Source organism: Dermacentor andersoni, chromosome 2 (genome assembly GCF_023375885.2).
Source record: "Dermacentor andersoni chromosome 2, qqDerAnde1_hic_scaffold, whole genome shotgun sequence".
Classification (NCBI taxonomy): domain Eukaryota; kingdom Metazoa; phylum Arthropoda; class Arachnida; order Ixodida; family Ixodidae; genus Dermacentor; species Dermacentor andersoni.
The window spans coordinates 104,422,139-104,566,317 of NC_092815.1; the positions used below are offsets into that span (position 1 = coordinate 104,422,139).

A 144,179-nucleotide genomic window follows, 5' to 3' on the forward strand; every position below is an offset into this window, starting at 1 on the left:
CAAACGTGCATATCTCCTTTTTGCATGCTTTGCATATAATATTCATGTCTGCAATGTCGTACCATTCCTTTATTTGTGCAGGTGAATAATAAGACTCTGTTTGTAATTGCCTAAGTGTAACTGCTTGTGCTCTGTTTAGTCTATAGTGAGGGGGTGGAAACTCCCTCCTTCCCATGTAGTAATGTTTTGTAATTTCATTGTATGTAATGAGCGTATCTCTCTGTAAGTTCTCCAATCCAGCAGAATCAAAACCATATGTAAAAGCGGCCCGGTCTGTAAGGTCGCGGGCGACGCTGTTGGCCGATTCATTTGGATTGACAGGAATACTATCAAGTGAACCAATGTGCGCCGGGAACCAATAAATGTAACGTGTAACATTTGTTTGCCTTTTGTTAATTATTTTCGCAGCCTGTGGGGCAATTTTCCCCTATTGAAAGCTCTAATAGCTGTTTTCGAGTCGCTATAAATTTCTGTAAATCTATCGTCTGTTAGTGCCAATGCAATGGCAACTTGTTCAGCGACTTCAGGTTTGCTAGTGTAGACCGTGGCGCAGTTGGTGCAATTGCCCTGATGATCCACTACTGCCGCCGCAAACTTAGTTCGATCGTTGTAGGCAGCCGAATCAACAAAGCAGGCTCCTCTGCCCCCTTTATCCATTTTCTTGATTAACGCCCTGGCTCGTGCAACTCTCCTGTGGATGTTATGTTTTGGGTGCATATTCCTGGGTAGCGGTGCAACAATTGTGTTGTCTGCGAATTCTTGATGAACTTTAGTGTACTGTGCTGGATCCGTAATCGGGTTGATCATGATCTTGTCCAGGATTGATCTTCCCGTGCTGGTTGTAGATAGTCTCGCTATTTGTGATGTTTCTTGAGCCTCCGCGATCTCCATGGTCGTGTTGTGTATTCCTAACTTGAGCAATTTTGCAGTGCTGGTTCGAACTGGGAGCCCCAATGCGCTTCTAACAACTTTCTTGATCGCTGAGTCAAGCTTCTTGAGTCGAACCTGCGTCCAGTTGTACATGGCAGCGGCGTATGAAATATGACAGAGCACGAAAGAGTTGATTAACCTGATGAGGTTATCTTCTTTCATGCCCTTGTGTCTTCCTGCCAGGCGTCTGATCATCCTGCACGCGTTATCCGCTTTAAGGGTGATTTTCTTGACCTCCATATGATTTCCACCGTTTGCATCAATGAAAAAGCCTAGTACCCTGATCACGTTGACTCTGGGTATATTGGCACCATTTTCTGTATGTAGGTGTATATTGCTTTCCGATAGAGATTTCCAGCCCTTAGGCCTGCCCCCTTTTTCACGTCTATAATGTGGCAATGGAAGAGATAATAATCTAGAGGAATTTGATATCCCAGAAGTAACGCCGGAAGAAGTAAAGAAAGCCTTGGGAGCTATACAAAGGGGGAAGGCAGCTGGGGAGGATCAGGTAACAGCAAATTTGCTGAAGGATGGTGGGCAGATTGTTCTAGAAAAACTGGCCACCCTGTATACACAATGCCTCAAGACCTCGAGCGTACCGGAATCTTGGAAGAACGCTAACATAATCCTAATTCATAAGAAAGGCGACGCCAAAGACTTGAAAAATTATAGACCGATCAGCTTACTGTCCGTTGCCTACAAAGTATTTACTAAGGTAATTGCAAATAGAATCCGGAACACCTTAGAGTTCCGTCAACCAAAGGACCAGGCAGGATTCCGTAAAGGCTACTCAACAATAGATCATATTCACACTATCAATCAGGTGATAGAGAAATGTGCGGAATATAACCAACCATTATATATAGCTTTCATTGATTACGAGAAAGCGTTTGATTCAGTCGAAACCTCAGCAGTCATGGAGGCATTGCGGAATCAGGGTGTAGACGAGCCGTATGTAAAAATACTGAAAGATATCTATAGCGGCTCCACAGCCACTGTACTCCTCCATAAAGAAAGCAACAAAATCCCAATAAAGAAAGGCGTCAGGCAGGGAGATACGATCTCTCCAATGCTATTCACAGCGTGTTTACAGGAGGTATTCAGAGACCTGGATTGGGAAGAATTGGGGATAAGAGTAAATGGAGAATACCTTAGTAACTTGCGCTTCGCTGATGATATTGCCTTGCTTAGTAACTCAGGGGACCAACTGCAATGCATGCTCACTGATCTGGAGAGGCAGAGCAGAAGGGTGGGACTAAAAATGAATCTGCAGAAAACTAAAGTAATGTTTAACAGTCTCGGAAGGGAACAGCAGTTTACGATAGGTAGCGAGGCACTGGAAGTGGTAAGAGAATACATCTACTTAGGACAGGTAGTGACTGCTGATCCAGATCATGAGAGTGAAATAATCAGAAGAATAAGAATGGGCTGGGGTGCGTTTGGCAGGCATTCGCAGATCATGAACAGCAGGTTGCCATTATCCCTCAAGAGAAAAGTGTATAACAGCTGTGTCTTACCAGTACTCACGTACGGGGCAGAAACCTGGAGGCTTACGAAAAGGGTTCTACTTAAATTGAGGACGACGCAACGAGCTATGGAGAGAAGAATGATAGGTGTAACGTTAAGGGATAAGAAAAGAGCAGATTGGGTGAGGGAACAAACGCGCGTTAATGACATCTTAGTTGAAATCAAGAAAAAGAAATGGGCATGGGCAGGACATGTAATGAGGAGGGAAGATAACCGATGGTCATTAAGGGTTACGGACTGGATTCCGAGGGAAGGGAAGCGTAGCAGGGGGCGACAGAAAGTTAGGTGGGCAGATGAGATAAGGAAGTTTGGAGGGTCAACATGGCCACAATTAGTACATGACCGGGGTAGTTGGAGAAGTATGGGAGAGGCCTTTGCCCTGCAGTGGGCGTAATCAGGCTGATGATGATGATGATGATGAATGTGGCAACTCCGATTTATGTTGGGAGCACCTGGGTCCAGTGGGTCTCAGGTATTCTTCCACCGTCTTGATCGCTTCAGTCAATGCGTCCTGTATCTGCCCTTCACTGCCACCAGCACACCATACAGTGAGATCATCAGCATAAATGGTATGGTCAATGCCCTTAATGTTGCCTAGCTTTCTGGACAGACCAATCATACACAGGTTGAAAAGGACGGGAGAGATCACCGATCCTTGGGGGGTTCCTCGATCTCCGAGCTGAACCACTTCCGAGTTTGTGTCTCCGACCTTTATCTTCGCCGTGTGTGCTTCAGGAAAGGATTAGATGTATTCAAACATCCTCAACCCGAGTCCAATGTCTTCTATTGTTTTGAGGATGTACTCATGCTTGATGCTGTCGAACGCTTTTTCCAAGTCTAATCCCAGTATGGCCTTAGTATTTCTAGAATATCCGTCGAGTATGTGGTGTTTAATTTGCTTCATGGCATCCTGCGTGGAAAGTGCGGACCTAAAACCCAGCATGTTGTGGGTGTATATATTATTGTCCTCTAAGTGGTCCTTTAGCCTGTTAAGGATTGCATGTTCAGCGACCTTCCCCACGCATGATGTAAGTGATATTGGCCTTAAGTTGTCCAAGCTTGGAGGTTTACCCGGTTTCGGTATTAGTGTAACTTGTGAAGTTTTCCATTCTTCTGGCACTTCGCCTGAGATCCATGCTTCATTGATGAAGTCTGTCAGCGATTCAATTGACGGCTCATCGAGATTGCTAAGTGATCTGTTTGTTACTCAATCAGGACCAGGGGCTGACTTTCGATTTAGTTCACTTAACACCCTCCGGATTTCGGATGGGGTGAAGGGTTGGTCGAGTTCAGGTTGAGCGGCTCCCCTGTATTCTGATGGAAGTGGCTGGTCCTGCTCATTTCTAACTGGTAGGTATTTGTCAATTAGTTGTTTGGTTACTGTTTCGATGGGCTGACCCTTAAGGGCTATGTGCATAGCTCGGGCAAGGCTGTGTCTCTGGTTGGATTTAGTGCCTTTTTCATCCAGCAGATGCTTGATCAATTTCCACGCCTTGCCGTTCCTTATTTGCCCATCGATTGACTCACAAAACTCGTCCCACTGTTGCTGGCAGAGGGTGTTACAGTATTGTTCAATTTGTTTATTAAGTTCTACGATTCTTTTTCTCAGCCTACGATTTAGTCTTTGGGCCCGCCACCTTCGGGTTATGGCTTCCTTGGCTTCTATTAAGTGGGCAAGTTTCGAGTCCATTGCCTTTACATTAGTGTCTGTAACAATTCTTTCGGACGCTGTTTTAATGTCCCTTCTGATGCCCTCACACCAGTCTCTGAGATTGAGTTTGGTGGTTTCTTTTCCGCTTTGGGCTCTTAACTTACGAAAAAGGTCCCAATCTACGACCTCGAATTCTCGAGTTCGGCCTTTCTCTACTTCCAGTTTGACTTCTATTACGTAATGATCGCTGCCAAAATTGGCTTCCCTCCACAAATGATTCAACGCAATGGCTTGTTCATTCTTAAATTCTCTCTCTCTCTCTCTCTCTCTCTCTCTCTCTCTCTCTCTTGCTTGTTCGTTAAGCTATGCATTACTCTGTGGTCTGACATACCCGCCTCCTTGTCGAAACGTTAGCTCCACTCTCAGCCAATCCTCGTTTGATCATTGTTCGTTGGGTGCATGTGTCATACATAAAGCGTATCGCGACAGGACATTTTGTTTTCAAGGGTAATATGGCTTTATTATCTTGCTGAAAAGTGAGTGCCATTTCTCTTATAAAGCAATGCAAAGCGTTCCTTCATAGGTCACTTCACGAGGCAGTGCGCTAAGTCTGTCCTGAAAGCTGCGTTATTGCTTTACTTTGAAAAAGCTTGTTATATCTGTTGTAGGGACGCGATAGAAGCCGATCAATTGCGAATACTGCGTAGACAATGGCACACATTTCTTGGAAATGTTTCTCTGAGCTTTTTGATGCCACTGTGCTCCTCTCTCGTAGCTTGCGTGGAACCAAAAGTAGGTCCGAAGCGATGATGGTTCTAAAGAAAACGGGACACGTGCAGGGCTTCTTTCAATGCGTTAGCATTCTTTCGTTACTTCTCCGACTTAAGAAAAATTAATTAGGGGGTTTGAGGCACCAGAACCTATGTCTAATTATGAGACGCGCTGTAGTGAGGGAGTCTGGATTAATTTTGACCACCTGGTGTTCTTTAACGTGTACCTAAATCTAAGTACACGGGTGTTTTTGCATTTCGTCCCCATTGAAATGCGGCCACCGTGGCCGGGATTTGATCCCGCGACTTCACACACTTTCCGGGGGCTATCTATGTATGTTTGGATCTAACCGTTCTCCCGCCTACCTAGGTCACTGGGTAATCAATGGTTGCTGTGCTGAAGTAACAGGGTTCGAAACTAAAAATTGGACCAATTTGGGTTGCTGAGTATGTGCCAATGTGTACATCGAGGCGAATCTTCAACGAATCTCTTTTGCGACGACACGGGTCACTGGACGCAGAAATGCACCTCTGTTCGAAGAAACTCATCGACGCCAACTTGGAGCAATGGGTATGTTCCACTCGGTCTGTGTCGGTCTCCAATGAACCTCTTCGATGCGAACTTGGGTCACTGGGTATGTTCCAGCAGGCGTGTGCCGCTCTTCAGTGAACCTCTTTGACGCCAACTTGGGTAACTAGGTATAGCCTATGTGCCACTGGGAATATGCCGCTCTACAATGAAGAAAATATCCCTGAAGTCTATCCGATGCTAAAATGAATCGAGTCCACGTCACAAAGGTTCCTCAGGCACAGCAACCCTACGCTTTAGCAGGCTTCGTCACAAATGCTCAGGGTATGTCCCGCTTTTCAATGAACGTCTTTCACGCCAACGCTTTAGCGAGCTGCGCCGTGATGCACTGTGTGTGTGCCGCTCTTCAATTGAACCTCTCGCCAACTTGCGTCACTGAGTATGTGCCACTGAGTGTGCGACAAGCGAGCGAACAATTCTCAGTGTTCGCAAGGCACCGGCGCGCCATAATTCTTATCTCGGAGTGCCTCGGCAGTGCAACCATCAGTGTCATTTTTCGGCAGTGTCATTAGACGACACAGCGCGTCCAGAAAGAAAGAAGCCTGGTTGCCGCGTGGCGCATTTCTCAGCGTTCGGACGCATCGGCGCGCCATGTATTTAGTAGGCCACGCGCAGGCTTCGCGGCGGCGGCGCTAGATGGCGACAAGCGTTCTTAGGAAAGCGCTGACGAAGAGTCTCGCTGCAGTACACGCCTCATGCAAAACTCGTTTCGGCTATAGCAATATTTTGTGTCGCCATGTTAATTCAATGCTAACGCATCACCGTCGACAGTCAACGTGAGATGACTGCTGCAACATTTTTGTTTGTTTGTTTGTTTGTTTGTTTGTTTGTTTGTTTGTTTGTTTGTTTGTTTGTTTGTTTGTTTGTTTGTTTGTTTGTTTGTTTGTTTGTTTGTTTGTTTGTTTGTTTGTTTGTTTGTTTGTTTCGGCGATGCAGCTTCACTGCAGAGTACACTAGAAATTTTAGCACATTGGCGCTGTGCCTGACACAGCTCCGACAGCTACCTTTCGATTCGGTCATGTCAAACTCGGTATGTCTTTGTCACTACGTTCAGCGGACTCCTCAAGAAAAGGAAATAGGATAATGTAATGGAACTTAATACATAAACGTATTGAACAGAACAGAACTACACGCACGTAACCATAGCTGGTCTTTCAAATGTACTTTCCGGAATAAGGCCGCTTATTATAATAACCGAAACATTCAGTTTTCTTCGGATAAGCGCAGAACGGCAAGCACAATTTTCCTTACTCTGTAGACGGTAAATCTACGGGCCTCACTAGCTATAAGGTGAGGGGGCGCGAAGAAATTTAGGTTGCTGAAGCCGCTGGTCATTTTCTTTGCTCATGTCGCCCAACTGTTGGCCAATATTTCATAGCGTATATGTACCACTTGTTCATGAAGTCAATATCATCGTCCGTCTGCACCATATGAATTTATATTTTTTCGCCACAATAAACATTCAAGACCGTTCATAAAACAAGGTTGTTTTATAAATAAGGAGTTTGAGCAGAAAACAGACCTTATGTGCCCAATCTCAGCGCTTATATTTCCTCATCCCTTCCTTTTCCTCTTCCTGTTGTTACTCAGAGTGCGGCTAGGTGACGTACAGATTTTCAGTCTACAGTCTCTAATTAATGGTCGCAGATCCTTGATGCTATTATTGCTTTTATTTTAACATGTAACTTTACCTTTCAACAGCACTTGCTCTATATGGCAGTCCTGTAAATTTATGTTTGATTATAACTTAAAATAATCCACCCATTTATTGGCCAATGCTCCATAGCGGGTTTGAGCCACATGTTCGATGGGCAACCACAACTCGCTTCCCTCACATGCGGCACCACGAAAGTTACCTGCATCCGTGTTACCTGAGAACGTATATCCATGGCGATTTCACTCTCGGACGCTGGAATAAAAACGAACTTTTTTGATGACACCCCTTCCATTCTCCACGAAACCAAATCAGCTTGGGCCGCATTTATATGTGATTACGGTCGTAACCTTCGTTTGTAAGCACAAGAGGCAGGTAGAGTAGACACACTAAGCGTTTGTTGTTATTACTCTCCCTGTTTACGCGATGCTTTTGAAATGAATGTTGATACAACGAATCAAATATATATAATGGCCAGTCCGGTACTATCTGGCGTTATCGCCAAAGCGAACACCTTCGGGAACGAGCAATCGCCGACACTCCCACTAGCTTTCTAGCTGCCAGAACAGCGCGAAGTGACTCGTGGTGAGACCACCCCGAACGGGGCCGCACGCGCATCGCGTCGGACTTCGACCGGTACGAGCGCAACGTGGGCCTTTCCCATCCATTGGGCCGCGGTACGGGACATCGACTCGATCGGCGTGCAAGAGGATCGCACGTGCGTGCGTGCGCGCCGAATCGCACCTCGACACACGCGTACGCGTGCATCGAGCAAAGCGGCGGTGACGGTGACATCGGGCTTCGGAAAACGTGGCCACCGGCGACGGCGCTTCTCCCCTGGCCCCGCGTTCGCGAGCACCCAGCCAGGCGTGACTGCGACGCCTGAGACAATGGGTCGGTGCCGCTACGTCGGCGCAAACGTGTAAGTGGAGACGCGCCTGCCTGTGTAGACAGCGTCGGACTGCGACATGCGTGCAAGGAAGGGCGCTCGACAAGGTGCGCTGCCGCGCGCAGACGTTGCGGAGTGTTCGAAGCACATGCATCGCGAGCTCGCGGTGGGCCGTGGTGACTTCGGGTAGCATCGACATCTTGCGCTACCAGGACAGAGACGTTGGCGCTTCCATCGGCCTATTACTCTCTCTCTCTCTCTCTCTCTCTGTCTATGTCACGGTCGCCAAGTCACTGGGTCACGAACTCGTGCTTCCGTAATCACTCACGTAAAAGGAAAGTTGGCACACACCTAAAAAGCAGCCATGAAGCTACGGAGGAAAACCCATGCGGGCTCCTCAGAAAGAAAGCTTCGCAATTAAAGAAACATTCGTTCTGGTCCGAGGACGCAACCAGTCACCAACCGTCTCTGAAAAACTATAGAATGTGCGAACTGATGCGTTCCTTTTTCTCCTTTCTAACAGCGGAGCTGTTCTATGTCGAGCTCGCCGTCCGTTGACCGGTGTCACGCAGGGGGGCAGGGGGCAGAGCGCGCGCCGGGGGAGGGAGGGAGAGAGGGCTATAGGAGCAGGTGTTTCGCCGGCACGCGCCCTTCCGCCCCATGGATTCCGTTCTGCGCGAGCGGCAGCGGGAACTCGCACGAGAGAGACAGCTCCGACGTCACGCAAATCCCGAGCTTCGAGAGCGAGAAGCGCAAGCAAACCGCTAGTGCAGGGAAGCCGCTACCGCCGAGGTCCGAGAACGGGAAGCGCAAGCCAAGTACTGATGGAGGCAAGCCAACCAAGAGAAGCCAACCCAAGCCAAGCGCCAGCAGAGGCACGCTAACCCCCAACTTCGAGAGTAGGAGGCCGAGCAGAGACGTCGATGCAGATAGATTCCTCCCACGGAGGGTGCCGATGGACGGTTCGAGAGAGAATTTCTCGACCGTGTGTGCGGCCACAGCTGCAAGGTGTGTGACAGACTGCGGTTTGATCACAGCCTAGCGCAACTGAAGAGTGTGCGCAATCCGGACCCGAATCTCCAATCTAGCAAAACGACGACAACGAGACAAAAGACTTTCATGAAAATCGCGCTAAACACGAGTTTAAACTTGAGAAAACGACCACCAGCTTGGCTGTTTTGGCAGCTTTCGCTGCGTGGAACTGGCTTTACTTTTTTTATCCTCGCTCGTTTATTTACCTTTTCAGCCCTTACACGATTCCCCTGTACAGAGTAAGTACCAAACCGGACACTTAATCTGGTTAACCTCTCCGCCTCCCTCCCCCCCTCCGTCTTTCCACCGCCAATCTCTCTAAGCCAAATGAGCTAATCAGGAGAACAGTATATTGTTGCGCGAGAGTGAAATCGACAACTTGAAGCGCAGGTATATTTGATCAACCAATTTAGACGTGCGGAAATTCGTGAAGCGAATAAAAGTTCTTGACTCACAATGTTCGTGTCGTCTTTTATTCGAACGAACATTTTCTAAGGAGACAAGATTCACAAAAAGGAAAGTTGGCGTCGAATTTGCCGGAAATCTCTCGCCCAGTGATTGCGTCTTAGAGAAAAGAAATTTCGGTATCTTGAAGCGCAGTAAGATAGGTTTTATTGCGATCGCTCACTGTTATCTTCATAATACGCACATCTCTTTATGTCCGGTTCATTTTACTAATGCGCACTTATTTCACGGACCTAACCCTTGTTGTTGTTGTTTTTAATGTTGTAAACGCATGGGATGGAAGGCTACGTCAGGTACGGCTATCTCAATATCCCCGATTCTTCAGGCAATAAATATAACAAACAACGTAAAGAAGACATTCTAAAAGAAAAACATGATACCCACACGCGAACAAGCGAACATTGAATCGTCTACGAGCACCAGCACAAAAAGCACAGTCCAGTAGCTATAGGATGGTCACAGGAGTGTAGGAGCTAGTACATACAAGTATCTTCATATATACATATAAGGACAACAGCACCGCGAGATCAGCTCGTTAAAGAAGAACCAAAAATTTGGAGGACGCTTAAGCTTCGCCTTTAAGAGTGGAACGCGATAGCATTCAAAGATCTCTGACTGCTTATCACGCTTCCCGGCAACTGGAGCGTATGTAACCATAATGTTTACCGGGAAACGCTGGCCGCGAACACTATGTACGAAGGCGGGCTTTGTGGTAGAAACGCGACCTCTTGCATGGGTCGTGATGTGGCGGAGGCGAGCGCCAGCTGGAGGTATTGCAAGGAACCTGGCGCGCCGCTCCGTGGACCCCAAGACACCCGTGAGCCGGCGCGCGCAAATGGCGGACGCCGCGGCCGGTCTGCGAATTGTAGAAACGCTGGAAAAGGGGTTTCTTTTATTTTTTCGCGTGACAGAATAATGTTTTCTCGCATAGTCAAATTACAATTCGAGAGCTATGACATCTGTAGGTTGTGTGTTAGTCGTAACTTACGATTTTTTCACGTATTTTAACTTGAGAAAGTCAATTAGTTCAGCTAATTCCTTGCATCATGTTTAGGGCCTGAGTAAGTGTGGTTCGAAAATCTTTTTGCCGAAACGACGTCAGACGCCTACACCGGATTTTCTGCAACTAGGGCTCCCTAGCGCTATCGCGTTAAATTGTAGAAGACAAAACAGCAATGTCACTCATAGGCAGTCCAAAAGATTAGTATCCACTGAAAAATCGCGAAGGGCACTTACAGCACGCCTCTGCTTATCAGGGCAGTACCACGGCCCAAGCACTTTGCTGAATTTAATAGAACGTGCTTTTTATTATTATTATTATTATTATTATTATTATTATTATTATTATTATTATTATTAAACGCAGTCCGACCCTTGATGTTTTGTGTGTACATGCTCTCCTAGCTCTGCGTCCGTTTATGTTTCGCTGGTTAAATGCCCAACTTTTCCTATCTTCTTCTATATGTTATATATATATATATATATATATATATATATACAATAGCTATAATAAGTTTTGCGCTTCCGAATCATCCTCCACCTTGAGTATTTCAGCGTATAACACCGCGTTCATACACCGCCACGGTTTCCTCGTCATGCTGGGAAAGAACGGCGGGACTTATGAGCACCTTGTGTGCATGGTCAAAAATGTTCAGTATATCTGAGCCACTGTAACTGTTCCAGCTTACTGCGGCTCACATTCGGTCAGTGTTGTGCTCCAATCACTTGACCTGACTCAAAATGAGATGCGAAGCACTGACGAGCTCCAGAGTTTAATTCGAAAAGTCGGGTGACGAAAAGCGCGTCCTTGAGTTTATCTAGCCTTTCGCTAGTGCGACATCACACTAGTGAGTCTTCGCGCCATAATGAGTCGACCTGCAGAGAGGCGCTCCACATTCCGTTACGAAGACGTCTTCTGTCAAATCGTGATCGTCGTGTTCAGGATTACTAGAAGCCCATGCAGTGGCCTGCTTCGGAAACAGCGAATCCATAAAGCTAGCAAACATTTTCGGTCTTACCAACAAAGCCACCCAAGCCACGGTGTGCAAAGGTATATATAGCACAAATGAAGTTTAGCCTGCGCGCATGCGCAGCAGCGCTGACGCTGTTTCTCTCGTATACGTTAAAGTAATTCCACCGCAAGCAAGCCTCTTGCATCATCTGCTATATCTATACACTAAGCAAGCCTCTTGCTTCATCCGCTACTTATAATCTATAGAAGAGTAGAAGAGAGCAGTCTTGACCTGCTACAGCGCAGATGGCGCGTAAGGTTCGAAGAATGAATGACGGCGGCAGCCTTGAGACACTGTCTGCGCGCTGTACTTCCTTTGAGACGATGGGGAGCGCTACTATTGACCTCGTTAGCTCGTGCCGCAGACCGCGCCAGCAGCTTGTCTCAAGGACAGGACGCCCTCTCGTAGAGGAGTATCCCCTGGAGAACGGAAAGCACGCGCGTGCTCCGGACGACGTGCCCGGCGAGTCCAGTGTACGCAGCGGTAAACACACTGGCGGAAGGAGGCCGAACGTAACGGAATCCGACGAGCTTGGAGAGCGGTGCGGCGAGTGCGCGAGAGTCCACTGGAGCGGCCGTACGCTTGTAAGACTCGCCGAATGTCGGCACGTACCATTCGGACCAATCCTACGCTAATAATGAATGCAAGAATGAATCACTGGAGCTCGCCAAAAAAACATAAATTATTGTGGGGCTTTAGATGAAAGTGTAGCTCGCGGGCAACGTGACTAGCCGAAAGTCTCATATACACAGCTGCGTAACAGCGGGCAAACACAGATAAAGACAAGAACAGAGTTATGTGACGTATCACGAAGTTGGGAGCAAAATGCCTAGATTCCAGGACAGCCACGCGTGGACAGGGTCATTTCACACGGAATGAACAGGTTGTGCAGAAAAAAGATGCAGTGAAGTTCCTGGAATATACGCATTGAAAAATGTGAAAGTGGTATTATAATGAGCCAATTTAATCCCGTGCAGCAAATGAAGATGCTCTCAGTCTTCCCAGCCTCCTAATCTCTAGTCCATAAAACTATGGCAAAAAATAATCCTCATGATCTTTGCACTGCCTTAGGTGGCTTTCTATTTCAGGGACATTGATATTATTCAATCGTTTAGTTTACTATTCGGTCTATTAGAGCTAGTTTTGGTTGTACACAAAAGTGGAACAAGAAAACAAGCCATCATTTGTGAGACCTAGCCTGCAACATTCCTCGTGTCCAGTAAAGTACCGTGGCCATCTTACGCGACCGAGCGCTGTAATTGGCAGCTACTTTCCCCTCTCTCCTCTCAGTGGTATTTAATGTGAACAAAGCCGGCCGCTGTGGCTCAGTGGCTACGGCGTTGCGCTTCTACGCACGCAGTCTCTGGTTCGATTACGACCGCGGCGGTCGTATTCCGGTGGGGTGCGCAATGCAAGAATGCTAGGGTACCGTCCATCGGGCGCACGTTAAAGAACCACGGGTGCTCAAAAATAATTCTGAGCCCTCCGCCACGGCGTACACAAAAGTGTACCTCATAACACGTTGTGCAGTTTCGGGACGTTAAAGCCTACGATTTAGTTTAATGTGAACTAATACAAAACCCGACCCATACGACACTCCGGCAATCTTCATAAACGTGCAACTTTCCACTTCCGTGAGCGGTAACCTGAAGAGAGAAGTTATGCGATGTTAATGCGGTTTTTATGATTTTTAGGGGGGTACTTTATGCGGAGCCTAAATGTTACGTCGATTGTAGCAAGGAATGTGCATAGCTTCTGATGTATGTGTGCCTCAGTGAGCGAAAGCTATGCAACTCTATAACAAACGTTACTGCGTGTTAGCCGCTCCTGACCGTTGCAGCAAACGTGTATAACATTCAGGGAAGCGCGGGCGTATCAACGGGCACTGGGCACCTCCCACCAGTTTTTTTCTCATCTATGTCTTTGCACCGTATAGCTCTAACCTGAGGATAGAAAAAAAAAAAAACGAAGCCACCAGATTAGTTTTCTTTTATATACAGGTGAAATCGCTATTATTTTATGGTCAATTGCATTTGCTTACATGACCTACCTGTCGGGTAAACCTCACTTGATTTGCCGACACCTTCACTGCCCAAGCTTCTATAGCGTGGACACAAGTATATCGCGAAGAAACGAAGAAATGGCTGAAACGAATCTCTAGTGAACGGCTCAACTATAAGCATACTTGTACTTGCAATGTACTTGACGTGCTAGGTTTTGTACGTTAGGCTCCACTACACTTCAGACCACCGTCACTCGCCCTATGTACCCGGTGTTATAGTCAGAGTACTTCCAACTCGCGGAGGATGGTACTTCGCGTCCGCAACGTCCGACGCGCATAGCTCCGCGGCAGTGGCGCGCACCTGTTCGTCCCGCGTGCCGAACTGTGCCGAACGGCACCGTGGAAGAAAGGCCCCGCGGCGAAGTCTTTGCACCTGCCCCACGCTCGGCGAGGCACGCTCGTCCTCCCTTGCCAGCCGACCGACGCAACGGGGGCGCAATGCACGATCAGGTCCGCGTATTTTCCACATTATTTGCTTGTTTTCTCATTACTTAGTGTTCCTTCTCTCGAGCCTTCCCCAACTCTCTCCGAGCCGTCCTTATGCGTGTTCTCCGCAGCCACGCGGGGCTCGAGCGAAAGTTGGGCCGGACGCCGTACGACGAGAGGCCGTCGTGACCCCTCGCGAGGAGAGGCCGACGCACCTCCCCTCGCAGCAGAGTGGGAAAGCGGTAGCACAATGCCTCCCGTGCCTCGGTGCGTGAATAGCTCTCGTCACCTGCACAGGGTTTGAAGAGACACCAGAAGGAAACGCTAAATAAATTTGTTTATTTATTTATTTATTTATTTATTTATTTATTTATTTATTTTACCCACAGCACCTCGGTGGCCCAGAAATACCGATAACATATTCTTTCAGAACACTGTTTCCGCTAATTGCCCGGAACAATGTTGATTATTGCTATAGAAAATGAAGGTCAAAGTTATTCTATTATTATTATTATTCCGCGCCGAAACCTCAGAGCCTGTGCGTCAGTGTGGCGTCGTGCATTTCAAGCTATCTTCTCGTATTTGGCCCATTGTGACTCGGTAAAAGTTGTTCAGACTTTCTCAGTTCTGTCTCGATTTGTCTCTTTTAAAACGAAATGTATTCAGTGTTTAGCGATAAAGAGTTACCTAGGCCCGAGCAGACCCCCTCAAAGCTCATGACGTCACGCGTCTGCCTGATGAGAGAACTTCAAGGTGGCATCGCCACTAGTCTGTCTTTTTTTTTTTGCGTATTTTTCCTACATACGATGTATCATTTCGTTGTGAGAGCGTGTTTCCGTGATTGCCCTCTCTCACCACCGTTGTTTGTCCCTTCTAACTACTCCTGCCGTCAAACAACCGTGCCCTGACACATAGCGAGACTACTCATCGACTTGTGGACGCTAAGATCGTCGTCAGTGCTCAGCATCCGTATGCACAACGCGCACTGCTTCTGAAGGTAGGCTACTCGAGCGTAAGCCACAGCTGGGATCAGCCAATCAGCTGCGCCATTGTGCGAATCCATTAGCTCTCTCTCGTCCTTCCCGCGTCGCTCGGAATCAGTGTCGTCTGCTCACTCTGACGCACACTCTCGAGAACCGGAACGCGCCTCGTAGATACCAATGTAGTGCCAAACTATGGTAGAATCGAATATAGATAAAAACAGGATACTACAGGTAATCTTGTCGCGTGTAGATAAGCGATGTTGTGACCGCAAAATCGGTTTTTTTTCGTTCGCGCCTGGGAACAGAGAAGTTACAACGACGACAGACAATATTTCCACTTCGACAAGAATACACATAACAGGATATCGTCTTCAAAAGCACTGCCTGCAGACGACAGCAGTAAGTGTTACGGGAAACGCTGCAAATGTTATTACGGCGTTTTGCAGTGCGAACTTTGACTACGGTTCGAAGACGTCTGAACGTGTGCAGCACATACGCCTTTAAAGGTTGTTTCTCCGCAATAAGAGGCCTTCCGTGGAGAAGCATATAGAAATTGGGTGTTGGCCGCTATTGCCGACAAGGGAAGCAGAAAAAGATGGCGTTCCGCTGCAGACACGATGTCCTGCTGTGGAACTGACCGTACGCTGCTGGAATGACTTTTCAGAATGCACATAAGTGCAGTGTTTCATAGCTAAATCGCTGCTAGTTAAATCGTTGTTAGGTCATAGTTAAATTGCAACGGGTCAAATTGAAGCAGCAAGTAAAACGCATGCTTCCACGATGTTTATATTTTTTACCTGTGTAATGACCTTTCGGAAAACGTTATGGAGCCGTATAAGTATGAGTCGGATAGTGTACGATTGTTCCTTTCTATCGTAGATGATATCATCTTCACTAGCGCAACTCAACTAGTTTCCTGCTTAAGAAATTGGTGATATGAAAGCACGTCTGGTCGTCATGTATTCTTCTGTCTTGACCTTCTCTGTGTATTATACGTTGTGTTTCGTAACGAATCCAAGTTGAAAGCGCATTTTGCGAACCAAAACCTCTATAAGTATGGTTTGCTGGCCAAGTTGGTGTTACGTTCTTGAGGCAAGCAGCACGAAAAAAAAAAAAAACTTAATAGTACAGGAGTCCGCATACCGTCTTGTCTTTGTCAAATTGGTCAACAACGACCAAAAACGACCGACAACCAACGTTTCGACAAGATGACTTGACCTCTATAAGTCATCCAGTCGAAACGTTTGCTCCTGGGAACCTCTCTCGTGTATATGTTTAATGCTCAGTTGAACATCTGAGCGTCGCAGATGTTCAAGAAATGCGAGGGGGGAGAGGAGAACAAACAGAAATAAAAATGCTGTGGCGTGAGGCCAGAACCTTGACTACACGGAGAAGTTCAATTGGTCTGTGACATGTACTCTGGCTCAAGAGTCACCAGAAATCGAAACATTAAGCTAGTTGAGAAATGAAATGGGCGCCGAATCGGGCCTCAATTTACTTAAGCTAATGATCGGCTACGGTATGGATAAAAGTTCGTTACAGACGAGCCTTAGATGCAACGCGACCCCTTTCGTTACAACAGCTATGACTATATACGAGTGCCTTTTTGCTGCATTTTTCTTTGTATTTTATCTGTGCACTATCTATGATTGCATCGTTAAAGTGCGTGAGTTGAATGTAAGGTAATATGGTGTGGACAAGGATACTTGGAATTTCCGGATGCTCTATACGGGCTGACATGTATAATCAGTTTAAAGAGCTTCGTGGGCAGATACGTGTTACCTTGACTTACAAAGTTCATGTTCTCAGTACTGTATTAAGTTACGAAACAACTGATTCTCCTTGTGACATTTTTCTTGGGCTCCCCGGCCCTGTTCTGTGAACTTTCGCAGCATCAATTAGCTGTCGTGTTTGTGGCTTTCGCAGGTTCTCAGATATATTTTCGATCTTCAGGATTTAAATAGTTGATTCGATTAATGCTGACCGCAGCATATGTTTCAGTCTACTTTTATGCTATTTTTTTTTTCATCTTACTAAATGTACGAAACGCCTGTGGGGCATCGGAGGCGAGGTATCCATCAAACTCACTGTATGTGCTCTCTACCCGACTTGCACACGTTAAAGAAAAAAAAAATGTAACCGATCACAATTATGATTACTTCTTGCGAAAATGTAATTAATTACATTTAACAATTACTGCCACAAGTAAGCAATTAAGCAGTTGCTGAAAAGTAATTGATTACTTTAATATTAGGTTCGTCCCTACAAATACAGTAACTAGAGCGAGCTGGTCGAGCTCTTTCAATGCGTCCTCTGCAGCCCTTCACACGTTGTTTATCTTCACTTAACCCGCCGTGGTTGCTCAGTGGCTATGGTGTTGGGCTGCTGAGCACGAGGTCGCGGGATCGAATCCCGGCCAAGGCGGCCGCATTTCGATGGGGGCGAAATGCGAAAACACCCGTGTACTTAGATTTAGGTGCACGTTAAATAACCCCAGGTGGTCGAAATTTCCGGAGTCCCCCACTACGGCGTGCCTCATAATCAGAAAGTGGTTTTGGCACGTAAAACCCCATAATCTAAATCTATCTTCACTAAAAATTGCGTTTTAGAATTTTATTCGGTAAACTTCATTCGTTTTCTTTTGAAGACATTTGCAGCGACACTGAAAGCTAGTGTGGGAGCTAGCTAGTGTAGTAGTAGGAAAGGCTGTGTTGTGACGTACGAACACCTTGTTCACAAATCTGTGGACTGTGGTCACAAGACTGGAACACAAGACTGTGCTCACAAAACTGGAATTCCGCGATGATCCAGTCTGGGTCCTCTATAGAGCGCAGTGCTTCGTTGTTGATGTGGCTACGCAAAGGCACTCCCGAGAGGGCCAGCGAAAAACTGAAAAATCGTCCATAGGTGATTCTCTAGCATCGACGTCCGAAGTGACCATCGCTATCAAACCATAGAAGCGCCGTTTCAATTAGTCGGCCAACATTTGGTGGGCCTCGATGCTCGATCCCGGCACCTTCTGGACTTATGCGAACGGACGCCAGCAAACGTTCACGTTCCTTGAAACGGTGGCCATATCTGTGATGTAATTTACTATGAAGCTGCATATTATTGAGATTTTACAAACAGTGTTCGTCCGTTAGAATCACAACAATGAGTGTATATGAGTGACGCATATATCAAACAGATAGAAACATGTCCGTTTATTATGTCAATATCAGAGAACTCATAGACTGCACTAGCGAAGAGTTAAACAGCAACTCTTACCGCCTATGAAGGCCGCCTAAGAGCGCTTCCAGGAGAGAGAGAGAGAGAGAGAGAGAGAGAGATTTATTATAATAGAAAGGCTCAGTGGCCGGAGTTCCAAGAGAAGTGCGCAAATCCATAGGCCAGGAGATAGGGGTGTAGTTGCAGGTATACTGCAGGTTGTGTGAAGGACGTAATCCATGTACATGTTTTTCATACCGTTGGACTCTGTAGTTTCCGCAAATGTAACTGGTTACATCCCAAGCAACCTTGGCCAACTGCCGCTGCTTGGCCGATCGTCGGGAAATGATCGTCAAACGACTATATTGGCCAGCGAAGGTTGGCGAGAGGTCGGTATGACAACGGCCGCCGCCTTTACCGGCGGGCAGTCGGCAGAGGGCGTCTTGCCAAACTCTCTGTCAGACTGACTCCCGACCCGCCAGTTGGTCGCCGGCTCGGTACGATGGCAACGCGTCGGACCAACGCCCGAGGCCGATGAGTAGCATAATTTAATTTTTATATCAATTCCTGTCTGTCGGTCTATACTTATAAAATTCTCACTAGGGAAATTTATTATAGGTGAAGGTAATACATTGTTATGCTTACAGAATTTATACTTTTCGTGACTATTACATATACACAGCTGCATTATAGCGCAATGCGTTCAGAAACAGCGATATATGTGTGTGGGACCGTTTTCTGGAGCAATATGAAACTCGTCGTACGCGTAAATATGTGAATTAACCTGCCATGCTTCTTTAAGGGAAATTCTCGGGATGCTTGCAAGGATTAATTCTGTAAACATGCGGAATTTCACGTGGGCTGTGGTATATATTATGAATTTTCGCTAATTCTTTTTTACTGTAATTTAAACACTAAACTTCTAGAAATATTTGCGGTTTAACAAAGCAAACGTCACTAAATTAAACTTGTACCTACCGCCCTAAACATGGCCTCCGAGATGCCATCATAGAGCGCCTACGAATCTCTGGGGCGGAGCGCTGAAGCGGTTAGTGCGACCAGACATCGCATCGCTCTGTTAGCGCTGCCCTCGGCGCGCTGCCACGTTCGCTGCACTGCTAGTTTTCCTCCTACTCCCTCCCACAAGCGTCTCCTTTCCACAAACGTCACCCCCCTCTTCCACCCGGACTCTCCGCCTCCGCGCCAAGAGCTGCAACACAGAGGCGCCTTCCCCACCCACTGCATTCAGCCACCACTAAAAAGAGACGCGTTTTACGATGCTTGGCATCTTTCTTTGCCTCCCTCAAGCTCCGTTATGCATCAACTAATAGCGCTTTCACTCGTGTGAACGACAAGTGCACCAGAACATACGTATGCTCAGCCTGAAGTTAACTTATGCGAATTATTACAGACTGTGGAGCTAGGAGTCCTTGAATTCCGCTCAGCAGGCAGTACCGAGCGGTGATGCTTTCATTCCCAAACAGAAAAACTAATGCAGGCCTTGCTCCACAGTGATTTTTTTATATTTCATTTATCACGGCAAGACTATTCGTATCTTCCTCTTTTGGATATTTGACGTAAGGAAAGTGTCAGAAAACTAGTTAAACATCTATTTACTACAGCTGGCGCAGATATATTGTTTACTCAAAATGAATTGGTCAGATATGAATTCACAATTTAAAATTTCGGAAGAACATGCGCGACGAGGTGATAACACTGAACGCACGCTGAGCATTTGCCAAAAGGCGAACGCGAATTGTATTGAACCAAGAATAGAACTACGGTTAGGAAAATGCATATTATGTGGAAACCGCTGGAAACAAAAAAAAACAGTGGCGTAAGAAAAAAAGAGGACTAGAAACAGAATGAGCCCTGTGTCCTCGTCTTTCACGCCATGATGTTTCCCATGAGCCAAATAGCCCAAGCAAACGTTATGCGACATACTAAGAATTAACTTCCCCTAATAAAAGTGCTGATGTCTTCATTTTGCAGGAGATGACTGGGGAGCGCCAGGGGTTTTCTGTTCTTGCTTTGCTACGGGACTGTGAAACGTAAATGCATCAATAGTATAACTTCGGTGTTGCACCTACAGCAACACAATCTCGAAATCTTCTCAGCCAATCTTTTCTTTCTTTTAGTAGAAATGATTTGGCTGCTACGACGGCGCAATTCATCTGCTACGGCACCGAGTCCCACTACCCATTCTCTAAATTTTTGTTTCTTCTTTCAAGAAATGGTTTGCCAAAGGCTCGAGGATCCCTTTTTACGAGTGCGTCCCAGCAAGACTTTCTCTGTTGCACGCTTCTGCAGCAGCACTTCGCGCTCGCCCAGGTTTTCTCGCATAGTTTCCGCGTGGGCGATTTTCAAATAGCAATGCAAGGTTTTCCCTCATGGTGCGGGCTGCCGATTTGACACTCGGCACGCCGCTTTCCGGTTTTCCAGTTGGGCTGGCAAGCGCTCTGTTAGGCACTCATACATAACAGACAACTGTATCCTCGCAGTAAGCGCGTTTCTCTTCGGTGCAACAAAAAATACGTTCCTTCATAAAAAATCTAACACGTATGATTTCGGCTCATATGTATATCTACGGCACACCGACCTCTTAATGGAATAGTGTTTTATGTTCAGATTCATGATTTATCATTCGCTGTGTGCCACGGACGGCGCGGCGCTGCTCGAGACTGTGAAGTCTCCTTTCTTTTCGAACTCGCGCTGCTGCTTGCGGACGGAATGCTTTTCTCCGGAGCCTGAGGGGACGAAACTTGTTCTGGCCTTTTTTTTTCTTTCTTTTTCAGCTTCTTCTTGGATCACTGGTAAAGAAAGTTGTGAGTTCGGCGGCAAGCGAACCGCCTGGTTTCCGCGACCCCGAATGTAAAGACGAACACAGCCCCCTCACTCCCCCCACCAACACGTCGCGCGAGAGCAGGCGGGGACCATTCATGCCGTGCAGGCGGCGATCATGTTACAGCGGGGCTGGGGAGAGGAGCGGGCTTCCTGCCGCCGAAACGCGCCGGCGCGCGTATACTACTCCTTGCCCCGCAAAACACACAGTGGAAAGTGCGTGATATATCCTAAGAATTTGAAAAGGCGGTAGCGCAAGAAGACAAGGATGAGACGAGAGGACAAGGATGGGTGCTGAACTTCGAAAAACATTTATTGTGAATGAATCACGAATATATACATGCTGTCCGAGCCCGGTGTAATCATCTGCGCATTCGTAAATATGCCAACTATTTGTCTGACAGCGTGATGGATGCCATGTTGACACATCCCCATGCTTACACAGCTTTTTTTTCCTCTCCTCCATCGATGATGGAAATAAAGTTCAAGTTCACTTCTAGAAATCGGTTCAGATTCTGCGATTTCCCGTATAACACGAGTTTTACTCTTCTTAATAACGAAAGTGTTTACAAGGTCGGGCGAACAGTCCCTGCAAGTCAGACAATGACTTGCCAGAAAACCTTCGAAATCTTTTCCTTCACGCGGATTTTTTTACATTGTTTGCGGGCTTCCTTAACCTATCATTAACACATCTCCCAGTATGGCCAATGTACACTATTCCGCACCTTAAAAGAATTTCATATACTACCCCTTATGCGTATTCAATAAAAGGCGGCCTGTGCTTTCTGCCGCAGTCACGTTACTGGCTTGCTTCCGGGTCGGTCATTCTACAAAGCTTTTACAGCTTATGGGGAGCAGCGAACACTCGTAACGCTGAGCCACCTTTTCCAAATTGTGGGATAGTGTGTGAACGTAAGGTATCACAGCTACATTCTGCCTACGCTGTGCGCGGGTTTCGCACGTTTGTGGCTTTGTGCGCATATTTCTCAGCAGGTTCCCTGCAGTATCCTTAGCAAAAAAAAAAAAAAAAAAGCCCTCCTCCATTGCACCCCGTGAAAGTGGATGTACAACGAAACGATTGCCGACGTTAGACGACGTTACTCAGAAACCAACCACCACTAACCACAAGCGACGTACGTAACGCGGGCACGCATGTATACGGAAGTGCAGCATACATGGCCCCCGCCAAGCGCAAGAGCCTTATGGAACTAAATGAATCTTTGAGGGTAAATTGTCAGAAAATGCGTAATATACAACTTAAGCACAAGCTTCAGACATGATAACTTCGGATTGCAAATCGAGTATGCGGGAAAACATAATTCTGTTACGCGGAAACTGAAAGACAAAGCCCTTTTCTAGCTGCCATTTGAAGTCTGTCTGAGTGGCCACGGCCGGTAGGTGGCGGTACCTCAGATTAGTACCACAGAGAAAGGCGGAAAAAAAAAGCGAGCTCGCCATGCAATAGGCTGCATAAACATGCAGGGCGCCAGAAGAAAGGAAAAGCGCTTTTAAATTGAGGAGCAGTTAAAGAGAGAACAAATCGGGGTGTATGCGGTTATAAAAAACGCACCTTAGAGACTTAAAAGATGCACCAGTCATTGAGAATTATGTTTGGGAAGGTTGCAACAGAACTAAATCGAAAGGAAAGGGAGGGGGGCCGGAATGTTCAAATGGGAAAAAGCATATTCAAATTTAAGTGTCAAGGGCATCTTTGGTTTTCAGGCACAATGAGTGGAAATAAAAGTTGGCTGGGCTTAACGTATTTATGAACGAGAAAACATTGCAGAGAGAAGAACCAAGGCTTAGCGGAATGGCTAAGTGCTGATATTAGGCGTTTTCGGAAATAATGCCGAAATTACCCTGTTAGGTGACATGAATGCCCACATACAGGATCTAGACGTTTATACCGACAACAACAGGAAGTTATTGCTGGACCTTTGTGAGCAACGTAACCTCGTTATCGTAATTACGGGCCGTAAATCTGATGGTCAGATCAGATGGGAAGTTGGAAATAGGCAATCGACTATTGGTTACTGTCTGATGACGGAAGATATTTATGATAAGTTCAGATCAGTTGAGATAAGTTGAGCCATTGGCGAGTAAGACTGTAGTAACACAAGGACTGGCCATAAACGCACCATTTTGAAAATGGGATATGTAGTTGTGAAGGAGAGCACGGAGCGAAGAATGGCCAGTCCAAATTTGAACGCTTAACAAATAACAAATATAGCCGCGGGAGTCGAGAAAGAACACGGCAAATGGCCAAGCAAAAAGTGGGAATACAGTGAGCTTCTAAATGTAATGACGAGAGAAATTAGGAAGGAGAAGCAACACGTTTGTTGGAAAACAAAAAGGAAGTCAAAAAAGCTGGTGGAACAGCGTGATACCCGAAGCGATCGATGAACGACAGAAAGCATTACGAGAACATAAGCAGGCATAGAAAGTGCAGTTGCCACAGGTTGAAGTAGACAGAAAATTAGAAGTATACCGGAAGAAAAAAAAATCTATTGTTATAATACTGGTTCAAGCAAAGTTCAAAGGTGAAAGTGAACGTTGGTTGTCGGAAATACGTGAGAAAAAGAAGGCCGCGCCTAGAATATTTTGAAAACACACAAACTTATTAAGCAGAAAGTCTGGAACACAACAGCATGTCCTAGACTAAGATAAAAAAAATGGAAGGGGATGCAACATTAAATTACATCCGAAAAATAACGACCGAGTCATTCCAAGGCAATGATGAAGTAGTTTTAAAGAAGAAGAGCGTTAACGAGAACCAGAGAAAATTCTAAAGCGCACAGCCATAGGGTTAGGCGAGGTTCCCGTTAGGCTGATTAGCGAACTAGGATCAAAAAGTAAGGAAGCTCTGTGGGAAGCAGTAGAAAAAGGCTTACAAGATAGGCGAATACCAGACAGCCGGAGACAAAGTAGAATGAATTTAATGTATAAAGATAACGGAGAAAAGAATTGAATTCACCCATATAGACCGTTGACCATTATATCGGCAATATACATGTTAGCAATACAGGTAATTAAATTACAAGTGCAAACATGGGCAGAGAATGGTATGGGAGAACTTCAGAACGGGTTCAGAATAGGCGTCTGGATGATAACTTATTTGTTCTTATTCAGTGTATTGAAATATCCAAAGAGAGGAGACTGTTTTATGTGGCTTTTTTAGATATTACCGGAGCGTATGACAACGTAGACCACAAAATTTTGTGGGATATTCTGGAAGGCATAGGCAACGACTTTATATAGCTTTTGACAGAGACCTACCTAGAAAATACAGTTTGCGTTGAATGGGGAGGGATGAGGAGCGAGAAGCAAGTTGATATCAACTAGGGACTGCTGTTTGTGATGTACATGGTAAGTATGAAAAGGGCGCTAGAGGGAAGCAATTTTGGGTTTTATCTCTCATACAAACAGGCGGTTAAAATAGTAGAGCAGTAGCTTCCAGGTTCGTTTTATGCGGACGACATTGTGTTGCTAGCTAACAAGCGGAGTGTTATGCAACGCCTGGAGAATATATGTGCACATGAAGGTGACAATTTAACATTTGAAATTTAGTGTTAGGAAATCAGCTTTTATGGTAAACAGTACTCAATGAAAACAGTGAACAGACAGTATCAATACAGGGCCAGGAAATACCTCGAGTAAAAGAACACAAATACCTCAGTATACACTAAAAAAAAAATCCACGCTTAATCTCACGCTAAACTGTGAGTTTTAGCGTGACGCGCATGTAAGTGAGGCGCGGATGACGTTTCAGGCACCCGTGACCGAAAATAAGCGTGACATTCCTTTGTGTAAGCATGAGGACAAGACTGCCTGCCATGGTTCTGTCTTGTGCGAGCGTGAGCGAGCCGCGTACGCGTGAGAAACGCAAATTACACGCTCAACATCCCGCAGAGCGCTCGCGTGGGAACTTTCCATCACCCATATAAAAAATCCGAATAGCGGATCCGTTTTATATCACGGGATCTGCGCGGAGCGTGGGCGAGGGAAAACAACGCTGTGTGTCTTCTCACTGCCCTGCGGTGAATGCGAAACTTTTCTTGGGGGGGGGGGGGGGGGGGGGGAGGGCTGAAGGAGACCGTGGTGTTTTGAAGACTGCACCCGGCCATTTTTCGTGTGGATTTTCCGGCGGACTGCCACGAGCGACGTTCGTTCATTGCAGCGCAGAGCTTCCGGTCTAAATGTCAGAGTTGGTGTGTATCGCCATAGTATCGCCACGCTCACTTCTACAGACCTTCATGGCGTACAACGCCGGTGGTGTCTGCAGACATTGTGCACTGTGCCGAGTTTACGAGAGAGAATCCACCGCGGTCTGACGGCTCCAGCGCCATATGGATAATGGATATATGTAGCGGTCCCTCACCTGCTATTCATGGACGATTTAAATATACAGGTAAGAACAATACTCATGGTTCACTTTTGTTAAATAGCGGCTGACTGCCAATTGGTCATGATTTCCGGTATGTGCTTGTACGATGTGTGGTGCAAAATTTGACGTAATGGTTAATTTATTGAAAAGCGAGCAGTAGCGTTGATCGAAATAGATAGCAGTCATCATCGTGCTTGTTTAACAAGTTTTAACACCGGGCTGTTGGATTTTTCTGCATTGTTCAGCTAATTGCGCTGAAGTACCAAATTCACACCATTTCTATTGTTTTTAATTTATCTTCGCCAACTCACCGTTCTCTCTGTGCCCGCTGCCATTTCGCCTCGGGCAAGGGTGGCGAGCTTGGAGTTGTCACTGCATTTTGCACTGTGCTTCTTCTCATGGTTTAGAACTCTGTTAGTGACGCATCGATGTGGTGTGCCGTGTATGCCGTGTAGTTGCCGCGTATGCCGCTCATAGTATACTGCGGCCTATAATGTGAGAATTCATAATTTTGTGAGCTATTTGTCGACTGACAGTAACCTGCATCTCCGAAGCGCTGCATGCGAGGTTGCAACCACACGCGCTACTTAATTTGTAACCTCAATTGCACTCTGCATTAGGATATCTATCTTGTGTAGCTCTGCATATTTTACATTTTTAGCTTTAAAAAGAGGAAGTGTGACTGTGTTCGATGAACACGAATGTACTCTGCCTGTTGCAGCTCTTGATTTCCAGCTGCAAACATGTCTATGTCCACAGTGAAAGTTCACGTGTGATAAGTTCACGTAGAATGCAATTCTTGTCAGAATTTCCATCTCCATTGGGTTTAGAATTAAGCGTAACTGCGTTTTTATAGCTCATTTTTGCTTCTATAATGAAAGCTTCTATCAAAAGCGTTGCCACTTGTGTTCGAACTTTTAAACTTTATTTTTATCAAGAGTATAATGGAATAATATCAGTTGCAGCTATGTGACTCACCTAATTGTGACTCACCTAATCGAGAAAATAACTATTTAACGGGGAACAAAATTTAATCAAGTGGATATTGCATTAGACAGTTCTCGTAATAGTCATCTGAACTGCAGAAAGAATCAAGCAAAATTGTTCGCGAACGGCGCGTTAATTGTAAACGGCCCTGTCGCAGCACAGAAAAAATCGTCAAACGAACTAAGCGCAGGCGACTCGTGGACTGTACAGTTCTAGGAAACATTTCAGTTGAATGTTTTCACTGGGGAGGGTGAAAGAAGCGATTATACGAAGACGAATTGTGAAGAGATGTCAAAATCTGCAATTTTTCTAGCTATTGTCGATTCGTCTAAGAATAATTAAGGCTGCATGCCAATCAATGTAAATCATAAAATAGAGCATTTCTGCTGTCGACGTGGATTTGATTGGGAAGAACTAGAGTTAGATCAAATTCTTCCAATTTTCGCTCAATTAACTAATGACGTTCAACAATCAAGCAGTTAAGAATTAATAAATTCATGGCATATCATGAGTGTTTTTTCAAGCGCCGTCTCCTGTGAAGCATATCTACCATTTTCGTGCAAAGCTCTCTGGAAAGCGTATTGACTGTGTATGCATGCATGCACCTGTCGAACTTCGTGCACATATAGACGTGATGCTTTGACGATAAATACTTATTAAAATTCAAATTATTTATTTCTGCCTTGTAAAGGTACAGACAGCAGAGGCGCAGAAAAAGCTGTCAGATACAGATTGACAAAGCCGCAGCCCCCTTTCGCGTGGCAGAGCCTTTACAGCGACACTTTTAAAACAAAGACAATTGCACCCGGTAATAACAGGTATACAATACTGAGCAAGTACAAAAGGAAACCAATCAAGATTATACGATATTTGTACAATACTCCCAAACAAGAAAACAGAACCTACATGCTAACGTACATAGCACCCAAAGTACTGTTCGACGCGTTGAAGAGGTCAAAATTATTGTTCACATAAGGTATATACATATTCGTATAGCGCTACCAATCCCTGCAAAATATAGAACGCAGATTTTCATTACACACACGCACGCACGCACGCACGTGCACAGCACACACACCAGAAGGAAACGGAACGCGCTCACAGGAAGCGCCTGAAAAACGAAAAAAAAGGAAAAGTGTGGGGAACCGAGGTCGTCTTGGGCTGTCGCCTCTCCCTCTCCCAGAAGGAATGAAGAGGTTCTTGGAAAGCAGGGACGGGCGATTCTCTCTGTCAGCATCAGCTCCCACCAGCGAGGACGGGGCGAGAAAGCGAAACGGGGCTTTCCTTGCTGTCTATTTTTTCTTCGTCAGGCCAACGCCGCCTGCTCACAGGGGCGCAGGCGAGTTCCCGCCAAATGGCGCGGGGGCGCAAGCAGTTGCGTGAGTTGCCGCCAAATAGCTCTGGATGCCAGCTCGTTCCGCGTCTCTTGGTAGACTAGTTGGTGCATTTCTGCTATCATGGACTGCGCATATAAACGCAAACTACACAAAAGTGACATGGACAAGAACAGCGCAAGCCCTTTCCATGCAGTGGAGCCGCCGTATCTCGCCGTTCAAGATATGCGTACTCGTAAGTGGCATTTTAATTTCACGTTGTGTAATGCATGACTGTCTTTTTCAAGTGAACAAAGGTCGTTTTGTATTGTGTAAATGGTTTTGCAACGTATGATAAACTCCTTGTCTTTCGGGCTTATTTTTTCTGACAGGAAGAAAAAAAAAAGAGGCTTTACATGAGAACGGATCAAGCGTTCGAGAGTTGGGACAGGGAAATGTGAGACGTACTTTCATGTATATATTTCTAATATTATTTTTTCGTCTTGTATTCTCGTTAATTTTTCTCTAGGAAACACTGGAACGACACTGCTTAAATTGAAGCACAGTGTGCGAATGACCTGCTACGCTCGGAACTGTTATCACCATTCGGGAAGAAATTGGGTAAGACGCTTGTCTGGTTATTATTGCGGAAAAGTCATAATTAATTAGAAGTTGCTTTCGTTCCTTCCCACAGATGAAAAAACATAACTGTAAATACCTGTATGATATACGTCTGGTGCATTGCAGGTAAGAATGGATTGTGTGTGGCGCGCTTCACCGCATGTGGACTAGAGTAGATCTAGGAACATCAGACAAGAAGACACGTATGTGAAACCCTGCGGATAGCCCATATGTAAGTTCTTCCTCAATTTTTCTTTTGTTGCATTTTCGTAGTTTACGTGTAATACTTTGTCACCGCGGTCTCGACGTTATGTATACCTATACATTTGTCTCGTGGCAGTCTGCGTGCTATTTTTTTTGTGCAACTATGTGTTGTATTCATTTATCGCGCTGCCTGGATGGTTTTTTTTTTCACTGATATTCCGACCAAAGTCGGTAAACCTATCCTTCCTGTCCTCATGTTTCCTTGGGCGGCTCTAAAGCGTATCTTAGAGGAATATTTAGCTTCAGATTCCCGCATGGAACAGATGGTGAATGACATGCTGTGTTTTCTTTTTAGAGAAACTATGTATTCATGTTTAATATTTGGTTGATTTTCACTTTGTCATTCATACAATACCGCAGCCACATATGCCATTCTGTCATAGAACGTTGTTTCTAGATATATTTGTTTTATGTGGTTAAAACATTTAAAACGAGAGCGTTTCTTATCCTGGCCATTATTTTTTACAGACCACGATAACCACGTATTTGGATGTCTGGTTTAACTCTACGTGCGCTGGTTCGTGCAGGTGAACTTTTTTTCCAGATACGGAGGAACGGACACCGGTCGTGCCGTGAGCACTATTCTGCAGGGCATACTTACAAATGAAGCTGCACTGCAGTTCAGCTGGAAAGGGTCGCAGGGGAGGAAGCACGCCTTCGTGAAGCTCATGGCCATCACGAATATAAGTAAGAAATATGGCATAACAATCAGCTTTCTAGTGCACGTTGCGAACATCGGTACCAACAGCATGCTTAGTTTTTTTTTCTTCATTCAAACAAGCTGCTGCTTATTGCATCTTGCTGCGTCCAGTATTAGCATTTTCTTTAATAAAATAATGCCGTAATAAGTGAGTTCTACTTGCGGCGTCCATATTTTGCCACTGCTTTTGAGGAGTTTGTTTTGCTTCACCATATAATATATGCTGTATATGCTGTTTCTGCTTTAACCCATGTATGCTAACTGTTTTCTGCAAAACATAGACCTATCATCGTTGCCATCATGTCAGCAAGTATATGTATCATGCCATAAGCTTCCCCCCTTGCCTCTCCAGACATTTACCTATTCACCTCCTTGTGCCGCTTGGCGCGCTCCGGGCTCCGGCGCGTTCTTTGTCTCAGCGTTTCAACTCGGCTGTTTCATACAGTGCTCACGGGAAGCAACAAGACCTATCGTGGTGTAAATAGCCGCGCTACCTATAGACACAGTCGCCACTGTGTATGCGTGTTTTGCTATGGTTCCGTGTTCAGTTCCCCCTATTGCTAACGACATATAAATTACCAACTATCCGGTACTTACACGATTTGTGTCGTCCAGCCACTCTTCCTGACAGCTTCGATACTGATTTGCACGTCCCTAATATTGCTTTGTTGTCGTTTCTTTAATGTTTCGTGAATATCTGACTTATGATCTTTTTGATTGTTTCACTTCTTCAAATGGAATGCGACTCACCAACTGAACTATAAAGCGGGGGCAGCTTTCTTATATGTGCCGCTTTTTTGCAGCATCTGTGAGGAGCACGTTCCCTGACGCTTCACTAGCATCAATGGCTGGAGTCGCAAAGCGCTGGTTGGTTGGAGCAGCTGACAGGGATGGAGGCCGGAATGAAAGAAGGCGCCGTGACCCTGCTTCAAGCCCACCAAATATGAACTAGTGTTTAAAACTTGTGAATGTGTCGGTGTACATATACAATTACAAGAAATAAAGACCTGTATCAGAATCTTTTGCCTGGCATTTATGTGGCATGAAAAGTACAAAAAAGCGTTCACTTTCGTGTGGTACTTCTATGCCGGCCACCACACAAGCATGATGCATGATGCGCACGCTGTTGTAAATGCATGATGCAAAAGCTACGATTATTCGGGGCGTCAAAAGCAACGTCGGCTTTCAGCACCGGGCCGGTGCAATGCCGACCATTATTGTCGTCAGGGCCATGGCTGGCCCGCGTGTGGCATGCGCTCGGCTGCGTTGGCCAAATAGAATGGCCCTACGGCTGGCCGACTGACTACGTACCTAAAGCCTTGGTAGGCCCTCGTATGGGACGCCGTCGGCCAAGTCGGCCACAGTGGTCGGGCCTACATCGATTGCCGACGATCGGCCGACGTTAGGCCAATGTCAATCCCCAAAGCTGGGCCGCCCTCGGTTGCCGAGGTCGGGCCAACCGTTTTGCAGTCGGCCGGAGACGTCGGGCCGACTTTTTGCCACGGTCTTTTTGTTGCTTGGGATGTAATTGGTTACTGAGAAAAAGTAATTGAATTACAGTGAGTGTTACCGAGTAAACAAGGTAATCGTTGCATTACAAAATTACCAAGAAACGTAATTGATTACAGCTAATTAGTTACATGTAATTTGTTACGTGCGAGTCTGCTCTCTACAGATCAATTTAAACATATGTGCAAGGCAACATTTGGTTGTCGATCATATGTGTGTCGTCGGGCTCCGTGTGGCAGAGCCCAAACTCTTACAGTGACTGAGTTACACCCGAACGTCAGCTGTGCCACCGGTACAGACATACTTTTCAACGAGAGTTCATGTCTTTCATTTGCACGCAAGCAATTAACGTTCTGAACAGTGGATCTGAAAACAGGCACCCAATGCAGAACTCGCGATTAAATAGTGCTTTAGTCTTCACCGTATCCTAACCAGATACATTAGAAGGGAAGAGAGCAACGCAGAAGTGTTTTCTCGTTGCATTGGGCTTGTTTGAGTTTCAAAATGTGCCATTTTTTCTTATAATTGTAATTGTAATCGCAGTTGAAGTCCAGAAAGCGCGCTCAAATCGCTGCATCATTGTGTTTCCCTTGGCACTCACTTAAGCACTGATTTCTCGTACCAGCGAATAAAGTGCTGTTTGAAATTAGCGCTCCATGAAGCGTGTTGACAGATTTTGCCAGCGCCCGATTTTGCCAATATTGTTTTCTTCACTTATTACAAAGCCCGAAACCGGTGGACGAGGTGGCCGAGTGGTTAAGGCGTTGGACTGCTAATCCAATGGGCTCTGCCCGCGTGGGTTCGAATCCCATCCTCGTCGCAAAGTGGCATGGTATTCTTTTTTTCGTCTTTTCTTTTTTAAGGTTGGGGAATGTGAGGGGTGGTGGTCGGTTTATTATTTTTTTTTTTTTCGAAGATATTGGGTTGAGTTGCTTTTTCCTTTCGTGTGTGCGCGATTGATTGGCGCTGTTACTTCGCAACTGATTGCAAAGCCGATCACCAACATTTCGTACATTTGCGTTTTTCTTACGTGATGCCAAAAAACCTGTGAAAATTACATATGACAAGCAGAGTTGGTTCGAACTGCCACCATAGAATAACTGCCACTACGGTGTTCAGTTATGGTTCAGTTCGACTTTGGCGGTGGCCAGCCAAGCGAAACTGTGGTGTCCCCGGCTGTAGCCAATAGATGGCAGCACCGTGCACGCCGCAAACCAACATGGCTGCGCCCAGTTAAGCATGCTGCATGCGTGCGTGTTTAGATGCTTCCAGCCAAAGTGATATGATGGCATCGTGTCATTTTTACTTTGCTATGTGATTCTGTCGAGTACGTGAAGTATTCGCTAGTGACTCACAAAAGAGACATGAAACGCAGTCGCCAAGTGAGAGGTGAGATGCGCGCTAGCGCGCTGCCCCCGATGCACGGTGTTGACGTTTCTGGACTGTCGAGAAAGAAACGACGCAAACTGGAGAGATCTGAGAAGAAAGTTCGACGACATGCATTTCACATGAAGAATAAGGTTCGAGCGCTCGATCTTTTTCACCTCACAATTGCATGCGCCTGCGTTGTAGAAATGTGAACGCAACCGAAACGCTCGAGGTAACTGTTGAATGTTAGGCTGTATGAGGCACTTTGGTTCTCTTCCTGTCTGTACGTGCATGAATGCTTTCTTTTTCATAGCTAGCCTATCAGTTCGCATGACTAAAAAATAGCTGCGCCTGCAGGCTTCCTGTAGAAGAGGGGGGGGGGGGGGTTGTGTGGTCATCACAAACTTTTATGCCACCAAAAACTCAGCATTGCAAAGCTCGAGGTGCAGTCATATATTTGAAGTCAGGAGCTGGAAACATTAAGCATTGTGAATAAGACGAAACCGTGCAAGAGAGCTGAAACAAGAGTTAAGTCCCCGTGCTCTCTACGGAACGGATAAATCTACACCGAAGCAAATGATACAGGAACTTGAAGAAAATATTTAACTTTTCACTCTGTCTCTCTTTCCTCTGTCTCTATGAGCCGTGTCCTACTAAATGTTATGCGCTCGCATTTATAGGGGATCATTCAAAAAGAGATGGAGAGGATATGCCACAAGCTCAACATCACCCAGAAACCAAGTGAAGAAAAGACTGTTGTTAAAGACCGCCATACTAAACAGACTCAACAGGAGGAGCCTGCGTTGAAGAAGCCAACCAAGCGTGTACATTTTCATTCCTCTACTCTTAACAATTATTGCCTAATATCTCTTTGAAGAATCGTCAGTGTTTGTTCTACTTACAGTAGCGCCAAGTCTCATTTAAGTTTATCATACATTCTACTTTCCTCTTGTCTCATTGTACTTGTCGAGTGCAATGTTTTGAACATCTGGAGGCACCATAGATTCTTGTTTGAGTTATTCACTGTTGAATAATAATGGACATACAATGAAAACAATTTTGCACAAAGTACAAGAGTGAATGACTGGCTACCGCCAGATTATGTAGTGCCGAGCAGAGGTGTGTTCTTTATACACACATATCCAGGATCTCAGGCACAATTGCGTGGCCGGGTCAGTGGCACCATATAGTATTAACATCTGTTAACATGTACAGCATGCTGAATGTCAAACTTGGACACATTTTTACAGCTCATGCCATTTTAATGTACTATGATTTGTTTTTCCACTCCAATGCTCTGCCCCAGAAAGTGAGAATGGCTTAGTTAACTGAACATCTTGTTCGCGTTAAACAGCTTCAAAATTCATTGAAGGTATAGTGACCAGCTGAAGTTTTGCATTAGTTTGAATCAGTTTGGGCTGATGTGACCATCAGCTGTAGCAGTGCCAGTGAAGACGATGGCTGTATTAACTTAGCACATTCTGTAGCTCAAGATTAGAACACACTAGCATGCCCAGCCTGATCGGCTGCATGGATGTTTTGCTCTTGAGACCATCAGCGACACCATGGCTGGTTGGTTCCTGTAAACTGTGGTTGTGGTGGCTGCATTTTCAGGCTTCCAGCCTCCAGAAGCTTAAATTAGCAGGAGCAAACTGTTTTGATAATGTGCATCATTTATGTTGCTGTGTCTTAGAGAGAGATTCTTTAATACATGCTGGATATGTTTCACTGGCCATACACTAACCGTAACTGTTTCCAATCATCTGTATATGCTGCATTTCTGCCTGTTTCTGAAGGCTGACATCAATTTCTTTTTTCATTCTGAAGGAGCGAGAAGCAGTTCGCAAAAAGAACTTTCTTGAGGACAACAAGCAAGAAGACAAAGTAATCAAACAGATGGAGAAGAAGTTGTTTCTCAGCAAGCGAAAAAACAAGAATATGCCCAAGTCATTCATAGATGAAGGCCTGGACTGTATCCTTCTTGCACGCACGCTTTTAGAGTTCCTTTGGTGGTGAACATACAGTCAGCATCAAGAGTTTATGGAGCAAGGGTACTAAATTAAATCTGTATTCCCACTTGTCATTTGCCTTCAGCCACCAAAACAGTGCAATGCTGTGTTGGTCAGATGTGCTAGTCCAGGCTGCAGTTGAAAGTTCCAGTCTGCATGCCTGGGCTGTGGAAATATTTAGCATCTCCCGGAATCTTGAGTCCTGTTAACTTTTGGCGTCGGCAGTGCCTGCCGTGATGACACAGGAGCTGTGGCAGTGTGCTGCTCAACACAAGGTCATGGCTCTGATTCTCAACCATGACAGCTACACTGCAATAGGGGTTTAACCAGTTGCCAGCACAAGTGACATAAGAGTACTGAGTGGATGAGCATCATAAATATTTAGCTGGATGGCATCTTAGATGCCACCATACTTCTCAATGCTGGAGTACAAATTCAGCATGCATGTTGCTGCACTCCAGTAAACTGCACATCAAAAGACACTGTCTTAATATGTAACACTAATAAGTACCCATGTAATGATAGTTCAGGGCACCTTTATGAACTCTAGATTGACTGTATTAATCGAAAACCCTCCAGTACAGTGCTCTTTGCAGACACCTTTGTTGTCTACTTGCAAAAAAGAAAAGAATCCAGTCTTGCCTAATAAATTCAGCCATTGACAGGCAAAGTAGCACTTCACAAAAGTCCAGTCAAACAGGGCACCTAACTTGCCACTGATTATGTAGTGCTGCTGATCAGGTTTTACAATCATGTTTTACATAAAATACACATAAGATCATGTATGCAGGCACTGCATGCATCAAGGAGGGTTCTACTGTTTGGTCATCATTCAGTGTCTGGTACTGTTTCCTTGTCAAATTCATTATCCGAAATGTGGGACTGGAAGTTCCTGGAACCTTGGAAGTCGACGTGGTGGTCTGCCAAGGTCTATAGCCTAAAAGCTTGTTCATCATTTAGTTTGGTGTTGAAAATTTCACTGCATGCTTAGGTTAGGTGCTGCCTTAAAGGGGCCTTGCCACACTTATTTAAGACCACCATTTTTACTCTTTACTGATTCTTAGCATGTCAATGAAGTAAGATCAAAATGAATTGTAGTAATTAATGCACACAAACCCAAGTTATTGTTGGCAGAAACTTCATTATACAAGCAAAATTAGACTTGCCCTTGACTTAAGTCTTCATTGCTCTAGATGTCACGTTTCACTTTCCCGTCACATGGAACTGTGACACCCAATAGTAGCAGGGCACTGATGTCACATAGCAAAAGTTGCCGCCCCATGGTTGCCAAGCTTGCTCAAGTTATTGATGGCATCGCTATGGTCTTCGAGATCAGGTAGCACATCATCCGAGATCAGAGGACATTGCATCACTTCTGAGGTTACAACAGCTTTCCTCAACACGGATGTATGCAAGTTATGTGCTGAGCTTGTCAATGGTGCTGTTTTCTTGGCTACAGCACTTTGCGCGTGGCTGTATGGTATTTAGGAGATAATTAAAATGGCTTTAAAACATAATGGCATAGTTTTTTTCCTGCTACTCGCAGTATTATATCAGCATAAGTAGCACATTGTGTTTTTAACCTTTTATCCATTTTGCCACAGATCAACGTCATGTCTACTGCATAAAATGCACATTATTGCTGCATAGTAGTGGTGCTATTGGTGCCACTTAACAAGCTTTCTCTAGAGTGTTGCTGGGCTTCTTTAATTAGTGTTAACATATTAAGACAGTGTCTTTTTATCTGCAATTTACTGGAGTGCAGTGACATGCATGCTGAATTTTTGCTTCAGCATTGAAAAACATGTTGGCATCCAGGATGCCATACAGCTAAATATTTGTAATATTCATCTACTCAGTATTATTTTGTTACTTGTACTGCCACTGTCAGTATGGCATCAGTGGAACTGAAATAGTTTAGAGTAGATTTAACTTGAATATTGCTGTAATGTGATTTTTGCCATTTGCATGTTGGCATAATAGCTCGAAATGCAGTGGACTACGCAATGTTGAAGAGCAAATCCTTCACTAACGAGTGTACAGACCTCCTTGAAGTCGTGGACAAGAAGTACCAGAACAGTCATCAGGACAGTGACGGTGATGATGCCAATGTGTATGTGAATCCTGCTAAAAGAAAAAGAAAGTTAGAGGAGAGCAAATCTTTAAATGCCGGGAAGAAACAGAGGACTAATTCAGGCAGCAGTATCCCTGACAGTGAAGGAAGTGAAAATGAATTTAGTGATGATGACGATGATGAACCTTCAAACACAGCTCCAATTGCAAAATCACTGTCCCGTTCCAAACATCGAAATAGTGAGGACAGTGATGAAAGAGATGATGACGACAGCGTCGATGAGGAAAACAGTGATGGGCATGGCAGTGAAGATGTAGAAGACGAAGAGTTTGACGAAGATGATGTCAGTGATGAAGAAGGTAGTGGTTACAGTGGTGCTGAAGACAACAGTGATGATGAACTAAGCTCACAGGATCAATCATCTGGTGCTGATAGGAATGCTTCCAGTGCAATTTCTAGTCCACAGCGTCGAAGAGGCAAGGGAGACACACCGAATGAAAATCTAAAGCTGACATCAGCCGAAGTCAAAGAGAGCAAACTTGCTGGCCACACAAAGGCTGCTAAAATGGCAGACACAACAAAACGTAGCAAGGCCATTGATAAAAAAAAAGGCTTGAAGAATACTCTTGAAGAGGAGGACACAGACGAAATTTCTTTTGATGATGAAAGTGGAAACTCGGGTGAAGAGGAAGACGAACCAGTTGCATCAGAAACACTCGGTGAGGGGCAAGCATTAACAACAGCCAAACAAGGCACGGCCTCTTCAGATGGTATGTGGGAAGATATATATGGACGGTTGCGTGACAAAGCTGGCAACGTGGTGTCACAGAAATATGTCCCTCCTGCCAAGAGACTCCAAGGCATCAGTCTGAGCTCGGAGAAGAAAGAGGAGCTTGCCAGACTTAAGAAGCAAGTAAAAGGCCTACTGAACAGGTATGTGGACTAAGTGTGAATTGTAGCAATGTGCAGTGGAATTATAGCTAAGGCGTAAATGGTGACGCCTGAGCAGATGCTTTTATATTGTAGGACTTCATAGAATTGTATGTTCTGGGATCATATGTTACAACAGATGAACATATGTGTCATAATGAACGCAGATACAGAATTCTTCTTTCAATAGTGTTTTGCTGATAAAATGAAAATAGACTGAACAATCTTGAGAAGGTTTTGGCTGCTGCAGTTAACATTATGCTGAGTTGCAGCAGCACAGGTTAGTGAATATATGAGGGTTGTACAATAAAGACTGAGACTCCGAAATCTTTAGTTCTGAAAATTATTCATCGGAACTTTTATCTCTTTCTATATGATCCCCAGTAAGTGAAATGCGCCCATCTCGCCGTTTCTACCACGCTTCAGATAACGGGAGTCAAGCAATCTTTTCACACCTACTTCAATGTCACCTCCAATGCCTTAGCTATATTTTGTTTTATGTCAAAGAAATGTTTCTTTTACTGTGAGGTACATAAAGAAGTCCAAGAGTGCCACATCTGTACTGTAAAACTGGTAAGTGAATGGTTGCTATGCTTTGGGGAGTAGTAAAAAAGTGACGTTGCTTTGATGTGGAACACCACATGGAGACAGACGTAAATATGAATTGGAGGCAATTTTTAAGTAGATGTCAAAAGATGGCTTGACTCATGTCATCTAGGCAGGGCAGGAACGGTGGGACACGTGCATTTCACTTATTGTGGAGCATGTATATAGGGTTAAAAGTGTCGAATAGAAATTTTCAGAAGTCAGGATTTGAGAACACCAGTCTCAGTCTTTATTGAGCAACCCTCGTACATGTTTTGAACAGCACATTCTTTCAAAAATGTGTGTGCATTTTTGGGAGCACCTCAGCTCTGTCGAGAGCTAACTGGTCAAACACCAGACCTCATTCCAGGTCTTACTGAGGTCCCAGCAAAGTTGGGATGGGACTTGGGACTCTCCAATAAGTTTTAGAACAATACTGCAAAGTCTAAGCTTGCTGGCAACCCTGTGTGTAGTAATTATGTAATAATGTATGAATACATATACAGCTGTGTGATGTTTGGATTCTACCTAAAATAAGTAAAATGTAAAAGGTGCCTAACTGTTGCTTTTTTTTTTTTTGTGCACAAAATGGCAGATGCTTTCATAATATGTAGTAAGTTGGCTTCTCTCTTAATGTGTGCTTTCACTGGTGTACAGTTTTTTTGTTTTGTTTTTAAATATATTTGCAGCCATTACATGGTCTCAAATGTAAGCTCTATTAAATCAGTGACAAGTAAGGGATAGGACAGCAACACTGAAAAGAATAATTGATTGATCAAAACCAAGGTAGCTGAATTTCATTTCGTGTTTTTCTAGACTTAGCGAAGCCACAGTACAGCCTATAGGAATGGAGATGGAGAACCTGTACAAAAAGCACAGCAACAATGGTATGATTTCTTTTGATCAGTATGGTTCTTGACTTCTTCTTTGACTGCAATGACAGTGTGACATCTTGCTTCTCATTTCAGATGTCAACTCCACCTTGAACTTGTGTCTGTCTGAGTCAATTATTGCACCTTTCTTGACTCCTGAGCGTCTCGTAATGGAGCATGCAATGCTTGTCGCATACATGCATTGCAACATCGGAACTGAAGTAGGTTAGTGGGCATTCACATTGCATTGTGCTAAAATGATGCAGAAAGACTAATGCACAATGAGGCACAGACAAGCATGTACATAACTGTACCTTTTCCACATTGTACCATCCACTGCCATGGTTGTAAGTGGCCATGGCTTAAACATGGGTGTTGAGCAACCTGGAATTTTCTAAAAATTTTATGCAGCTGAAAATAGAAAAGTGTGGAATTGTCAAGGGGAAAATGGACATGTCACAAAAAGAAACGAAGTTAAATAAGCAATTCACAAAATTCTGTGTATCAGTTTCCGCTCAAAGCTCCAATTAAAAAAAATAATAACTCTTCTTAAGCATGTCTTTTTCCACGCACATGAAATGCTTGTACTATTCTAGAATTTTACCATTAATAAAGGTTTACAAAGAGTACCTAAGGGTTTTGCTACTTTTTCAGTCTGAGAAATTTTACTCAGTTGCATATACATTACCTCAAAAGTAAAGGAATTCATAAAGATTAATTTGCTAGACACCCTGAAAACTTTCTAGGCTACTTTACTATTCTACATATTCTTAAGGTGGCTTGGTGCCCGTCTTGTCTGCAGGACATGCATGGTTTAGTCCTCACTGGTGGACACCCACCAGTATATAAGATGGGTACAAGCAGCCCCTTGGCTAGGCGTCCAGCTTTCCGAGGGTGTGTTGCTTGGGAAAGAATCACACAGACCACTATGCCTCATGTGCGAAAATGAAAACAAACAAAGCAATACACACCTCTCTCAGCAATGATGGATCCAGAAGTGCAGCTTCTAATTTTACTTCCTCTTACCTGCTAGGTAGACATGCTAGAGGTGCATAAATTATGTTGCTGCAACTCAATATCAAAAAAAGATTAACATCCCACTCATATTGGTCCACCCTGTACATTTACACCCAAGAAAGTATAGTATGGGACAGCCACCACTTGTAGCACAGTTGTTGGAGCACTGCAATGTATCACACAGAGAATGTAGGTTTGAATCTCGTCTGTGATGTTTAGTCTTTTCTTCCACTTTCATTTCCTTACAGTCTGTCAGAAATATGAATGGAGATGCAAGCTTAGTTATTTCTACTTTATTAATGGATCATTTCACCATAAAAAAAGAAAGAGAAGGTTCATTTATCCTGTGATTTTCTTGGCTTAATGTTGACTTTATATGTTAGTCAATTGACTAAATTCATGTTCCTAAATAACCTTAGCTTTTCTCACTTCTCTTGCATCAATGTCTCTCCACACTGTTTCTGTAGCAGGTAGCAGGTAGTAGTGTTTATTTATTTTTATTTTATTTGGGGGAGGGAGGTCATTCACGCTTTCTGCCACTCTGAGTGCAATGAATCTGGTTTCTCAATCTACAACTATTTGAAATTCTTAGTGTTGTGCTTCCTTCTTATTCCTGTTTAGCTGGCTTCATGTAACAAGTATTTTATACCATGATTTTCGTTCTGATCAGTGCTGTTTTAACATGTATATGCTACATACACCACAGAATGGTTCCACAGCTCGCTTTACCTTTCTTACTTTCTTTTTGGCTGTGTGACTTTTCTTGGCCATCTCCATTAAAAATATGTATAAATTATTTTTTTAGCCTGACGAATTGTCATAGCAAGCCTGGCACGTTTCAGCAAACTGAAGGGCATGGTGTAATTCTAAGTATAGTGGAGACAGCGAGACATGCATTCTGAATGTTCTTCACTGCATGTTTAGTACTTGCTGGCAGTGCCGGGAAAAAACTGGTAAAATCATTCTTAGTGTTGGTACAAGGGGTGCTACAAAAGAAATGTCTTGTATTTTATTTCTTTACAAGCTGCAACACATTATTTTTCGGCTTCATCTTCAGCATTGGCTATGCATTTTTCATGGCAATAAGCAAGATCTTGCCATGTCAGCGAAAGTATGTACCATTGGCGTTGTCCACTGCTTCACAGCATACTTAATCCTCAAAGGCAAAGTACTGTGCCCGAGTACAGTAAGATGTCGATAAAGGGAAATTGCTTAAATGAAACAACAGCCTCTAAATTGGTTGGTTTTGCATTTAGGTAATGCAAAAAAAAAAACTTTTGTTAAATGGAACCGAAATTTTCGCAACTCTCTGTAAACAGGACAGAAGCAAGCTCTAAAGGACTTTTTCAGAATGAGGCAGGACCTGAAATAAACTTTTGCAACACCTGTCATTTCATTCAGAAAGCCATCCTAAAGACTGAAGTAGGCAAAAATTTGATATTTTTAATGCATAGCACCACCACTCGCCCTACAGATGACTAAATAAAGGACAGCTGACATTTCAGACACTTTACGGCACATTGTGAGATAATTTAGACTCCCCCACCGTGACCGTGTATTATTTGGCCACAGAGCTATGTTTTTGTTGTGATAAATTGTTGGTGCCTGTTCAACTAGCAAAGCCTAGTAAATCCTGTAGCCGTCGACCATGCACAAACCACGGGACAACATAGCCGCCACACGCATTTCTCTATGCTTAGGAGGAAGCTTTAGCTTGGGTGCTCCTATCTAAATAAATTTAAAAGGAGAATTCGTTTTTGCCAGCAACCATTGCACCAGATTTGACGAGGTTTGTTGCATTTAAAAGAAAAACTTAAAGCTAGTGACTGTTGGTTTCGAATTCTTTTATTTACATTCTCAGTTCCCTATTAAAAATTGGCAAAAATTGAAAATTTTCCGCAAACGAAACTATGAAGTTTATAACTCTGTAACTCAGCAATATATAACGATGTCACAATTCTGTGAATTGCATCTAATAGTACATCTAAAGTGGACAAAATCGATATCTTACACATGAATCTAAAAAAAATTTTGTAATATGGAAATACAGCTTTTGCAGAACCCTTGTACGCAATGCAACGAATTCACGTAAGATATAAATTGACACATTGAATTTGTCCGCTTTGAATGCTCTAATGGATGCTGTCTACAGACCTGTGGTATCTGTTCTTGATGCAGAGATATTAATTCGTAAACTTCGTGCTTCTATATGTTTCTAGCTTTCAAATTTTTGAAAATTCTTTTAACAACATTGACGCCCTAAATAGAAATTCTGCTTCCAACAGTCACTAGAATTTAAATTTCTCTCTCAAATGCAGCAAATTTAGTTAAAATCGGTCCAGGGGTTATCTCAGAAACCCGTTTCTGCACTTTCCATGTATTTTAATAGGCCGTGTTGGAGTTGGGTCCAAGCTAAAGCTTCCTCTTAATATACCTAACAGGGTTAAGGGGGTGTATGACATATAGTGCTGCATCTCGACACTTTCTCAGTGAGCGTAACACCTTTAGCAAACATAACTCCTGTTAATCGGAAAATATTTATCCAGTCCCTTGAGCTTTCATTTAACAAGATTCTGCTGTATACTCACCTGGCCACCAATGTGCACCCCTGGCCGTGGCCAAGATAATTCGTGAATTTTAAATTAATACTTATAGTAAGTTTTGTTTATGTATGACGAATGATGCAGCAAAGATTATCAACTGTCGGTGTGTGCTCGTGTCTCTCGTTTTCCAATATGTCAGACCTGGCGCAAAGAGTCCCTTCATTTTTTGGAGGTGCAGAAATTTAAGAAGTGCTTATGAACTCTGATTCAGAGGACTTTGATGTTGATTACAAGGTGTGTTCAATGGACAAAGAGGCCATGTTGCCCTAAGAACGCAAATTATCCTAACCAAAATTCTTAATTAGCATAATTTGTTATACTTGTTCTAATTTACAGATTTAAAATTTTGTGAAGTGTTTGGACCTATTACCAATAATTAGCATTTGAGTTTAAAGCCTGCTAATGCGTTACTTAGACAAAAGACACTTTGGAAAGTACACCCATACCCACAGGGTTAGGAACACCATGAAAAGAAATTTTTTTGCCTGCATGGTCCATCTTTCATTGCCCCGCAGAGATGGTCAAAATGTGCCAAGTATCCCACTTCATAGAATTTCATAAGCCTGAATTTATGCAAAGTAGAAGTTCCTCCATTCCTTTTACAGCATTATACTTATTATGGTACCTTTAAGGATATTTATATACCTAAATGTGTGCACAGCGTATGCATTGCCAGTGCAATGTAAATGGGCTTGCTTTTTTTTTTAACTAGGTGCACAGATACTCCAAGACATGACTGAAAAGTTTAATGAGCTGTATGAGCAGCAGCAAGGTTGCAGCACAGGGAAAGAAGTTGACAACTGTGCTTTGTTTATATCATATCTCTTTGTGTTTAAGGTAAGTTTGCCTCTTTCTTCACCCCCTCATATGACAGGCAGTCTTCTGTTCGACTATCTGCTTTATTTCTTTGTTGTCGTTTTGCCAGTTCATTTCGAACATCAGAAGTAAGCCAGTACCTTTTTTCAACATATTCTCAACATTGACTGCATTAGTTTGCTAACCAAAGTTGCCTAGCATATTCAGCAGGAATAGCAATAATGGAAATGATCAACTACTATTGCTAGAAGTAGATCATAAGGCTAGTGGGGATGTTGCTTTCTTTTGATCTTCTTTGTAGGTACAAAATATTCTGTTCAATTTCACTTCATCCACGCATGCGTCAAGTGATAAAAAGTGGTCTCTTAATGATAAAACCAGATTAGTGGCAAAAATATGTGAACTCTTTGTCAGTTAGGACAATGGAAAAAGCACTGACCTAGGTATCACCATTACGCATCATCACAAATGCTTCATATATCTTCCGTGCTGTTTGGTCCCTATACCGGAGCAAAACCCATGTCTCTTCAAAGACCGGATAGCAGCCACACTTTGCACAGTGGATGGCCAGATTACTCCCACTTTTAGTCTTCACGTTATTAGTGTGCTTGCACAGATGATCGTTGAGGCAGCAGCCCGATGTGTTGTCGCATATGTAATGCGGTATTGTGAGAGTGTGCATGTTGTATATACTTGTGAACTTGGAAGATTAGGTAAAGCTTCTAAACAGCAAATTTTATGGAATGTTGATGATTTTTACTCAAAGTAACATACAAGGTATGCAGCCACAACTGAAATCTTTGTAAGTGTACATCTTTTTAATATGTTGCATGTATTCTGATTGCAACTAATGCTTCAAAAATTGTATTGTCATGTTTTGTCATAAGAGTTCAGAAAAAATTTAATACCTTGTTTGCAAACAGTCTGAAAATCTGGTTTTCCAATAGTTTGATTTGAATTGCTTTGACACTTAAAAAAAGCTTCTGGCACTTATTCTTTTTCTTTATCTAATGTGTCTTCTTTCCAGGTTGTTCATTCAAGAATTATCTACGACATCATAAGAAAATTGGCCGAGACTTTCAGTGAAAAAGACGTGGAGATCATTCTTCTGATTCTGCGTTGTTAGTATCTCTAATGTTTTGCATGCTTTGTAGTATTATGCTGCTGTTAATTATGTTAATGAGCAGATAACTGATGGTTTGTTAGAGTAACAAAATGGGTGCGAAGAGGAGGAAAACACAGTTGAGTATGGTGGAGAATTAGATAGTGTGATGAAAAGTGTGGATTCTTTTGAAACAAGAGAGGGGTTATTAAAGAATGCTGATCAAGGCCTTGGTCTTGCAGTGGACATAAATTAGACTGATGATAGTAATGATAATAATGAAGCTTCTTTGTTAGAGCATTAATTTGTCAGAACCTGTATGCAGTTCATCCACATGTGTGCATTTTTATGTGAAAGAAGTAAAATTTTGTCAACTGTAGACTTGCCTGATTGATTTAAGCATGAAATGCCTATAGGCACCCTCGGCCAGGTTTTCAAGCAATATTTTGCAGTAAGAAAGATGGTAAAACATTATTCATACTTTCGGATGGAAAAGACGGCTTTCTCACTTCTTGCACCATGTTCGTCTGTAATTTGCCACTTGAAATGTCTCTCCTAGCTGTTGGGTTTGCACTTCGAAAGCACGACCCTTTGGCCCTGAAGGAGGTAGTGCTCCTCTTGCAACGCAAGTGTGCCCAAGACACTGCAGGGGCCCAAGAGTAAGCATGAAAGTTTCTTATCTCACATCAAAATAGCATATACATGTACTGGAGCAAGCTACTCTTAAGTATGGTGAAGCTTAAAGCTTTAGAAATGCCACAGACCATGAACGCTACACAGCTGGGAAACAAGTTTTTGTGATTAGCGAAATGAGAATGCACTGTGAGTAAGTAGCAAAAAAAAAAAAAGAAGTCAGTAGCTGTGACTTGATGCTCTACTGTTCTTTTTCTTTAGAAAAACTATCTTCCTGCTGTGATTCATTTAGTAATAAGCTTTAGTGCCCACCACCTAGAGACAAGCATTGGCATTTTGTCCTGGTCACCTTTTCGTCTTGCATACCATGGTTCATTAAGTGACTGTGGGGTTGTTGTTGTTGTTTTTTTTCCAGCTCCAGAAAACGATTCATGATGGACATACTAAACGCTGTGCGAAATAACAACATACAGAAGATCCCTAACTGTGACCCTAGTATGGTGGAGCATGCGTCCAAAGTACTCAGAGGACTATTTCGCAAGGGTAAGTAGTGGATCCACATATCACAGCACACACTGTTAAGCTACTGTTTGACTCCCAAAATGAAGCGAGCATGTAGTATAGTCGCAGTTGAATTATTTCGGTCACATTTATAGGCAGCTATTTTACTTAAGTGTGATCCTTTATGGTGCGGCTTATGCAAAACATTTCAACTATCACACCACAGTTGGCTGTCTGCCACTGCTGCGGAGAATTTCCTTATCTAATTAGCATTGCTGATGCACATGTTTTGTGTTTTATTTAAGGGTATTCGAATACTGAAATTTCCTAATCAAATGGAATATGAATATTCAAGAAAAACAACCTTTAAATATTAAATAAAATAATGAATATTTTTTTATGTATGAATATAAAGTGAAATAAAAAGGTTGCATGGAGCCTTTCTAGCAAAAAAAGATAATGGGCAGGGGGAGAATAAGACTTATATTTGCATTGTTTGGTGCTTGTGATGCCGTTCACAACTGACTTCCGTTCAAGTGAGGAGCTTGTGAATGAGAAAGACCTGAAAGGTGATAGTATCTGGCCCACTAAAACAACAGTATAGAAAGCATGTTGAGATTATCCAAATATAATAACTTGTTCTGTCTAAATCAAGAAAAAAAAATTTAAGCTGCCTAAAGACGAGGCGTCCTTATTAAATGACAGTAAATTATCGAGCAAAAGTTAGCTGCTCTGGGCGTTCTCTCACCAACTTGTGCCTGACAAGGCCGACGGCTCTCTTGTGGCAGAATCATTCCGGATAGTCACCACTTACGTCTCTCTTCCTCCCTGTAGATTCCATTAAGTATTTTTATCTCTTACTTTTGAATAGGAACTAATATTCACCAACTTCGAATAGTGAAATTCCCTGATCAAATATGAATCGAATAGCAAGAACTATGATTCATAATCAAAATTTCGAATATTTGCACACCCCTACTTTATTTTTCACGTGGCGAATTGTAGTTGCACCACCACCATCCTGTTGCTAAAACTTTTTGTCAATATTGTTTAACATTTGGCCAACATGACTGCCATACGGTAGCTTATGGAGTGTGTCATACCCAGGGTAATAAACTGGAACTGAACCGAAAACTGTAAAAAGAACACCATTTTTGCTTGAACCGGGACTGAACTGCATCATTTGGATTTTTTTCACTGCGGAGTGCAACCAAAAGGAAAAAAATAATGGTTTTCGGTGTAGGTTGGCCACCTCTTCCTGAGCTTTTTATCCATGCATTGCCTGCTTTTGTGGCTCAACTCTGCTGCCTCATTTGCAAATACCCACCATCTTCTCAAGCTTTTAAATATAGCAGCACCGTTAGTACGGTTTTCAGCGTATTGTGTCGGGGATGCAGGCTATAGGCATTGCATTAACGCAACCATATTTGCATCGCATCTGACACATGTACTCGCCAGACTGTGATGTGTGCAAAGTACCTGAGACAGAGGAGCACACATGTTGCTTGTAGCCGGTATGACTGTGAACGGCAAGCATTGATATCTTCTTCAGCACCAATTAACAACACGCCATTCAGTGAAAAAGTGTTACTGACTGGGCCATTGACTGGACATATCCATGTAAGCGAGCCATCAAGGCTTTCTTAGAATGTTTATTTAACATAGGCCTAAATTCAAGGCTGTAAATGGGCCCTTCGAACATGAATGTGTACATAATCGCATCCTATTGCCTGTAGTCGTGATTACTCCTCAGTCCCCCATTTTTCTCCTCTTCTCTTTTCCCCTAAGCAGAGTAGCAGGCTGGAGGATCTCTTTGCATTTCCTCAATATGTTCTTCTGTCTCTTTCTCTCTCCGCCAATATAGCTTCATTTCACATAGGTTCCAGCATTGATGCTGGATCTGCATAATTCTTTTGTAACTATGTGTTGCCTGAAGAACAAACAGCAGTTACCTTTCACTGTAGCTTTGTGCAGTTATTGTACGAAATAAATTTGTGCTATTTTCCTGTAATTATTGTTCAGTTATGCAAATGAACTTGAACCATTTCAAACCTGTCTGATTTTTTTCTTTTCCTCTGGAGTTGCACTGGAACTTGACCATTTTCAGTGAACTGAAACGAATAAAGTTTCAGTTTGGCACTCTGGTCATAGCTATATGCATAAAAGCGTCTATCATTAGTTCAAACTCTGGTTTAGTAGAATAAATCCTCAGCCCCCTTTGTGATCTTAACAAGATTATGCTGTTTAATATGTTATTATTTAAAAATATTGAAACCATTTTCACTTTCAAACTCAGAAAAGAACTAGCATTTAGAAGTGCAGCCTGAAGGCATGCTATGTGGTTGAGAACATTCCGGAGTTTTACAACATTAATAAAGGTGGTCACGAATATTATTTCGTTACATAAACTCTTTACTGTATTTTTTACTATCTTGCTTAAGCTAAATTATTCTCCTGGACACTCTTTGCTTCATTTTCATTTTCTTTCCAATGTGTTGCAGGTTGCTTGTTGCAAGAATTGAACATCTCGCTCGAAGATCTGCTGAAGGCACATGAACGAGGCAAGTGGTGGGTGGTTGGCTCAGCATGGACAGGAAACGAGGCGTCTTCGGGTGAGCCACCAGAACCATTTCTTCTTGATCATTTTGGCTTTCTGGAATGTTGGTCATAAATAATTGACAGCATTTAATGACCCGAAGCTGCCCTGTTACGTATGAGGGATTCCTTAGTTCAGAGCTCCAGAATTATTTTAACCTAAGGAGTAGCGTGTTCTCATCTAGTTGGTATCAGTTTATGCTGAAAATTCAGCATGGCTAATAAACGAAGATATTTAAAATTCAGCGGCAATTTAGTGGTAAATGCAAGAGAATTGTGTTAGCATTATGTCACACCGCTTTGAGATCCCGGATCAATGATTTAAACTGCATTCATCACATTGCAAAATGTTGTTCAGGGGCTCATTTTCGACACACATACTGCCTCTTTGAGGAGCGAAGTACAACTGACGGTGGTCTGCTCCAGGCCACCACTACACACATGCACACACACGGACACACACCACATGACCTGCCTCTACATTGATCACATGACCGGCTTCGCACACATACCTACACTTTTTTCCACTTTGGCACTCCTAATGCTAAAGCATTAAAACAGGGCACAATGGCATGAGCAACTGTGCACGTTTGATTAAAAAGTAAAAGTTATACAATGAAAAGTTATTAAAAAAAGTCTCTGGAATATAACGCACTGTACAGGCTAGATTCTGAGATCTTTGTCCAAATGCACATTTATACTTATCCTTCACCCAAGTATAAAGATCATGTGCATGTGCCTGCTCAAGTTGTAACCATGTTCATGTACCTGTTCATTTGTGTTAATTTTTTAAAATAAACTGTCATTTGTAAATCAACCACTCCTGTCCTTGTGCCCCCTTGTTGCATCTGTTAGCCACGCAGAACTTCCTATAGAAATTTCGCCACTTGGGGTTCTCTAACATGCACTGACATATAAGTACACAATTGTTAGATCATTTGCCATTTGACTCCCCATCATAACTGCAACTGCCATGGTCAGGAATTGAACCTGCAATCTCTAGATTGCATAGCTGGTGAGCCACAGTGACAGGTATAATCATTAGCGCCTGCTGTAATTCAGGGTATAAAAGTGTATAAAAGTTATAATTTCTTATCTGTCACATCAAGGGGCCAATTCTAGCAATAATTGAGGCATGGTTTCATGAAAATCAGTGGCAAAAGGCAAAAATGGCTGAAAATTAAAGTAGTAGTTACAATCTATTACCCTGGGCCACTTGCGGTTGGCATGCGATATCCGAAGGCAGTATTTTAGTATATAGTGTTGTAAGCAGATTTATTTTGTGAGGTGCATCCCTGAAAAGTTTGGTCTTGTGACCACCGCAGGCTGCATGCATGCTGTGGCTCTTCTGGCTGTTACTGTTTTTTGTACATGTGTTGTTTTTATATGAGCCACTAAATGTGTATCATGCTGCAATAATCAAGTGCGTTCACTCAGTAGCCCATGATATAAGTCTGTGTCTTTTGAATTCAGCCTACTTTCCTATGTAGCAGAAAATATACATAAAATAACATAAGCACATTGTGCTGCTGCAAGTTTGAATCAGCTTTGTTGCTTATGATGAATGCAATTTGTTTATATGACTTGTCTCCATACACAGTGGTCCTTTGATACACCAGTGCCTTTTAATGTGTGCTGTCAGCATACATCAGTTAAAATGTGACAATCCCCCAAATTTCTAAGAATAAAGAAAGAAAGAATAAGAACATCTTCTGTGCATGATTACCTCACAATGCAGTTAGGTTGCAGCTGTTCAAAGGCTCATTTTAAGCCCAAAATTCTTCATTTAAGAATAAATTGCCTCAGTTTTGCACACACTGACAACCATCAAAATTAAAAGGTGCATTCTAGTTTGTTTCAACTAGTCTGCATTTCAACTTATGGTCAAACCATGCTGCTGAGCCACAAATCCCTAACAACTCATAACGATAATGCTTGCATCTTTATTAATGAAATGCTTATCTCCTGCTTAGGTAACATTGGAATATAAACCCTGCCTTTCGTTTTCAATATGCAGATAGAAAAGCAAACATGTCATCAGTGCAGCCAGAGTTTTCAAGCAAAATCTTAAAGCTGGCTCAGAAGCATCACATGAACACTGATGTAAGGAGAAACATCTTCTGCATTCTGATGACTGCCGAGGTAAGAAAACGCTGAACTGATATGCTGACATTTTATTTATTTATTTGTTTGTTTGTTTGTTTGTTTGTTTGTTTGTTTGTTTGTTTGTTTGTTACTGCGATAACAATTATATAGACACTCCAGGTGAATTTTCGTTGTGGCCGTGGTGTTTCATATAAAATTCAAGTGCGATAACATTGCAGCCGCGCGCTGTATGCTGTAGATACGAGCAGAAGCATGCGAGGGTGAGCGGAGAGGAATGGTGGCTCGATCTCACACTCGCAAGGGAGAAGGCACGCCATCTTCTGTCACACGCAAGGCAGCAGGGGCTGCAACTGCGTATGCGTGGCTGAGTGCGGCCACGCGGACCCTATCTTGAAAGCAATCTGCGGTGGATATAAAGTCTGGGTGCGCCGAGAGGTGATGGTTTCATGTGCGCTGTGTTCTCACCACTTAGTTCGTGTTGAAGGGAGTTGTAGCACGAAGGGCAATTCACTTGCTGCTGCTGCTGCTGCTCTTCCTTGTGCCAGCGTTCTGACAGCAAGTGCCCGTGGTCATCGAGTGAGATGTGTTCATGTTTCCCTGTGCGTGCGTGACAATGTGCTTGTTAATTTAGCGAGTAAGCAAATGTTTGCAGAAGTTTATGCAGCTGATAAAACGACTAGCCTTACTTCGTATAGCTGTCTAATAATTTGCTTTTGCAATCAATGCTTCGCCTCTCGGGTGACACTGTGACTTTTATTTTTCTGTTTGCTTGTTTGTTTTTACAATTCATGGTATAACTTTTACAGTCCTACCGTGTTGATATCAGCTGTAACATAACAGACATAAACAAAGTTAAAAATGGAAATATGAGGGCAAATCAGAAAGTCTTTGCCCCTATTCTTTATTAGCCAAAATAAGGTACATAGTACAGGTAATTACAAATATACATACTATTCTATTTACTGTGCATTATTTTTCCACATAGTCCCCATAGTGGTTCGGACATTTGTCCCATCACAGCACTAAACTTAAGATGCTGCTGTGGCAGAATTCATCCGGCTGACTGTGGAACCACCGTCAGACTGCTGTCTTGGCTTCATTTAACTTTTGCGAACGCACAACACCACCACCTCACATATCTCAAAGCAAGACACCTTTCCCCATACGTGGGCTGCATTTTTCTGTGGATTTCGATGGGTGTTCGTCCCTTGCTCCATCGAAAACGAATCACTTCATTGCTCTTACGCCATGGACTTGTGGAGCTTCAACAACTGGCAGCAGTGCCGTGCCAACGAGCTACCAACGGATAAGGCCGGGTCGATCCAACTACCGCTGGGAATGGATATTTTGACTTCGCATTTACAGCCGCAATTTGACTAAAAAGAAACAGGGGCAAAGACTTTCTGATTCGCCCTTGTAAGAACAGTGTTATTAACAGGAAGCAATATTGTGAATAAACTGTTGCCTTGTTAGTAAATTAGTTGACAGGAGACATGACAGAATTGTGTTAGCTGCTACAGGCTTTTTCTTCAAAAGAAATCTGCGCAGAAAAAAAGTAAGGAACACTCCACATATGCACAGGTTGCTTGCAGCAGCAGCTTATTTTGTTTTATGTATGCTAATCTTGGCAGTCCATTGCTGTGGCAGCAGTAATAGTTGTTTAAGTGCATGCTGTTCTGATTCGACTTACAGGACTACTTGAGTGCCAGCGAGAGAATCCTGCACCTGAACCTGACTGCAACGCAGGAGCGTGAAATGTGCCATGTCGTCTTGCACTGCCTGCTCAAGGAGAAGCAGCACAACCCTTTTTATGCTTATTTGGCCCAGTTCTTCATCAAGCGAGACCGACGTTTTTATGTAGGTGTTTGAGGCCCGGGAGTCTGATGAAAGTTCGTATTGTCAGAATTATTACACAGGCTGAATAAGCAATGTTATGACACAAGAATGGCTATTTCTGAACCCTGTGTCTGAAAAAAATGCAATCAATTTGAGAAGAAAAAAAAAAAGAAAACAGGTCTTGATGCGATTGCCACTGAATGTTAGTCTGATACTTAAACTTCATTTTGTATTCAGGAATCTGTGCAGACTGAAGTATGGTGAAAATAGATATTTAGTCATCTGTCTGTGCATGCTGCCCAAACCATTTCAACATAACCTCTTGATGCAGGCACCATTTGTTGTCTTTCAGCCTTCTTTTGAATGTCTTTTTGCCTGTACGTGTGCTACATAGTCCTTTCAGCACATGCCCTAAGTGATCCCCTTTAGACATATTTACTCACGTCTCGCACTTATGTTGATGCATTTACCTGATAATGTATTGTTTTATAGAGAGGGAAAAAATGCCTGGGGCATGTCTGCATAATGAAGGAAATATTTCTCCCACCTTCTACATACATCAATTTTTCAACCTCATTCCATTGTTTGGCTAAACACAGTCGAGCTGTTGTCAGCAGTGTCTTGGGAAATTGTGTTTATTCAGCAGTTCCACTAGAAGTAGTGAGGACTTTGCTAGTGACAGCAAGATCAATAATGCAGATTATGTTATAATCACTTAGGCCTTGGAGAAGCCTTGATGAAGGATTATAGACTAGTACTGACATTTTTTAATGGGGCAGTCACGTGGTATCACAAACCGCCAGTCAGCCTGGTGCGGTGGTTGCAGGCCATACAGTGACTACGTCGTCCAAAGTTGCTGAATTGTCCCTTCATGTAGTCCACTTCCCTTGGTATGAAAATGTGAGGGGGACACACTCTCCCCTGCCCAGTCAAGTGCTGAATGGACTCAGCTTCCAGCAGCACAGCCATAGTGTGCGTGTACGCCTCAGCAGTATCTAGTACCATGAAACCGCTACAACAGGTTTCGGTAACATGAAGAGTCTTCTTTTTCATGTGCAATGCTATGCTGTTCTTGGTGTGCGTTTTGAACATATCACAATTTTGATGTATTGTAATTCATTATTTGCTGTACTCTTGGAGAATCGAGGTCCTGTTGTGTAATTACTGGGTTGACAGCTATTTAATAAGGCAATAAAAATGAGCCAAAAGCTTATTGTCAGTACTTATTTAACTACTACTTTGAAGAGAGTTTGTTGACATGGCACAGCGATAGCTTTTCAGCTGAATACTGAAGTGAAGGTAGAATGTCGTTAACATTATTTTTCACACCTTACAATAACAATATTTAGTTGTATCCCTCAAAGCATGACTACTAACTCTTTATTAAGCTTCATAAAAATGTTGCTCTCGGTTTTTGTACTTGGCACCTAGCATTGCTTACTTTCATTTCAGATGAGCCTGCAGTGTGCAGTCTGGGACAAATTCAGGGAGCTGGACCGACTGAGTCCGACAGCTTTATCCAACCTAGCAGAGTTTCTCGTTATCTTGCTTTCACAAGAGGCCCTGTCACTGGCTGTTCTCAAGGTGGGCAGGCTGGACTGTGTTTATGTGTTCTCACCTGCACTTTATTCACACTGGCTTGCATGCTAATGATCATGAATATTCTTTACTATGTTGCCATGAGGTGAAAGCATACAGCGCTAATGCCCTGTGTTCAAAAAATATTTGTGAATACTATTTGAGATTTGGAGCGTGAATCAAATGTGACTTGCTGTGATGTGCAAGTTACACAATGTAGACAATAAGAACAAACAACTGAAATGTAGGCCAACTCTGCACTAGCATGAAATATGTACACTTAATGTTAAATTTGTACTAGGCAGTGAGTCAGCCACTGCACAAACACTTGATGCTGTAAGGCATGCAAAAATAATTTTGGCTCCAAGCATTTCAACCTTTGAAACTCTCAAACACCACCATGCCCTCCTCACTGCCATTTTCTGCCCAACAGACGATCCAATTTGTGGACATGAGTCCGGCACTGCTGAAACTCCTGCGGCAACTATTTAGCAGCCTGCTATTGAACCGACCTCAGGATGTCTATCAGAGAGTCTTCCTCAAAGTGGCAGATGCACCCAAGCTGCGTCTGCTGAGAGAAGGGCTGTGCCTCTTCCTCAGGCACTTCTTCCTCAAGGACCCAGGCATGGACTCTACAGTGCGCAGCATGCTCAAGCAGCATGCCGAGCTTGCAGAGGAAACCCTCAGCAGGACTGACAAGAAGGCCATCCTTTGATTGTAAATTAAATGAGACTTGATTTTCCAGGTGTTGCTCAATGCTTTGTGTGCTTTCGTGTATCTGGATGGTTGAATATTGCCTTGGCTGAATAGTGCCTTAGGAATTATGCAGACGTTTTACCAACAGCAAGACCTTGGCCTGCCGTGCCTGGCACAGCCAACTGCTGCAGATATAATGCTTCTGCCATTTACAAAATGATCATAACATTTGCAGTTGCGTCTGCATAAATCAGTCTACAACTGAATTTGTCCGCCTTATTTGCAGGTAACATCGGCTAGTCGCTCATGTTTGTGGAGGTGGAACAGGTAAAATGCAAGGCATTTAAAGGGGCAATAAAAATATAATTATGCAGGTTCAATGCACATTTTGGAATCTATGTGTAGTAAAGCTTTTGTGAAGCGGCTAGTGGAATGCTATAAAACAGTTAATCTTCTCCAGCACGTTTTGCAGCATAGCAATTACAGGCTTGCCCAGCAAGGCAGCAAGATGCCAAGGCCCTCACAACCGCAGATTATGCACTGTCTCCAGAATTGGCCCACTTTTAGTCACACCATCTCTGGTGCATCCTAGTTTACTACTGCACTATCTCCAAAACCCGCCCACCTTAGCCGGCAAGAATCAAACCAGACGGACACGCCAAAGCCCGGGAGAGGAGACATGGAAAGCTTCACCTTATTAAAGGAACGTGCTTGAAGGTGTATATTTATTGCACTGAGAATATTAGGCTCCATTTATTGCTTCATTGCATAATTCCATAGAGAACAGAGGAAGCCACTGGGACATCTGTAGATGTATAGTACATATGGGGCTGGCTACGTATAAGCCGATTCATTATATGAGTGCTGGCTCGTGTGAGCAATTTGGCAAGGTGACGGCAGCCACAGTCGGCAAAGTCCGATAGGGTTCACCTAGAAAGTTTTGCTTTAAAGTGTAGGCTAGATAGGGTGCATTCACTGTTTTCAATACAAAGTGGGTACCTTTATCAATTATTTTATGCCCTGGTATGGTAAAATGCGGGGCAATAATGAGCTGAAGAGATATTGGTGGGCTAGTCTGCACTTGATGGTTAACAGATAATGACATAAATCTTAGAACATTGCCTGGGAGAATTTTCGGCACGCTGCAGGCACTGCCTGTCTCGAGGGTTCTTTCGAGGAGCCATGCTGGTTCTGAAAATTCTGGATCCTGTGTCACTTTCAGCAAGCAATTATGAGGTTTTATCTTTTTTTTTTCTTCAGTTTTGGTATTAAAAACGAACATATCTGTAAGCTTTTTGTGACACACTTGCTCATGGCTTCAAACATAAATTTTGCACAGAGGCTGCCCTGCATCTTTACTATCTTAACTCGTTATGCAGTCCAAGACTTGGTTGCAGTTGACATTAAACATTCGTCTACTGATGAACCTAATATGAAATCCTTGGCTCACAGGGACATCATTGGTGCCATAATATTGACATGAAATTGAATATATGAAATTTGGGCTCGTGCTTTCTACTAATAAGCCACGTGTTTCTGTCAAGATAATGCAAAGTGGTTCTCTCGAAAATAATTGCCCAACCAAAGCTCTTTTAGCATTTTGCTTTAAGGTAGATCAATAAATAAATGTCGAACATTCAATATAAAGTGACTATGCCACTTTATATTATATGCTACAAAAGCAATATGACCACAGCCAGCAGAGCATACCAGCTCTTGTTTCAGATGTTGGCTCTGCTCGCTGGTCATCGATCAATTTTCTCTGGGCTTTAATCTCACACCAACAAAGGCCATTAATTGTAGCTACAATGCATAGGAACAGGTACATTCCAGCAACAAGTGGTGGCCTCTACACTTTCTCAACAGATTGCACATCTATGCAAGGGACCAATGTCAGAGAGAACACGCAATATGTGACTTCTACAACACGCCCTACCTAACAGTGGGTTCCCATGTACACCCTTGCAATTTTTATTGCGATAGCAATTATATGTTCACTCCAGGTGCACTTCCGCCATTGTCGTCAACGCATATGTTCCGTATAAAGTCCAAGTGCGATAACATCGTGGCCGCGCGCCGTGTGTTGTATGTGCGAGTGAAAGCATTCGAGGGTGAGCCGACGACGGTGGCTCGAACCTCGGGCGCGCAAGGCAGAAAGGCGGCGAGGAAGCGCACAGTCTTCCATCACGCGAAGGCACCAGGAAGTCTCTACTTTGGTAGCGACTGCGTGTATGGTGAGGTCACACTGGTCCTATATTGAAAGCGACCTGCCATGGGGACAGAGTGCGCCGAGTGCTGATAGCTTTGTGTGCGCTATGTTCTCGTCGCTTATTTCACGTTGAAGCGAGAGGCAGCACGAAGATCAATTCGCTCACTGCTGCTGCCACCCTTCATCATGCCAGCGTTTTGACAGCGAGAGCCCGCGGTCATAGAGTGAGATGTTTTCATGTTTGCTTGCGCACGTGTGGCACCATGCTTTTTAACTTAGTTATACAGCATAGCAAATGTTTACAAGTTTATACGACCTATAGAACTACTGTACTTACTTCGTATAGCTGTCCAATAATTTGCTGGCGTAATCAACGCTTTGCCTTTCGGTCAAAACTACAACTTTTTTTCTTTAATATCGCATGTGCGCCGACCGCACATTGTGCCAGCAGCCTTGTAGCAACGAGAGGCACTCCTGAAGCAAATGCTACCACAAGATACACCCGAACTGCAGTGAGCTAAACTGCTGCTATAAAGTGATCATGTTTCTAGCACAACCCAGTTGATCTACAGTGAGAAGTGAAACCGATTCTTAAACCTTTCTTCAAGGTCACAGCATTCTCTATACATCTCCCTAGGGGATATGCATAAATCGGATCATATGGGTACTCTCTCTGATCAATATTTATCTCTTTGGTTTCAATTGTTCCTTATCGCTTATAGAGCTACCAATTATCTACATTTACACTACTATAACGATTAATATATGTGTTAATAAATAATAAATTAATAATAAATGCAAATTATGCATTTTTATGCAGATACAATAAGGCATTACACTTCTCGTGACAGATTTAATTTCATTTATTATCACCTTGAAGGCCCGAAGGCATTATACAAAGGGAGTATGTTCGCTGAAGTACTCGCCAAAGAATGCTTACGCATTAAAATATCATGGTATCGACCGTACATGCAACTAGCTTGGGCCTGCAGCAATTCATGTGAGCACCAACGAAGTTTCCATCGATTGTATTTCTTTTTATGAACAGGTTCGAGTTTTAAAGGCGACATGGTGGTTATATGATGGAAGTTGTTATGTGCCCTCCAAGGAGTGTTCTACAGCAAGTAGTTTTCAAATTAGTTAATTAATAGTAGAGATAGAAATATTTGAAGTGCCGCAAACCCATGATTTCACTAGGCATGCGTCACCACCAACATAAACACTCTCTCCACTTGCCCTGTCCAGCCACCACAAGCGAAATTTATTCCCTGCATTCTCCCATACCAGAGCCGGAGGATTGCGCGACGAATATTTCACGGGCCCCACCTTGCTTTACAGTGAAGCTGTTTACCGCTACCTCCCAACGGCACAATCATGTCCACGGACAGAAAAGTGCAAGCAAAAATCATCAGCAATGACTCGTACCTCCCTAAGCAAACAAAAAATACATCATAGAGAACATGTCGAAAACTGTGATAATCAATGGCTCATACCCGTGGAAGCAATGGCTCATACCCCCATAAGCAAGCAAAAAAATCCAATGTCTCATAGCTCCGTAAGGACATTCCCCTAACACACCCAGATTGGACATAGAGTGTTTCATGCGAACGCACTTCTTAGAACTGGCAAGTGACCACACGACTCCGGTCACCCTTGTCCAGTTCATCGGCGACGAGTTTGCCTTGATGTGCTTCACCGATGCCACTCAGCCAACCACCACACACGGAATATGTATTGATCTTACGTAAGGAAAGAATGTTTCTGCGGTTAAAACTGAAAATTTAGTCGTATATCATAGTGACCACAAAGCAGTGGTGACATGTGTTACAAAATAAAATGTTTGCCAAAGTTTACTGTTTGTCTCATCGCCATATTGTAGGTAGTGGTCCCCTCGCAGCTTCGCAGTCCAAGCACCTTCACAGGGTGGAATGGGTCCTCAATTTTTTTTGCTCTCTCTCTGGCATTTTTGCCAAGTGGCGCACTTCGGGCGATTGTCTCATGTGCAAGCTTTTGCGTTTGTGTCTTGTTTCGCACAGAGGGTGATTTTGGCCGCTCTGCACGAGACTACCTGATTAATGTTATAAGTCAGTGCCACACTCACAAGCACTGAGGCAGGCGCGAGAGGATGAAAGAGCACGATCGCAGCACTGGAACATGGTAGAAAATGACATAGTTCAATTCTCTACACGCGCAACTGCACGTGGAACCAAGCTGACGAAACGGATTTACACCTCTATTGCTATGGTACATACGAAGTAAAACAAAAACACGCAGATATTCAGTTTGTATGTTTTATTATTTATCTAAACTTTAATTAATCTATTGAAGCAACAGGTAAACAAATAACTGATGTTGCCTTGAAATTTTACTTCTCGAAGTCGCACGTCACACTGTATTTAGGCGATATTGATTGATTCTTTATCGGTTTATCACATATACATGTGATGGGAGGCGAAGGGAAAAGCCATTCAAGGATGGCTTGAGGGAGTCCTTCGCCCCCACGCTGGCAAAGACAACAGCAGAGGCACACATGTCCTCTTCACATGGTCGTACACTTTTACAAAACCATCATATTAAGCACAACATTGCCATAAACCTTGACAAAACCATAAAATTAAACACATTAGTTACTGTCCTACGTAGGGCATCATGCGTTAACATACTTTACTTCACCTCAGCATTGAATGACAGCACATTTCATAACAATGTACGCTTAGTAATAGTGACATTGAAACAATATAATTAAATAGCAATCATAAACAGCTCTAGTGGTCAATGTTAGGCTAGAAAGAATGTGTACAAGTAAGATAATGTTGCTTCGCGAATATCGATTTGTTTTTTATTAAAATCATTTAGTAGACGTGGAAGTTTGTTTTGGAGCATTTGCCGACCATAGCCAGTGTGACAATATGGAACATTCCATATTTCTGTTGTTCTAGTGGCATATGATGCTTCCTTTAAATGGAGATTCACCAAACCCATGAAGATAGAATTATGACAGTCATAGTTAAGGCGATATTCACGCAACAATTTATGCTCATATGTGTCTTGTACTCTGATTATTTTAAATTTTTTAAAGAGCTCCACAGTAGAATGCCGGAGTGGCACATTCTCAATTATTCTCAAAATTCTTTTTTGCATTACTAATAGCCGCGAGAAATTCGATTGTGTTAATCGATTGTTAATTCGATTGTCCCCCAGACCAAATGACAATAGTTTAGATAGGAAGCGAAGAGGGCATTATAGATTAACAATTTTATTGACTTCGGAATTAAGTAGCGGTTTCTGTTCAGAATTCCCGTTATTGCACCTAACTTTTGTAATATCGCATTGATATGCTCATCCCACTGCAGTGATTCTGAAAAATGCACACCAAGTACTTTAATAGACCTAACTAGCTCTATCTCTGAGCAGCGATAAACTAGGTTACGTACTACTGAAACCTTCCTGCCTATATAATGAAACATCACAGCCTTTGTTTTCTTTGTATTTATCTTTAATTGGTTATTATCTGCCCACGTGCTTAGTTCCTCTAAAATGGCATTACCTTTATGAAAAAGTTCGGCATCTGATGAAGACGAAACAAATATGCTAGTGTCGTCAGCATAAATTATAAATTTACCTTCTGAAGATATATGGACTATGTCATTTATATATAAATTAAAGATCAAAGGCCCGAGAATGCTACCCTGCGGTACTCCCGAGATTATTTGCTTTCTGTCAGATACCATTTCATTCATTGACACAAACTGAAGTCTTTCCTAAAGATAACTTTTCAGAAGCATCAGGGGAAGCCCACGAATGCCATAGTGACTTAATTTGTCAAATAAAATTATGATTTATGTAATCAAAGGCTTGCGTAAAATCAACAAAAACACCAAGAACAAATTGTTTTTGTTCAAATTTCTCCAATATATATTCTTTCTGGTCGAGAAGAGCTAGTTCTGTTGATCGATTTTTTATAAATCTGTACTGGCATTTCGTTATCACGTGCTTGTTACAGAAAGGATATAGTCGATTATAGATTATTTTCTCGAAACCTTTAGAAAATACGGGCAGTATCGACACTGGTCTATAATTCGAGACGTCTTTTTTGTCTCCTTTCTTATATAAAGCCACTACACGAGCCACTTGCATTTTGGATGGAAAAACCATCATATCATAAAACCATCATACAGGCCATGTGTGTAGATGCACATGCGCGATTGGCGTCGACTCCGGCTCTGTGCACGGCACCCGCGATAAGGGCAAACTACGTCTGGTTTGAAATTTAAGCTCTTTCCACGGCACATAGGGATAGCAGACACGATCGTTAGCACGCATTGTATGTACCGAGCTTGTGAACTCAAAATGGCTAAACCTGGTGGCGGGCCCTTTAAAAGGGGCCCTTGTACCGTATCTCGTAAAACTAAACTAGTATCTCTTGTACTGGTCCAAGCATTTGCCTAAATGCTCATTCATGCTGTTATATGCACTGTTTATGCTGGTGTGTCAAAGCATACCCTCTTTGGATCACTGCAAGCAGATGAAATGAACAGCTGCTGCACAATGTTGCTCTACGTCTCAACAACGAAGCAAGAACAAACTGCAACTTATGTCTCATATTTTATTTTCACAAACATGCATACATACACATGAAACTAGCAGCTTTTGTAAACCTTACGAAGGAACGAGAAATATTCGGCCCCCAAAAATGGCACTTACGGAATGAGTTCTTAGTGAAAAAAAAAAAAAATTGAAAAGCTGCTAAAAATAGTCTTTACTCCTATATCCACAGACAAGATCCTTTAACAAGTTTGGACGGCACTCTTTCCTGTGAAGGGAATAAGCTCCCTTACACAAGGTCATATAGTAAAAGCTACTACATAAACTTCTCATAAAAGAGACAACATGTGGATGGAATGTGCGTCCTGCACAGTGTGCAAGCCTCGTTCTGAAATGTTTCCAAACAGTGAAGTAAACATTAAAATGTTTGACAAAAATCTAGCACAGGTACAGAGAAATAAACATCCCCATATAAGAGGCACTTAAGTTGCAACAGCAGAAGTTATTACCCTTGGTTACTAAAACACTAAGCACTTCGACGAAATAAATTTTTAGGGAATAGGAAAGTCACCTGCTTATCAACAATATAATTATACGTCTTTAGTAAAACGTCTAATGACTACTGCTCAAGACAACTGTTACCACGTGCAGTCATGGTGTACTCTGGCAAAAGCAATGGACACAACCTGTTCCAGCGCCAGCCAAAATAAGTAAATATACAACCTCAAACACGCAAACCATTTGACTGGACAACCGTTACCAGAACCTGCACACCACACCTAAACACCCGTAACCAGCACAGTGTCTAATGGTGCAGCTTCACATTTCATTATCTTTTAATCATTAGATATGGTATTAAATCATGCAGCAAGAAATCTGTTTATTTAAAAAGAGGCACATTAACCTGACACGAGCACAGAGGCCAGATTTTGCAATAATTCCTTTTAAGACCCAATCATTTCCCCTTTTTGTCACTGGTTTACATTTGCCATCGTGTGCCATTTGCTAAAACTGGCAATGGTCGGTATAACAATTGGCACTGGCCAAAATGGTAGTGTTGATTGGTAACATGATTGTCCTGACAATGCTCACATCATTGCACACACCGTTTTCGCCATGACTGGCCACTCAAATGTGAGGCTCAGAGAAAAAAGCAAAATGAAAACAATCATTACAAAATACAGCCCCAGGAACAGCCTGATAAACTCGAGCCCAACTCTGAAGTGCGTCTACCTTTCTGTGGTGCATCTACTTGGTCCATACATTTTACTGCTTTTTGAGAATTGATAGTTCAAAGCTGTGAAACTGCTAAAATGTCAGAGAAACCCAATGCACAGAAAGCTATATGAATCCTACATAAACAAACCACATAAATTTGCAACTTACTGTTGCTTCTTGAAATATTCACAAAGAATGTGGAGCAATAACCTAACTGCATGTCTCTTCACAGTAAATATCCTGGTGACATGTCAACTGTCAAGTCAATTAAATGAATAATTCCAGGAAGTCACTAAAGCATTTCCTTGACCTTGTTAAGATGACTAAAGCACTTTACTGAAGCAAGCACAAAGAATGTTGTTGTGGCAGGACAACATTCTCGAGTTTCAAAGCTGACTACCCAACATTGTACATTATCTCCAACAGGCTTCTCTGCTCAACTCTGCCAAATATGTGAGTTGGTAATAAAAATCTGTTCGCTTTAACCACTTGTCAAGCACTAAGACACCACAGTACAAAGTCACAGCAGAGTCCTTCAAACACATCATATACAGTCTGTAAATGTCAAATTCACCTTTCACATGTTACACAACACCAAATATTGCTAAAATATCATCTACATTAAAAAAAAACCTTCCAAAAATATCTGTAACAGTCAGTGTAAAAGAAGTACAGAAGTAAGACAGCTGGCACTGTACAAATGCAAGTTGTTACAGAATCTGTTGGCAGCTACCAATACAGATACTGAGGATATAAAAGCTAAAGCAAGATAATAACAATCACAACCACCAGTCTGATCAGTATATGATTTCTACATTTAAAAGAGAGGTGCACATCCATAAGAACAGGGGAGGGGGGGGGGGAAATCGGCAGGTGCAATGACAATACAGCCCAACTGCACAAAGGAAAACAACGTTGTCAAATCTTAGAACCACGAAAGAATGTTATACTTTCCTTAATGTTCATGGGGGCCGAAATGAATTTAGTAGACACCCAATGCAATCTTCCCATTTCACGTGATTTCCCACTTTATATGATCATGACACAGAACATTAGAAAAATGCCTTTAAAACAAAGAGAAAAAAACTTCCATTTTTCCTGTCTTTGTTTTTCTTAACACATCAGTGGGGTTCTACTGTATCAGTTCTTACTGGCTGCAGAGCTAAGTGAAGCCTTTCTCTTACAGAAACACTTTGCCAGCTCCACAGCACTTGCATTCTATAGAGAAAGAAGCATGCAATGATAAGGCCAATCAATATGCCCACCAACCATACACCTCAATCTCGTTTATAGCTGCCATAAGTTAATGAAAAAGTGTGCAGCTTCACACTGTCTCTCTTGTGCTACAAGCTGTAGTATACTATGGGTCCATCAGCTGTCAAAAATGACCTTCCAGGCACTTGAAAAACTTCCCAGCCAACTTGGACATCACAATGAAAATGTTTTAAGAGCACTCATTGCTTCGCTTGCAGTTATTGTGTGGCTACAGAACACTGCATAGTTTTACGAGCCATACTAAATGAGGAAATAAGGCAGGACTCATGAGGCAGGCACACTGGAAGTGCATCCAGATGGGAGACTGTCCGTGCAAGGGTGAGCCTCATGATTTCTCATGATTTGGATGTCAAAATTGGAGGCAATGATACATACACAGGCACAAATTGCTGCTGCTGTCAATACTCTGCCCAAACGTTCAAGCAGGAACTGCTCAATTTTACTGAAATAGCAAGACGTGGTGAACCTGCAAATACTTAAAGAACGGCATAAAAACAAATAACCACATGTGGAGAAAGGTCAAAGCTGATGGCCCAACAGTAGTTTGTAAAGCTATTAGGCACTTGTAGTTCAACAGGGGGCTTAATTGGCAGCTGCAGGCACCAAACCACTAAGGGGGCAGGCAGGATATTTTCTTACTTTATTAATAACAAGCTCTTCTTAAGCTGCTGGCTACATATGGAAACTATGAGGAACATACGATGCCATAGCAGGAACCTGCCTCCCTTCTAAACAGGAGTGACTGCCCCTAAAAAAAAAGAAACAGTTGCACTTCTATGTCACAAGAAATAGCAGCCTCATAAGTCAACACATGCAGTCGTGCTCATTTTGAAATTCAACAGCATATGAAAACTGAACAGTTTTGCAGTCATTAAAAAAAAAAATACATGGCATCTAGCATGTGGTACCACTACTTCATCTTTTGGAAACTCACTGGTCCCACAGTACAGCAGTGTAGCGGTAGTGCACACAACACTTTCTCAACCAAGAGTGGTCGTGGCACTAAAATCAGTAAAAGGACATGGCTCTCCTCTTGTCAGAGCTCCGTGGTCATGACAGTGCGCCTCTCTACATGCCGTTTGGGGGCAGGGACATCGGTCGAGCCAACATGCCATGGCGACAGCTGGCTGGATGTGCAGTTAGACAGCGTACGCTTGACCACTACGGGTGCGGCAACCCCACCGTTGCTGATGCGTGGATGCGTTGCCGAGGAAAGCGAGCGCGTAACGGGATTTGCCCCAGCAAATGACGTCTCCTGCGCACACAGAGAGAAAAATTTGTGGCCTGTCAGACAGCTCTTTATTGCAAACTTGTTTATTGCAAACTTGCAGACAATCAATAGTTCTGCATGAGCTGCGCGGTCCACACTGTGCATATTCCATAGGCACACTGGCATGCTGCATGTACAGTATGGTTCAGCATAAAAGGGAACACCTAGCAGGTAATGGAGTTCCATTGTACAGTAATTCTGCATCACGATCATGTGAGGTTAAGACAAATGTATATACAGAAAATGGTGCCATTAAGAGTAGACAAAACAAAATATGAGTTCAAGGAATGTAAACAGTTTCCGCACTAAAAGTGCATGTGAATAGAAGTTATTCACCTCAACAAACCCTGGCTGCTGTAACTAAATGGAAGTCCAACAACCTCACCTCTGATGTGGGGCTCCAAGAAAGGAAACACTGAATGAATTACTACTAGTTTTCTTCAGAATTCTGTTCATGCCAACTACAGTAGACCACCTCTAAAATGAACTTTTAGGTTCTTGCATCATCTAAGCACACTAAGGAATTTTGTTATGTTTTGCATGAGCATTTTGAACTGCTGTGAATCTGTACTGATAAGATAAACCGATTTCCAAATCTTCTAATGTTAGCATGAAAGGAAGTCCACTGTAGTGATGACAAACCACAAGACTGAACTTGTAAATATGCCATAACTAAAATTGTTAGCAGTATTCCCATACAACATGATTTCAGTTTTACAAATTCACCTACAGCAAGCTGCAGTAAGGCAGTACCACAAAATTGCGCTAAAAAAGTTATGGCACTTTCGTGCAAAAATTGTTCAGTGCTACTTATGTCGCACAGTACAGCTGGCTTGCAGAAAGTGAAACCACTTGATTTCAGCTGCTAGTTAGAAAATTCTACACTGTGTTCTGCAACAGTCAATCCCCCATTTCTCCAATTTCTAGCAAGAAGAAAAAAGTGAGTTGAAGCTCCAATGTCTAAAATCCGTTAAGCAATGCCTAAACCAGCTGAAGTGACTGCCGAGACCTACAGCCCACATCAACATCAACGTCAAACACATTTCATCCAAGCTTTGCAAGCCAATTTACTCTAGTCATGAGGGCCAGTAAATATGACTTTAAGTGTGGCACAGAGATCAAGAAACTGTGCAAGGCAGGGTAGGTTGGGGAAGACCAAGAGGTACCACTGACACAACAGTGAAATGCGACTAACTCAAAACAGACTAGAATTAGGAGTGGGCAAATATTAAAAACTTCAAATACGAATTGAATGCTGTAGAACCCACTTATAACGACGTTCCAAGTGCCAAGAAAATCCCATTGTTATAACCAACAATTGTTATGACAAGGTTGCATGAAAAACAGACGGGACAAGCATTCAAACAATTTATATTAGGCAGAAAGAAGTACAGACAAACCCACTTGTAGCGTTACTAGTTTTCGCAATAGTAGGCTGTAACAATAAGCAGCTGCTGCACTGTGAATTTTTGTGCGTGTTCTGTGATAAAATAAACTGTTTACTACAATGTTCCCATGCCGTGTTATTGGCTGTAACAATTATATCTGGCTACTGGGTGGCTGCGCCGAAAATAAAAGGAATGCGAAATCCAGAAAAAGAGAAAGAAAATTGCAGCAGAACTCATCTCGCAATGACTGTCGACGGTAATGTGATCTAGCGGCATATTGTATTGCTGAAGTTGCCTTCATTTAATACCTGTATTGTTCCTTCCAAGACTTTCCTTGTTTCGGCTATACATAATATACACTGTCTCCAGTATTAGCCCACATTGGTAGGGCACTCGCCCACGCAATTCACCATGAGCATGATGGCATGACAACTGTATGACGACCACGCAGTTCTAACTATGGAAAGACAAAGATGGAATAATTTCGATGCAACGGCAAAGCGGTATGACAAGATTACGATTCTCAAATAATGATAATAGCATAATGATGATGACAACATGACGTTGCCGGCATGAAGACAATGGCATAACGACGAGTGTATGACAATTATGGCATGACGACGACAGTACAACAAGGTGACTAATACTTCCTGTCACACTGGACGTTTTAACATCATTTGAATCGAATGACATTATTCGGTTGCAACACGGCTATTTTTAATGCCATTAGAATCTAATGATTTCTGCAATCGAATGAGTTCGAGAAACTCATTCGGCTTCGCACTTGAAGTGAATGTATACTCTCCACCCCAGAGACAAAGCAAAATATGACATTGAGCGCTCATAATTTCAGAAGCATTCATATAAAGAGGTAATTTTGCGTAGTTTAAGGAATTTGTCATTTTAACTAGAGAAAAGCTGTTCGGCAGGCTGTCACAAAATGTTTTTACTCTCCACCTCAGTAGCGTCTGGCGGCCGTTACTAGTTGGCCATACTGCAAATTATCGGGCGCCTCTATGCACATGTTTTCAGCGTCTCAAATGGCACCTGCACCTCTTTGACGATCAAGCCTCTTCCTCTGATTAGTATGCGTTGCTCGCAATGCAAAGCACGCATCAACCAGCCGCTTCATCTACTGCAACTGAGCGTCGTCGTTCAGCGCTACCTTGTCAGTCATACTGTTTGTTTGCAACTTATAGGCTATGGCTACTAAGCTGGCTAAGCCTTGTTTTGGATTATAGTGCCCAGACATTCTGGAATTGGTAGTTTTATATGCGTGTTATTTCAATGGAGCAATGCCCCCTATCTATATTAAAATAAGTAGATTGACTTTTCAGACATTCTACACAATGCTTTTTCTACTTTTCCCACCATTTTATTTGCAATGATCGCCACTGATATCATGACTTAATGACATAAATTTTTCCTGTGTAGCACCACCACGGGTCAAATGGCATGCGTTTCATCGAAGGTCATTCGAATCTAATGACATTAGAATGTCCAATGCGACAGGGGTATAAGCTGGAATGACCATGGCAGAATGACAACAATGGTATGACAACAGGTGCCCAAGAGTGACTGTCTGATGATGATGCAATGACAACAGTAGCATGACAACAGCAGCATAATCAGAATTAAATGGCAGCCGAATTACGATGAAAAGATGCAGATGGAATGACGTCAATGAAACAACGTAGGCAGTAAAGTGAATGCCAGGATGACAATTAGTTGACATTTCTGAACTGATGAGAATGGTTGAACGGCAGCGTGGCGAAGACGCCGTGATGACAATGTTATGACGACGACGGCATTACAAGAGTCGCACGACAAAATTGGAATGATGATGACCACAATAGCATCACAAAGACAGCATGACAACGAATGCATAACAACTGTACGATGATGACGTGTTGACAACAATGGCATTGCGACGAAGGCATGACAAGAGGTGCATGACGAAGCTGGAGTGACAACAATGAAATGATGACAACGTCATCACAATTACGTTCTGATATGAATGCATGACTACTGCGTGACGACAACAGCAGGAAGAGTCAGATGACAAAGATGGAATGACGACAATGCCACGACTATGACAGCATCCTGACCATGAGCACATACTGTTGGATCTGGAGGACAATACCAATTGCTGTCCCCCAGATTTCTTGACCTTGCTGTTGGGTACGGGAGTTGGCCGAGGTTGAGGAGGACTTTGAGATGAAAACTGGAGGTTTATTTACATTATTTACAGTGAGAGTACAAAGAAATTAATCGTCATAAAGTCATTACGGGCCGGAAGCAACTCGGACGCTGCGGCCCATGGCAAGAAGCTCGAAAGAGATGAATGAAGGAATGCTCCCTTGCTGCTCCCGGTCTGTGTTTTTTAAGCCCTTCGGTGTCTCGAAGTCATGTCACATTCGGCCAATCGGCGAGCCCGATCAGGTGACGCCATTTTCGGCCAATCGGCGAGCCCGCTCAGGTGTCGTCATTTTCGGCCAATGGTAGGCGCCCGTGCGAATGTGTCACACCCGGCGCACAGGGTCACTCCTTGGGCCCCAATTGTCCGAGTGCTTACTTCTCTCTGCGGTATTGTCATCCTGACTTGCAAGCGCCGTCACAATAGGCGGAAGGGGGCGACGTTTCAGTGCTACAAAGCAGCTTTGCTCGGGCCCTGCGTTACCTGGAACCGTGCCAGGCTCCCGCTACACTTTCGGGAAGAGTCAAGCAGTGAATAGCTCCACCTGCGGCGCACGAGGTGGGGGACGCCAACTCGTTTGCACGTGCCGCGCCTCAGGAACGGGGTAGATATGCTTCTGCGCTCCTTAATTAGCTGTGACACGATTCAATGTGGTCTGGTGAACTCGAACGAGGCTCAGGAAAAGGTCCCGTATCTAACAATACCTAGTGGCCAAAGCAATTGGACAACTTAGGCCACTATGTCAGCGTAGAAGGTGTGACAATGACGACATGACGAGAGTCAAATGACGAAGCTGGAATGACAACTATGGAGTTACAATGGGTGCAGAAAAGCAGCTGGCATGTTTCTTATTTTTCTTTTTCTTACTTTTTATTTCGGCGCGCACACCCTGCAGCCATACTTAATTGTTATAACCAATAACACAGCATGGAAGCATTGTAGTAAGTGGTTTATTTTACCATAAGAACACATTACAAATGTTGACAGTGCATCGGCTGCTCATAGTTATATCCAACATATTGTTAAAACCGGCATCGTTATAAGCAGATTCGACTGTATTACATACTAACTATTCATCAAATATTCGCAAATAATCAAATATTTCCCAACAAACGATTGCTCAATGTCGCATTATTGCTCTCCGCCTGTTAAGGTATCACAAATTGTCAGAAGTGAAACAAGGACAAAAATTTTCAAAGCAACGCAGAAACAAAATGGGTAATCCAAGCTTTGTTTTTGGTTTTGTAATGGAAGTCTACATGAAAGCCTGCCTCTTTTGCTTATAGGCTGTAATTTAGTGTTTCACGCAGTTTAGTCATGTAGCAGTTTTATCTTCTAAGTTACAACCAGTGACGTTTTCTTTGGAACGGGCCCTTTTACCTGTGTCTACAGCACACAAATCCTTTAACAGCCTTTTCTTTCGTTCATCCACTATTTGTGACCTTTTTCTTTTTACAACAACTTATTTAGCATTTCTGAAAGTTAGACAAACAGTATCCATTTATTCTTGCAAAGCTTGTTTGCAACCAGTCTCTCTAAAGATGTTGAGAGACTATTTGTGCAGTTCTTCTATTGACACTTTAGGATCTTGTGTTTAAAACTGATCCTAATTGTATGTGAAGCTGGCTGTCTTTTTTTGACTAGACAGTACAAGCATGGTACCTAACTATACCAAATTAAATATTCATGCTATAAATATATGCATATTTATTTGACTATTTGGTATTTGATACTATTTGTATTTGATTCGTATTCGAAAAATTTTATATTCGCCCACCTCTAAGTAGAATGCACCTGTGTTCTGCGACCACTAGCATACCTGCCAACCTGCGAACTTAATATTAACAAGTCCTGCAGACACAACATCAGAAGGGAGGAGAATGCATATCATTAATACAGTAGAACCTCGTTAAAACAATCCCGTTTCGTACAATTTCTCCCCCAGCACCAACATTTACAATCGAGGACACAAAAAAATGAACTAATACAGTTACGCTTCTTTTTTTAGCGGTTCATACATTGCTAGAAAATGCTATCTTTCAGCATAAATTTACAGTATATTGCCAAACTGCGATTGTATGATAAGTTTTCAAGTCGCTATGTCCCATGTGAAAAAGAACAGCGTGAGGCATGTGCGATCGAGTGAAGCAATAGGTGCTCGCCACAGAACACGAACGTCCGTGTCGCATGAAAATGTCGGCACACACCTGGTTTCCTCTTCAGCAAATCTCCTACAGAGTTCTCGAACATCACATTCACAGCTACTGCCACAAACCCTACTGTGATATGCACCTTCACCTACCTGTTTCACAATGTATGTGGCATAGAGCCACTGGAAACATATTGCATGCTTTTAATAGGCAACAACCCAAACGCACCACCGTTCCCTGCTGCAGACTCCGCGACATGAGCGTCACGTTTCACTAAGGCAGCATCACATTCTAGCGTCGCCCGCCAACCTGATTTCAGTTTACCATAGCTGTCTCAAAACACTGTGCAATGGCAAAACAGAAGATAACACAGTGTACGTCGATGCCTCATGTCACGATTCTTGCCAAGTGGGCGCATCAAAACTTCCCACCAAATGCACAGCCCGAAAAAGCTGCTGACTAGGCTGAATTCGAGGAGCGCAAACGTAAGCTTGCAGAAGCTACAAAAATGACAGCGTGCATCTTGGGCCGCTCAAACACTGTTAGCTTGGCGTGCGTCGGCATCTCGTGCTGTAACTATTCATGAAATGCTTTGCATTACGTAGAAGTCAGCTATAGTAGTAGAGTCTGCCCAATTTTTTAGTGACTTCAGATTGTATGTTGTTTCACTTACTATGTTTTTTCTCAAGTTTCTTTCCAAAACATATGAATGTGGTTCTACTGTATTTGCCCAGAGAACACACATTTTGTGGGATACATACGCACTTCATTAACGGTGATTTACCTTCAGACACAGCACACAAGCAGCAGCAATCTTGGAACAGGACGAACGCGCAAGCAACACATTGCGTTTAGATAAAAGTGATATTTTCAGTCACTTCACTTTTGTCGGCATTGCCTTTTAGGTAGTTGTCAGAATAAACCTGCTTTAAGTAAACTGTGTCCCGTCACAATCAGAAGACCTCCAAGTGTATGTTCGGAGACTAACAAGTGCAACTTTTTTGCAGACAGATATTTTTTTTTTTAAAAGCTTTATGAAACATTAGGAAAATCCTTGAATGAGCACAAATTCGCAAACCTTACAGAAAATTCTGGAGAGCTGGCAGGTATGCACTAGTGTTCATGACAATCACATGGTCCAAGCTGTCATGACGATTCCTAAGGCTGCAGCATGCTTGGCAATCGATTATGCTGTGACGCTGCATCACACTTGTAAACAGCTGTGCATGCCAGATGCTCTCATTGTCTCTCAATTTATGCTGACAGTACAGCCTCCGTCATACTTGGCCTGAACACACTTTAAGCGCCCTTTTTGCTTCTCCTGTAAATATTGCTGGAGATTTCTGGTTGGAGTGCCTTGGAAAGTGCTTGCTTTATGCAACTTCCTTTCAAAGCATTAAAAGTTTGCTCCTTGCAGCCTGTGTTTCTTAGAAACAAGCTTGCATGGACGTGTCTTTGCTGTTCGGGTTAAGTCTGACGGCGACTGTACAGGTCCATTCGACTTTCCTTGCACTTCACGAATGGGTTCAGATTAGCTAATTGTCACTTCTGTGCTTAGGCAAATAAGCTTGGCACTTTATGAAATCTACACTAACACTGCCACGAGGGCAAAGAATGCTGCGTATTCATCACCCACAAACTAATGGCGACGTGCATGTGCCACCATGCCCCACTGGTGACCCGTACAGTGAAGTGCAAAGCTTTCTGAACTAGTTCAGCGAGTGCGAGCAATAGTGAATGGACCTCACAACAGGAGGGTGTGCAGTTGTGAGACTTACAGTGAGTACCACACCATCCAAGTTCTTTTTGGGGAGTGTTGGGGGAGATGGTGGTGGTGGTGGCAGTGCTGGCTCAAGGGTAGCAGTGGGAGGAGGAGGAGGGGCATGTTCAGCGGGTGCACTAATGGGTTTCTTGGACGGCAGGAGCGAGGTGTTGGGAGGGGGGTTGCTGTGGTTGCTGTTGTTAAGCAGCAGTGCAGGGTCAGCCTTGCAGCCTGCCGGCGGCAGTGTTTCCTCGTCCTCGCTATCAAATTGAATGAGTAGCTGCGAGGAATCAGGGCTGCTGGCACGTGGTGCCTGCTGGTGCGCGCATGCCGGCAGCGGGCTACAGCCGCCTGCGTTGGCGCTAGCGGCACCACTGCCGGCAGACAACCCCGGTGACTGGTGGTGAGAGGGGAAGGAAAGGAGGGAGTGGCACAGAGACAACGGGGAGGAAATCACTGTGGTTGTTCGGGTTACAAAAGCTGCACTCCTTGACACAATCACAAACAGCATGCAGCAAACAACATGCTTCATATTTAATGGGCAATTTATGAGCACTAAAATGGTTAGGCAGCTTAGTCAAAGAAAATATCATAGATCACTGACCAATTATAACGATGCTAGGTACTGCTTTACATCCTACACAAGATATATTTACACAGGACTGATTTTGACCACGTAGGTATATTTTAATTCCCACTGAAATCAGACCGAATGTGTGTCCGAGTCCTATCCTTGTTGGAACATAGCCACCATGGTTGAGAATTCAATAAATCATCTTGCTTAGCAGCAGTATGCCTTATTTGCTCAGTCACTGTGGGAGGTTACCACGTTACTGCCTTTATATGCTCCTTGTCCTCAACTAAGCCAAGATCAAGACACCGACTAACTCTCAAACTGGTGAGTGACTATGATATGTCTGGACTTTGCCTTCTTAAATATAAAAAAATAAAGAAGAATTCAGCTATTCGTTGGTGCCCATAATTCGTGCTTTAAAGTTTCAGCATTTTTGTGCCAATTCAGAGGAGCACAGGATGCGGAGGCGTACATACTAATTACTGCCCTTAGTGCTAATTCTTCAAATTTGTGAAATATTTTTTTATTAGAGTTCAGGAAAACAAACATGCTTGTTAAGACACTGCAAATAGATGGCTTGCACTGTCATTGCCAAGTAGAGGAACACAAAAGCGACAGAATTCTAAATCTTTTTATCTATCCACTAATTTCCAGAAATGCTGCAGAATACCCACTACTGTCCTCCATTATGGCATCTATGACGCCAAGTGCGAGCCATCTATATAACAGGCATACGAATTGATAGTTTCATGAAATGCAATAGCAGAAAATTAGGCTGGTACAGTGAGCGCAGTGGTTGAGCAGCTGCCTTGCAAAAGTGAACAAAGCACTTATTTGGACATAAACAAGTATTTGGACATAAACAAGTAAACAAGTATTTTGACGCTAATGATGTCACAGAGTTTGAATGGATGTGACATGGTCATTTCATTGCTGGTTTATGCTTCTATGAATAGCATTGGTAGCACTTTTCTGACCAAAAAAGCTAGGAGGTTCTTAATGCACATTTAGTGCAGACACAGCTGTTGACAACGCAACACCATGGGCTTCTCAGTGATGATAATGAAACCTATCAGATTCACCAAAGGTCTAGTGCTTTGACTAAATGCACATATGCTCTGTTTGCATTAATCATGACACAAAAGCTCTTTCAGTTTAAAGGGATGCTTTTCTATGGTATGAATGCCAGACCTTGAAAAAAAATATTTCTCACAGGCATAAAACAATCTCGGGAACTGCAGAGGAAGCAATAATTGCCAAATTTCGCACAAAATATGGAAACACTGAAATTCCACTGCTAGGCTAAAACAAGGGCAGAACGATCGTTAAATATGTCTGCTCTGCAATAGAACTCTCACTGCTAAACTGCTGGGTTGTACTTTGATACTTTAAAAAATTTAGATAGGCTTCTTAATAGATGTCATTCCTGACAGCAGTCCATTTAAATGTAGATATGTAACCACGAGGTACATGGTGAAAAGGTAGGTGAAGCTTCACTCACCAGTGCAGCCACTAGGTCACCAGCATGTCCATTGCTGAGGACAGCAGTACTATCAGCCAAGAGATCCTTCGTATCACTGCAAACACACAGCCACATCTTTCTAACATAGCAAAGGGTAATTAACGCAGAAAGCTGGGCTAGTTGGTGTTGATGCAGTTGCTGTGACATAGTTACTAGCATAAACAAGACTAACAGAAAAAGGGTGGGACAGGACAGAGCGCTCTGTCCTGTCCCACCCTTTTTCCTTTAGTCTTGTTCACGCTAGCAACTATGTCATAGCAAAGGGGTTACACCATATCGGTTTATTTTTATAGTTGAAGCACAGAAGCCCAGCTACACAATTAAATGTCATTCTCTTAGCACATGGTTTGCGATTTAGTACAAAACGGGCGAAGATCTTTGTCCTTTCTATACTCCTTCTGAGTAGTAACAATGTGTACTGCTTTCTTTTTTTTTAACATACTCGCCCTTTATGCGGAATGCCCACTACTGTCCTCCATTATGGCATCCATGACGCCAAGTGCGAGCCATCTAGTGCTGTGCTTTGCATTGCATGTTTGCAAAGCACAGTTTTATATTATGATGACTTGTCACCAACTGTCCCCTAGAACTACAGTGAAACCTCGTTAAACCGTAGTGGGCCGGAGCTCGGACAAAGTATGTACTAAATGGTAGTACTGTTTAACCGAAATAGCATCAGATAGTACCGTAGCACCGAAATAGTAGATAGTACCATAGCACAGAAATAGCACCGTAGTGGGCCAGAGCTCGGAAAAAGTATGTACTAAACGGTAGTACTGCTTAACCGAAATAGCATCAGATCACCTACTTACCAGTCAAAAATGGAACTCAGAGAGAGTTCAAAGACATGCAGTATTTACTCACTTCGCGCAACGAAAATCTGTTATTTTCGTTTGATGCCGAAGTGGCCTAGCAGCAACGGCAGCAGCTTTAAACTTACTGAAGCTGCAAGCCAGCTTTTCAGCCAGCCCCCTCTTCTCAGCAAATACTCGCACTGCAGGTTCCTCATTGGCATTGCATATTCTCCGTGCACGGGCGCGGTAGCACTGCAGAAGTTGCGCGGCGCCTTTTTCATTGTGGGCTGCTGTTCCCGTCGCAACGATTGCATTCACGAGGCTGATGTAGCACGCAGCTTCTGCCACTGTCAGGCCTGAATTGCCCGTGCTGTCGCTTTCTGTGCTGTCCACATCACTGTCATTAGGCGACGATGGAGAAAAGCCAAACCTCATAGCTGACATCTTTTCATGGTCGCAGTGGCACTGCCAAGCAACTTCTTCGCATTCCAAATGCCACACACTGTTGTCAACGGTAGATCCCTGTCGTGCGCCAGTACCTACCATAAAAACCAGAATATAGGTCGAACTTTTTTTTTTAAAAAAACATTTCGAGAAGTCGACCCTCGTCTTATATACCGGACATTGGCGGAAGAACTACGGAAGTCTTGCAACAATGGGCAGATGAAGTAAACAGCCGCCTTCGCCATCGTCATCAGCAGCAGCGCAGTGTGGCGACATTGTGGCACCGCCATTTTGCGTTTCCATTGTCACAAAGTTATATTGGTTAAAGGCTGCTTTTTCACATTTTGTTTCAATATGAGTGGAAGCCGACTGCAATTCACTGTCGCCTCTGTCGCCTTCAAGAAAAAAAATGTTTGTGGCTGGGTGTCGTCGGCGTGGAACTCTCTCCCCAAAGAGATGGTGCGCAAGTCTTTTAGAATACGCAGCACAAGCAACGCGCTGGACGGCACAGAGGATGATGCTCTATGGGACTTGGGCAGCGAGAAGCACTTGTCATCCGACTCTAGTTCGGACGACTCTGATTCGGAGTCACACTTCGTGCTCTTCTGTGTACTGTACACCCGGCCGATTTTTAACAGTATCGCGCGACCATCAACCCGCATGTTTGTCAGCACCTTATCATCACAGCACGGAGCGGCGAAATAGCAAAAGTAAGCGCATGTGTACACATGCGCGTATGTCATTTGTTTCGCCGCTCAGCGCTGTTAATAAGGTGCTGACAAGCACGCGGGTCGATGGTCGCATAATACCGTTAAAAACTTGGCCAGGTGCACCTGCGAGCAGCATTTAAATAAATACTGTCACTATTGTGCAACTGGCTGAGTCACATTTGTTTCAAGGTAAGGGCGTCTTTCGGTACTTTTGCCATTGAAAAAGATTTTTTTCATTTTTAGAATTGGTTAGTTGGAAGGTCAACCTATATTTCGGCTTGGCCTATAGCCCGGTTTCTACGGTACTTTTTCATGCCACGTTCGATAGCATGAGCGATGTCCAATGTTTCTTCTACACTGAGCACCCGGTGTTTTTTATCCGAGCTGCGGCAGGACGCAAGTCCTAGCTTGCACGACGCCACAATGCTCTCTGGCATGGCGCCAAAATGATGTTGATGTTGATATGGCTTCACGCACAAACGCACAGGGCACTCAGAGGCCGTTGTTCCTATCTCTGAGGCTTGCTATTCTGCCGGGCCACCCGAAGGGGACAATGCGCCGCCGTGATTGTGCGACGAAAAGTGGAAACACTACGTGTTAACCGATACATATGCAATAAGCTGGTATGGTTTATGCGAATACAAAATGCATTATGTCCAATGGCCATGAAGTAAGGGATCTGCCTTTACTACTTCTAAATAAAACTTCTGTTTAAGCGGGTACAGTTTAACGAGGTTTTAATGTAGCAGTGCAACCCCACAGCTGCAATGCTAGGCAATTACAGATGCAATAATTATGCATTTTAACAGCTAGTTTGTGTTCTTAGCCATCATATACACAACCCTCCATGCCAGACTCTGGGAAATTATATGTGGTGTCGTAAACTTACCAGTGTCTTAGTTTTTCTCTATTCACAGCTGCTTTGGCTCCAGAAAACTCACTGGATTCACTGCAAGTGAGATATATAATATAATATAAATATGATATATATAGTATATGGGTGTAGCCTCTACCCTCCCCCTCATCCATCACTCACTGTGCCGGAGGCTCGCCTTCTGCGGCACATCCAAACGAATGCACTGGTTGCCCCTTCCCGCCTCTTCCTCTATCGTTATCGCTCCGACCCCTCCTGTCCCAACTGCCCTTCTACTTATGCAGACCTATCCCATTGCCTATTCTACTGTCCGGCTGCTCAGCAATCAAGTTCCTATCCACCCCCTTCGCTTTCCATCACCACCTGGCTCGACTGGCTTGGCGCTGAAGGTGAAGAAGAACAGCGTCGACTGGCCACCCAGGCGATCGATATGCTCGGCCTATAATTTTGGGCTGAATAAAAGTCTTATACTACTACTACTACTACTACTACTACTACTACTATGGATGTATACACGAAACCTCTCCAAAATAATTTTAATTTGATGTTACGCCTCCAGCCAAAGTGTTGAATAAAGTGTTGTTGTTTGTACCAGACAACTTACAACCTATATATGCGCATATTGACCTTGTCTATAGGTCCAAGAGTACAAATTTGCAATAACATCTCAACACTGCTATGTATCCTTGGCACAAGAAACCAGAAGAAAGTTTCTTAGGGTGCCCAGCAGGGTAATAACTACTCCTTAATGCACTGTTCATAACAGACAAACCTTGATATAACAAACATAAATATGACAATTGCTGAATATATAACAAAGCAAACCAAAATTTTTTTACCAATGCATGTAATAAGAAAATGCTTAAACGAAGATCAGATATAAAGAAATTTACTTTTATGCCAAACATAGTTTTTTTATAACAAGGTGCAACTACAATGCCTTTGAGCTTTCATAGATGTGACGTGTCAACTTACCCGTTCACATGAATGACAGTCTTGTACTTTTCTGCCATAAGTGGCTTTCCATCTTCATCGTCCGATAAAAGCAACGGCACTTTCTCTCCAACAACTCCAAGACTTGGCACTGCAGCAGATGAATTGCAAAAGAAGAGGCTGTGTATAAGTTAACCCTTCAATGCCAGTTGTCGCGAATTCGCGACATACTGAATAAATGCAGCCCATGCCCAGGGAATATGTTTTCAGGCTAAAGTGCGAGCTGTTACATATTTGTGACAAACAATGTTTTCCAGTGCTGACATGAGGTGCCATCTAGGAGCCATAGCGGGAGGCTTGCAAACATTGTTTAAGTCATGATTGACAAGGTGCTCACATGTGGAACGTCAACAATTTTCCATATGTTTTGTGAACATAAAGAAAATCAATTCATTCTTCCAAAATTTTCTTTTGTGCATTATCGCATGCAATACATTAATTTTTGCATTACCGCTCTTGCTACGGTATGTCACGAAGTCCCAACATTCGGCATTTGGGGCACTCATTTGCAGTAGGAACATGTCTGACTACCTGTAAAGTGCCTTGTTTCTCGGCAGGGAATGAACATTATGTCCTTTTACGGAGGAAAGGGTCTTTGCACACATCTTTTGCTGGAGAATATAAGTGGCAACTGCTGCCTAAGAGGAAGAGAAGTTGTGCGAAATCGGCCCCTGTAGTCAGTGGCGTAGCCAGGAATTTTTTCTTCAGGGGTGAGGGACACACACTTGAGCAGGGTAGGGAGGCATGCAGGTGGGTGTTGTCGCATATCGTTTCATGCAAGGCATCTTTGGCGCAGAGAAATTTCAAGCAAAGGGGGGAGAGTGGGATAACATGTCTGGTGTGCGCACCCCCTTCCCCCCTTGACTATGCACCCTGCCTGTAGCTTGCGTTAGCACTGAGAGCATCTGACATTGGCAAGCCTGTCAATGCACTGGCCAACCGTTTAAGTGACCATGGTGCAAGGGTCAGAGTTTACTTATGTGTGCAAATGCACTGTGCACCTGTCTGAGCAAAAGTGTGAACTGCTTTCAATATTTTCACCAGCCACAAGTTACCAGAAAATGCTGTGTGACCAATTTGTTAATTATGTGATCATCTTTAGAGCAAAGTACACAGCTTTGAACAAGTTAGGCCAATAACTGCTTCAGACTACTAAATTGTCTTTCTTGCTACATGTGTGCAAAATTTTTTGGCCTACGTTCCGCATGTTGCAAATTCACAACACACCCCAATATACATAGAAAATTCAGTCTTGACAAATATATTGCTGGCAATCAATCATCATCATCATCATCAGCCTGGTTACGCCCACTGCAGGGCAAAGGCCTTTCCCATACTTCTCCAAGAACTCCGGTCATGTACTAATTGTGGCCATGTCGTCCCTGCAAACTTCTTAATCTCATCCGCCGACCTAACTTTCTGCCGCCCCCTGCTACGCTTCCCTTCCCTTGGAATCCAGTCCGTAACCCTTAGTGACCATCGGTTATCTTCCCTCCTCATTACCTGTCCTGTCCTGCCCATGCCCATTTCTTTTTCTTGATTTCAACTAAGATGTCATTACCTCGCGTTTGTTCCCTCACCCAATCTGCTCTTTTCTTATCCCTTAACGTTAAACCCATCATTCTTCTTTCCATAGCTCATTTCCTCGTCCTCAATTTAAGTAGAACCCTTTTCGTAAGCCTCCATGTTTCTGCCCCGTAGGTGAGTACTGGTAAGACACAGCTATTATACACTTTTCTCTTGAGGGATAATGGCAACCTGCTGTTCATGATTTGAGAATGCCTGCCAAATGCACCCCAGCCCATTCTTATTCTTCTGATTATTTCCGTCTCATGATCCGGATCCGCCGTCACTACCTGCCCTAAATAGGTGTATTCCCTTACCACTTCCAGTGCCTCGCTACCTATTGTAAATTGCTGTTCTCTTCCGAGACTGTTAAACATTACTTTAGTTTCGTGCAGACTAATTTTTAGACCCACTCTTCTGCTTTGCCTCTCCAGGTCAGTGAGCATGCATTGCAATTGGTCCCCTGAGTTACTAAGCAAGGCAATATCATCAGCGAATTGCAAGTTACTAAGGTATTCTCCTATCCCCAATTCTTCCCAATCCAGGCCTCTGAATACCTCCTGTAAGCACGCTGTGAATAGCATTGGAGAGATTGTATCTCCCTGCCTGACACCTTTCTTTATTGGGATTTTGTTGCTTTCTTTATGGAGGACTACGGTGGCTGTGGAGCCGCTATAGATATCTTTCAGTATCTTTACATACGGCTCGTCTACACCCCGATTCCATAATGCCTCCATGACTGCTGAGGTTTCAACAGAATCACACGCTTTCTCGTAATCAATGAAAGCTATATACAAGAGTTGGTTATATTCCACACATTTCTCTATCACCTGATTGATAGTGTGAATATGGTCTATTGTTGAGTAGCCTTTACGGAATCCCGCCTGGTCCTTTGATTGACAGAAGTCTAAGGTGTTCCTGATTCTATTTGCGATTACCTTAGTAAATAGTTTGTAGGCAACTGACAGTAAGCTGATTGGTCTATAATTTTTCAAGTCTTTGGCGTCCCCTTTCTTATGGATTAGGATTATGTTAGCGTTCTTCCAAGGTTCCGGTACGCTCGAGGTCATGAGGCATTGCGTATACAGGGTGGCCAGTTTCTCTAGAACAATCTGCCCACCATCGTTCAACAAATCTGCTGTTACCTGATCCTCCCCAGCTGCCTTCCCCCTTTGCAAAGCTCCCAAGGCGTTCTTTACCTCTTCCGGTGTTACCTGTGGGATTTCAAGTTCCTCTAGACTATTCTCTCTCACCTTATCATCGTGGGTGTTACTGGTACTGTATAAATCTCTATAGAACTCCTCAGCCACTTGAACTATCTCATCCATATTAGTAATGATATTGCCGGCTTTGTCTCTTAACGCATACATCTGATTCTTGCCAATTCCTAGTTTCTTCTTTACTGCATTTAGGCTTCCTCTGTTCCTGAGAGCATGTTCAATTTTATCCATATTATACTTCCTTATGTCAGTTGTCTTATGCTTGTTGATTAACTTCGAAAGTTCTGCCAGTTCTATTCTAGCTGTAGGGTTAGAGGCTTTCATACATTGGCGTTTCTTGATCAGATCTTTTGTCTCCTGCGATAAAAATTAAAATTAAATTATGGGGTTTTACGTGCCAAAACTACTTTCTGATTATGAGGCACGCCGTAGTGGAGGACTCCGGAAATTTCGACCACCTGGGGTTCTTTAATGTGCACCTAAATCTAAGTATACGGGTGTTTTCGCATTTCGCCCCCATCGAAATGCGGCCGCCGTGGCCGGGATTCGATCCCGCGACCTCGTGCTCAGCAGCCTAACACCATAGCCACTGAGCAACCACGGCGGGCGTCTCCTGCGATAGCTTACTGGTAGCCTCTCTAACAGAGTTACCACCGACTTCTATTGCACACTCCTTAATGATGCCCACAAGATTGACGTTCATTGCTTCAACACTAAAGGTCCTCTTCCTGAGTTAAAGCCGAATACCTGTTCTGTAGCTTGATCTGGAATTCCTCTATTTTCCCTCTTACCGCTAGCTCATTGATCGGCTTCTTATGTACCAGTTTCTTCCGTTCCCTCCTCAGGTCTAGGTTAATTTGAGTTCTTACCATCCTATGGTACTGCAGCGCACCTTGCTGAGCACGTCCACATCTTGTATTATGCCAGGGTTAGCGCAGAGTATGAAGTCTATTTTATTTCTAGTCTCGCTGTTCGGGCTCCTCCACGTCCACTTTCGGCTATCCCGCTTGCGGAAGAAGGTATTCATTATCCGCATATTATTCTGTTCTGCAAACTCTACTAATAACTCTCCCCTGCTATTCCTAGTGCTTATGCCATATTCCCCCACTGCCTTGTCTCCAGCCTGCTTCTTGCCTACCTTGGCATTAAAGTCGCCCATCAGTATAGGGTATTTTGTTTTCACTCTACTCATCGCCGATTCCACGTCTTCATAGAAGCTTTCGACTTCCTGGTCATCATGACTGGATGTAGGGGCGTAGACCTGTACGACCTTCATTTTGTACCTCTTATTAAGTTTCACAACAAGACCTGCCACCCTCTCGTTAATGCTATAGAATTCCTGTATGTTACCAGCTATATTCTTATTAATCAGGAACCCGACTCCTAGTTCTCGTCTCTCTGCTAAGCCCCGGTAGCATAGGACGTGCCCGCTTTTTAGCACTGTATATGCTTCTCTTGGCCTCCTAAATTCACTGAGCCCTATTATATCCCATTTACTGCCCTCTAATTCCTCCAATAGCACTGCTAGACTCGCCTCACTAGATAACGTTCTAGCGTTTAACGTTGCCAGGTTCATATTCCAATGGCGGCCTGTCCGGAGGCATTCAGTTACGAGGGTTGGCTGGCATTCAATTACAAGGGTCAAATGAAGTTAAAATCACCTGCAACAATATTTTCTGCAATTCCTTCAATAATTTTGGTTTAATGGGTTAAATAACTAGCACTATATTACAACTAGCATGGGTAAAAAACATGTCAAAGAGCATCCTATTAATTGCATATTAGAAAATACTGAACTTAGGAGCACCTTAACCATAATTGGCACTGACAAAAACATGTGCTCGAGTTAAATTTTTAACAGCTGCCATTCTTCCTAAGTACAGTATTGTTAGAAGGCAGAAGCAGACGCTGGTCTTTTACATAGGCCAGAGCAACACGGCCAACAAGGAAGGCTAAACTTTTAAAAAACATGGCACCAGCAGCCGCCAGCTGATGATACAGAACTTCATTCTCCTCGTTTCAGTACGCTAGTCGTCCTCTTTACCGGAACACTACTCCACCGGGAAAGGTGCACCATCCCGAAGAAAGCTACAGTGGGGCACTGAATGTGGACACGTAGGACTTCAAACGAGCAACGTGAACAACAGCCGTATTGGTCGAACTAACGATGCTTAAATGACATTTTTTATGCAAACTCTGAAAGACGTGGCAGAACTTAACGGTTAATGTACTGTGTTAATTTTTATTTTTTTATTTGCCATCTGGAAAAAGGATACTGCACTCTTTTCGAAACAATGCTCTTGACATAACGCGAGATTGGCTTCAATGCACTTTACAATGCCGCAAGCTAAAACACTAGACAACTAAGTTTTGCGGGAAAGCCAACTTCTCTACACCAAATCAGATATACAAGCACACACATGTCGGGAGGGGAGGATGCCTGCAGTGAAACGAAAGACGGGCAGATGGGTGTCAGCGCTCAATGTGTTGTCAAAACGTACTTTTTACACGCCAACAAAACAAAAGCAGCAAAGTCGTACAATTATTACCCAACACAAGTATGGAACACTTTGCTAAAAACTCCCTTATTTAACAGCACAAACAGCAGCGCTACACAAAGTGCTAGCCATATGCAACATCGCACATGGATGGATGTGCACAGCAATCAAACAGTATAATGTGAAGAGCTCCTGTCACACTAACTGAAATTAGTATATCTGAGAACACAAATGTTTGCCAGTCAGTTGAATTCATCTTCTAATTCAGTCGGTCTGCTTGGTTTTCTCATGACAGTTTCTCAGAGTTTCTCATGACATCAAGGGAGAACCAGAAAACTAGCAAATAATGATGGCGCAAACGGCAACATCCTCAAAAATCTGTCTGGGTTGCAAACTGGACATGTGTCAACGCTACACATAAATTAAGATTATGTACACAGTTTACAGGTTCTTGTGCATTCAATGTGCAACCGAAAACTGAAAATGGGTCCATGTGCACTTGCAAGCATGAGCTCAACACTTAATCTTTACATCAATGAAGATCATTAGCGCAGCATTCTAGCCGGTGTGGATATGCTACAAAGTGAACAAAATATCTCTGAAACACGTATCGCCAGCGCACTTTTAATGACGCAGTCAGCAGTGTTTGTTGCCACTGCCACATAATTATAGTTTAAATTAACTATCGTGCTTTCACAGGCTACTTTCAAGGAGATACCTTTACTATTTCAATAAGCTATAGTCTTTAAAAATCTTGGAAATCTCTCTTAGGTGCAGACAGGTTAAAGTGTAAATAGCAACTTTTACTTGTTTCTAGTCTCTATATTTTTATTCGAATCTCTCTTGTCTATGACAATGAAACCAGTACTTAGCTGCAATTCAAATTAACAAACAAGGGATAGTATAGACACAATATGTCCAGTCGCTATCCAAGTCTGGAACAACAACATGCAACATGTTAATGCCTACTGCATGAACTGCAGCAGAAGTCGCCAACTCACCCCTACGCTTGTCTTCTTCTGCCCTGGCCTTGAGGATGTTGCACTTCATCTGGTCAGGAGGTATTGGCTTGGGCATACCACTGCTGGTACCAGCTTTGGCCTGGTTGTTCTTAACACCGCATGAAACCACAGTGACAGTGCCAGCTGCACAGCAGTCCTTGCCACTACCACCACCCATTCCTGCCGAGCTGTTGCTGTTGCTCCGGTTGCTATTGCTTCTGCTGCAGCTAGTGCCGCTAGCACTGCAGCTACTGTCCAGGGCCTTCAGCCTCCTACTCAGCTCCTCAGCATCTGGAAGCAGAAAAAAAAGCAACAAGAAATGGACTCGACCGCTTAAAGCTTAAGTCAGAGGTGTTCTCTATCTGCAGCAACAACTGATAACTTCTAGTCCAAGGGCCCTGTGTATTAGCAGAGCAGATGCTACCCTCTCTATGTGAGCAACTTAGATAAAATAACACAGTCTTACAAATAACTTGACTTCAGTGGAGACCTCTCCCCACCGTGGGTGGCAGTGGAAATGTCAGCCACTGCTCCCATTTATCGCTCACTGCTTCACATTACCGGCCACGACACTGGCTGACCGCCCATACCTTTGAAGGGACATTTGGTAATTAGAATGGCAAATTTGGTCCAATTTTCTTTTTGTTTCCAGCAATTCTCGAATGTTCTTTTATCACATGGGGAATATGAGAAAGAAAAGTGATGTAGAACTTGAGAAAATCGCACTTTTCTAGTGCACTGTCGATAAAAATTGTGGAGAAAATTGGAAGCCAGGAGGTGCCATCACACTGCAAATTGCACAGCTTTCCATCAACGCACTGCCACCATTTTGGATTTTTTTTAAGGAGGAGAGATCTGAGCTTAAGGTAGTTGTAGCACTGCATTTTGACATGCAAAAATAAAAGCAATAAAGCAAATGAAAGACTATCATCACAATTCGTTACTGCTCGCATGTGGACACAGCAAGCACGAGGATGTGAAGAAGCGCAAGGGCATGTTTCAATAGTCAGCATGTGTTTTGTGCGCATTTTGACAGCGGCGAGCTGTGCATTTCTTTATCCCGGTGAAGTTTGGCTATCGCAGTAGGATTCATCACTGGCTTGCATTAGTTTCAGTAATGCGTCCAAAATGCGCAATTTGTGAATGTACAATTCAAATTGACAGAATAGTCATTTTGAGAAAAAAGCAAAAAACAGAGAGAGAGGCTTAGTTGCGTGAGTTGTAACGTTACAAAGGATTCAGCACACTCTCCATTACCTGGTTCCGGGTCTGCAGGAACGTCTCCTTTCTTATAGACAGTCAGATCGTTTCTGGTGTCTGAGGCTGAACTTGTCTCCTTGGCAAGAGAACGAATGAGGGTGTCCAGCCTGTTTTCTGCCTCCCCTGTGGCCACAACAGGGCTGGCAACTGGCACAACATCTGCCGGGCTGCACAGAGAGAAATTATTATTGAATAAATAGTTAGGTCAGCCACAGCACATATGCACTAGCCAGCTATTCTGCATGGGGACCTGCCGTGGTGGCTTAGTAGCAATGGCACTGTACTAATAGGCACGAGGTTGTGGGTTCAATCCCAGCCACAGTGGCTGCACTCCAATGAGGGCAGGACACAAAAGACTTGTGTGCCATGCATTGGGTGCATGTTGAAGAGCTCCAGGTGGTCAAAATTATTCAGGAGTCCTAAATTACAGCGTCCTCCATAGCACAATGTGCAGTTTTGGGGCATTAAACCCCCAATTTATTTATTTCTGCATGGGGAATGGAGAAATGGGAATGACAATGATGAAAGACAAGGACAGGAAAAATGAACAGTCCAACCCACACATATGGCACCCACATCTAACGAATTATTGTGTAGAACAAACAGCTGTAAAATACCTCTGAAACCTTTCGTATAATATTTTTGTTTTGTGTATCGAATTACCTATATATCGAACTTTTTTGTGATCCCCTTCAGATTTGATATATCCGGGTTCGACTTTACATACACATATACACACAAATACTAGTATGTAATGGAGTTGGTTTTTACACGCCCAGTTCACTTGAGTCTCAGGAAGACTGCCGAGATAGCACTCGAAGTTTGCTGCCGTGATTAGAAAAAAAGCACATTGAAAATTTACAACAACATGCACTTCTCATTAAGAGATCAAACAGGTTAAAAACAGCTAGTTGTTCAGCCTCAAGCAGGCCAAATTTCGCCATGTAGGACGATGACTGCAAGTCTGGGGTAAACTACAAAGAAAACTGCTTTGGTGGCAAAAAAACTTCTTCCACACTTTGTGGATCATATGAGAATGCACTGCGCTTGCACTGTTGCCCGTGAAGAAAGCAGAAAATATCTGCAAGTCATTTGAACACAGCACCACATATGCGACTATTTAACTGAGTCAATGTGGTGAACCGAGCGTGTTCGTACATATTTTAAAAGGCACTCGTCAGTGCTCGTCCTCGTCGTCTCGCCTCCATCCGTGTCTTTTTTGTGCTGCCACCTCTTCAAATCTGTAACTAAAGCTCTCCACTCTAAGTGGGTTCACACAACCTGCGGCTGTACAATGCACACATGCGAGGCAAAAGGTCGGCACACTCAGCCATGCCAGCAAAGTGCAAAGCTAAGCATCAATTTCCTTCAGCGAGCTTCGGTGGATCTTTCACGAGTCTGAAATGTAAACAGTGTAAATAATACCCGATGAGAGGGTTTGCGGAGATGGAGCAATAATCAATCAACTAAAAACAATCACAATGTGCAGTCAACAAGCAAACGCGGGTGCTTGTCCAGCAGCATGGTAGTCACATATCTTCCCATGAAATTGGAGGTAAAGGGACCAATGTACTGGAATTGCCTATCTGCAATGCCACCTCCACAGCAACGTGTGAACACAATGCTAAAAACAGAAATGAATGCCACAAATCAGTGGTCTTTCTCCAGCAAGTTAAACAACTAATAAATGAACATTTCATTGGTTATGCTGAGTGCCAGCAGAGCCCCAATGACTGGTCACATGCAAGTAAGTCTTGATAGAAAAGATGCAACACAAACTCACATGTTCTCAATTAGCAGTGGTCCAACTGTTATGTCGAGTGGTGTCGCACTGGCCACCTCGACAGTGCCTGCAGGATCCACAGCATTGAGGGCCGCGCAGTTAGGAAGTGATGCTCGATGGTGACTTTGTCTGGTGGAGCGCCTCGAGTATCGCTGGCTAGGGCGCCGCTCAAATTGCACCGTGCGCCTGGTACGATTCTTCTGAGTGGCTTGGAACTCTGTGCGTCCACTGAACAACGAGAGATTTCAAAGTTGTGCAATCAATCTGTCATAGACGAATTGGCTAGTAATTACTATACGAGCAGAGGGTAGGGTCAAGTACTGTAGGAATTCAAATAATTTATAACTCCAGTTAGTAGCGCACACAAATTTCGACATTTAAGGTGGCTTGCTGTTTTTAACGTATTTCAAGAGAGCATACTAATATGTTTCTGAAGGAAAAAATTCAGTAGAGCATTGCTGCTATGTTCCCCGCTAGCACATTTCTCAAGTTACAGTGTTGCTGTTGCAGCTTAGCCCCTGTGAGACTAAAGACAGATTTGCATAGCATATTTCCTGGCTACTACACTCTACTGCTGGAACCTTACAAAGAAAACATCAGGACTTATGCTGTGGTAGCATACCATTAGCTGGAGGAGAGATTCGCTGTGCCAGAGAATGGCAGTAATGGGAGTCATTGTCTGAATTACCCACCTACCCTATTCAAACACATGTGAAATGCACAAGTGCCCTCATAAGGCAACCACTACACTAACTTAATAGAAATTCTTCTTCCATACAGTCAACAAACTGGCTCAACAGGTCATGCACATTTCACAAGTGTGAATAAGCCTAGAACATTTCAGAAACTGTACATGCATGCACACGCACAGATGTTGAAAAGTGACAACCCATCTACAGGAAAACAACACCAAAACAGAAGCAGTGTAGTGGTCATTACAGGATGCACTGCAATGCACAGGACAAAAATAACCTTCCCTGACCCACTCCCCCCTACTAACAAACACTTAGGCATATGTACCTGTATCGAAAACGGGAGCCCATGCGGAAGAAATTCTGCCGGGGGTTTGGTCCCCGCGCAGACTCCTTGAGCCGAAAGAAAGCATGGTGCTCCACAGCACACTTCCACAGGTGCTTCGCTGCCTTGGGGTTGTAAAGTCGGAACACGAATGTGTGTTCTTGCTCACGACCCTGCATACATGGGAGTGTCATTTCTAACACAGCATATGCACTGTGAGAAAGTAAGCTACGGCTGAGTGCACATAAAAATAGTTAATTAAATTTCCCCTCTTCCTTTCTATCTTTCTCTCGCTCTTTTTTCCTTTCATCAATACAAAGGAGGCAAAGCTTTGAAGTATAAAAAGAAATTGATTACTTTTAGTCTTTATTATGCTAACTAGTTACAAGCACAAAATTACTTGCTAAAGTGCCTGCACTTTTGTCAAGTATTTCAGCACCCAGAGTACCTGACAGTGTGCAATGCATGCCCTCGACCAATATGAAAGGGAACACTCAAATTACTATCAAAAGGCTACAGGGGCTAAACACGCCTTGCATAAAAACATACAGTGAGACAACATTCAACGAGAAAGATATCTGCTACATATTATACCTTTTGAAAGAACAGTTCAAACACCAATTTCTTTTTTTTGACATTTAAGATCACGGAAAGGGCAATATTGAGTCGCTTTGCACATGCTCAGAGTTGGCATAGCCTTGGAAGGGTTTCTATCTAAGCTCGCTGCACAGCAGATCTGTGTTTAGCAACTCACTGTTCAGCTTTCTGGTACATTTAGTTGAGTGTTGTTTGAATAAATAACTTTTTTACAAGCTCCGTCTTGGAACATTCTTGCCTGGAACATTTCTGGCATTTATGAACATCACGAGTAATCTTTGGTTTAAAACTAATTTAGTGCTACATTTCAAGTTGCTCACAACTATTTTTCGATGTAGACTTTACTCATACACAGCGTACTATGTTAATTCAATAGAAGGCAATAATACCGCTAGTCACAAACGCTCGTGTACTTTTTATATTTATGAGTATGACAAAGAACCCCCAAAGGTCAAAACTATATTACAGCCTTCCACTAAAGCATATAGCCTACTAGACAGCTTTAGGATGAGAAACCCCATCAATTTATATATATAAAGTGCTATTGTTATAACACCTGCTTGTACCATGTCAACAGATGCCCACATAGCACCTATGCCTTGTTCGAAGGCAGCAAGTGTGCAAATTCTGTATTTATTTTGTGCGGTAATACGTATCGGCAAAGGGTTTGGTATATTGCAGTGCTATATTGGGAAAGTACCAGTCCTTACTCACACGCCATCAGTTTTTCTACACTTCTTCCCATCCATCAGTGGCTATAGTGCTGCCAGAACGCCATGTGCTTTCCAAGCAGAAAACACAATCATTAAGCTGTTCAATCATGAATAATATTTAACTGCAGAAGAACAGAAGGGCCTCGGATCAAGTGGCTGCTTTAGCTCATAGATGCATACGCAGTGGTCATTTCATAATAGATTCGACTTCCGTTAATTTGATGCTGACGGGACTGACGAAACTGGTCGAATTATACGGCGAGCCGAGTAAGGTAAATGGCAGAAAAAACGCGGAAACACGCTATCAATTCATATGACAGTATTTGGTTTTAAAGTTAGCTTCGCCGCAAAGCATCCGTGTCATGCAGTGAAGCATACAAAGCGGGGGGGGGGGGGCAGGTGCCGCTGTCGCGGAACATAGCGCGTTTCATAATTTACACACGCACATGCGCCGTCTCTGGTCATAGTACAAGCACAGAGGCACCTAATAAGTTTACTGGCAGGTTTCAGAGTTTTAGATAGACCCTCGCTCTTTTGTTGGCTTTTAACGTCCCCTTGACTTTCGGAGCTTTTTTTTTTATTTTATTCTTACTGCCTTTACTTTCGCTAGCTTTCCCAAAACGCAGACGGTTTTTCTCCACTTCTTAGTGCGCTGCGCGTGCAACTAAAATTAAGGAACGCGTACTAGGCCCTGTTAACGGTCTCATATACAAGGCACGCATGGCGGGCAAAACGAGGGCTCAAATCGCCACAGCAACGTCAGAAACAGCTCTGAGTGGCTGTCAGTATGTTTATTAGGCGTCTAGGTACTCGTACTACGACCGGAGATGGCACGCGCGTGCCTGTATAATTAAGGAACGCGTACTATGTCCCGTGACGGTGGCCCATTTTCATTCTTGGTATGCTTCACCACAAAAAGCCGCAGTTTCGCCCGAAAGGCGACGCATCGATTGCGATAGCAAATTAGCAGACAGTTATACAAAGTAACGATAATAGTCTTATCGTCCGTATAAGCTTCTAAACATTTGCTTATTAACTAAATTAACAAGCATATATATAGTGTCAGCGCGCACAGACAAACAAACACATCACACTCGATGACCACGGACACTAGCTGTCAAAACGCTGGCGTGAGTAAGTGCGGCAGCAGCAGCGAGTGAAGTTACCTTCGAGCTGTCTATTGCTCCAACGTAAAGTTAGCGGCGAGAACAAAGCAATAATAAAGGTATGAGCCGTCAGTGCACCTACACTCTGCCCCCAAAGCAAATCGCTTTCAAGATACGGCCCGCGCGACCGCGCATACACAGTAGTTGCTGCCAGAGTTTAACGCTGCCCCTCCCTTTCAACCCCCGATGCCTCGCGCGCCGTGAAAGACAGCGCGCTTACTCCCCACTTTCCTCCCATGCACGCGCGATCATCGGCTCCCCTCGCAAGCTTTCACACGCACATACAGCATACAGCGACGGTGTCATCACCCTTGGACTTTATACAGAATATCATGGCGACGCCGACAGTAAAGAATGCGCCTGGAATGTCCACATGATTGATATCGCAATAATAAATTGCGCATGCTTCGATTAACACGGCTGTATTGCGGCGAAGCTGACCAGTCAAGTTCTAATTATTCGGCTAAGGTCACATTTGAGATCGAAATAACGGAGGTTTGGGACCATAGAAATGTATTGGCACCGGCCGGGACCTTCGGTCGGAATCAAATTAACCAAAAAATCGAATTAACATACAACTGTAACTATATATCTTTAAGTATGAAAGCTACACCTGGGCAATAAAAGGCATTGTAGTAGGGAAATCTGGATTAATTCTGACGATCCGGATTGTTAAGCATGTCCCGAACTGTATGCGCACTAGCATTTTTTAGTTCTGCCATCAGAACGCACTTCACCTACACAGAAAGCTGGGAATAAGGCTATCAACTCAAAAGCTCAGCAGCAGCACACCAGAACTACTGAGCCAAAAAATCTATTCTCTACAACTAAAGGATCGGAAGAGCTATCCACTTAGATAAGATAAAAAAAAAACCTAAACTTAATGGTCAGCTTTAAATCAGTGACAAAATAAAGACAGAAGTTTTACTGATGCATTGCCGAGTGTCTTTTCCAATAAAGAATCTATGTTAGTAGCTTCCACTAGTGCCGATGCAGAGTTCTATGGCACATAATAAAGCATAACATTACCTCTCTTCTATTACTAACAAATACACATATGCAAACCAACATGGTACTTCCTCTTCCACGAATTCCCACAACAGAGAGAACAAAACACGTAAGGCAAAACACCTAAGGTGCATTTAGACACTGTTCAAATGCTTGCATTTCAACAACATTGACGAATTAGAGTACATCACACAAAATGTAAAGAAACAAGATCTTTACGTAAGAACAAAACCTACAATTCCACACTTAAAGTAGCCAAGCTGATTTATATACATTTGCAGTGATAACCGAACATCAAAACCGAGCCTGATCACCACCATTCACTGATTATGCAAGCCTCACAAATTGCACTTCAAAACAAGCAAGCAGTGCATGAAAATTGACAGAATGCATTAGGTTCATGAAGTCAGTGTTATTCTTTCTTTGCATCAACATGGTGAACAATGACTATAGTCAGCATGCTGTGTACACTGTCAGTCATGCAGGAAGGAAGGAAAAAAAGCATTTTCCTCTTTATGCTCATCAGATGAATTGCATCTACACTAAATGCAAGGCTAGTTTTGTGTAAGGTAATGGCAGAGAAGATGTCAAGCAAGTCTGTAGGTCATTCTTAGTCTTATCAACACAGCTTCATTGTCTTTCACAAGCTTGAAACAATAACACTGCTTTTGGTTAATTTTCTTTTTATTTCACCCTTTCGAGGTAGTTAATATAGTTCCAACCAATTGATTCACATTCACCACACTAGCAACAGAGCTGTGTTAGTAGTGTAGACTGCTTGGCTCACCATAGAATGCGTCATACAATGCATCACAAAATTCCTTGCCTCCTCACACATACAATAAGATTTAAAACTGACGGACTGTAGAATGCACAATGCCTCACCTCATCATCATCTTCCACAACCACAAGCGTCAATTTCTTGCTCTTAAAGTCGAGCCGCGTAATCTTCGGCCAGAAGAAGAGGCCAATCTTCGTTTGCCTCTCAAAGACTAGAATGCCAGTTGGAGTCAGGCCCAACGAGTATTCCTGGCCGTCTTTCCCCTGAAAGAAAAGCACAGAACGCATGGCAAAATTCATGATTGACACAGCCAAAAGAGAGAGCCCAGAAGCATACTTGTTCAAGGCCAAGCTTATTCTACTTCAATGCTTTCTCACGTGTAGTCTATATTTCCAAATTTTCCAAATTTCTTACAGGGACACTAAAGAGAAAATTAATTTGAGCTGTACTGGTAAAATAGCCTCCTACAATACCAGTAAAGCCCCTCTTACCATAAGCCAGAAGAGACATAAAAGCGAGATGGGAGGTGATGCTGCCTTGAAATTCTCGCACAAGCTCCCCATTATGTCATGGATTTTGATCGAGTCTGCTCAGGCTGTTAAATTTTTTATTGGTAAGGATCAATGTGTTGTATTCTAAAACAGACAAAGACTGTGCTTAGCAAATTTCAAGAACATTTACTCAGCCACAACGTCCAAGACACGAAAACATACTTCGAAATCCATGATGTCACAATGACTGATAGACGCTGAGATCTTGGTGCGAAATCTTCGAAAATTGAACTTTGATCTTCAGTTTCACTTCAAATAATCACCTTACTAGAGCAAAGTTCATGAAAATATAGTTCTGAAAGAATCAGTCTAAAATGATTAAGTGTTTCTCTTAAGTGTCCCTTTAAGGTTCTGCTGATGCATCCAAGAATAGACAGACTTATCATAAATATCAATCAGTATCCTTTGCAGTCACTTACATTGCTGTTGCTGTTTAGGGGCACATGGGCATCCCTAAATGGTGTTCTGCATTTACTTCAGCTTAAGAGGCAGATACCACGTTCCCCATATCAGCAAATGAGAACCACCAAATGTCAGTGATGCTTCTTTGTAGGCATTTTGTGTCAAAGCTTGATCTCAGATACAGCAAGCAAGAACAAGAGAGATGCAACACCATGGCTTTAGATGCTTTTTATGCTTTTGTGCAAGAAGGCTCTTGTACAAGAGTTACCTGGAAAGCCAGTTCCAGCTTCAAAAGAAAATCACAAGGCTTTGCATATTCAAACAGTCCACTTCTGCCATTGTTAAGGAATATCAAAGAGCACAGCACAGACACTTGCACCACTGCATTGTCAGACTACAGCACCTATGCTGATTGCAAAGTGTGTATGGTTCCTTTGACATCCATCTTTGGAGAAATACCAGCTACTGTATCTGCACATCACTTTCTGTGTCTGTCTAAGAAATGCTATAGGCCAGAGTTTCTGTAGGGCATATGTACCACAGCACCAACTAGAACAGACTAAACTACTTCTCTTCAAATTTTTCACTTCACTGCCTCCAGCACCACTGCAGCCTAAGTGAGACTTTTAGACCGAAAATTATGTGACACTTCAGCCTGTTTCACATTGTAAAGAGCAAAAAGAAGTAAACGATAACCAGATGTAATTTATTATTTAATGCCCTTTGTTTCCCATCTTTAGGCACAAGAAAGCTCACAAAATCTGGACAGCACTTTCATTAGGACATGCAATTATCCCTGTTTGTAAACTTTGACAGGAGGTCTCCCTGTCACTATGCAAAAAGTCCCTACTTCCAATTCAAAGATATAGCTGCTCTGTGCATTATTAGGTCACATAATTGTACAATGTTATTGCTTGCATTTTATACTCTCTTCCTCTCTCTTCTTTGAGCACTGAATACTCCCCTCTGTTGTTATACAATTACTGTTGCATTGCATTTATGCAAATACAGTAATATTAAATACAATGTGTAGCACATTTTACCACATTATCAGTGTGCCCTGCAATCAGAAGAAAAAGAAAGAAAAAAACTCACCATGACAGTGTGCATGTCAACTCCATACATTTCGAGCCACTTAACTTTACTCAGGTAGTTCATTTCAGCCTGAGCAGGTGTCTGACCCCTGTTAAAGAGAGCCGAGTCATCAATAACTCAATACAGCTTACTTGAAGAAAAGAGCGCCACGAAGATGCGGACTAAAAGAGGAACATGTACACCCGGCCGCAAAATATTACGGACCATGAAATTTTAGAAAAAGCTGAATATCTCCGCAACCTCACAACGCAGTCTGGTATTTGCAATTCGGGCATCGACTAGAATATGTTAAGAACATTTTCGTATACTGTTCTACTGGATACTGCTACAGGCTTCTTGGAAATTTAACGTTTTGTGCGATTCCGTGGTCCGTAAACTTTTGTGGCCGAGTGTACAACGGACAAGCGCCTTGTCTGTCGTACATGTTCCTCTTTTAGTCCGCGTCTTCGTGGCGCGGACTGCTCAATACTTCTTCAAGTATGCAAAAACCAACTCGCCCACATCAAGCTTCTGCTCAATACAGCTTGTGTTGCCTGTCGATAACTAACCCAAGCAATGTGTTCACTATGTTAAAGAGATCATCTCAATAGGTGTTGAGAATTTTGAAATTGTACATTGTGCGTCAAAATGAAACAAAAAGCCTGACTAGGCACACAAGCAGCAAGTGTGCCCATTATGACAATGACATGCAGACAAGTGTGCTTGAGAAAATTGAAATGTCTTGTTAAAGCAAAAAAAATTTTTTTTTAGTCCAGCCTTTACACTAAGAAATAAACTTCCACTCTGCCATCCTGTGCTCTGCGATTACAGTATGCTACATGTTTGAAAAAAAATATTTCTCAACAAAACACCAACAGCATGATAGGGCAGGCAAGCTTGTTCTGTTTCATGGATCACAGTGACATCTTAAACACAGAAAAAGAGCTCAATGTCGCAAAATGTGTGCATGCATATGGGAGAAGCCTCCACAGCAATATCCCATATATCAATCAAATGCAGTGCTGAGGGCAGTCAGCAAGGGAACTTATGGCACCAAAACGTAAGCATGATGTGTTTTAAAGTCAATATGCCTTAAATCCTCAGAATCAAACATCTCAATCTGATAGGTACCTCTGGCTACAAACAAATTATGAGAGACTATATGACAACAAAGTTCAAAAATATATGTGCACATCCTTCCTTCCCCTAAGCTATCCAAAACTACAAGAGCCCAGCAGTTGTGACATCTTCATTCAAAGCCAAGCAATTAAGTGTATTATAGTTTCGGGCTTATAAGTAGCTCCAGAAAGTTACGAAATTGAAGCAAATTGTAAAGATGCAAGGGCATATGCAAATGTGGCTTCGGGTGTGGCTTCACAGTGATCCAGAGTGCAATGCCGTGAAAGCACACCACAATTCTACAGAGGGCTGCTGCAAAAGCTGTGATGACTCAACATACAAGCTCGTATTTATTTTTGGTGTAATGGGGCACAATACAATGTGAATTAAGGACTAAGCAGGTCCTGTCCTGATCTTGCTTCACATTGTTTTGTATCCTATTACAATGTAATGAGTAGGAACCTAGTTCGGCTACCAGTAGTGACACGATACAAGACAACATTGTTTCGGAAGTTGTGCACTGTACCGGCAACTGGAGCCAACATTCAAAAACTGCTACAGAATTCACTAAATACGTTATAATCAGACAAGAAGATATCCTTCAAAATTTGGTAAATTTCCTATCTACAAGAGGTGCATTTTGACACTAAAGAATCTAAAATTCCACTCAATTTAGGAGAAAATAGAATAAAAATTACAACAGAATGTAGCTTGTATGAGCAATGAAATGCAAGAATTTCATTGCTTTACTCTCCTAGTCAGCGAAGCAAAGCCTTTCACAAAAAATCACGGAACTGTGAAGAGCCAAGGTGATGCAAACACTGGTTCACAAATCTAGATGTGATGCTGTAGCAATGCATTACAGCAGATGTGGTCAGAAACCTATTGAAACAAGGCTACTATGTAGTAATGTGCTGCAAGCACATTCAGTTGTTCTTATGTGCACAAATGAATCAATAACACTTCTACTTCTACCAAAATAAGGAAGAAACCTATTTACCCTAGAGTAATCACAATTGTTCATTATCGCTTTTGAGAGTATGAAAAGCTAACAACCAAAGAAAAGAAAGAAGGAAAGAACTTACTTCAGGTCTTTAAATGCATTAATAATGTCCAGTTCCATCTCTTCTGTCTGCTCTTCTGTAAACCTAAACTCGGAGACGAATTCCGGAGTGTGTTGCTCAGGGTCATAGTCACCCAATTCAGCTGCAATGATATTTAAAACATCATGTGCACACCGAATCAAAAGAACAGCAGTAGTGATGTTTGGATGATTGCAGTAGATGTATTTGTCAAAGCAGTTCAACATGCAAGCATTTCACAAAACAAATTCCTTAGTACACAGCACAAAAGAACAGTTCCAAATTCCTTCGAAAAAAAAGAAAGCAAATCTTTTATATTTTCTGTTGTGCCAAATTTTTGCTCATTATGTCACAATGCAAAAAATACACTATGCACACACAAACATGAATGAGTTGTTCTAAAAGGGCACTTCCCCACAGCCTAAATTCGAGTTTCAGGTATTACTGCTTGCACATATAACAAGAGGTCTGTAAATCATCAGAAAATATGCCCCCCAACCTCCCTCTCATGAGTAGCCTAATATAAACTGAAATACTGGAAAGGAACTGATGAACATGACTCATTTCAAGAAAGCAAAGTAAAGCAGCTGTAATCTGGATGAGGACTCATATTTGACTTTATATCTTGATGTAAAGTACTGAGCTGAGGCTTACATGTCTAAACGTTTAGCCACCAAAATTGGTACACAGGAAGGGTGCAGCACAATTTCAGAATGATTAGAAAAAAACATTGCCAACATTCAACACCATCACACAGACATACACAATAGAAATGGAATTCCTAATGTACGCAACGAATCACAACTGCAACAGACAGCCTAAGCATAATAAACAAAAGACAACTCACACTGCAGAGCATAGGCGCTCAGTTCAACTGCTGTCTGGTAACTGCATGGCAGCCTTCCCGAAAGGATGTCCTGCTTCAGTTGTAGGAAGAATAAATACCTACAGGAAAAAAAGAAAAAGATGCAAGCGATGCCACGCTTGGGTGAGTGCTCGAGGTCGGCACAATGCCTCTGTGCCACATGCCTCAAATTCACATGACAGACTGCTGCCGCTACCCCCAGGATATCTTTACGAGTGCTTGCGTCTTCTCTACCCTTCAGTGCTCAGGGACAATTTGTAACAAGCTGCCTCTCAGGCGGAACACTGCATTTCCATTGTGTGCTGGGCGCTCCTGGTTTTCTTAAAATAGGTGCAGTGTACCTCTCAAGACTCGAAGCAAAAAGCCAGTCAAAAGTGCCATTAAATGTCAATGTGGAAGGCAGTGAACTTACATTTTTTTTCAGTATTGACAAGTCTATAAACTTTGACTTTAGCAAAAGCTTGAACATGGATGGTTATACGTAAAGACAAATAAATAATAGGCAAAATCGCATGCAGAAATACCACTAGCAACTATACACGGTGATACGAAAGCAACATAAGTAAAAACTTGATCAACCGAATAGTATAGACAGTAACATGATGCAGTTCTATGAGAAAAGAGTAGAAAGATGGACTTTTATTAATTAAAATTTATTTTCAGGGTACTTAACTCTTTGTGATCATGTGCATTTACCCAATCTGTGGTAGTTCCAGCCAGGCATCATTATGTGCATTTAGACACCACGCAGAAAAAGCCCTCAGGTAAGCTAATGCTTCTTAAGTGACTAATATCTAAAAATTTATTTATTCCTGAGGCTCTCAATGGTACTTAAGTGCTCTGTGGTAGCACTCAAAGCTCTCTCCTGAGCAGAGGTTAGGATTAGCACTGCAGGCCTGTAAGGTCCTCTGTCACATTTTTCTATAGTTCTCCCATTTGAGAATGTTTGCTGACCATCTGAAAACACGATATATTCATCTATGGAACTAAAGCAGTCTTCTGATTCACAGAACTTGGGTGAATTTTGTCCCTAGAATACATATGCAGAAAAGGCCGCCATCCTGTCAGCGCTTCATGCCACAAATCAGGTGAAAATCCCTTCAAGCATGGAGGAAATAAAAACGAAGTGCACTTAATAGTTTAAAAAATTCCCCAAAGATGGCACTACCACCCAAATAACTGGCGAACACCAGCATAAGCATGTGTGGGGTGCTTCTCGACATCTGACCGCATCGGATATTTCCGCTGGTCAGGAGCCCAGCACATGACTGCAAATGGTTAAATTTGTCACCAGTAGGTGAGGCTTTAGCATTACTGTGCAGCCTACAGATAACTGAAGCACTACAAGTTGGTGGCAAATGTAACTGTTCTGGCAACAAAAGCTTTAGTCACTGAAAAAAATCCCACGCCTTTCTGTAAAAACCAAATTGTGCTACTGTAGATAATCTGCCAGTGTTCTTGGCCTAAAAACTCGCAACTGATTGCAACAGACAGCGCATGTTTCCGAATAATCAGAAGCACTTAGTTTTGACAAACAGAGGAACAAGGGCCAGTTCACTCCATGATCATGAACAAGGGCCGGTTCAGCCATTAGCACTCCATGATAGGTCAAAATTGCTTGGGCTCCGCCCATATGGGCGTGGCACCTGCCCATCTGGGCAGAGCGCGAACCATTCTGACCCATCATGGAGTGCTAATGGTCTATTTGAAATAAACACAGATTGGAATAGTTTTACGTTATACCAACCAAAATCTACATTGTGGCATAAGTGTGAATAGACAACTTTTTTAAACCTGTAGAGCCATCCACAGAGGCATGAAAAACTAATATTGAGAACATGGTCACTTACAGCCCACACAAACAACAGCCTCTCACGGCATCATACAGAGCTATGGCTTTCACAGTTTTACAGCGAATGAAGTCACTATTCTCGAAGTAACAGATCTGAGACAATTCAGCTCTCTCATTAGCAAAGCACGGGGCAAGGAATGCGATGCTATATTACTTTACATATCTTACTTCAAGATGTCTTACTTTACACCCCCATGCTAACCTTTCAAATCAGATCAAAATGTGCAAAAATGAAATTTCAGAAAGACGACATCTGGCCTTGCTATGCAAAACTTCCAAATGTTGACAAAAGTCTGGCAGAATTAAACAATTATCACCCACTACATCTATAACTATCCCACAGACCTAAGGCATTCATAACAGACAGTATCATTTATGTAATTGAAGCAAGGATGGTGAAATATTCTACAGTTACAAAATGTGCATGTATTAACAATAAGTTTACATTAATTTCATTCAAGGACTGTTTCCTGAGCATTAAGAACAAAGTCGCAAGTAAATTGGTTGCTATCTGTAGTCACCACCAGTAGAGCTACGAGGAAGCTACACCTCAGCCAGGCAGCAGGCTGAAATAAACCACTTTTTGAACATAGCTTTATTGTGCCCTGGCATCATTTTTTAATTATACCCCAAGCTCGTTCAGCATTCATGAGCATCACTGAGGTTTTCGCTTCATTTAACCTTTGCCCTAACTATTAAAAAAAAATTGGTGACAAGTATTTTATCATATATAGCCCAGTTGCATAAACTTTTTTTCTTGTATATTGAAGCTGATCACACAGCCACGTGCTAATGTTCTATGATATTTTTCTTACATTCAGCATAGCAGTACAGTCTTTCGTTGCTCATCAACACAGCTGTTCTAGCAAACAAACACTTTCTGCCCTCCTTTTTCAAACCTTGTTCTGTAGCATGCCACAAGAATTTCAGTAAATGCAACTAATGCTCAACAAATGGACAGAGAAAGAAACAAACATAATATTTGAGTAAGAAGATCCTATTTGCTTCCTAAACCCTTTTTCTATTTCAGAAAAGTAGATTTGAAAAGAGTGAGCAAACACATCAAACACACCTTGTCAGCTCTTCACGCAGAGTGTTTGGCTCTGAAGAGTAGAACTTCACTTTCAGATGCAACGTGTATGGTGGTCCAACTGAAAATGAGCAGATATACGATAAACAGAGCAGCATAATACTTCGATATCATGCACCCACATGAGATTTCGCAATTGCACTAGCGACCCGATCAGGCTGGCACTATGCAACTTGGAACACAAATTGAGGTACAAACATAAACATGTAAGGCTAGATTATCATTGACAAAATTGATTTTAATGAAAAATATGCACCTGGGAAAGTAAATGGCACACTTAAATGAAAGGTCATTAAGAGAAGAAACAGTTTCTCACACTCACTATGACATTCCCGGGTACCGTAACAGTTGAAGAGCTTTGCATAAGCTGGTGAAACAGGAAGCTTGTTCAAGAAATTTATTTTTCAAACTGCACGAGAAGCCAGTTGAATTTTTCAATAACAGTTTAATTTGAAACATATGTGCAGTGAGGTGCAGGCAACTTGTTGGATTACAGCTTATGTTGTCATTGGTTGCAAAGCAACATTGCCTTTCATTTGTTCCCTGTTCATGTCGTTACTTTTATGTAGAGGCCGCCAAAAAATTAGCAATGCCCTTTCCATAACATAACCTTCGTCATTATGAGGTCCTGGTGTAGAGTTTTCACTAGACGCAACAAAAAGTCGTGATAGAAGCTCTAGCAATTGTGAAACACGGTAAACTTACTCTTGACTTGCTTTCGAACTTGCTTCGTGACATCGAGCCAGTGCTGTAATTGGAGAAAAACAAATTCTGAATGACCACTACAGTAGGTACATTTGTTTTTCGAGGCACATAGCGTGGTGCGCGCACTTCCCAAGTAAATGACACGTTCTATCAAGGTACAAAACGGACACAAGGTAAACGGACGGTACCTGGACATGGAATGGATCCGTGAACTGCAAGCCGAAGTAATCCTTCTCGATCAAGTCTATATGGTAAAACACTTGTTCTAAAAGTACTGATCCAAGGGCTTTTTTCTGGAAAATGGGAGGGAAAGGGCATGGGGAGGTAAAGCACGTAAGTTCACTTTTTTTCCACAGGAGAGAAGCCCCCACAAGGAAGCTCCCGCGTTTATTTTTTTTCCCCCACAACAAGCGCACATCTCAGTTTTTTTACTGAAGCCCTGAAGAGCAGCCAAATACTCGTGTTTTCAAGGCGAACTGAGTACGCAAGCATCATCAATAACAAACTATCGGAAACCGCCGCTTCGTTTACAAGTAACTGACTGTTCCGTTCAAAGGAAATCGAGTATGCATTGTGGCAGTCATTGGCGTACGTACGCAGACGGTAGCGGTGCGACCTATGCGACAGCGGCAGAGATAGTTCTGCGAAATTGTGGTGAAACTACAGTGCACGTACAAAAAAAAAAAAAAAAAGCCCAGAGTGAACTGTGAGAGACAGCAAAACACTTGATTTTCCTGCGGCAACAAACTTACTCAGCTCGGCGATCACTACCTACGCTTTCGAAACGTCAAACGCGCAGGCGAAAACAACGAAAAACTACAGTGTGAGCAAGATTGCAAGATATGTTATTCTGCTGAGCTACTGAGCGAGAACAGGTGTCATGTACTTACATTGCCCCCGCTACGTCGCATATGGAGATTGCAGCAGTGCCGAAATCGGCAGCGGTTTGACAAAATCGTCAAAGACCGAGCAACAATGTGCGCGGTCTTCTCCGTTTCGTCCGAACAGTATGCCCAGTGACAGCTTTGTGTGATCGTTCTGACGCTGGAACACGCGTGCGGTATTGTTTCAGGCGCTATTTAATCCTGAGAAGGCTATCGAGCACAGCCAGTACAGCAACCCGTCCCACCTGCAGCAGCAATAACGTCGCGTCACGTGGATCACGAATGCACGCTTTCCACAGAAGTTGCGAAGCAAGGCGGACGCAACTGCAAACGATTGCCACGGAAAAGAAGAAGGGGAAAAAAAAAACGTACACAAGTGAACGGTGTTCACCGATGCGGTTCAGCAGCAGCTGGAAATCGGTGCCTTACCAAAGATCACCGAACACCCGTTCCGATCGCGTGCATGACGCGGGGACTAGGGCGAACGCTAGCGCACCTGCCACGCCAGGTGTTCAATTTTTAAAAGGAGAAGAAGGAGCGTGGGAACCTCCGTTAGCGCCGAGTGAGCTAATCGCTTACTTTATTTTGTATACTTGTTATCACAGCAGAAGTCAATGTTTGTTTGGCCAAGTACCACTTGGAACTAGCTAGCCATCGCGCGCGTGCGCACGCTTTGTACAGCGGATTCTTAACTAAAGGTGCGGGCACTTAAAAGCGGAGCACCGCGCGCGATAGAAATACAAAAAAACAAGTACAGGGGCCGCGAGCGCGTGAATGACACCGTCACCGGTTGCTGTCGCCGAGAGCAGGGCGAAGTGCGGAATAGGAACAAACGAACAAAAAACTGCGCGCGGGGCAGGGAACGGGCATGTCTAAGCAGAAAAAGAAAAAAAGGAAGCACAGACGGAGAGGCGGCGAGGCCTAGCTCACCGGGACGTCGACGCTAAGGTCAGTGCCGTCCAGTAAGACCACTTTGCAGGGCAAGACATTCTTCGGGGACGGTGCGCCCCCCTTGTCGGCCCTGGCTTGCCGACTCCAGCGCTTGCTCAAAAAGCGGAACATGTCGTCGCGCGCAGGTATCCAACGGGTCGTCGTCGCAGTCCTCCTAGCCACACATCGAGCGCGCACATATCACAACCGGCGTCGGCACGTTGGCCCCGCGTTGGTCATCCGAACGAGCGCACCACCACGACACGGGAAGCACCACAACAACAGCACCGTGACCCCATCCGGAGCCGAGCCGAACGCACACAACACAGGCAAGGAGCGCGCGCACTCCACCCCAATGCACCAAGGCGGCGACGGCGACTGCTCGCTGCCTGCGCGCGTTGCCTTTTCCCACCGGAGACGGCGCTTGCGGCGCTTCGGCGATCCGGCCAGCCAGGCGGCAAACCAGCTTGCCTGCTTGCGCTGCTGGCAGCTTGCTTTGCGCGCTTGCTTTTCGCCCGGCTGGCGACGGCGGACGGCGGCGGCAACGGAAAAGCGGCGCATGCGCAATGCACCCGCGTAAACCGGAATTTGACGCAGTTTGCGTTCGTTTTTCTCTCCGTTTGCTTCCTTGGTTGTGACGCGCTCGTGCGATGGTCAGGCGCTGGGCGAGCGCTGTTGCGTGGCTTTGCGGGAAAGGCGCGACCTCCGTCAGCTCTCACTGCCCCCTCTGCGGTTTGCAGCAAAGCCTGCGCGATTTCCGCTTTATTTTCTCGTCTTGTAGCTAAATCATCCTCATTACACGCAATGCATCATAATTTTCTTAAGTTCTTCCGAACGGCGTCATGATCAGGCACGGCGGTCATATCGCCACGCGACTGGTTTCTCCGATCAGCAAACGTACACAGTGGGATGAGCTACTAGCGTAATTGATTTGTGGCAAAATTCTCAGTTGGGTGATTAACGCATAACTTTTTTGTCGCGATCAAGTTTTATCTGTTGGTAATTGTTACACGTTTTCATACAAGATTCCATAACATACCTAGCTACCACTGCTGTGCTGTTTACATCACAATGTAAACAGCACATGACTGATATACAGCGGCACATCATGTAAGCGCAAGCACTTAATTTCTAATCCAGACGTCTGAGAAACCTTTGGAAAGCCCGCACTTTAATTTTAATAGACGATGTAAGTCGAAGCTGCGGTTCCGTACCTGCGTGGCTGCTTATAATTAGTCGCTATAATGTTGGGCCGCTAAGCACGAAGTCGCGGGATCGAATCCCGGCCACGGCAGCCACATTCCGATTGGGGCGAAATGCGCAAACACCCGTGTACTTAGGTTTAGTGCACGTTAAAAGGCCCCATGTCCTCCAAATTCCTCTGTAGTCCCCCTCCTACGGTGTGCCTCGTAACCAGATCGTCGTTCTGGCACGTAAAACCCCATATTTTTATTAAACTGTAGTTCCTTCTTTTGGTGTTTATTTTTAGTGAAATTCATATTATGTTTTTCGGAGTTTTCTTATAGAAATTTTAATGGTTTAGGAGCTCAGAGGAAGAGAGAGAAATGTTCTTATGGAGCACGTACGATCTTTTTTATGAGTTCACATTTCTCCAAATCCGATGTACCCGGAGTAGTGTTCGTTTTCGTAATATTTGCCAGTAAACGGTTAAGTATGTCTGTGTTTAATACGGCAGGCTTTCTTGTTACACAAAAACTCAAGCGTAGCAAACATCCCATACACCAAAGTTATCAGTTTCTTGTTATCTGGGCATATTAGCGAACAGAAAGAAGTCCGAGTACTTGCGTTTCTTTGAACAACGAGCTATAGGGTCTGCTGGCTCCGTTAAGCGACAGATACCGCTGTTTCCGCCTATATAGTGGCTTATCTCTTGCCGCACGTTGGCGCATAGGAACTTTCTCCTTGCGCTAGTGCGCCCGTGTGCTTATCGCACACCTGAACCTAGTCTTTTGATATATATATTCGTCAGCCACAATTAAAAATTATATTATGGGGTTTTACGTGCCAAAACCACTTTGTGATTATGAGGCACGCCGTAGTGGAGGAGTCCGGAAATTTCGACCACCTGGGATTCTTTAACGTGCACCTAAATCTAAGTAAGTACACGGGTGTTTTCGCATTTCGCCCCCATCGAAATGCGGCCGCCGTGGCCGGGATTCGATCCCGCGTTCTCGTGCTCAGCAGCCCAACACCATAGCCACTGAGCAACCACGGCGGGTTCGTTGGCCACAATCAATTATTCAAGGCATTGTTTAACACTTTTCTTAATTCGTTAGCATTAGGAGTGTCAAAGTGGAAAGAAGTGTATTGTGGGTCAAGTGTTGGAAGCCGGTCACGTGATATATATATATATATATATATATATATATATATATATATATATATATATATATATATATATATATATATATATATATACATAGAGTTTCTCACTATACCACCTACAGGGTAATCTGGCGCCACCGTCTATGGGAGTTTCTTAAGGGGGCACCGTGCCGTCATGGGAATGACGGGATATGTGTCTGCGAGGCTCGTGTTGGCTGGTGTTGTAAAAGGCTTCGTCTAAAACGTGGATATGGCTACGCAAATAACGCGTTCGCAAAGTAAAATCTTCATAAAATGTTTCCATCCACGCATATTACATCTTTATTCACCCACGATGCATGACCAAGCGAAGAAAAGCAAGAACAGACGACCAACTGTTTCAAAATGAGCGCGAACTTTGTCGTCTGTCCTCCAACTTTAGCGGCACGCTGATACTTTCTACGTAACATGTAGTCGTACACACAATAACAAGTTCTCATAGTTAAACAAAACATGTTTTCGCGTAATAATAAAGCTAAAACAGCTTTTCACGTGCTCTTCTAGTAGAAAATGAATCATTGTGACAGACGGAACGGTACTTGCCAAGCGCGTCTTCAAGGTGTCCTGTCTCTACGAGAACGATGCCAATCCGAATCCACAATATACCGGCATTCCCATGCATACCACGGCGCAGCAGCGCCAGATTTCCCTCTAGGTAATGTAGTGAGAAACTCTATGTACTATATGTATATATGTACTATATATATATATATATATATATATATATATATATATATATATATATATATATATATATATATATATATATATATATATATATATATATATATATATAGTCCATATATACATATAGTACATATATGTACTACTACGACATAGTAGTACAACTTACGGTGGTCTGCCCCAGACCCGTCAATTGCACTTCGCTCCTCGGAGAGGCAGGAGGTCGGTCTGTCGAGTAAGCTCCTCAACAACAGTTCGCATCGCATTCACCACTTTGCAATGTGGTGAATGCGATTTAACTCATGGATCCAGGACCTCTAAGAGGTGTGACGTAATGCTAAGGCATTTCTCTCGCACTTACCGCTAAATCGCTACTGAATTTCTCTTTCAACGTGAATAGAAAAAAAATTGTGCAGTAACCCCTGACGATGATTCTCAGCGTAAAGCGAATAGCCGAACGTTTCAAGAAAGCTATTCTCTTGCAGTGGCGCGCTTGACGACATTTATAATTGTTGTATCGAGTACATATTTATGTAGCGTTTGTTGTTTCATTGCGTGATTCCGTAGAGAAGAGAGCTGTTAACCAACACACCTTTAGCGGTAGTATATGGGTGCACAGTACATACGTGCATGCGTCTCGAGAGTTTGTGTTCGGCAACGGACGCGCTCCGTAACGCGATCGCGCGCGCCACTTGCGTGTTATATAGGTGCCTTTGTTGCGACCAGCCACCGACCGCCTCTATATGGGAAGCCCGGGGTGCTAAACTCTATGCTATCTTGGACATTGTCGAATTCAGCCATATTGTCAAGGGTTTGGGAATGGCGACATTTTGAGCCAATCATGAACGCCGTAGCAGCCCCCCAGGGGGCGCCTCTGATTGGCTAAAAGAATGCCGCCATTACAGAATTTGACAATGTGGCGCAATTTGACAATGTCCGGATTAGCAGCCCCGATCACGTAGGCACCCTACGATCGCCAATCAGCGAACACGAAAACGGTGGGAAGAGCCAAAGAAATCTATTCGCTGTAAAAGCTGGTACCTTTAAGATCAATCCCATTTGGACGAGAAAGGAAAGTAAGAAAATACCAATGGTTGTTTGTTAAACAAAGGAAGTGCGCAAATGATAGATGAAGATTATTTTGGGAAGATAAGATAAAGCTTAAAGAGATATGTTCTTTTTTTTTTTTACAGTGTACGCTGGCTTCGGTTATTCTCTACCGCAACGTTTAACGATATTCATCGGAAGATGCCTCCCCCTCCCCCATACACACAAAACAAAAAGAAAAAAGAAAAGCATTTCCGAACGCCTCTCGGAAAAGCCCGCGCCAGCAGAGCCTGTCAAATTACACTTAGCTTGTGTACGCGCACATCTTGGAGGGGACGGCAATCTATTTTATCTACACCTAACCTAACGGCAGCGCCGTCGCATTTTTGCGACCTGACGCTCGGAACTTGAAAGTAACAGAGCTAAAGGAACCGGACGATGACGAGAGGAGACAAACATGTCGTTAAGACAAAAATGTCGCTGTAGAAGTAATGTTGCGTTTATATTGGGTCCTTGTTGCTTTTGATTTGTTGATACTTTCTGTAGAGATGCGATCGAACATCACGCATCATTTTTGTAAGACATGTGCGCTCAGTGGCTTGGCAATTCTTTTATTTGTGAGCACGGCTTGGTGATTTCTCAAGTACATAGCCACAAATTAATCAAATATGAAGGGCGTATGGAGCAGGGCATTTGTATGTCTATGTCTTGCATAGAGTATTACTCGACCGAACTACCCTATTATTCCAATATATGATAACTTTTCGGTAATCATAACTTTCATGAAACGCCTGTAATTGGAACGCCTTTCCCGTTGCATGTTCCTGTTCCTGCTTTGTCTCTCTCTCGTTGCTCTCTTTCCAACCATTATTTCCTCCACCCAGCACAGGGTAGAAAACCGGAAACTCGCATCTGTTTAACTCTCTCTCTCTCTCTCTCTCTCTCTCGCTCTATCTATCTATCTATCTATCTATCTATCTATCTATCTATCTATCTATCTATCTATCTATCTATCTATCTATCTATCTATCTATCTATCTATCTATCTATCTATCTATCTATCTCTGTCTCTAACTTTCATTACAGACAAAACACTTCATCATGAATGGCATTTGACGAAATCTTTCCGACAAGAACATCCCTGCGTTCATACATTAGGGCGAAACAACCATCCTGCATTGCCAGTCAGCACTTTTTACCGGCCAGTCACAGTTCAATTTTTGGCCCGCTCTCTTGGGTTGCTGACACTTTATTACTCGTTGGAATAACCTTCCGTACTAGATGAAAAGTATGGTTTATTAACTCGCATGTTGTCATGTAGCATCTGGCGGTCCACATTTACCTGTGCCACAGGGTTCACCCCAACGCCAAGGACCCACCCGCCGCGATGGCAAAGCGGCTGTGGTGTTGCGCTGTTAAGCACGAATTCGTGGGATCAAATCCCGGCCGCGGTGGCCGCATTTCGATGGGGGCGAAATGCAAAAACGCCCGTGTCCCATGCATTGAGGGCACGTTAAAGACCCCCGGTGGTCAATATTAATCTGGAGTCCCCCACTACAGCGTGCCCCATAATCAAATCGTGGTTTTGGCACGTAAAACCCCAAATTCATTCATTCATTCATTCATTCATTCATTCGTTCGTTCGTTCGTTCGTTCGTTCGTTCGTTCGTTCGTTCGCCAAGAACACAGTATATTTCTCGTTTTTCGGATTGATCCACTTCTGCGCGTACTGTCTTAATACCTGTCGGTCTCACCTGCATGCTAACGGCTCGGCTGGTGAGACGGTTGGCCGCATTCTGCTGCAATGTGATGCACACGCGAGTGAAAGAGTCACATTTCAAGGTACTTACGGACGCCTTAATTCGGGTCCCGTCGGGCAGTCTGGAAGACTTTCTGCTCACTACATCCATGCTTCAGAGGGGGCCTCATGTACTTAAAACAGGCTCATGTTTAACTTGCAAATCTTCGACCTTCAACTTAGCGTTTGCACCACGCACGTCCCCCCCTCCCACACACACACACCTTATTGTGACATGTTTGATAATGTTGCACCCATTCAATCAATCCTCCAGTCAATCAATCAATCAATCGCACTGTTGGGGTTCATTCATATACGCTTAATTTTGGAACTAGAGCGCATTTACTGCCAGCATTCGCACCGTCAAGCATTGCAACTATATACAAGCGATCAATCGTAAGGGGTATTCTAGTTTCATAAGGAAAATAGAGCGCTGACGCAGTGTCGTATGAGGAATAGACACGAAATGAGCGTTTTGGTGATTTGCCCGTTTGTCGTGCTTCATCGCTGTGTTTTCGTCACGAATTATCACAAACTATTCCAATTAAGGTCCACCCTGTTTCTGCCCCAAGCGTACATGAGGTGAAAGTGTTTGCACAATTCATATATCGAACAGCAAGCGCCAACAGGCAGGTTACCTGGTTTGGCTGTGATACGACTCTGCGGGCTTCTCTTGTTTTCATTGTAAGCGCAGCCATTTTGGTTTTGCTGTTATACATGCAGGAGAATGCCTACCTTCGGGCACCTGTATTTTAGCACCTTGTTTCCGCCTCTGTGCGTACTTGTGCGTGCCCTCATTGTGTACAATAGGTAGATGGCGCTGCTTTCTCACACTTGTTTAACACTTGTGTACTTGCCTGAGCTGATAAATGCGAGCTGATAAATGCCTCGGTACGTTCAAGCAACGCCCAAGCCTCTTACGAGATACCTGCGCAGGTATGCAGTGTATGCAGATGCTGCAATACATTTTGCAGGTAAGATAGAGTGGTGAACCATTAACATGTTGTTCTTACTGCTGTTGCTTTTCTTTGATTTTGTTCTTGGGGTATGGGATTCGGGAAATCAGTGATCGGCCCGGGAGGAAGGAACTCCGCCTTTCCCACTGACCAGTTGAATATCACGCATCAATGTAAATGGCTAACATTATAACAATATAAATGTTATGCTTTGCGATTCGTGCCAATTACGGCGACTATATGAACGAAGTGTTTGCTGTGGACATATGTGTTACTACGCAGATGATTAACATATACATCACCTCTTTGTGTCGCGTGCACGTTGATTACAGTGCTAATCCCACGCTTGGTTAATTAATATTTCCCACGTGTCTTCTCCAGCGAAATTAAATTAATACAAAGCACACGTTCGTCACGAGCTCGAATCTGCATCTTCATCTCCATCCTAGATATGCCAGTCAATCGACACTTATGTACTGTCCCCATGCAGATAAATCCATTCAAAATCGTGCTGCTTGCTTTCTTATGTGAAATTATCCTGTCATGCCAATGACTGCGCAGATGAAGATGTAGCTAGAGCATCTTCTCTTATAGAATGCCACAAATACATTGGACAATGAAACAGACTGGTGTATAAACTGATGACGTTTGATCAAAGGCCAATGAGCCTAACGAAACTGCTCCATCAGAAGCGTGCGCTGTCTGCTCGTCAAGAATTTTTGGAGGTCACTCATGTGGATAATTACCATAGGGTAGGAAGTGCGAGTGCATTTTTGCAACCCAACGCGCTGGCTGTCCGCTGCTGGGTGACGTAAGCAGAACGTCGCCTCGAGGGGCGCGGCGTTGCGCTCGCTACAGCCTCCCAGTTTCTGTTTCGCGCACTCTGATAGCAGAATTTCACCGTGCCACAGTTCCGCGGGTAATCTCATTTTGTTGCGATAGCGTAAACTCCAGGCGCATTTCTGCCATCGGCGTCGCCGTGGTGTTCTGTATAAAGTCGAAGGGCGATAACATCGTCGCCGCGCGCCGTATGCTGTATGTGAGAGTGAAAGCGTGCGGAGGTGAACCGGCGATGGCGGCTCAATCTCGCGCGCGCAAGGGAGGAAAGCGCGGAGGAAGCGTGCCATCTTCCGCCTCGCGCAAGGCACCAAAGGTCGGGGAGGGAGGGTTCTCTTCCGCCTGCTGCTGCCTATGGCGCGGCCGCTATCTTGAAAGCGATCTGCGAAGGGTACATAGTCTGGATGTGCCGAGTGTTGATAACTTCGTGTGCACTGTGTTCTCGTCGCTTAGTTCGCGTTGAAGCAAGAGGCAGCACGAAGGTCAATGCGCTCGCTGCTGCTGCCGCTTTTCCTCGTGCCAGCGTTCTGACAGCGAGTGTGCGCGCGCGTGTCTCCATGCTTGTTAATTTAGTTAGTAAGCGAATGTTTACGAGTTTATACGGCCGATAAAGCTACTATCCTTACTTCGTATAGCCGTCTACTAATTTGCTATCGCAATCGATGCCTCGCCTTTCGGGCGAAACGGCGAGACTTTTTTTCAGATCCAAGGCTGTATATGACTTGTATGGAGAGCTCGCCTCAATTTCGCGATTAAGAAGAGCCCGCTGAAACTAAGTGTTAAATAGTTAGTTGTTGATTTTTGTTAATTAGCAACTAATTACCACATACCGCCCGTCACCCCGTGGTCGCCGCCACTGATGGCATGTCTCCGAAGAAACCGTCTCTTTATTTCACAACGGCTATTTTTAAATATTAAGGTATTCGTAGAAACACCCGGTAGATGCCTGCTGCCGCAAAAAGCATTGCGCAAAACCCGCAAGCTTAGCAATTCGTGACCATCTTGTCAGCAGCGGAAGTCTGGTTGGCAATAGGAGCTTCGCTTTCGCGTCCTGAACTAGTTCACAACGCACTGTATCCCTTTATATTCGGTTCACTAGTGCTACGTGCAGCCTTCTACCCATCGCCATTCGTTTCAACCAGAGTCAGCTTCGTGCAGAACGACTCCAATGCATTCCCTGCACTAGCGGGAGAGTTAGACATTAGCAGCGAAATAGCTTTTACGGGTCGGTTCTGCTTGGACACGGAACTATAGCATTGAACAGCAGTGGAATAACTCGAGTGGCACCTACATAAAAACCACATGGGTGGGAAACGGGCGAGCGCCCAGCATCACACAAAGCCGCGGCGTCTCGACGACCGACACAGCGACTTACGTGCGTGTCTATCCGCGCAGAGGCTCGCACGAACGTCGCCAACCTTATTTAGAAGGGCCTCTCTTCCCATCTCTCGCGGCACGCGCTTGCGCGCCTTCGTTTAGCAGCGTCGCTCTTATTACAACTTCGTATCGTTGAATGTCTACAAAGGCTCTACTCGTTCGCTCCCGTCCCTGCATGCAGCGTCCCCGCCTCTCCCAGCTGGCACAGCGTCTTCCTAGCACCGCACAGGACCTCCGCGAAGTAGACGTTCAGCTATCCAGGGCAGCACACAGGTGCGGGGACCTTATCGGAAGAAGCAGCGACGGCGGCCGGCCTTCGGCCGCCCGCCCGCCGTTCTCAACCTCCCCTCCTAACTTCGAGGCACCTGCAATGCGACCGCCTGTGTGTCAAACGCTCTTTCTTCCTTTCTTTCTTTCTCATCTCGTCTCGGACCCATTGTTTAGCGAAGCACGGGCGGCGCGGAAGTTACCGCCAGCGTGTCGTCGATAAGGCTTTGCGGAGCGCGTGCGGCGTGCCTGCGAGAGAAGAGCAGCGTCGTCGCCGGTCGTTTCTTCGCGCGAGAGGACTTTTCAAACGCTTGAAAGGCATGCACGCACTCTCACTTCGCGCGTGCGAAATCTAAACGGGCACTGTTGTTGTACTGCGGGACGCGGCCCGACGGAGAGGTTGGCTGCTTGAACGGAGGCCTCGATTGCCTTCTCTCCTTTTTCCCCGCCACGGCTTGCGGGGGTTTGTGTGTCGTTCCTCTCTGTACACCTCGTTCTGTGTCGTTGTCCGGTTGCAGACGGGCTCCTTGCTGCCCCTCGCCGCCCCGTAATTTTTTTCCCAGCTCTTGTTCCACGATGAGTCCGGGTGCGAAAAGGTAGGCAGTGGACAACGAGCTGTCTGCGAAAGAGTCGTCTGGACGAAACTGCGGCTGCTGCTTGACCCCCTGGTTACCGTGCTCAGCAAGGTGTTCACGTTTCACTCCCACTGCATCTGCGAGCTTTGCCGTTAGGTACGCCGAATCCGTGGCTTCTCCCTTCATTTCTCGTTTGCCAGGTTTCGCTTCTTCCCATGGCCTTGCTTCGCGCTGTGCACACACAGGTGTGGGATGGGAGCATCGCCTGTGCGCATAATGAGCCCGCGCGGGGTCTCGCGTTCTCAGCGAGACCCCACCGTGAACTGCGCACTGCTGCTGACGCTCCCGTACGGCGGCGTGCGTCCACGCTCCCGTGACGTTCTAAAATTGTCCCTCCAGCGTCGTGCCGAGCAGGTGAGAAGCGAAGGAGACGAGGAAACAAAGCCAAGAAGCAGCGACAGTCCACGCGTTGTCGCCTCTCGTGTTCGCTCTGCTGTATGTACCACCACAGTGCGAGCACATCGGTGGCACTAAAGACGGCGCGCCTAACGTTCTGTCTTTTCTTTTTATATATTTTTTTAGTAGCGCCTCTTTTTTGCAAGCACGGAGGTAGGTCACGACGACAAAAGGGTCACTTACCGGCTGGACTTATTGCCTGACTGCTTCCTCTTGCCGCTACGATAAGCATTAAAAGAAGAAGAGGAAGGAAAAGCGTGCCAGTTACAAGTTGTTCGATCTGGGTGACGATGCGATATCATCCGCTTACAGCTGTTTATTCCTCGGCAAACAATGAGTAAGTGGAGGAAATACAAACATCACCATGTCAGTTCCGCACCACGTTCCATGCCTGTTGCACTTGGAGGCAGAAGAAGCAATCGACCGTTGCAGCAGCTGGCTATACTGACAGCGCATTTCATTTATTCTGTGCCAAAGTGCGCGCAGTGGACCGTTTTGGACACTGATTCACATAGTATAGCGGACTACAGCGTGCTCGCCGCAGTGCCTCAACGGCAATGGCGTTTTGCTGCTTAGTCCGAGGTCGCGGGTTCGGTTACCGACTGCGGCGGCCACATTTCTATGTACGCAAAATGAAGAATAAATGAAGAAAAAAAAAGGCTCGTGCATGATTAGATATATAGGTCACGTAAAATAACAAAAGTCTCACTGGGCCCTCCACTACGGTAGCTCCCGTAACTCCAACTGCTGCTTCGAAACGTTATAAACCCGACGAATCAATAATTAATGAATCGACCACAGTGTGACGCTGACTCACACGTTCCTTTTTCACAGGAGTCCATGGGAATCAACAGAAAGAAAAGACCGTGAATATTTACATGTATGGCAAGAAGGCTAGGTGACCATATTTCACCGGCCCCGTTTCGGAGGGGATGCCAATAAATCATCATCACCATCGTCAATTTCACGGTGCCTGCGCATGCCATTCTGGCCAAGACTACGCGAACACCTTGCCTACATAGCTATGAGCACCCATCCATCGGTATATACCCGATATAACGAATTTTTTCTTGTTTGCTGGTTAACCTTCATGATTAGTCTTTATAGAAATCTTCGACTCTGTGAAGTAGAGGCTGAACTACTTTTTTTTTTTTATGAGTTAAACAGTTTTGTATAACACATGCAGTAGGTTTTAACGCACGTTCCCGAACCTTTTCTGCAGAAGCCAGGCGCAGCGATCAGTGGGTATACATAGTATACACGCCGCGCAGCAGTGCATGTCGCGCTCCTCTCGGAACCCTTGTAGCGGGTCACAGCAAACAAACCGTGAACGCGTCTTCGGTATACGTTATCGATGTCGAGTGTGCTTTGTTATTGCAAGCAATTGCACATCCCCGTTAGCACACACACACCTTCGTTCACACACTCCGGGCGCGTTGGTGTACCCAGCTTTGGCAAACACACGCCGCGTGTATATATATCGTACACACACACCGCGGAACCGCGTCGTCGAAGCGGATCATCGCTATACGCAGTCCTTCTTACTTCCTTGTTGATCGGGGGGAGGGGGGGACCGCGTGTGCGGTGCGTCGATAAGCAGTGTTGGCGTGCCTCACGTTCAGCGCTGTCTCGAGATGACGCCGGGGCTTCTTCTTTTATACAGCGAAGCTGTTTATGGTGTTAGGTTCTTGCGGATCTCATCTCCGTTGACATATACCAACAATTTTTCATACATGGGCCGATCCCGAAGAGAGTGCAATGCCGGGCCGACCCGCGGCGGAGGTGCAGTTCGCCATTCAGAAGCTCACATTCACAGCTTCGTTGGTCATCCTTCTTCACAGAGTGTAAGGCCACTGACTTTTTTCTTTTTTTCTCTTCTTTTTTTTTTGTCTTTACAGCGAAGCTGTTAGCGGGAGTTCCACAGCGATTTTCGTGCGGTGACGGTGAAAGCCGACAGGAGGCGTGGTCGGCATCGAATGTCAATCAAATAATCAAGTAACGCAGCCTGCGTCAGAGCCCCGAAGAGCGGCCGCGTGACCCTGAGCGCCGGCAACACGTGCAGCCAGACGCCTAATTCAGTGATGAACACGGCGATGAATCATCGCTAGCAACATTCAGCAACGCAGCCTACATGTCGTTCGAAGGCCCGACCAGACGCCGGCGTCGGTATAGAGCCGCTGCAGATTACAGGAATATGCTTCGGGTACGTATAAACTATTACTAAGCTGAGATACAGTGAAGCAGTTGGGAAGGCTCAGGTGTAGCGTAGGAATTGCACCAAACACAGAAAAGGCGTTTTCAATGTATTTAGCAGATTTCAGACAATATCAAAACAATCCCCTGCATGACTTCCGGAGCGCGTGAGCTTCATTTTGCAGCTTCGCTGTCTTTGATGTATCAGTTGCTTTTAGTGGAACGCACAGTCGCATGCAATATGAGCTGCAACAGACTCCCCGTTGTCGAACGGGCCTCGTGAGTGAACGGCAGCGCCTACACAAAAGAAATTCCCTTTAATAAATACCAGTAATTGACCGGTGTTTACCTCTCCAAATTTCCGCATGTGGTTGCTTCCGCGCAGTCTTCGACCACGGGCATCTGCGACTGTACATATGCGGAGGCATTTAATTAGCCGGCGCGCTCGTGTGAGCCTGTGCGCAGCACTCCTGCTACCCCACGTGTGATCAGAACGCCGACCACGCCACCAAAAGCAGCCAAACGAGGCCGCGTGTTCGAATCCCGGCCGAGGTTGCCGCATTCCGATGGGGAGCGAAAGGCAAAAAGAAAAAAGAAAATAAGAAAAAGAAATGATCGCGCACTTATGCATGTGAAGAAATCCAAGGTGGTCTAAAATCAACTGGATGCCCTCCATTACAACATATTCATAGCCTCACTGTTGTTAACTCCGAAACGTTAAATCCAACTCAGGCCCCCATCTCCTCTCCCTCTAGCTCCTCTCGCGTAACTCCGCTGCGGGAGAGCTCAGGCGCAATTAACATTTATCTCACAACTTATCCCACTCACTCTCTCTGTCAATGGCGTCAGAAACGAATGCGTATAGGCATTAATTCAGTTTGACAATACTATATGTCACCATTCCGCACTTTATTGCCCTCTTCTGAAAAAGCTTTGTTAAATAAGGAACGTAGATGAATTCATTTCGTTTTTCTCTAGTTATGAAAACATTATTCACTGTGGATTTCTGCGAGGAAATCGTAATTCCTTCGTTAACGCAAATTATTAACTGAACAATCGTTACAAAAGTCGGAGTTAAAATTTAATGAGTGATAGCTCAACACACGCTCGCACACATAAACATACACACACGCAGGTACACACACACGGAAGGAAAGGAACACAAGAGGCGATGGAAAGCTGAAGAACGTAGCACAGAAGGTGCGTTATTTTGCGCGCATGTATTTTTAACGTGATAGCGTTAAGGGCTCCGTGGCGCAGAAAATCCGGTGTCGACGTCTGGCGTCGGACGTCGCCTTGGCAAAGAGAATTTTTTTGTTTCAATTCAATTAATTTTATTTGGACATACACACATGGTACAGGACGTCCACTAGGCGCGGCAAAAGGAGGCGACAATGCCTCCAGACAAGGCCTTCACCTCGGTATCACACATGATGACAGCAGGTCGGCATGACAAAATATTGCACTACATTGAGAGATCAAAGCTAGCAATCAGTGAAAATTCAGCAATACATGCTGTTTTACCAACGATTTGACATTATACATTGATTACATCATTGTAACTCACGGAAACAATGATGTAGAAAATCATTCAAATTGCACTTGCTCAAGACAAAAGAAAGGTACAATTCTAAGCAAAAGAGGCAGGAGAAGAAAGCATCAATTTCATTCTTTTCTTAAATTGAGAAAGGGTTTTGCAATCATTTATGCAATTGATCATTAAAGGATATGTGTTACAGACTGTAACTATTTGGTTGTCTATGATCTGAGTACCATAATTTGTGCGTGAGTTCGACCAAACCATAGATACAGGGCGCAAGTTATAGGTATGGTTCCTGCTTAAGTATTTATTGGAAAAGAATGTAAAATCATGCTTAATGTCATGAAAAATAAGTACAGCCAATGAGAAACTGTAAAGTTGATAGTACGGCAGTACCTTACCTGCGTCGTCTTTGGTAATAGGTGCGGAACGGAATACCGTCTTCAAAGCACCTGAACTGAAGCGAGAAAAGGCGTTCTGAATCCGATTTGTTACAGGTGCCCCAAACTAGCTGACAGTACATAAAATAGGAGTGAACTACGGAAAAATAAATCTGCTTTCTCAAACGCAGAGGTAAAGGATATTTTACTCGTTGCAACAAACCAATAGACCTAGATGCTTTCAGACGAACCTGATCCACGTGATCCGTCCATGGTAAGTCATATTTGAAACAGACGCCCAAGAAGCGGCAAGAATTTGTTGGCAATAGATTGGTATTATAAATCTGTAGTTGGACGTGATGATTCAAGGGCTTGTTTCGGGGGCGGGAAATAATATATTGTGTTTTCTTTACATTTAAGTCAAGTTCGTTGCTATTTAACCAGGGGCGCTATAACGTAAAACTATTCCAAACTTTTCTATTCCAATTCTGCTATCAGCCCTCCACGATTGGTTAAAAACTTTTTTCGACCACCCCCACTTCACCTGTCTGTCACGCGACGTCACGAAAACCGCGATACCTCCCCATCTGATATGATGTGTACACACTGATTATGCATGATTTGACAGAAAAAAGAAAAACAGTTATTTCTTATTCGACCCCTTTTCGCCATTAGCCCTCGGCTATTGGTAAAAAGGTTTCGGGCTGCACCCACTTCACCTGCCTGTCACGCGACGTCACAAAACCGCAAGAACTCATCGCGTCAAAGTGACGTGTACGCGATAAAGATGCATTAATATGCCGAACAAAACTGAATTTTCTTCGGAATAGCCGTAGGCTGCCCCGTTCCGAAAGGAATAGAAGATGGCTGCCGCCGATCGCTCAGACGCTGGATACTCGCACGGCCACGCAAGAATAAAACTTCTTGCGTGGCCGTGTAACGTTTTCGAGCACTTTCGGCAGGTTTACCCCCTCATTCTGCCAACTCTTCTTTGCTGAGGGCCCGCTTTAGCGTCATTCTTGAGCTTCCGTTGCATGCCGCCGCTATTTTCGACCAGCCACCGCAAGCTAAGTAAGGGAAAGCCGACCAATCGTAGACGCCGGCACCACCCTCTTCATCTGGTTATCGACTTTCAGTGCAGTGGCTCGGCCCCATCGAATCCCTCTCCACTTGAGCCTTCTCCTCGCCTCTTGTCAGCCAATTAGATACGACAAACCGCTCAGTGTAGGCAATGTTATTCGTTTTTCAAGCAAGTAAAAGTGACCTCCTATGAACGAGGAGAGCGTTTGATTGGTCTGTTCAGACAACCCTGCGGGTGACCGGCCGGTGCTTGCGTTGGCGGTTACGCAAATTTGACGTCAGGAGATTGGAATAGAAACATATTGGAATAGTTTTACGTTATAGGGCCCCAGATCTGTAGCTGACTCAGCCACTGATTTGCATGTCGTACAAGTGAGGCTAGATTCGGACCAGAAAAGAAGACATTAGATAATATCAGGTGTCCGGGGGATGTTAACGAGATCATTGAATAAATTGATGTATAAAATAAATAGCAAAGGCCCAAGAATAGATCCTTGTGGCACACCGTACCTATTAATTCCTAAATCTGACAGAAAGTGATTCATAGTAGTGCATTTTCTTCTTCCTTTGAGATAACTATCAGCTCATGTGCTATTCCTCTGATACCGTATACTTTCCCAGTTTCTGCATCATAATTTCATGTTTAATAGAATCAAAGGCTTTTCGAAAGTCAAGAAAAATGCCCAGTGTATATTGTTGTTTACATATTATATTATGAGCATTTAAAAATTTGTTTAACCTCTTGTATATAATGCGTTCGGGGATTTAGAAAACAGCGGCAAAACATAAATAGGTCTGTAATTATTCAGATCATTTTTTCCTCCTCCTTTGAATATTAAGGTTACGCGTGCCACTTTCATTTTATCAGGGAATATACCGTTCTCTAATATGAGATTACAAATATATACTAGAGGACCCACAATTTCGAACCAAATTCCGAACCACGCATACCCAATCACTCTTCTATCTACCGAAGTTGCTCGTACCTTGTCTTTCATTCTTTACAAAGTCATTCCGCGGAATTTTGAGAACGGCAGCAAACAAACAGATGTAATGAAAAAAAAAGTACCGACAGCGCATACATATTACGTTATCTCTTCTCAGACTGAAATATTAAAAGTGCGAAACAATAAAAGGAGATCGACCCACGCAAGAGGCCGCGTTTCTACCACAAAGCTTGCCTTCGTGCACTATCTACAGCGTTCGCTGTCAGCGTTTTCCGGTAAACATTAGGGTTACATAAGCTGCAGTTGCCGGGAAGCATGAAAACCAGTCAGAAGTGTTTGAATACTATCGCGTTCCACCCTTACGAAGCTCAATCGCCCTGCAATTTCTTTTTTTTTATGTGTGTGTGTGTGTGTGTGTGTGTGTGTGTGTGTGTGAGTGTGAGTGTGAGTGTGTGTGTGTGTGTGTGTGTGTGTGTGTGTGTGTGTGTGTGTGTGTGTGTGTGTGTGTGTGTGGAAATATGGGTAGATAGGCCTTTCAATGACAACTGTTTCGAAATCTCAAGTATACGCTACTCAGGCGTTGTAGTCCGAACATGTCCCGACCGCTTAGATACAGCGGCGTTTTAACTTGCACAAATTAATATATTTCACCCCGATTTTCGGTGCAGTCGTAGTTTCAGTAGCATACGACGCGCACATTGACCGCTACGCCTCCCCGTTCGTTCGTTCGTTCGTTCGTTCGTTCGTTCGTTCGTTCGTTCGTTCGTTCGTTCGTTGCTTCTTTCTTTTTTTGTTCCGTTTGCCGTTGTTGGTTATTAAGTGGTTCTGACATGTGCATAGCAAACGAACCTACAGGTGCCACTAATACGCTGATGCCCCCTATAGAAATACAACTGCACAACAGGACAAAACACAGAGGCGTAGAAAGCGACGGGACGAGCGCTGACTCGAAACTAAGATTTACTCTGACACAACACTGAAAAATAGTTTGTGTGTGCGTATATTCTAGTGTTGCGCGAGATGCCACCTCGTCGGACAGGACACACCAGGCGCGGCAGGCGAGCACGAAAGTACCGTCTGGAAAATAATAGAGAGAGAGAGAGGTAAATATGAAAACGACAGCGTCGGAAGTGAGTGCATACGCACGTCGCCCAGTTTTTTTTCTTCTCTCGGCGATTTTCATTGAAAGTTTTGTAATGTGGCTAAGCCCTTTCCGTTGGCACTGTTCTTTAGACACAACAAAGCGTTTGAAGAGTACACTTTCCCGTCTGCTGCCGCAAGCTGGCGAAACTAGCTTCGTGACGCGATCATTTACACCGCTTCCCCCTATTGCGTGCACGTTTCTCATATACACGCTGTGACCTTCCTCGCTGCTCTGCGGGCGCAAGCAGTACGGGGAGTGAAATAAATGGACAGAAACGCGTGCACAATGACCATTAACGCGCTCGTTAGAACTACAGGGGCGAAATTTTACGAGACGGTAAGTTAACTTCAATTGCGTTCGCACTTCCACAATGCACGCTGGAAAACATGCAATATGGCCGTTGGTGAACACTGCTGTGATCCGGCCGTTGAGGTCGAACAATCTGCCCACAGAAGTAGATTTTTAAATGCGAAGCATTTCCTGACGGACATTTGCCGCTTTGACAGTATCTATCTAGCCGCCTACGTCTTGGTGCTCTCATGGTCGTTTCGTTAAATTGGTAGGTACAAGAATTGGCATAGTATGACAAGACTGTATGACGAACATAAATGATCGGTCGTGACACGAATGTCATAGCATGCGTGTCATGTACAGGTCATGAAACAGCCGCCTACTACTTGGTGCTATCGTGGTCGTTTTGTTACCTTGGTAGGCTCCCCTCACAGTGCTTCGTATAACATCGATTCGCACAGGGTGTGGGATCTACCGGTATTTTATAACTCATTAACCAACAGGGCTATACATGTTACATTTTACGTGTTACAAGGTTTATTTCAGTTTCTCCTTGCAAATGTGGTCAGTATATACGGCCATAATCTTCCACTGAATAATACCTTCTCAGACTTCGTTTCTAACACACCCGAAGAATAGAGCATTGAGTGAGTGAGTGAGTGAGTGAGTGAGTGAGTGAGTGAGTGAGTGAGTGAGTGAGTGAGTGAGTGAGTGAGTGAGTGAGTGAGTGAGTGAGTGAGTGAAGGAGCGAGCAGCTCAGCACGCGAATTAGCAATTTAGAGAGGGAGAAATCGCGAGATGAAAAAATTGGACAAACTATTTAAAAAAAATTAAATTATCGGGTTTTACGTGTCAAAACCACGATGTGATTATGAAGCACGCCATAGTGGGGGACTTGGGACACCTAAATCTAAGTACACGGGTGTTTTCGCATTTCGCTCTCATCGAAATGCGGCCGCCGTGGCTGGGATTCGATCCCGCTGCCTCGTGCCTACAGCAGCCCAACACCATAGCCACTAAGCAACGCACAGAAACTATCAACGATGATTGCCAATATATGCGAATAGCCGAACGTTTCCATCTATTCGATTTATTAAAGGAATGATGCGCTTGAGGCGTGTATACTTGTTACAGTGAGGACGTTTAGGTAGCGTTTGGTGTTTCACTACGTATTTCCGTAGAGAACAGAGCCTTTAACCAGCACATCGGTATTGCTAGTGCCTTTTGCACTGACTCCTTCGTATCGACGACCAACACCTAATACCGCGAGAACGGATGATACAGCCAATGAAATCTATTCGCTTCAAAACACTCATATTTCCATTCTTTTATTTTTTATTTCATGAGAACACTGCACAAGCATGTCTATTTGGTTGAGCTGATCTTACACGTATCTCCCGCACGCAACGAACCTTCGTCCTCCTCACGCACGTACACACACACACACGCAACTTTTGCGACGATTATACGAGAAAAAAGTGCGCTGTGACAGAATTAAACGAGTGTGCCCATTTACTTTGCTTACGAGTGTATGTCTTGCGAGCAGCTCTTCGGGCGTGCCGACGTCCAACTTCCGCGCGAGACGCAGAAGAAGACGGAGACTTGGAAGTGATCGCGAGTGGTCGAACAATTAGGAGATCTGTCAGCAATGTAGCTCCAGACTGCGACGTTTCGCGTTAGGTCACACGCTGACAACTTCCGAGTGGCCTCACGACGCTGTCGCTATACGCGCCCCACTACTTCATCAGATCCCGGAACGCGTTTTCCCAGGAAGGTATTGATAGGCAGCGAGAAACCGCGAGGCCGATGATCTCACATATTTGCGTGACGATCGATGCGGTGGCCGCGAGGTTCCGTCCAGGGGGCGCGGGGCATCTCCCCCACCTACTTCACTGCCGGTATACCACAACGCGTGTGCACACTACAGAGAACGAACGATCGATCCTTCGAGGACGACCCAATTTGACCGCACGTCACGCAACGATCCGGTGCACGATCCGGTGCAGACGGCGGAGGCTGCATGCACCTGCGGTCCCTGCAAACGCGATGTCATCTCGCGTTACGTACTCGGCGAACACAACCACCCCGGCGGCTCCTTGGCGAGTGAGCGAATTCGTGCACGACGTAAACCGCGGCCGAACGCGTCCGCACGTTGTCTCGTCCGTTTGCGCTGGGGGGAGGGGGGGCGCGCACATGCTGCTGCTGCTCCCACACGGAGCGTTCCGCGAAGACGATTTTGTTTGCGCGTCGTCGAAGACCCGAGGCCGAGGAGCAGCACTCCGCTGCACCCGCCTCCGCGTGGCGCCGATAACAGCGGAATCCCACCCTCGCGCGCCCTTCTCCATACCTGTCTCCGAAAGCGGTGGGAAGCCCGCAGCCCCCTTCGCATACCCCCCCGTCTACCACCGCGTGTGTGCGCTCGAGAGAAATGCGCACTCGTTTAATACGGGACGGCCCCAAAACAGTGGGCGCATCGCGCGTGACCGGTGAAAAGAATATATATATATATATATATATATATATATATATATATGCGAGCGACGACGCGACACTCATTCAGCCTCGTCGTTCGCGCTATTGTGTATTATATATACGCACTGCACCAGTGGGAAGCATCGGCGACGAGCAGTGGCGCGTGGTCTGCGTGAGTACGCGATACGGATCTTATGTACGTCGATCCCCACCGAATAATGCATGGATCCGGGCCAAAGCCTGCGATTTATATGCGTCGCAAAGATATGTCTCCACTGTTATCCTCGTAGGAGTCGCACGAGCAGCGACGCTACGTATTATTGGACGTAATCATACGTGTGCCGCCACTGGCTGCGTGCGTGGAGTGACGGTAAACAGGACGAAAAAGCGCAGACGGCTGGACAAGCGATACGAACGGCGCATCTTTTCAGGACGTGAGCAGCGCGCCTGTATTTGCCCCGAGTTCTCTGCACCTATACAAGCTGTTCGCCTTGATGCACGGTTAACTATAGTCTTCGACAGAAGTGGATACAACCTGGATGACTCACTCAAGATGGATCGACGTATGTTAGTGAGCTGCGCAGACGGCATTACAGCTCGACCTCGTTTGCGCGAATGGGCGCTCGCGTTTTTCTTCGGCTCGCACGGACTTCTGCTGCCTCCATCTAGGCGTTTTTTTCAGTGCCTCACGCATTCGCGTTGTGCGTCGAATTGTGGCAGCTGGCGTTTGAGGCTACGTCTTGTAATGTGTGGGTTCGTCGCAAGCGGCCCACGCTGTTTCAATTGAGAGGCACATTTGAATACATGGAACAGAATGTTTATGATATCTTTCTTTATGCGCGTATCGTTAAAGAGCCCCGTTTACATATACCTATAATATACTTCACTCTTATAGCAGTAGAAGTAGCGGAAAAAAATGCACAGAAAAATCCACGTATGGACAGAAAAGGAAACAAAAAGTGACATTATAACGCAACACGGTGTCCTTGTGAATATATTTACGTTTTGTTTAGATGCATCAATAAATAACCGAGCCGTAATTGCAAGCTTAAAATTCAATATGCTGCTCGCGCTTTTTTTTTTTTTCCACACTAGCTGAGGCGGCCCCTGGCCGTAATGTTTTCTGCCGGCAGAGCCTGAAGAACATACGTAAGCTCTTGAGGCGCCTTCTGAAAGAGAATCTGTCTTCGGAATCGGGCGGCAAGCTGTTCTACGGCGGCCATGGTGAAAGTGTACACCTCGCATTGAGTGCATTTACATTTTGCCGAGCTGCTTTTGTTTCCTCCTTGACATTCGCTGCGCCCACTCTTCCCCCTTGAACGCCTAATCAGCCATGCCATGCACTTCTGCGTGCTTGAAAACAAGGATGTTTGAGATTGTTGATGCTTTTGTTTAAGGTTACTGCGGGGCACGCTGATATAACAAGGACGAACACACACACACACACACACACACACACACACACACACACACACACACACACACACACACACACACACACACACACGCGCGCGCACGCACACACACACACACACATATATATATATATATAATTTTTTTTTCAAGAACGATCATTCTTCGCAGCCTGCGCCAAAAGTTTCGACGCCCACAACCAGGTCGAAAGTTGCATATTGGTTGCTCAGAGGTCACTCGGCGTGGGTATTGTTCGTCTCTGTGCGAATTCAAGCTAGGCAGGAGACGCACGGCTCGTTTATGCTTGACCCTCAGGTCACACGTGCCGGGTCTCATGTGCAAACAGTGATATATCTAAAGCGCTTGGCAAGTGGGGAAGGGTGTTGAGGGCAGGGGTGAGGAGAGATAAGCATTTTGTTTAAGATCAGTGACGGAGTCGGTGGGGGCCACCAGTGAGGTCTCGAGGGACTCACTGTACACCGCCAGGTACTCCTGTGCCGGCAAAGAGAGAGAGAGAGTAAGGCAAAGGAAAGACAGGGAGGTTAACCAGAAATTACCTCGGTCTGCCGAACTGCGCGTCTACATCATCGGCAAGGATTGTCACAGCTCGAGACCACCCAATATCATCATACTTAGACACCGACGTTCTCAGGGCGCATATTCGGCACCTTGCCGGTGAGGAGACTCATGGCCTGTGCCAACAACCACGCATCTGAGGCGGAACAATTGCCGGCTATGTATGCCAGGCAAAACCCCCGCCTGCTGTAACACCACTACCACCACCACCGCCACCACCACCAACCACGCTGCTGATTTATTTTTATATTATTATTATTATTATTATTATTATTATTATTATTATTATTAATATTAACTTGAAGCTTTCTTTGCCTCTTCCTTCGACTGCTGCTGCTTAGCAGTCTTCCAGGCCGCGTCAGCGGTAGTTCAGACCGTGTAAGGAGCGTGGCAGAGTGGAACGGAGAGAAACTCGTCTGGACCTTTCCATCACGTCGCATGTACACAATGCCTTCTGGAGCTCCCTGGGCGACGACACATTAGCCTCTTGACAGCTGTAATTATCCGTGACCCACCGCAAGATCATTGCAAGAACTGCAGCGCTTACATTTCTATACTAACGTGCAAGTTCAGAGGCAAGCTGGATAGAATGGGAGAGGCGGCAAAGAACGGGTAGAACCGATGCAGTCGCGAAACGAGTGAATAACAGCCTTGCCACTCTTGCAGTTCCCACACAGGGAGGGGCGGATGAGGAAAAGTTAATGTGAGAAGGCAAGGAAACTCTACTACTATAGGCATGACAGCAGTTGCGGGCAAACGGGATAAATTTAAGTTCGAGGAACAATAGGGTACGTTTCTGCTATTCCCGAAAAATAAACACCATGAAAATATGTCAAGCGGACAACTTACGCAGGGCGCGCAGAAGCACAGCCGGAGTAATTAATGTGCACCGCAGGGTGCAGGCGACACTACGGAAGCGGTCGCACGTCGAATCAACATTTCTGTGCCCGCCGCCGGTGGCTTTGCGGCTATGGCATGCTCGAGGTCGCGGGTTCGATTCCGACCGCGGCAGCCGCATTTCGTCGAGGGCGAAATAGAAAACAAAAACTATCGTACGCTTAGATTTAGGGACATGTTAATGAACACCACGATGACCAAATTATTCCAGAGTTCGTCACTACGGCGTGCCTCATAATCTGATTGTAGTTTAGCACGTACAGCCCCATAAACCAATTAAATTTTAAAACTTCTGCCTCGATGCAATGCATCATGTGAGGCAGTGAATAGGCTCAACCTTCTCAGAGGTTATGAAGTATGGTGCACAACAACGCCTCAAGCAAACACCTCTCCCCGTGCGTTCTGTCCTATACGCAGACAAGCAGCAGTGGTGAACGCAAGGTAACCTTTAACATCAACTCACCACCCTCGTGTTGGACTAAACGTTGAAGAAATTAAACAATCGCCGTCAACATCAGCGTTAATTGTAGTCAATCAAAGCGAGCAGCACAGAAAGCTGCCCTTACATCGATTCCTACAGCGCGTGACGTCCGCATATTTTTCAGTGGAGAAACTGTCACTTGTTCGCTATCGCGCTGTCCAGCTAATACATGAACGGCAGTTCCGAAGCGTGAGAAAACTGCAGATCAGAAGCGTAGATGGGGACGCAATTTTCAGCAGTTGAGACACCGGAGAAGCATAAGGTCCCCTAATTTTTAGGGAGGCAACACATTAGCATTGAAGCGTATATAAATACCGCTTTCTTTCTACTCTATCTAGTAAGCGTATCATATACGACGCCTAATGCCGATATTATCCATAAATAAATATACGTAGTAGGTATCTAGTAAATAGCAGGTGATAACATCTATTAAAGAAAGGTTGGTGGGCTAATTTCGCGCCACACCTAAGCTGCTATGAACGTTCGAGTACTTATGAAGTTCTTCCCGTGAAAGCGAACGACGCTGCGGAACAACCCCCCCCCCCCCCACCCCCCTACACACACACAAAAAAAAAAACGCGCGCGCGCACGCACGCATGCACGTACATTGCATTGGTATGCACCTTATTGTTGGCATTCACCGTCGTTGCATGCAGAGATCTAGTATATGCCTTGTCTAGCATACGTAGGCATCGTCTTCGTCCTTCGAGTTGCGTCGAGGTCACCTCGAACACCATTCCAATTCACGCGCGTGGGACTCGGCGTTATAGCGTTGCTCAAATATCACTCGGCGTCGATATTGTTCGTCGTCGCTGGTTCGCGGCGCAGCGAATCTATAGCCCCGGCAGGATGATACGCGCATGCAGCTCGCGCTTTTCTGGTTGACCCTGGAACGCGTAGATTGCGGTGCCCTTTCCCTTCCCGTCTGTCCGTCCGTTTCCTGTGATGTACGCGCCATATCACCGCGTGACAGAGAGCACATACCTGCGTTTTTAGGAAGGATTCCTTCACACATTGAAAAGAAAGAAAAAGCGTTTCCGGACGGCTGACGTTTCACAAAGAACACCAAGCACACGAAGCAGCGTGACACCGGCTGATCGCCGAGCGCGAATGACCAAGTCAGCAAAAACCGGGAACACATTTAGAACAGATCACGTTTGGAGGCCACGTGCACGTACGAAAACAAAACTAGGTATGATCCAAGGCAGTCCGGAAGGAATACGCGAGTTATCTTATGCGGGATGATTGCTGCGAGAATAGTAATAAATATTTAATTGCGTGGGGAAGCCGTGAGTAACGAACACACCTTAGTTTTGACGCACTAGATGTGCAGAATATATGCATGAACATCTATATTTCGTGGCATGCTATATTCGATACTGATTCAGAAACGATGAGAAAAAGACAGCGTGAGAGAAATAGCAGCATAAAATGAGGTGCATAGCCGATAACTAAAGGCTGTCTTCAAGCTGTCTTCCAAGTAACCGGAGACTTGAAGGACAATATGCACACAGTCAATTTGATATGGACACTAGAAGGAATATAAAATAAGTATGCTGCCGCCTGCTGGAGCTTATACTGACTGTTAGTGGTAACGAAAGTTCATCCGTAGTAGTGTCGTTCTGTGTCACGATGTTGTCAAAAGCAAATAAATTTTTAACAACGTCAATATTTGGAGAATATACGATTATACAGAGCCACAATTTTGTAGTGTTGCCTTTCCCGATGCTATTCCTTCTCGCGCTTCATCAGTGGTCAGAGCGACGCTCTGCCCGCGTTATCAAAGGGATAAGCCGACCATGAACGGTGGATGATAAGAGTGGCATGGAATCGAGCGGAAGACATCGCGACAAAGCCGCGACCCAGATTATTGGAATAAGGCCCAGCTAGAACTTTACTGTCGCAGCAGTTATCAACGTAGAAAGTTTACTGCGTTCGCGTAGGTATGTTGCGGGATTCTAATACGGGCAGTTTTATTTCTTTTCATATTTTTTTTTTCAGTATAACCCATTTCTCCTCAGCACGCATTACACAGCCGGCGTCTTACACTTATTAATCTCCCTGTCGTCATCTTCTGATTTAATCAATAAACATTCTTGTTTTTTTCTCTCTTTCTCTTTAACGCGGTCACTACAGCAAAGACACTATATAGCGTTCCCGGCAAAAGCTTGAAAACAAACACGACGCCTGGTACCACGTGTCAGCGACCACGTGATGAGGCTGAAACAAGAGCTGCTTGGATCGGATCACGCGTTCTCAATAATTTCACTAATCGTGTCGCATATATGTGCCGTTCCATACACCCGAGAAGAATTGTTTCGCAGTAGACTGCAGAAAGCCGTGTGGGGAAGCTGTCTGTGTTTGTAAAATGTATATAGACGTATCGGCGAGTCCGTTGTATGAGAATTTATACACGTTGAAATTAGAGCCGGTATATAACGTAAAGATTCATTTCGCTCGATTCAACTCCTTTCTCAACACGAACTCTTCACGATCAGCCGATCCCGATGATCACGTGGGCGGAAGCGTCGCTCGGACTGCTGAAGAAAAGCGAAAAAGAATAGCACTGGAATGGAATCGTCACGTTATCCCGACTATGGTGCACCGAAAAAGAAAAGTAGGGGTCGGGGGTCGTAGGCACTATTGATCTCAGCCACTTGAGCCAAAGCAAAACTGTTAAACGTGTTAGAAAAAAAAAATGCAAATATTTGGGGCGAATCTGATGTCACATTTGATTTCACTTTATTACAACGACGTTTTCTCGATGGCAGTCGTTTAGGCGGCATTGCCTATACATGCTTAAACATGCGAATGCAGGTAATCACCTCAAAATACCCTGATATCGTTTGTGTATATCAGGAAAGATGAACGAAGTGGTTGAAGATAGTGCAGACATGACGACTGAATGGAATCACCGTGGGGAGCACAATATATTTTAGGTAAACGAAGAACTCCTATCAGATGACACAGACAAAACGGCCTCGTTACCCAAATACCTCCGTGGTATAGAGAATACTGCTCTGCGTATCGCCAATGTTACTGGCCATAACGCTCTTGATCACACGCGGTGTAAAACCGCTTGAGGGCGCTGTTTTCGGCGGCGCTGGTAAGATTTTTTAATGGAAAAACCCACAGAGGCACAGTGCCCTGTGCGTGACCACAGCTTCGCCATATTGTGTTACGTCCGAGATGGTAAGGAGCACGTTGACCTGGGAACCCCTGCGGCAGATAATGTCAAATAATGACAGTTTGCAGATTACGAGCCCGTGATCCACCAGGTCAAAAGCTTCAGTGAGATCACAGCAGATAAAGATACCTGCGGCACTCCTCGCGAAGCATAAGGGAAAGTGAGAACCCACGCGGGTGTGTAAGCTGTGGCGTTTGAACCGCTAACAGCAAGGTTTTGGGCAAAACGATTAGGGTCAGCTTGGAAGGTATACGCTGACGGGAGAGACTTACATATCTATTCCAATCTACAGATTTAAAAACTGGACATACCCGAGCTGTCTTCCAAGTAGCCAAATATCTGAAGGATTGGACATACTTTTTAAATACATAAGCGAGAGAAGTTATATATAAAACGTCCAAGGTGTCATTGCTGAGGTAATTTCAGATGGCCCAGATCAGATATGATTTTAAGCGCCCAAGCGCTAAACAACCGTCGTCCTACACAGAGCAGCCGACATGACAGAAATACAAGTAGGAGAGAGACATCGAGGTTTTTAATAAATAGAAAGCACGAGCAAGTATACAATATACTGCTTCGTGTCTACTTCGCCCAGGCCGCCCAAGTTCCCAAGGCCAAACGATGACTGAAAAATTCCGCAGTTCGGAGAATCGCAGCTTTACGTGGTCTGCCCGTAAGAACTACCGATCGTCGACAGTCGGCCCAGCATCCGTCAAATAACTCAACAACTGCGAAAGGCCAATGCAGCCCCAACCATCAAAGACACCGCCTAATCGGCCACATCGTTTAAAAAGGGACATAGGCACCCGGCGTCAGCCGCATGCCTGGCTTCGGTTCTGCAAGAAACCGTTCTCTAGGAACGCCTCTCTCAGCGCAGCGCACACCGCGTGAAAAGAGCCCCGGAAAATAGTAGTTTCTTCGCTGCCGTTGCCGCATTTCGTCCTCCCACGCCGTTGAAAGCGTGGCATTTCGGTGCGTGAACAGTTTAGTTGTGGTTCGCCCGACACTGAACAGGGACAGGCCGCGTCCCCTGCGCGCCTAATCCTCGGTAATGCGCCAAGAAGCAGCGACGGCGCCATGGCCGGTCGTCGGGAGAATAAGCGGAAAGAAAAAAAAAGGGTGGTGTGGGACGTTTCTTGCAGGCTTTATGTTAGTGTTCGTAGAGCACACGTGTTTGCATGTTTGTTGTCGTTCGGGGACTCAAGTTCAATGTTTCTCATCTCCCGTGTGACGGGTCCCTACCATTGACCTCCGCTATAGTAGGATACAACGCCTCTATAGTAGGATACAACTTAAAGAAACAGCAGTTGGCAACGAAGACACACGGACCGCGCTGAGTTGTTACTCTGCCAGCCAATCGCACAAGCAAACAAAATCGTCGTCATGCGACCGTTTCAAAGTGGCGTCGTACTTGATACCGTCGGAGCGTCTGCTGTTCTTGAAGAGTCTGTTCATCGGCGGAAGCGGTGAGGTGCGCAACAGACATGGACAAAGTGTATGGAGTCTGAGCATTTCACTCTTCAAATGTCCGCTGTACAGTTAATTTCCCTGCTGACCCCGTTTTACTCATGAAACTTCAGTGCCAACTGAAGTGAAATTTGACAATAAATAGTGGCAGAGAAGCAAGCGTTTTATTGCAGTTCAGTAAAGAACTAGGCTTTCACCGTTCCACTATAATAGACCAATGAAAACGTACAAAATTACGCGCTTGTGACTTTATTTTTGTGGTTACCGCCTTATTTAGGTAACAGGGAAAGTTTGAAGTACGAACTATTTGCAGCCTCGCAGAGGAACAGTGCATGGCTGGCTGTTATGAGGACGTGGGCGGGGCTTCACTGCAGACTCCAGTTTTATCCAATTATAGTGGAGATCAGGGGTCACTTCGTGGCGTCATTTGCATGTATACCATCATCATCATGCTTCCTTCGTAGTAGTCGCCGAATAGAAAACAGGCAAAACTCATTTTTTGTACACACCCGGGATTCTATCCGGGACCGCGATGTGCGGTCATCGTGGTCGTACCGTCGTAGTGCAATCTTTGGTGGCCCGTTGCAATTTTTAATGAGCTGTCTGTGAGCGAAGGACACGGTTCTTTTCTTGCTGCGCCACGTAACCAATCAAGACGTACTGATCTTTTGGTTTCCAAACTTCCCGACCTATTCTTCCGCGTCCCATATCCTTCTACTTTCGAGAGAGTCCCCTTTGGCTCGGTATACACGGCATCCAGACGACAAGGAACCCGCACCCGCAACATCCGAGATATGCGGGCATTCGAGCCCCTGTGATACTCAAATATACTCCGTATTCTTGGGAACTGCAGGGTTTGTAGTCAGAAGATAGACCTGTGCGCCTATCCCTCCACCGAATGCGCGATATCGTATGAATCGCAATTACTCTGCTCCTTCTTTCATTTATTTTATTCACTCTCGCACGTTTATAGTTTCCGTTTGATTCAGCACGCCTCTGGTTCTTTATTATATGACGTCTCAATAACAGTGCTCCCTGTTGCTCTAACTTCAGAAAAGTGGCTAGCCGGGCTTGTTGGTACGAACACATTCTTTTGCAAACAGCGCGAATAACTGGACACAGAAAGAGGCACTCGACACAGCGCCTGCGTCGTCTGGCTCTTTCTGTATCCTGTAATTCGCGCTGTTTGCAAAAGAAGTTGTTGGTCGAAGAACGGGCGATTAAGAGCCTCCGACATAGCACTGGCTTCCGTAATTTTTTAACTCCCCGCACCCGTTCCGACCGGGTACACCGGATAACTACATCCAGTCAGTGACGCGGAAAAAGTACAGCGTACCAACGCGCCCACCGAGTGACTGTAACTTCAGATTTCATCATTCCCTAATAGCAGGATAACGCAGGCGCAGAATAATCCCGACTAAACATATCCGCCCCCGCCCCCCCCCCCCCGCCCCCCCTGCTTTACCGCACATATGCGCAGTATTATTAAAACCGAGCAGCAGCAGCAGCATTCCCGACGCACATACGCTCTACCACGCTCGACCCACATCCAGGGCGTAGGTAACATAGCGGAGCTGCCATATGGCTCGCAGCTGCCGCCTCTTCGTCGCCGCAGCAGCAGCGGCGAGCGCCCTGCTGTCAGGACAACAATCGGGAAGCGTTTCGTTGTCCGCGCAGACCGTGTCGCCGGCGTATATGCCAATAATGAGAGGCTGCCGGTGTACACGAACGAGAGACAAGCGAGAAAGAGGAGAGAGAGGAAAGAAAATGGTAAAGGAAGTAAGCGGACACCAGACACGCGCGCAGCCCGCTGCCACCCCGCCCCGCCCAACGTGGCGGGTGACTGACTGACGTCGTAAGTGTACGGTACACGCCGTGTTCCCGTCATACGCGTGCGCGACGGCTCACGGCACAAACGCACGCACGCACGCGCGCGGCCTCCGCGTGTGCTGTATCGTCGGCTTTCCCCTACGCGAGCCTCGCCGCTCTACATGTACGGCTGCCGCGTGGGGGGTGGAGGGGACGACGACTCCCGTGCACAACAGCTCACGCGCCACATACGCACGCACGCACGCACTGGAGCGAGAGGAGGTGGTAGTGACAGCAGTGGCGGCTTCTTCCTCCCTGCGTGATATCGGCCTAGATTTCGCGCTGCCGCGCCGCGGCTCGTCGGCGTCATACCGTGTGGGCGTCGGTCGTCTGCCTCGAGAGAGCACGACCCGATCGTGTCGAAACGCCGCGGGGGCATACGGAGCAGATGTTTTCTTTAATTTTTTGTTTTTCACTATTCGTCTCGTTTACTCGATCACATCCTGCTGCCGGATCGTGCTCTTCTCACTATCCCGCCATCCCACCCTTGTTTTGTGTCGACTTAGTTGCACATTTTCCCTCCGTTTTTCTTTTTTTGTGTGTGTGTTTCCAGCGGATCGGTTCACACGGTGCGCGCGGCGCATTCAGTCGAAAGCAAAAGTCTATAGCGACCACACTGGACTTAGCGCTGACAGGTACGCACACAAGAAGGGCCACAGGACACGCGAAGCACTTCGTGTGCGCTGTATCCCTTCTACATGTGTCAGTTTCTGTCAGCGTTAAATGTTCACTATGAATAACCGACTCCTCCCAAATTACCACCCTGACTGGAAACCACCACAGGGCATCAAAAAAAAAAAAAAATAGAATATATATATTCTAGCTAAGCCGTGCAACGTGGAACTGCGTCAATGCATTACATTGGTTCAACAAGTGCACGTGTATACACGCTGTACCACTTGATCTGAGCCTGCATGCCTAGGCTGCGAAGAATTTATTATTATTATTTTTTTTTTTACGGAATCTATGGTTTGCTTGCGACTCTATCCTCTGAGCAAAAAAAGGTACATGGATCAGAGATTTTACAATAAAGTCGATTTTCTTCTCAGCTTATATATGTATAAGTACACTACTCAGTTCTCGATCACGAAACGCACAAAGCCGCGCGCGATCCTCGATGTCGTTGCGATTGTCGCGCTAAATGCGAATCGTCTTTTCTTCCTTCCCTACTTTTCCTAGCGCAGAGAATTTTGTCTCGGGGCAAATAAGCAGCGCAACATCAAGGCCAACGCGCAGAAAGAGATCGAGACAGCGGGCAGAAGTGCGTACGCCGCGAACGGGTTCGTCTGCTTACGTCACCGCCGACGAGGAAGGAAATGACGGGGAAAGAGGAAGAAGATGATCTGTGCATTACGCGGCGGCTCTCTCGTACTTGGAGTGGCAGCGGAGATTTCGAGCGTTGTTTGTCAAAGCTCCGCGAGTCGACGCACGCTAGCACACACACGCGGCCGTGTAGTTCTGTGCAGTATATACATGATGGCCGTCGCCACGCGAGTACAGAGCGCGACATGTCTCTTCTCTTCCGCCCCCGATATGGGCCAGCCACTTGTTGGCTTCTATCTCCTTTGTTTATTTTTTTTTATTTTGTCAGTTCCTGCCCACATACTGTTTCCCTCGTGCACGCGTGTACCTGCTTTCCCAGTAGCCCATATCGCGCGCCTTGCTCGATATGCGTACGCGGGCCACAAACGGAGGCTTGTCTCAGCACGGCAATCTCCCTCGAGGATCGGTACGCCACGTCAGCTGCAGCTACCGTCTTTGCAGGAGTAGAACAACACAATGAACGTTATCCAAGGAGGCTATTTTCCAGCGGTCTTGGAAAAGAAAAGGAAAGGATAAAAATGTAGCAATTTTTGACGCGCGAATAACGCGGTATGCCCGGTGATCTGCACGCACATCGATATCTATACAAGACAGTCACTGAAAAAAAGAAAAGAAAAACTGAAATGAAGACAATACGCGTGACCAGTACATGAGGTTGGAGAAACGATGGAGTGGGTCGTGGGGGGGGGGGGGGGGGGGGCTCTCAGGGAGCTTGCTCTCAGGGTGCTTGCTCTCAGGGAGCTCGGACATTTCTCAATCAGTGAAATCTCGCTTCCGTCAGCTATAGTGACCAGCGATTGAACATAATTGCACCATAAGTGGCGTTTGCCCGAATTTCTTACCTCGTTTTTTCAATCGCAAATAGCGCTCCACAGACACCTGCCATACAAGCTTTTATAGCAGGTGCTTCAGCGAAAACGGACGTTATCTTGAACGTTATTGGCTTCGAGCTAGAGTTTAAAAGGACCCAGGCAAGCTGTTGCCTCAGACGGACGTCTTTCCACATTGCTGTCATGCAGCGCTCAATGACTGAAGTTTGCTAATAAACCGTATTATAATCTGCCCCACGCGCACCCGCTCCCGCAATGACGCACTTTCAGGATTCGCAGGCTTATATATATATATATATATATATATAAAGCTCTGAGCAGAACGCGGATGCTTGCAAGCTTCCAGCAACGAAGTCCTGCATGCCGTCGAATTCCGTCGTCTACACTATGACATATCTACTGTAAGCTATACAGCTTCGATCGTATACTCATCTCGAAAGGAGGTAGTACTCCGTATTGCAGCGGCGACATATTCGGGAGTGAATGACGGCTCAAAACCGCATCTCTTTAGTGGTTACTCTTTTACGGGCACTACGCTGCTGCTGTTGATGATGATACGAAGGTGCCTTTCCAAACGCGGTGGTAGCACATGTCGCCAATGTCGGCGCTCGCTCTGCAAGCAGCCACCTCGAGCAAAACGGGTGCCGGTAAATGTCCGCCGTCGCAAACCGGAGCGTACGCCGTGTCGTCTCGGCGTCCTGGACACGCTCGATTAGAGGTGTATGCACTTGGCAAGGTATTGGATCGACTTCCATCTCTGCTATCCATGGTGCTTGGTGCCGATCATGGTGCAGAGCCAAAACAAACAAACAATAAACAACGTAAGTTCTACGAAAATTTCTACAAGGATACTAGACGGAACTCTGGCGATAGTGTCTATGCAAGCATGGCTGTTCAGCCAGTATAGGAATGATTGACAGTGTATGAATTTGCCTAAATGTCGTCCTTCTGGGCTTCAAACGGCTTCGTGACTTCGAAAATGTATCATTCTCGACAAATGTAGCGTTATAAATGCAATCCCTCGCCACGGTTACGCATATCCGCAGATAATAATTGCCCTGATACGACCGGAAAGCTACGAGCGCTTAGATACTTAGAAAGACAAGACGTTATAAATAACGGCGCAAGAACGTCCTAAGCTGCAAGCACAGACATTAGACAAATCATGGTCCTCCGACATTAGGCGGTGCGCGCTGCCCCGCGCCGCCGCCCGATCTCAGAGGCTATGGACAAATCCATGTATACTTGTACTAACCACAATTCCCGTGGTAACCGAATGATCGTAGCGCCAATATTCCCTCCAGTAATTTTTTTGCGAGAAACGCTGTATTTGGCACCATAGCCTCCGAGATCGGGCAGCGCGTACGCAGCGGAGCGCACGATGCCAAATACACCGCGTTGCGTCAATTTTTAGGACCCGAATGTAGGAGGCGCATGCGATTGCGTTCGCGTTGTAGACCCGAAAAATACGGTAGGCGTGATAGCGTCTCCCGCCGTACATGTCGCGCGCTGGAAAAGTTGCCGTCGTCGTGCTCTCTCAAATCTCCCGGCGGCGGCCTGATCCTCGGCGCGGAATTCTTTATTTTTTGCGCGCCAAGCTACGTAGTTGCTCCCGTTTCCCGTCCTTCGCCGAAGATTATTACGCTCGCCATCTGCGGAGACCCCCAGAAAGTGCACGCCGCAGAGACCCGTCTTTGTTATCGCACCCACCGCTTGACAATATTGCGTCCTGCACGAGACGGCGTGGGGCGGAGACACAATGGCTGCCGCGGCGAAGGTTATTTATTTGTCGCGGTGCGGACGACTGTTCCTCAAAGAATGCGCTGCTGTAGAAGAGCAGGAAATGCGAGTTCTGGCCGAAGAATGAGCACCGGTATAGCTGCGTATAGGAGTCACAACGTTGCTGACCTTTTCTTATTTTTTTAAAAATTCGCGTTGCTACGATTATTGCGGCGCTGGCTAATAAAAAGCTGGTCGCGAAATACAAAGCTCTCGGAGTCGCGTGTGATGTCTCAATACAGGATGTCGTTCAGGTACCTGAAATAACAGATGCATGCTACAAGGATGAGTGCGACAATGCTAAATAAAGAACAAATACAAGTAAGGACCTTCGATAGAAATATCACGGTTGCCAATTATTAAAACGATTTCAGGCTGCCGAATAATATGTCAGTTTTGAGTGCACCTCGTCTCAAACAAATAAGAAAAACAAAAAGCTTTCTTTTTTCACTGAAATTGTACAGAATTAGCGTCGGCCAGAAAAAGAACCACAAGAACATGGAATGAGATGTAGATACAGTGCTTGCGTTGCTGTGGTTTGGTACTCTTTCTGCGTTGATTTGTTTGTCACGAATTCGCTATCCCAATTCGCCGCAATCAGCATGATGTTGAAATACGTCGTAATAATCACTTCCGCTTAACATTGCCAATGGAACGAGGACAATCTGCGCATCCCTGTGGTCTGGAGTAGGGCTGAATACCTGCGTATCCAACCTGACCGACACGAATGCTGTTTGGAGCAATTATGCAGGTACAATGTGGTACTTATTTGAAAAGGCGTCAGTGCAAAAAAAAGGACACGGACGCGGACAAGACGACAAGGACGAGCGCCGTGTTGCACACCCAGAAGATCTCGGTACACACGCGGTTAGCGTCTCCATTCAGACCGCAGGATCTTGACGACCCGTATTCAATCGCCGACGTGGAAGTCAGCGTGTTGTTCGGTGGACTCCCCGCCATCCGTAGGCCATGGAATACGGGTCGTCAAGTCAGCACTCGTCCTTGTCTTCTTGTCTTCGTCCGTGTCTTTCTTGCGCTGTCGCCTCTTCAAATACAACTCGTGGGGAGGTTTATCGCCATAAACGATATATATTAACGTAGGAACCGTAGCATACAAGAGACAAATTAGAACAAGGGAACGGTACTAACAAGAAGAAACGGGACAGCACAAACACACTTGATAACAGAAAGGAAACACACACACACACACACACACACACACACACACACACACACACACACACACACACGCACGCACGCACGCACGCACGCACACACACAAACACACACACACACGCGCGCGCGGGCACGCATGCACACGAACGAGTGCTTCACAATGTCTCATACGAAGACAATGCACTTATTATTAAGCGCGTGGATACAACTGAACACATGAAACAGTCGGTTCAAAACAATGTTTATTTAATATATGCACAAAAAGTAACAATAACATACGTACGCACATGACTTGGTTAAGTTAAACAGGCGCTATAGAAGTACGGGTATCAATGATATCATAGTGCAGCAAAAGCGATAGTGAAGAGAATACGGGAAGTGTACTGGAGAGCGGCGTTTATCCCACCCCACCTTGGGCGAAAGACCAGATGCACTCGACCGTTCTGTGCCAGAACGAAAGGACACGACCTGTGATGAAGGAACTCGTGTTCTCCCAGGAAGAAGAGCGCCCGTCCGATAGAAGCGCAAGCGAGCATCTATCGCCTCATCCGGCACGGTATTGGTCATATTGGGCGACGGCGACAATTACCTGCCACCGCTTCGCAAAGACTGCGCCACAGGCTAAACATACCTGTAACCTGTATATATGCCACCATCAGAAGACACGCGACACGCCCGCGCGGGAAGCGTCCGCAAGAAAAAAAATTGGAGGACGCTTAAGCTTCGCCTGCAAGAGTGGAACGCGACAGCGTTCCCGTCGACCCGCCAAGGGGTGTAAGACGCGCTACGGCGCAGCGACTACGCGCCCCGCATCGGACGCGGTGAGCGTCGAGCAACGCAGCGTTCGGCGCGACAACGAAATGTGCGCCTGAGCAAGCGACGCACGCCTGAGCCTTAGAAACAGCTCGTTTCTAAGGCAACACCGCGTTCACTAGAGGTGCTTTTGTACCGCTTTGAAGCATCGAACTCGTGGCTCAGTGAGTTCGATGCTTCAAAGCGGTGAGCCACGAGTTCGATGCTTCAAAGCGGTACAAAAAGCATCGAACTCGTGGCTCAGTGATTTGTTCAGGCGAGTTAAAGACGGAGGTTTGGGAATGACGCACCTTTTTATACGACAGGTCGTAAACCGGTTTTTATTTTTCCGCGACTTAAGCGATCCTTTCTTGCGCACGGTGTGCCAAGTGAGGCTAAGGAGCGCGTTACCTGGCTATGTAGTCTGTACAGACAATATGAACGGTCCTGTTTGTGGATTTCTTAAAGAAGTTATTTTAAGTGTACGGTTTTTGTCCGTTAGATTTTCAAATGAGTACCTTTTTTCAGTGAAACGTAAAACATTGTACAAAGATGTATGCGATGTAGTTCTCCTTGTGCCAATGTACAGGGCCATATACAGTGGAGGCCAGGGACAAGACGTGCTTAAGCGGGTGAAAAGAATGCAAGTAACGCCAGAGACCAAGTCTTTCTTCTTTAAGCTTCACACGGGTACGTTGAATGTCAAAACCTTTTTAGAAGATCGTGGGTTTTTCTTACCCTGGGGCTCGCATTGATTGATCTGTAAGAAACCAGAAACTATAGATCATGTTTTTCTAGATTGTTGGGCGGGTGTCTTCTTTTGGGATGTACTTCAGAGGACTATCAAAAAGGACTTTCCTTTAGATCCACAGGGTATTAGATATTTATCTATAGAAAACGATGATGGACTGCCGTTTGACCTTATTATGCTAGTTGGCCTTCACTGTCTATGGCGCGCCCGTATAGCGGGGTATCACTACGATCCGGATGCTCGGCCTGCATGAATGCTTTTCCGAGAATGCATGTCGAGATTTGTGGAAATTCAGAAAGCACAAGATTGTGTACCTGCGTGGCTGTCAAGGGTGGAACCCTTGACCGCGCTCAAAGAATTCTAAAATAGTCAGCCCTGTAAGGCTGACACTTGGTGCTGAAAACTTGCTAATTTATCTTGTTTTCCCAAATGTCATTTGTAGTTTGATATAGAAGTACGAAACCGGTAATAAATAAAAAAAAAAAACTCGTGGCTCAGTGGTAACGTCTCCGTCTCACACTCCGGAGACCCTGGTTCGATTCCCACCCAGCCCATCTTGCAAGTTGTTTTTTATTCATGAAGTGCCTGCTGGGATTTATCGCTCACGGCCAACGCCGCCGACGACACCGGCTTTTCTGCGACACGAGCTCCTTAACGCTGTCGCGTTAAAACAAGTCCCGTACACCCTGGTCCTGGAACCCCGGCATGGTTTGACGGCGCGCGGAAAGAGCGCGCGCTCAACGACACATTCCATTGTCGCATGCCTGTTTTTGTTTCCACTTGCGGGCAGTTGGGACGTGTAGAGAGACGCGCACAATGCCCCACAGCGCTTGAGTCTGTCCCGGGAGTAAACCCCAGTCGACACGCCGAACACGATCATGGAGGTGGCCCGGTGTGGTAATTGTCAGTCGTCTCCATTGGACTCGGTGCACGAGGGGACTCCGGTCTGCCGGAACCAGAGGTAGTGGGAGGACAGCCATGATGCTTGTCAGTGGTGATGCCGACTTCTTGGTAGGTACCCGTGAGACGCCTGCGAAACGCAACGCTTGACCTACATACAGCGGGCGCGTTCATGGACTGAGGCCAATGTTTCACAGGGATCGACGACGGCGTCAGAGTCCTTATACTGACGGGCGGAGAAACTACTTGGCCAACGGTTTCACGGCTTGGTTGCGTGACACAAATACCAGAGACTGCCGAAGAATACTGTGTGAAATAAGTTAAGTATCGCCGCTCAAGATTAGCTTTTGTTTTTTAATTAGTTCAATAAATCTAGTAAAAGGGAAGTTTTATTGCATACATAATTGTTGCACAAGAATGAAAAAAAAAGGCGTAACGTTTGTTTCACAAAGAGACACCAAGATACTGCGGTATAACACTGCGTATCTATAAGCACAAAAATTTAAAGACACTGTAGAAACCGGAGGGGATTAGTTTACATACTTAAGATGGCCGTATATACATAGAGGGGACTGGTTAGGGGTCATGGAGGCTGTGCACAAAACATTTTCTACGCACCGAACGTCTGCTAGTTTGAGCTGCAAAATATAATCAGGACCCCTTCTTCAGCTCTGCAGGTTTATGGACTCGACGCAAGAATCAGGAAACCACGACGAAGCCGGGCATCGTGATGATGAAAAAAAGCAAAAAAGGTTGTATTCACTCCATTGGTACATATGGATACTTTCTTACTCAACTACCGCTGTTGCTCAAGCTACCGCTGCCACTTTTTGGTCAAGATATTTCGGTTGCGATACGCAGAAACGCAGCGGACTAAGCCCTAATGAAAACATTTTCGTTCAATGGAATGGTGCGAGGAAATAAATGGACTGCGCCGAATTCAAGACAAGGACGTAGTAGGGGGCACAGACGAGCGCTAAATTTTCTCGCAGTACGAACCAACTCGCCCAACAACAAGTCTAATAGAATAGTCTTTAGCGTAAAGTTACTAGTACAAATGACCGAAAAATATCGTGTAATATTCTAGTATTTTTTGTTTTAAAAAATTCGACAGAATCCTACCCGCGATGTCGATCACGGTGTAAGATAAGATATCTTGCACCGTGTTGTCAACGTTAATGCTTTAGCATTCAAGATGACGACGACGCGTACGTGACGACAACGGTAAATGACGACAATCGGATGACGATGATGGAACGACCACAGCGGTTTCACGACGGCGCGGTATGACAAAGAATGCATAACGACAACACTATGACGATGGCGCAGTGATGATGCTGAAATAATGATGAAGTCATAACGACGACAACGTGACGAACACGGCTCGAGAGCAATGGGAATGACGACGAGCGTATGACGACAATGGCGTGACGTCGACGGCACGACGATAATCTGATGACGAAGCCGGAATGACGACGACGGTATGACAACGCATGCAAGACGACGACGACAGCATGACTCCAATGAAACGACGAAGAATTAAAGAATGGCGTCTGTGGAACGACGACGACGCAATGACAATGACTGCATGACAGCGGCATCGTAATCACGATTGAATGACGACAGCACGATTGCAATGGAATGACGAAGAAGGATTAATGACGTCGATGGAACGACGAAAGGCCGTATGACGACGGTGGCATGAAGACGACGGGATGACGTTTCAGAGATGATGTCGCTGGCACGAGGACAGCCCGACAACGGCGGTATGACAACAATGCGATGACGACGGTGGTGGGACGACTAAGGTATGTCGAGAGTGGAATGACTAAGCTGGAATGATGATGCAGCGACCACGACGACTTCACGACCACGAGCACACCCACGCTAGTAGACCATGTGGGTCACTGCATGGGTCTGGGAAAACGGTTAGTCAAGCACGGACATATATAGATAGATACCGGAAAGTGCATGAAGTATCCCAAGGGTGTTAATCGCATTAAAAAAGTGGCAGTTTCGTCCCAAAGGCGAAACATTCATTGCGATTGCAAATTATTAGACAGCCATACGCAGTAACGTTAGTAATTTTATCAGCTGTATAATGTGCTGTAGACGTTCGCTTACTAACTAAATTAAGAAGCACGGTGTCACGCGCGCACTGACGAAGATGAACACATCTCACTCGATCACCGCGGACACTTGCTGTCAGAACGCTGGCGTGATGAAGAGCGGTAGCAGCGGCGAGTGAATTCCCCTGGGTGCTGGATATAATTTCTATGCAAGCTAGGCGCGCGAGAATACAGCGCTCACGAAGCCATCAGCGATCTCGGGTCGCCTAGCCTTCGAATCCATCGTAGATTGCCTCCAAGGTGACGCACTCACGTGCTCAGCCGCAGTCGGAGTAGAAGCGGAGACGCGCACTAACCTGCATCCCCCCCCCCCCCCTCCTGTAGCGCGTGGACATCTCCACGTTGCCCCCCTTGCGCGCGTGAGAAGACCTGGGCATTTAAAAATTTAAAAGATTTAAAAATAATGACATCGAGCGTGTCCCGTTGTTTAAATTCCTAGGTGTACTTTTTCATGAAAACCTCAGTTGGACACCGCAAATCAACAAAGTACATGCCAGTATGTCTAGATCAATTTCTGTCTTATATAAACTTAGGTCTCTGGTACCAAACTGGCTAAAGCTCCAGTTATATGATGCACTAGTTCATTCTCATCTCACTTACTGTCTCTTAATATGGGGTACGACTTCAGGAACGAACCTTGAAAGGTTAAAAATTGTGCAGAAGAGAGCTGTTCGCTGCATAGAAAATCTGGAACCAACTGAACACACTGCGCCATTTTTTAACAAGCTTAAATTGCTTACAGTTAACCAACTGTTTAATCTGAAGCTCGCCTTGTATATTCGCAAGGAAATTGGAAATGAATTAAGTAGTTATATGCCTCAGTGCTACCCTACTAACGTTCCCTATGATCTCCGACACGAGCGATTTAGAATACCGGTATTCAGAACCATTTACGGTAATCAAACATTGATCTACCTTATACCTAATCTTCTCCGCAACAACAGTTATATCCAC

At 44.6% G+C, this 144,179-nt stretch overlaps 2 protein-coding genes, 1 long non-coding RNA gene and 1 other non-coding gene across 6 annotated transcripts; 3 read left to right on the forward strand and 1 right to left on the reverse strand.

Moving 5' to 3' along the window:
- The first annotated feature begins 27,516 nt into the window (after positions 1-27,516).
- LOC126541508 (uncharacterized) lies at positions 27,517-30,325 on the forward strand. Of its 2 annotated transcripts, none has more exons than XR_008614856.1 (5): positions 27,517-27,978; positions 28,115-28,343; positions 28,470-28,575; positions 29,135-29,294; positions 30,111-30,325. It is a non-coding gene; the product is annotated as an uncharacterized lncRNA (long non-coding RNA). The 2 variants fall into 2 exon arrangements; XR_007601661.3 differs by having other exon boundaries at positions 27,518-27,978; positions 28,417-28,575.
- A 1,093-nt stretch (positions 30,326-31,418) lies between these two features.
- LOC126541504 (nucleolar MIF4G domain-containing protein 1) lies at positions 31,419-54,185 on the forward strand. The gene is made up of 15 exons (XM_050188287.3): positions 31,419-32,336; positions 32,865-33,008; positions 34,012-34,156; positions 36,237-37,200; positions 38,599-38,669; positions 38,751-38,879; positions 42,987-43,111; positions 44,118-44,211; positions 44,752-44,851; positions 45,241-45,368; positions 47,828-47,938; positions 49,939-50,063; positions 51,720-51,884; positions 53,316-53,447; positions 53,875-54,185. Exons 1-15 carry the CDS (start codon positions 32,181-32,183, stop codon positions 54,154-54,156), a joined length of 2,871 nt encoding a protein of 956 aa, XP_050044244.1. The 5' UTR covers positions 31,419-32,180; the 3' UTR covers positions 54,157-54,185.
- On the forward strand, positions 31,555-31,636 carry TRNAS-GCU (transfer RNA serine (anticodon GCU)). The gene has a single exon. It is a non-coding gene; the product is annotated as a tRNA-Ser (tRNA).
- A 6,753-nt stretch (positions 54,186-60,938) lies between the features above and the next one.
- Positions 60,939-103,681, reverse strand: yrt (erythrocyte membrane protein band 4.1-like yurt). 2 transcript variants are annotated; one of them, XM_050188289.3, is made up of 17 exons: positions 103,227-103,681; positions 101,601-101,705; positions 101,413-101,455; positions 100,690-100,768; positions 97,748-97,845; positions 96,904-97,024; positions 94,721-94,808; positions 92,777-92,935; positions 88,411-88,580; positions 87,391-87,618; positions 85,605-85,774; positions 84,348-84,638; positions 78,045-78,153; positions 77,085-77,144; positions 74,227-74,302; positions 72,168-72,548; positions 60,939-64,639 (listed from the first exon to the last, which is right to left on the reverse strand). In XM_050188289.3, exons 1-17 carry the CDS (start codon positions 103,356-103,358, stop codon positions 64,421-64,423), a joined length of 2,529 nt encoding a protein of 842 aa, XP_050044246.1. In that variant the 5' UTR covers positions 103,359-103,681; the 3' UTR covers positions 60,939-64,420. The 2 variants fall into 2 exon arrangements, with proteins under 2 accessions (XP_050044246.1, XP_050044247.1); XM_050188290.3 differs by lacking the exon at positions 72,168-72,548 and having other exon boundaries at positions 103,227-103,671.
- Positions 103,682-144,179: the final 40,498 nt, after the last annotated feature.

Bases quoted from the DNA above. Each gene is read 5' to 3' on its own strand.
- LOC126541504 (XM_050188287.3), top strand. From the start codon at position 32,181: ATGAAACGCAGTCGCCAAGTGAGAGGTGAGATGCGCGCTAGCGCGCTG. The intron at 50,064-51,719 runs GTAAGAAAACGC...TTCGACTTACAG, and splicing joins GCATTCTGATGACTGCCGAG to GACTACTTGAGTGCCAGCGA. The intron at 51,885-53,315 runs GTAGGTGTTTGA...CTTTCATTTCAG, and splicing joins AGCGAGACCGACGTTTTTAT to ATGAGCCTGCAGTGTGCAGT.
- yrt (XM_050188289.3), bottom strand. From the start codon at position 103,358: ATGTTCCGCTTTTTGAGCAAGCGCTGGAGTCGGCAAGCCAGGGCCGAC. The intron at 101,456-101,600 runs GTACCGTCCGTT...CTCCAATTACAG, and splicing joins CGGATCCATTCCATGTCCAG to CACTGGCTCGATGTCACGAA. The intron at 97,025-97,747 runs GTGAGTTGTCTT...ATATCATTGCAG, and splicing joins GAGCGCCTATGCTCTGCAGT to CTGAATTGGGTGACTATGAC.